The following is a 143,607-nucleotide window of genomic DNA, read 5'->3' as shown; positions in this document are numbered from 1 at the left end:
CCGGCTCCCAGACAGGAGCTGGCTCTGATCGTTCACTTCAAAGAGCCTGCTCTGAGAGCCGTTTCATTTGCGACCGACACATCACTACTGTGGCGGACTGGACTTCATTCCAGAGAGCTGCTTTAACAAACTCTGGAGCTCAAATCTGAACTGACAACGGCCAAAGGGTCAACAACAGTCTGTCGCCCAGAGAGTCACCAGACTCCCTTAACAAATGAATTAATCAATATTTACATCAAACGGAATATTGATCGTCCATTAGTCAATTTTGTTTTCATTTGAAGGCTGCTCACACGCACACATAAATACACAAATACACGTCAGGATGACACATATGTTGGACCTGATTGTTCACATTCCAGCATGGCTTGCTTTGCTGACAGCAGCGTCACATGTGGATGTAAATGTTGGCCTTCATTCACACAGAGTCTGAGTTGAGCTTTAGCAGCACAGTTTACAGGCTGCACACACTGCAGAGGACCACATTGACTCATGACATGAAATAAGGCTGCTGTTATTGACCCTCTCTGTCTGTGTAACCTCACAGTTTCCCAGAATGCTTCAGCTTTGGAGCTGTATGAGGGGGACCCATTTGTCCTGCTGCCCTGTGACTTTCCCGCTGATGAACTGTACAAGCCTTCAGTGGTGTGGAGCCGCTACGATCTCAATCCTTCAACTGTCCACCAACGTCAGCAGGAAGGTGACGAACTTAAAGACCAAAACCAGGTTTACAGCGGCCGAACATCCATGAAGACTGATGCTCTGGAAACTGGAGACCTCAGCCTCAATCTGACAAAACTTCACCACTCTGACAGCGGCTCCTACACCTGCACCGTCAGAGGGTTCAGAAGGGGGAGACAGAGAGAACGGAGATTGACGGACATACAGCTGCAGGTCAAAGGTCAGCAACTAACCCTAAAACCTACTGTAGATACAGGTCAGAGGTCAGAAGTCAGAGATCATGTTCTTTATGTTTCCAGTTTCCACAGAACGATTCCCATCCTGGGCCACAGCTCTCCTGGTTCTCCTGGTTGTTGGAATTCTTGTTTCTGGAACTCTTTTAGTATATTTTAGGCACTATTTGATGTCAGGTATGTCACTACTACTACAGTACCCATCAGGCACCTGGGCAGCATCTTTACCCTAATAGTTCCCTGACTGTTGAGGCAGACTGTTGATAGTGAGGTCTGGGATTATAAGAGAAGGATGAGACAGTGAAGTCATGTTACCATCACAGTTCCTGCTGCTGTCTGTACAGCTGATGTTGTGGTTTGTTGTCCTCTCAGTCTACCAGGTGGAGGTGGATTCAGGGGCGGAGTCTGTCCAGCTGCCCTGCAAAACCATTGTTCACCTGCCTGAAGACGCTAAAGTGGAGTGGAGGGATGGAGACAACTGGAAGGTCCATGTGTATCAAAACAGTTCTGACCAGCCTGAACAAGCGCACAGATGTTACAGAGGTCGAACAGAGATAAAGAGAAAACCGCTGAAACCTGGAGACCTCAGTCTGACCCTGAAATATCCCACAGACACAGACAGTAACACCTACACCTGCACCGTCTGCAACAGGGAGGAAGACATCCTGATGGAGAAACAAGTGGTGCTGAAAGTCAAAGGTCAGTACTGTAGATACAGGTCAGTACTGTATCTGTTCATTGATTCAGTGAAGGTTTTTAGGAGAAGTCCTGGAGTTCTGGAGGAGAAAGCTTTCACTGACCAGGAGACTGACTGCCTGGAGAAACTGTTTCAAAAGGTCAAAAAGCAGTTAGATGATGATGAATAAGTCAAGTAGTTAAATAGTTATTCCATATTTTCCCTGCTGCCTTGAATATAGATGGAGAAAGGGATGATGGGAAAAGGGCGTCTCTTTTCAAGCTGTGTTCTCTCAACAAGCTGGATGTTATTTTGGTAGCAGAGACACACAGTACTGCTGATAACCAGACTGACTGGAGGACAGAGTGGACTGCTGAAACCTTCTTCAGTCACAAACCAGTAACAGTTGTGGGGCTGGACTTGTTGTTTCCAGAAACTTTCTTCCTCAGTCTGTAGAAACTGAAGAAGTTATTAAAGGCCGTCTGTTAAAAGTGAGAGCAGTGTGTGAAGACGTAAAGATGGTGTTTATTAATATTGATGCTCCGGCTGTGGAAATGGAGAGAGTGGTGTTTCTACATGTTTTAAATGAAGTGATTGATAAATGTAATAATGAGGAATATGTATTTATGGGTGGAGGTTGTAACAGTACTGAGGACAGCAGGTCAGACAGGAACCATGCAGAGCCTCACGCTGCCTCTCACACTCGTCTGCTTCACCTCATGGAGGCTCAGGAGTTGTGTGATGTCTGGAGAGACAAAACACCTGGGGCCTCATTTATAAAACTGTGTAGGATTGATGTCAAAAGGTTGCGTACGCACGAAACACAGAAAGTGCGAATGCACAAAAATATCCTTATTTATAAAACAGTGCGCACACACGTCCTACGCCGATTTCCCTTTATAAATCACACTCCACTCTAAATGTGGCACACCTGTGTGCGGGTCATACCACACCCATATTTGCCTAAAAATATCCAGAGAAACGCCCCTAATCAATATTCATTCATGATTGAAAGCAGAGAGAAAGGCGAAGAAGCGCAGTTCCACTCAGAGCGAGCTGGAAGTTCTTGTCGGGGAGGTGGAGATGAGGCAGGCTGTATCATTAGGTGAACACAGTGTTGGGTCGGGTCACCAATGCCAAAAAGGCTCTAGAGTGGCAGCATGTGGCAGACAATGTAAATGCTGTTGCCTCAGAAGTGTGGCTGAAGTGAAAAAAAAGTGATCAGAAAGTGGAAGCAAAAAAGCGCCTGGTGTCACACAGGCAGAGCATCTGTGTGACGGGCGGGAAACGGGCCAACTGGAGCTCACTCCACTGGATGAAAAACTGGCTGGGATCATCAGGGAATCCCTCCTGAGTGACTTGGTGATGGAGGTGGAGGGGGACACCGGTGTCGGCCCAATTAATTCTCACTCGGTGCTCTTATAGCAACTTGAGTGCAGTTTGTGGTATCGATTACATTTGGGAAACCGGACATTGCTGCGAATTGCACAATTTTTATTTGCCTGTTCACCCACCGTATAAGGAAACTTTATGTACTGCTGCGACAAACCAATTATACCCCATAACACGTCTGGCCTAACACGGCTAAAGGTTGGCTGGGATATCCCTGACCTGTCAATTCCCTCTGGAATGTGCCGGTTGAAACCCGAGTGTTGTGAGCACTTGAAGCAGGACTGGTACAGCGTGGTTTCTGCGGGTGCTCCTCTCTAACGCTGGGCCCAATACCGCACATAGATCCAAGAGGACAGCTCGTGAGAATCGGAAACGGCTCGTCAGCCACTCGTCACTGTACACACCTGAACATAACTCGCTGTCTGTGGCCAGGCTTGGTTGTTTTATTGTTTTAAACATTATTTTGTTGTATTTTGTGTTTAGAAGTTGTGTTATCAGCCCTGTTGGCTTCTCTGTGTCCTTAAAACAGTGGTGGGATTTTTTGAAAAGTTCAAATTAGGCAACTCTGTCAGCAGTACACTCAGAATGTCACAAAACCTTGATAAGTTCGGTAAAAGCTCTGGAGTCTGAAGTGGAAGAATAATGAGACCTAGCTGAGACCACCAGAGACCAGAACCAGACTGAGACACTGAAGTTAAAAAGTCTCTTTTAGCTTCCTGCTGGGTGTCTCAGCTCAGGGGGTTCTGGTTCGGTCCTGCTTCCAGACTGTAGCCCAGATGGATGTTCCATCACACTTGTTCTTTGTTCTGGAGCGTAAGAATGGACAGAAGAGGTTCATTCACTCTTTAAGGTCTGACACTGGGCAGGTGCTGACTGATCACACTGCAATCCAGTGAACTGTTAAACAGTGAGCTGTTTGAATGTGAGCACAGAGATCAGAAGGCAGCGTCTCACAGCTTCTACACTGGTCTTCCAGCTGTTTGGCCTCAAAGCTTGCTTTGGTTTTATTGATAAAATTAAGGTTTAATATTGTGACATTCAGAGCATCCTGAAGATAAATGGTGGTTTGAGCTCCATTTCAGGTTCAGAGGGGAGTTAGACAAGGCTGTGCCCTCTCTGGCATGTTATAGGCAAGTTTATTTGTATAGGCAAGTTTATTTGTATAGCACAATTCAGACACAAGGCAACTCAAAGTGCTTTACAGGCACACACAAATTACATTAAAAGACAAACATTTCATTTAAAAGACATTAAAAATTGCATTATAAAAAAAAAAAAAAAAAAAAAAAAAAAAACTCAGAGTAATAATGCAGTTCAAAGACTTCAGTTAAAAGCAGTGGCAAAAAGAAATGTTTTAAGTCTTGATTTAAAAGAGGTGAGTGTTGGAGCAGACCTGCAATTTTCAGGGAGTTTGTTCCAAATATGTGGCGCATAGTAACTGAAAGCTGCTTCTCCATGTTTACTTCTGACTCTGGGGACTGAAAGCAGACCGGTACCTGACGATCTCAGAGGTCTGGATGGTTCATAACGCGGCAGCAGATCAGAAATGTATTTTGGCCCGAAACCATTCAATGCTTTATAAACCAACAACAAGACTTTGAAATCTATTCTTTGATAGACAGGAAGCCAGTGTAAAGATCTAAGAACTGGAGTGATGTGATCTACTTTTTTGGTTCTTGTTAGGACTCGAGCAGCAGCGTTCTGAATCAGCTGCAGCTGTCTGATGGAGTTTTTAGGGAGTCCTGTAAGGACACCATTACAGTAGTCGAGTCTGCTGAAGATAGATGCGTGAACAAGTTTCTCCAAATCCTGCCGAGACATAAGCCCTCTTATCCTGGATATATTCTTAAGGTGATAGTAGGCTGACTTTGTAACTGTCTTAATATGGCTGCTGAAATTCATGTCTGAGTCCACAGTCACACCAAGGTTTCTGACTTGGTCTGTAGTTTTCAACATTACAGACTGAAGCTGAGCAGAGACTTTAAGTCGTTCTTCCTTGGATCAAAAAACAATTATTTCAGTCTTATCTTTGTTTAACTGAAGAAAACTCTGACACATCCAATCATTGATTTGTTCAATGCATCTACTCAGGGTATGTATGGGATTATAGTCCCCTGGTGATATGGTTATGTAAATTTGTGTGTCATCTGCATAACTATGGTGGCAAATTTCATTGTTTTCCATTATTTGAGCTAGAGGGAGCATGTAAATGTTGAATAGTAGAGGCCCCAGAATGGAGCCCTGGGGTACTCCGCTTGTCATTTTCATCCGTTCAGATGTGTAGTCACCAATAGACACAAAGTAATCTCTCTCATTTAGATAAGATTTAAACCACTTTAGTGTTGTACCAGAGAGTCCAACCCAGTTTTCCAGTCGGTCCAGTAGTATATTATGGTCGACTGTGTCAAACGCAGCACTGAGATCCAGTAATACTAAGACTGAGATTTTTCCGCTGTCTGTGTTTGAATGAATGTCGTTGAAGACCTTAACGAGGGCCGTCTCAGTGCTGTGATGTGGTCGAAATCCTGATTGGAAAGCATCAAAACAGCCATTTATTATTAAGTAATTGTTCAGCTGTTGAAAGACAGCTTTTTCAATTATTTTACTTAAAATTGGGAGGTTTGAAATGGGCCTATAGTTATTCATTACTAATGTGTCTAGAGTTCTCTTCTTCAGGAGTGGTTTAATGACTGCTGTCTTAATGGCTTGGGGGAAGACACCTGAGAGAAGAGATGTGTTAACAATCTGTAGCAGGTCTGGAATCATGCAGTCTGAAACTTTTTTGAAGAACCCTGCTGGTAAAATATCCAGGCTGCAGGAGGAAGACTTCAAATGCTGTATAATGTCTTGAAGGTTTTTGTCATTAATTGGATCAAATTGTGTCAGGGTATTAGAGTTGGGTTTAGGTGGACAAAACGACAACACACCTCCAGTACCTGGTAGGGTGGCACTGACCGCTTGTCTAATGTTCTGAATTTTGGCAGTGAAGAATGATGCAAATTCATTACAGGCCCTGGTAGACAGATGTTCAGCTGCTACTGGCACAGGAGGGTTTGTTAACCTGTCGACAGTAGCAAACAAGGCACGAGCATTATTTTTGTTCTTGGTGATAATGTCTGAGAAGAAGGACTGCCTTGACTTTTTTAATTCTAAATTAAAAATGTAAAGTCTCTCTTTATAAATGTCAAAATGAACCTGGAGATTTGTTTTTCGCCACCTGCGCTCAGCTTTTCGACATTCCCTTTTTTCCATCTTGACAAGCGTGGCGTTTCTCCAAGGAGATTTTTTCTTACCAGAGACCACCTTCACTTTAGTGGGTGCAATGGCATTCATGACATTTGTAATTTTGGAATTGAAATGAAGTACAAGGTCATTGACAGAGAACCTAGAGAGGGGTGGTGTGGAAGAGAAAGCATCAATGAATATGTCACCAGTGTTTTCAGTGATGTATCGCTTTGAGACAACCTGAGTTTGAACATTTGTGTGCACTGATATATCACTCTCAAAGAAAACACAGTAATGGTCGGAGAGAGCGACATCAGATACCAGAACCTTAGAAATGTTCAGACCCTTTGAGATAACTAAGTCCAGGATGTGGCCCCTGTTGTGTGTGGGTTGTGTCACATGCTGAGTGAGTCCAAAGTTATCAAGGACACAGCACAGTTCTTTAGTCCATCTGTCCTCAGGCTTGTCGACATGGATGTTAAAGTCACCAACAATTAACACACAATCAAAGTCAGTGCAGATAAGAGATAGTAACTCAACAAGGTCATCAAAGAAATATGTGCAGTATTTAGGTGGCCTGTAGATGTTTAGAAATATAGCTCGAGAAGATGAGTTTACCTGAAGAGCAACATATTCAAAAGAAGTAAAACTTCCATAAAACATCTGCTTGCATTTGAGTAACTCATTAAACAAAATACTAACACCTCCTCCTTTTTTATGCATTCTAGTTTCACTTATGAAAGAGAAATTTGGAGGACTTGATTCAATGTGAACAGCTGCACTGTTATCCTGGTCTAACCAAGTTTCAGTTAAAAACATAAAAGTAAGATTGTGTTTGATGATAAAGTCGTGTATTAAAAAAGATTTTCCTGCTAGAGATCTGATGTTTAATAGAGCTACAGTTACAGTATCAAAACCAACTGTGCAGTTTTTTGCGACAGTTAGTGGCTGACGAGGAATGGGAGCTAAATTGAATGGATTGGCAGATTTAGTCCCGCATTTCCTGTTTCTCAACAAATTCACAATTTTTCTATTACCTGTAAGCACAGGAATTGAGGAGGCAGCCTGAACTCCAGGGGGCCCTGGCTTTTCTCGGGGGAAAACAGTAGCGATATCAACTTCATAGCCCGGACCCGGCACATATCAGTAAGCGTTAATTGTACTGTCAGCATGGACAGGATGTACTTCGCTGTTTTCAGACTGTAGAGGCCAAAGATTATTCAGAGGGGGCGGAGGGGCACAATGACGTTTTGGCGATGGTGGTTTCAAGCGTGGCAGATTTGGGCGGGGTGTGAGTCTGAGTCCAACATTGACCAGCTTTTTCATCTCATCCGTGAAATCGAGGAGGGGGGAAGAGGGGGAGAGGCTGAGGCTGAGGCTGGCTGGAGAGGGCGGAGAGTTGGTTGGGGTTGGTGGAGAGTGGATGTTCCCTCTTGTTGCGACTGGGGGGGACTCCTCCTTGCGGAGCGAAGATGGCAGCAAGGACTCCTCCTCCTGGCACAGCTGACTTGTCTGTTCGAAGCTTATCTCAGGCACAAGTATTTCTCCTTCCAAGGGCTGTCTTATCAGTTGTTTTAGTTTGTTTTGCCTGGTGTCCTTGAAGGGAGGAACTGGTGTGTGGTGCACAGAGTAGAATATGTTGGAGGTTAACAACCTTACTCCTGACTTGTTAAGGCAGAATCCATCTGCCTTAAAGAGGTGTCTGCGTTCCCAGAAAATGTTAAAATTGTCAATAAAGTTCACCGATTGAGCGGCACATGTAGCTTTGAGCCATCTGTTCAACATCAACAACCTGCTGAATCTCTCATCACCTCTACGGACAGTTGGTAGAGGGCCACTGACAAACACCACAGTATCGAGAGATCTGACTTTGTTCAACAGATCAGTGAAGTCTTGTTTCAATACCTCAGATTGTTGTTTCACAACATCACAGGCCCCTGTGTGTAAGATGAGAGATTTCACTGTTGGATGTTCAGCGACAATGTCCAGAATTTTTTCTGAGACGTCAGAGACCATATCGTTGGTAAAACAGAGTACTTTGGTGTTCTTCTTGCTGCAAAAGCTGTTTACCTCCTTCACAGCAACATCACCCACAATCAGTGTTTGTGGTCCAGTCATTAGCTCTTTCTGTGGTCTTTTACTTTTGAATTTGGTCTCATAACTCTCCTTGTTCATTGACGGAGAGCTTGCACGGTCTTGATAAAGTGGAGCAAATCTGTTCTCCAGTTGTATTTTTGTTATTTGCGTAGGTACGCTCTTACTTTTTGTTTTCACCATTGTCCACGGTTGTTTCCGCTTTGGTACGGGTGTTGAGGAGGCACTCTTTTCAGAGGAAAGTGCAGGCCAACCAGTTGCATCACAGATCTCAGGACGCTGGGCTCTGCCTGTTACTCGTTCTCCCAAAATTGATTTAACTTTAGGCTTTGCTCCAAGAGTATTCCAGCAGGGATGATTGTTCCTGGGCTTTTTATCCAGTCCCCTGAACTCCTGTTTTGTCGAGTCATTGTCGGGGCTAATTAGCCGTGTGTTAGCAGGCTCTTGTCTGCTGTTTTGATTCCATGGGAGAGTAGTTTCGTTCCCAGATAGTCCATTCACTTCCACATTTACTTCTATCCGGTGGATCTTGGTTTCCAGCTCAGCAATTTTCTGTAGGATGCTCTGAAGGTTCAGGTTAACAAGAGGCATTTTGGTGCTAGTTAGCTTTAGCTGCTAATAGGCTTTAGCTGCTAATAGGCTTGTGCTACCTCGAAGGCCTCGAAACTGAAAGTGCGGAGTTCGGAAGAAAAATTTTTAAAAAAGTGAAATAAGGCAGCAGCAGTCAGTTAATTGTTGTCCCAGTGGTTTGTAAATATCCAGGAGTTGCTGCCTGTAATCTTTCAGTGAAGAAAAATAATAACAGTGGAAAAAATAGCAAGCAGAAGCGAGAGCGAGAGCAAGCAGAAAAGCGTCTATACTCCTTAGCAATCGAGCTTTTGTCATAAACTTAGAGCTGACCTTCAGGGGCTGACTATTCCAGGTTGTAATGCACCTTTAAAACTGTCAGCCAATGCAGATGGCGTGGTCATCCTGGTGGACAACCAGCAGGATATTGATGTGTTGGTTAGAGATGTCATCCAGTTCGGCTCAATATCCTCAGCCAAAGTCAACTGGGACAAAAGTGAAGCTGTCAGTGTTGGTGGAGTGGAGAAGAAGCTCAGTGTGCCTGGAGGGTTGATCTGGAAGACGGAGGACTGAAATATTTAGGAGGGTTTTTAGGTGATCCCTCATTTGTTCTTAATAACTTTGAGAATGTTCTCGAAAAAGTTAAAGGTCGTCTAGCAAGGTGGAAGTGGATTAAAACAAAAATGTCATACAGAGGTCGAGTTCTCATCACCAACAATTGTCAAAGATCCAGGCTCTTCTTGTGGACTTCTGGGACAGACTGCACTGGGTGCCTTAGGGCATTTAACACACCTATAGTTCGTTTGCTCTGGTCCGAATCAGGGACCAACTTGTTACAATGTTGCATATTACCTCGAGTTTGGTTTGTGTTCACACAGCAGCATTTACAAGTGGACCAAAATGTGTGATGCACGAGGAAACTGCTCTCTAATTGGTCTAAATTTGGAAAACTAGGCAGCAATTCAGCTGAATTTAGCACCAAGCAGACAGGAAGTCAAGCACTGAAACAACAACAATATGACATCCGGTTACTTTTCAAAACAAAATACTTCGTGTTTACACCAGCGCACAAATCTCAAAAAAGAGACAAACACAAGCTCTTCTGCTGATCCTTCAGTCGGGAGCACTTCGTGTTGTTGTTTTTATGACACAGACCTATAACTGCGGACGCGAGTGATCATGTGATTATCGCGGAAACTCCTCGGCCTCGAGACGCCAGCTGTCTACTGTACTGCGCCATGTCCGACTCAAAACACAACCGGGGGTTACCGGATGGCGGATGGCAAAGCAAAACACCTGATCGGCCGTAACGCATTGGACACGTATCCAGTGGAAATTTGGGGTTAAGCGCTGATGCTTCCTGCAGTTGGGTCGGATCGAGTTGGATCACGTTCTCACCACAAACAAACTGTACCAGAGTTTGTTTGGAACCAGACCGAGACCACCTCTTCCACAAGGTCTCGGTCCGGTTGTTTTGGTCCGCACCCGAGTGCAATTGATGTGTTCACACCTTCCCAAACGAAGTGCACCAAGGGGGTAAACGCTCCAGGGTTCGATTCAACTGAACTAAATAAGGCAGGTGTGAAAACGCCCTTAGAGTGAGCTGTATCTGCTGAGGAATGAAGGAGGACAGAGCCTGATCGACCTGACAGCAGGGGGGCTACCTTCAGATTCCAGATCTTACAGAGGTTTCTATGTGGTCCTGCTGATTTAGCGTTGAGGCCACTGGCTTTCACCATTTTAAGTAAGTTTGGTTGACTTGGACTCAACAGACCTTAGTGTTAATGGATTTAAAGCAGCCGAACATAAAGGAATTACCTGTGGTTGTATTGTGGACTGTTTAAGGCATGGAGCTTACTAAAGAAGAAGAGGCTGGGACACTACAGCTCAGTGTACTGGCTGACCCAAGAACTGTTTCAGTCCAGCCCGTCAGGTGGGGTCCACTCTGCTGAGGTGGTTCTGTATGTCTAATGTGGCGACTCCGGCACATGTAGATCAGCTCGCAGGTGCAAACATGGACAATGCCGCTCCTCAATGCCGGATGCAAATAGAAAATGAATGTATAAAATATTTGTCAAAGTTTTCCAGAGTTACCAACTGAATGGTAGAAGTGACACTCCATTGAGAATGTTTATTTAAGTAAATGGTAAATGGCTTGCATTTTTATAGTGCTTTTCGAGTCTAACGACAGCTCAAAGTGCTTTACAACACATGCCACATTCACCCATTCACACACACATTCATACACTGATGACGGAGGCTGCCATGCAATGCAACTGCTCATCAGGAGCAATTTGGGGTTCAGTATCTTGCTCAAGGACACTTCGACATGCAGCTAGGTGGAGCTGCGGTTCCGATCACGAGACGACCCGCTCTGACCACTGAGCCACAGTATTGTTGAGATTCAAAATCCTCTCTCACTTTGTCTCTCTCTCTTGTTGTGATTTGTTGTCCTCTCAGTCTACCAGGTGAAGGTGGATTCAGAGGTGGAGTATGTCCAGCTGCCCTGCAAAACCACAGTTCACCTGCCTGAATATGCTAAAGTGGAGTGGAGGGACAGTTACAACAGGAAGGTCCATGTGTATCAGAACGGTTCTGACCAGTCTGAAGAACAGGACAATGGTTACAGAGGTCGAACAGTGTTGAAGAGAAACCTGCTAGCACCTGGAGACCTCAGTCTGACCCTGAAATATCCCACAGACTGGGACAGAGACATCTACACCTGCACTGTCTACAACAAGTTAGAACACATATTGCTGGAGAAACAAGTGGAGCTGAAGGTCAAAGGTCAGTACTGTAGATACAGGTCAGAGGACAGTACTGTAGATACAGGTCAGTACTATAGATACAGGTCAGAGGTCAGTACTGTAGATACAGGTCAGTACTGTAGATACAGGTCAGTACTGTAGATACAGGTCAGAGGTAAGTACTGTAGATACAGGTCAGTACTGTAGATACAGGTCAGAGGTCAGACTGACATAAATCAGCTGATTGATCCAAGAGTTGACAGTATTGATCTGAATGTAATGTTTTTATTTCATCCATAGGAAAGTTGAAGGAACGAGCTAAAAGAAATAACAAATCTTTTCATCACTTAGAACAAAGAAATGCAGCTTTAATAGTTTGTATCAGTTATTGATTGCTGATCAGTTCTCAGCTGATTCAACAAATATTCACTTCCTGTTGAAGAAGTTGATCAAAGAAAATGTTAAATTTGACATCCAGAAATGTGAAAGTGACAAAAAAATCAACAAACAGCAGCAACACTGAGATGAGACATTACTGTGAAGACCACAGGGACAAAACATCACAACACCATCAGGACTCTGATCATGTCCAACTCCTTGAAAACCTGGATTTACTTCCTGTGTTTCTGTCCCCTGTTACCTGCTGCTCTCATCTGGTTCTGTCCTTCAGCTTTCTCTACAACTTTGTAATCAGTCAATACAGTTCTTCAAAACTTCTGCTGCTATCTGTACAGCTGATGTTGTGCTTTGTTTCCTCTCAGACTGTCAGGTGGAGGTGGAGGAGGGGGTGGAGTCTGTCCAGCTACCCTTCAAAACTGCACCTGACCTGCCTGAAGATGCTAAAGTGAAGTGGAGGGACAAAGATGACATGAAGGTCCATGTGTATACGAACAAATCTGACCAGCCTGAAGAACAGCACCAGAATTACAAAGACCGAACAGAGATGAAGAAAGACCTGCTGAAGACTGGAGACCTCAGTCTGACCCTGAAATACCCCAAAGAGACAGACACAGGAAGATACTGGTGTGGAGTCATCAACAAGGACGTCCTGAGAGGGAAAACAGTAAAGCTCAAAGTCAAAGGTCAGTATGAAGATACAGAACAGAGGTCTGTGAGTCTGTCTGTGATTGGCTGCTTGTCTCTGGTTGGTTGCTTGTCTCTGGTTAGTTGTTTGTCTGTGGTTGGTGGCTTGTGTAGTGTCTGTATGTTTCTTACATATCCTGAGCTCTATGACGATAGTGGATACTGAGAAGACAGGATGGGACAGGACCAGATGCTCCCCTGTAGACAAGTGTGGGAATGCCAAAGGGCAGTGGTCCCCATGACCAGGAGCCTTTATCAGCTCTGAAGTGTGCAGCAGCTACAGCAAGAGGCTCACACCAGAGGTTCGGAGCTGACTAACATATACATTGTCAACTAAGTATAGGGAAACCATCCTGTCCACCTTAGTGACATCAGCAAGTTAAGTAACACACACAAGAGTTATTTCATAGGAAGTGTGAGGCAGACCCATCCTTCTTCTATAGAAACAGACTCTAAAAAGGCCCTGCACCCGAGAAAGGGGGGTGGCAATTGGTGGATCTCCTAACATCGAAGGCTCGTTTTTCGGATGGAGCAGAGGGCGAAGCATTTTTGGCATTGCTTTAGCCAGAGATTTGAGAACACCAGACGCGTGGCCGCACTCTGTTTGGACGCTGGCTTGAGATCTGTTTCAATAAAGATCATTCCACTCACCCTGACCTCCACAGAATTATTTTACCAACATACTACACGCAGACACATTTGATGAAGACAGCCCAGAAACTACACTTGTCTTGGTTGTTTGTCTCTGGTTGGCTGCTTGTCTCTGGTTGTCTGCTTGTCTCTGGTTGGTTGCTTGTCTCTGGTTGTTTGTCTCTGGTTGGTTGTTTGTCTCTGGTTCTTTGTCTCTGGTTGGCTGCTTGTCTCTGGTTGTTTGTCTCTGGTTGGTTGCTTGTCTCTGGTTGGCTGCTTGTCTCTGGTTGTTTGTCTCTGGTTGTTTGTCTCTGGTTGGTTGCTTGTCTCTGGTTGGCTGCTTGTCTCTGGTTGTTTGTCTTTGGTTGGCTGCCTGTCTCTGCTTGTTTGTCTCTGGTTGGCTGCTTGTCTCTGGTTGTTTGTCTCTGGTTGGTTGCTTGTCTCTGGTTGGCTGCTTGTCTCTGGTTGTTTGTCTCTGGTTGGCTGCTTGTCTCTGGTTGTTTGTCTCTGGTTGGTTGCTTGTCTGTGGTTGGCTGCTTGTCTCTGGTTGTTTGTCTCTGGTTGGCTGCTTGTCTCAGGTTTTTTGTCTCTGGTTGGCTGCCTGTCTCTGCTTGTTTGTCTCTGGTTGGCTGCTTGTCTCTGGTTGTTTGTCTCTGGTTGGTTGCTTGTCTCTGGTTGGCTGCTTGTCTCTGGTTGTTTGTCTCTGGTTGGCTGCTTGTCTCTGGTTGTTTGTCTCTGGTTGGTTGCTTGTCTCTGGTTGGCTGCTTGTCTCTGGTTGTTTGTCTCTGGTTGTTTGTCTCTGGTTGGTTGCTTGTCTCTGGTTGGCTGCTTGTCTCTGGTTGTTTGTCTTTGGTTGGCTGCCTGTCTCTGCTTGTTTGTCTCTGGTTGGCTGCTTGTCTCTGGTTGTTTGTCTCTGGTTGGTTGCTTGTCTCTGGTTGGCTGCTTGTCTCTGGTTGTTTGTCTCTGGTTGGCTGCTTGTCTCTGGTTGTTTGTCTCTGGTTGGTTGCTTGTCTGTGGTTGGCTGCTTGTCTCTGGTTGTTTGTCTCTGGTTGGCTGCTTGTCTCTGGTTGGTTGCTTGTCTCTGGTTTGCTGCTTGTCTCTGTCTAACTGTCCTGGTTGGCTGCTTGTCTCTGGTTGCTTGTCTCTGGTTGGCTGTTTGTCTCTGGTTGTTTGTCTCTGGTTGGCTGCTTGTCTCTAATTGTTTGTCTCTGGTTGGTTGCTTGTCTCTGGTTGTTTGTCTCTGGTTGGTTGCTTGTCTCTGGTTGGCTGCTTGTCTCAGGTTTTTTGTCTCTGGTTGGCTGCCTGTCTCTGCTTGTTTGTCTCTGGTTGGCTGCTTGTCTCTGGTTGTTTGTCTCTGGTTGGTTGCTTGTCTCTGGTTGGCTGCTTGTCTCTGGTTGTTTGTCTCTGGTTGGCTGCTTGTCTCTGGTTGTTTGTCTCTGGTTGGTTGCTTGTCTCTGGTTTGCTGCTTGTCTCTGTCTAACTGTCCTCTGTCTACTCTGCAGGGAGAAGTCAGATCAAAGATAAAACAGTGGACATCAGGAAAAGAAGCAGCTCCACTGATCTGACACTGATCCGACTCCTCTGATGGCTGATCAATCTGTTTGATCAATCTGTTGGTCAATCTATGATTGTTGATCTGATGTGACTTTGGATCAGAGATTAAATGGAGGTGAAGGAGCTGATGGAGGATGGAAGAAGACAGGAGGACACTTCGTCAGCTTCTTCTTCACTCTGACTCTCACACACAGTCTACACACTCACTATTGATGACAATTGATTAGTGATGTCAGAGTGATGTCAGAGTGATGTCAGAGTGATGTCACATGGTGGTTTGGACTGAAACATGTGGTTTAGATCCTTTGAACTCTGACAGTAAAGTGTAAATACAACCTCGGATGTAGAGACAGCAGGTCTCTGCAGTAACAACATGTATCATTACCTTTACAGAGTGTCTACAGATAGAAACACTCACATTTAACACTTTTAACACCTTTTAATGCCATTTTATATGGGATTTAAGACCATAGCTTTGATGGAAATACTCACCAAAAGTGAAATATATATACACATATTGCATATACTAATTATTGCTGTAACCTTTTAAAATAAAAAGATGATTTAATCGATGAATAAATGGACATTCTTTCATATTTTAAATGTTTTTTAGAGTCCAACGTCTTTAATGTGGATCTGTGTCATCTTCACTTCATCAGTGTGTTTCAGCTGCAGGACCATGTTTTCTTCACAGAAACACATGAAGAACAGATTGTAAGATATCAGATGAAGAATCCTGTCAGACAATCAGAGTTCATCACTGATGTTCTGGTAAACAACCACCAGAGGGCGACATGAGCACAGCAGGATTATTACCTCTGACAACGTTTCCACTGCTGGACCTCAGAACACTTCTGAGCTATTTGTACTTTACTGGAGGATTTCTGCAAATATGTACTTTTTACTCCACTACATTTATTGAAAACACTGTTTTAGTTACTTTACAGATTACATGCTGCCTCAGAGCTGAATCAGCACTTTTCAAATTCAGTTATTTGATGAACAATCAGATTAAAAACAACTCTTATATTCATACAAATAATCTGAAAGTGCTGAATATATTTTAGTATATTTAGCTGAGATTAGATTCTGTCTGTCTGGGTGACATTTTAACACCATGTTATAGAGAATAACACACAAAATGTCGCCCAGCAGGCTGCAGCACTTTATTAATAAAGATAATAAACCATAAAAAGAAAGAAAATAAAAGACATTTCTGATTAAACAGTCACATCTGGATCGATGTGATGATGTTAAACAGCTGATCACATGTTCCTCTTTATGATAGATTATATTTTATGATAATAACATCTTTAAACCTCCTGATAAAACACATGTGTTACAGATATGTAAACATGTGTCTCAGGTGTTAAAGGTGACACACCTGTCTTAGTAAACCAATCAATAACTAGTCTGAACTCTCTTGTTGCTAGGAGCGGCAGCCTCCCGCAGCGCGTTCTCTGATTGGCCAGCAGTACGTCACCTCGGGCCAATCAGATGCCAGTGCGTCTGCCATGAGAATCCATGATGTTCTTTTTGTTTCTTTCATCAATTTATCAATACTACGATTCATCATCAGGCTGATCAGATCACCGCGCAGGCTCACATCTACCGGGGTGGCTAAAAGAAAGCCTTGCCTCCCCAGTTGGCAGCAACGAATCCAAAGAAAAGTTATGGCCAATTTGACATCTACGAGCGCGAATCTCCAATGTCCGACTGCTGTGAATGCAGCACGAGATGACGTCAGAGCAATAGGGGTGGGCGATACTGCAAATTTTGGTATCGATCTGATACCAAGTAATTACAGGGCCAGTATTGCCGATACCAATAGTGATATCGATACTGATACTTTTCACTTGAAAATTCCTGATAATGATTATGATAACGATAAAACACAGAACAAAGATTTTAGCCAAATAAGAAAATTATATTTAACTTAATCAAATCTATAACCTATCTCCATGTAGCCTAAATAGAAATACTGATGTTCCTTCAACAGATACACAAAGGGGTTATTATATTCTGCCATATTCAAACTTCAGGTTTGAGGTAGGCTCTATATCAATATAAGTATATATTTTTTAGGTCCAGTACAGTCAACCTGAGTGATATGAGCTGAGTGAGAGAAATGAAGAGGAGCGCTGTGCTCACACAAACTCTGTGAAGAAATACGAGTGATTTGCTGAATTTATAGAAGAAAAACTACAACAAAAATATCGATCTCATCACGCTAGTATCGGTCCGATACCAATACTCACCTCTGTATCGATACTATCGATATTTGGATCAATCCGCCCACCCCTACAGAGCAAGAGACGCGTCGTTTGGAAAACTGAGTGGCGCGGAGCGAAGAGCAGGAGTCGCGAGGAAAGGAGACACGGGAGGAAAGAGGTAAAAACTGATGAACTATCTATCAAGAAATGAAATAATATCAAAGCACAGTGCTAGTATAGTTGCGATGCTGATTTAAGATGATAAAAATCAGGTTGAAGAACGTTATTTCGCTAACTATACATGTAATGTTAGCTAGGTCTGACGTCACTTCTGTGTAAATTAAGTTAACGTTAGGCTACAAAAGCTAATATTGATTCAACGTCTGTCAAGGAAAACACGGTAAAGTTACTTTGAATCTTCCAGAAATGAAGAGGAAAGGTAGCATATGAAGTGAGCAAGGTAGAAGGAGGAGATGAGGTGGAAGGAGAGAGAGAAAGGCGACCAGGGAGAGGAGGAGGAGGGAGAACACCACAGCGATGAAGATACGAGGAGGGAGAGCAACACCGAGATGAGGAGGAGAAAGAGAGAGACAAGATAACGTGCAGGGCTCAGACACTGAAAGGGAAAGCAGAGTGCTGAGCATCACCAACCATCTCTAGTCCAGCTGCTCCACATGGTGTGGACATTGTTGCTGGATAGTAAACTAACTTACATATCAATAAGAACAACACGTGACAAAAACGGACATTTTGCTAATAAAATTAAGGTGCATTTAGGAAAAAGTGCTTACATGCAAAAGGGACTTCTTCAAATAAATATACATATTCATGTTTGCTTGAATATGAATAATTGGGGAAACTTGTAAGTGAAAGTGTGATGAGATGGGGACAGAGTTTTAATATTCTGTGTACAATGTATTTTAGTTCTATTGCTCACAGGGCTGTAAACTAGCAGTTGCCACTCGCCAAATGCGACTAAAATATTTCGCTGGCGACTTAATTTTGGAGGGATACATGCCACGGGGCGGGTAAATGTTTGTCCCGATGGTCGTGCTCTTTCAATAAATTATGCATGGTATAGCAAAACATTGTAGTAGCTGTAAAGTGATGAATTATGACGGTAGCAAACGTTAGTGCTAAACCGGCTATTTGTTGTGTGTCGCACTGAAGTAGCTCCCCAGACGTCACCGCTGTAGAAAATAGTTCCCCATCAGAAGCAACGTAGCGTGTGCGTCACCGCTCTTTAAAAGTTTGGCGCAGTGACTGTGATTCGAGCGCAGCAATGACGACACCTATAACTCATGAGCTGAGGGAAGTTGTACTTAAGATGCGCATAATTTCTAAACGACTTCCTTCAATTAGGTTTCAGTATGATAATCAAGTGGCTTAATATGAGTCACGTCACAAAACGTGTAAAACCATGGGTCTATCAAATCCAGTGTAAATGTTATTATGGTACAGTCTCCACTCTCTATTACAGAGCCTGATAGTTAATTAATGAGTGTTTCTTTTGTCAAAGTGTTGCACTGTTCAAGTTTTCAATTTGCAATGTTATGAAATTTAATTAATAATATTAAAATGTATTTCTAAATAATACTTTGGCCTCTTTTCTAAGCATGTATTGTTATACAATACTGTTATCACCATGAAAAGTACTGAAACAGATGTATATGCAACAAAAAGAGGCAATTTATTATTTGGCCAGTAAAAAATTTAAATGGCCAAGTCAAAATGACTTGGCCGGTAGATTCTTTCATCTACCGGTCCCCTTGGCAGGTGAGCCAAAAAGTTAGTTTACAGCCCTGATTGCTCAGCTTAAATTCCAAAATTAAATAAATGAACCTAAAAATACTCTCGCAGGCTAAAATGTTAGTGTGAGTTAACACAGTCTGATGGTTATAACTAATCAATGATGGTTCTACATTGATTGTGTTTTTACTAGTTATATTCTATAATGAGTTGAGATGTAATGCAGTTTTAATGTTTCCTCCCCTCCATCTTCTAGACGTATCCATGTCCAGGTGTGAGGTGCCAGTGCAGCCAAAGCAAGAGAGTTTCGCTGAGTCCCTCCAGGAGCCAGGAGAATCTTCTGCAGCCACTGGTACAAATCTCACCCTGGTTGTGCTTGTAGGCATTTTTCCCTCCCGATGCTCCAAGGACTGTTTTCATCTCATTCAAGAGTTATCGTAACTGGAAAAAAGCTGAAATGAAAGACAGTGGTTTCTGTTTCTGGTCCCAGCTGTGACTTTACTGAGGTTCACCCAGTGTTAGCAGCAGGAGGACGGTCAGCTCACCTCCCAGAGCCTCCAGCTGAATCACTGGACACTGATTTAGGGACCATCATTAAATTACTGAGCACAAATATATTAATACAAAATAATTGCAGTTTTTTCGATATCTTCAATGTCATGTGGCCCACTGACTCCAAACCAGCAGTATATAAGCAGCGGTATTTAAAAATAAATTAGATTCAACAAATACGTTTCTACATTGTGCCATTTTTCGTTTCTACAAGTGTCAGTCTGTCAAAAACATTTTTCACAAATCTCACCAGTAGTCTTTATTTAAAGGGTTATATTTCAAAATGTTCTAGATTTTGTAAGTTAATGACTCAGAGCACCGCTGCTACAAATATTTATAGGGGAAAAACTGTATTATTGTTTTTTAATGTCTCTTCTTTTACATGTACAGTATACAGCCTGTATGAACCTTCTCACACAATGTTTTTGTACTTTTTCAGACTGGGGACAAAATGGACTTTTATATGACTTCTTTTCAGGTTTATGGAGATGTTCTTATGTAACATACCCTTTTGTAACTCTGTGAGCCTTTTTGTGTAATTTGTTGATGCAGCAGCTCAGATTTACATGCATGAAATGTCCCTTTCATGTCTCCTTAACTGCTGTGAATACTGTATATATTGTACTGTATTTCTTATGACTTTATCAGTAAAGACCTTACCTGTCAAACATTGTTCAAGCTACTGAGGGACAAATAGGGAGAATGTGTGTTCTGAGTAAACAATAAAAGCGATGTCCAGTACCTTGTTTGAGTGCCGTGCCCATTTATTACTACAGTGTATTTACGCTCACCTTAGTACAGCTCAGTCCATAGATCTTCATGGGTAAGTTTTTATTTGGATTGTTTCTTCTTGTACAAATGCTGTCTGCAACACTGGCACTCTGACACAGTCAAATGTGTTTGCTTCCCCTCTCACACATCTGCCACTTATCACCTGTGTCTTACCTTAATGCCTTTCCTGTGATAATGGCCCATCTACAGTAGTGTTACCATACTTCCATCTCCTATTAATTGAGATCACATTGTATGGTCACTTATTCCTAATATGTACTGTTTCACATGGAACCTCAAATACAAGACATTGATTGCATGAGATAAAGTTGTCTGTATGAGTTTGTAAATGGCAGCCCGTGTCCTTGTGTACTGTATATATACGTCAACCATATGTTGCCACCCCTCAAAAATTCCTGCCCCCCTCTCGCCACCCCATAAATATTTTTCTAGATCCGCCCCTGGATCCGGACCTGATCGATATGTTCATCCTGATATCACGAGCGTTTCGTCAGCACACGTCATCATCGGTCGGAGCAGATCAGAGTGATTAAAACAGCTGATCAGTCCGTTGAGTTAACGGCCGCTGTGATGGCGGCTTTGAAAGGCACGAGCACGCACAGAACTTCCTGTTTGAGAAAGACTTGCTTTCTACTTTACAAAATAAAAGTCTATCTACTCTCTGAGCTGAAGAATACATGATAAAAGTTGTAATAAGGGAACAAATTCACAAGTGTCACAAAATAAAGAGAAACACTAAAACATCCCTCATTAATCTGAAGTCGTTTATTTACAGGTCCAGAACTTTAATGGCGTCTGACCACAGTTAGAAACTTCAGACCAAACCTTCGATGGAAATACTCACCAAAAGTCAAATATATATACATATAATGCATAAACTAATTATTGCTGTAAGCTTTTAGAATAAAAAGACGATTTAATCAATGAATAAATGGACATTCTTTCATATTCTAACTTTGTGCTACTCTGATGGTACAAAGGTTTCTTGCTGCATAAGTCCTGTCAACAGCTCCATGTGGGTCTTTGTTCACATTTGTTTAAAATTTTATCATCTTTAATGAAAAATGTTTTATCATTTTTGACCAATAACTCAATTTTTTGCATAAAACTTCTGTCAGTAAAATGTAATGAACACAGTTCATGCAGCAAGCTTTGCTCCTGGTGTTATAATAAAGGCAGATTCAGGGTTTACTGAGGTTCTGAAGCTGTAATCCACACAAGTGGCCTCACAGAGACTCCAGCAGTGAAGAGAGGCTCCAGAGGAGGAGGATGATCCCAGAAGAGCAGCAGCCGGCTGGTCAGGAGGGACTGCAACAGCCGAGCAGCTCAGTGTATTAAAAAGGGAAACTTCAGGTCACAACTCAGGTTTTATTTGCAGCTGCTGTGAACCGGAGGAGAAGCCGGAGAGTGAGATGCTCCCAGCTAGCTTTAGTTTCTCACACATCTTCATGTACAGACATGAAGATCAAATCTGACTCATATTATGTTATATTATATTATAATGCTTTCACAGAGTTTATGAAAGAAATTGTCTTTAAACAGAGCACATCAGACCCATGTGTGTTTGTAAGATCTGGACAGGAGCTAGAAATACTAGCTGTGTATGTTGATGATCTGATTTTGATCACAGAATCAACAGAAAGCGTGGATCAGTTGAAACAACCTTTCAAGAAGCGCTACAAGATGAAGGACATGGGGAGCTGTCCTATATCCTGGGCATCTCTGTTGTCCAAGACAAAGCAAAGAACTGTGTCTTTCTTCATCAGAAGCATCACATTGAAACCATTCGTCAGAACCCCATTGCAACCCCTGCTGATGCAAATGTAAAGTTGAGAAAAGATGATGGTGTCAGTAAACCCGTGAAGCCCAAGCACTTATCAGTCCATGGTAGGTAGTTTACTGTACGCTGCAATGGCCACACGACCAGACATAGCACAAGCAGTGAGTGTTGTGTCAAAGTTCAATGCAAATCCAAATGCTGCATATCTGACGGCTGTGAAGAGAATGTTTCCATACTTGATGGGTACAGTGAACGTTGCCCTCAAGTATGAGCAGTCAGAGTCAGGAACTGTGATTGGTTTCTCAGATGCTGATTGGGCCGGAGATCAGGATGACCGTCGCTCAACAACTGGTAATATATTGTTCCTGAGTTGGTTCAGCGAGAAACAGGCAACTGTTGCACTTTCAACAGCAGAAGCTGAGTATGTCGCACTCAGCCAAGCAGCTCAAGAAGGTACCTGGCTGAAGAGATTGCTGACTGATCTTGGAATGAGTGATTCGCCTACAGTGACAATGGAGGACAATCAAGGAGACATCACAATCACAAAGAATCCTGTCAATCATTCTAAACATAAAAACAGACTAAACACATAGACATTCACTACCATTACATTGGTGAATGTGTGCAGAATGGGCAAATACGAGTGCAGTATTGTCCAACAGTTGATATGAAGGCAGATATCTTGACCAAGCCACTGACAAGACAAAAGTTTGAATACCTCAGAGGAGAGATTGGACTTTACCCTGTTTAAGTCTGCCTAATATGCTTACTGTACTGTTTACTGCTCAATGTGTTATGGAACCTGTGAGCAGGGTAAAAAGAAGTAAAGGAAAAAAATCTTGGATTTATTATGTTGACATTAGTTGTGAGGTCAAGCACTGATCTTAGTTGTGGAAATTGCCGAAGTACTTAAAATTAAGTGGGAGTGTAAAAACAGTAATTTGACAGTGTTGAGAAGGTGTTGTACTGCCACCTAGTGACTGCTTTTGAAAAGTGTTTTCTGTTCTGAATAATGACTCGTGAAATGACGACACTCACACATCTTCATGTACACAGACATGAAGATCAAATCTGATGGATCAGAGTCGCTTTTAAATTATATTGTATTTATTATATTATATTATATTATATTAGGTCATATCATACAGTATATATGGAGGACGTACATGTAGGTAGTTCCCTATAAATTAATCTAGTGGTTGAATTAGAGGTAGCTGTGCTCTTCATATCAAACACACTCATCATGTAACTTATGTAGGCTACTTCTTTGAGAAAGTCCCCAGACTCCCTTAAAAAATGTCTCAATTTAATGAGTTGTTGAGCTAAGAGACACTTTATAAACTCTGTGAAACTCTGTCTACATCACTTTCTGAACTATTCGAGCCTTCTTGTTTATTCGGCAAACGTTTCACATGAAGATATTCCTTTCTTTGTGTTAAAATAACGACATGTTTACACGTTAGAATAAAAACGAAGGAGGTTCGGTTAACGCGCCGCTGCGCGGTTTGTCCCAGTAGAGTTGCCGTAGCAAACCGTCAGAAGCTCGCGCTGCGCTGCGCCGCTCAGATCGCTTTTCTTGTGATTACTGATGATCGATTAGAGATGAGCCGTCCACGGAAGTGACGTAGTGACAGTCTGGATGAACGTGTGTGATGGACTTTGTGCTGTTTGCTCTCAGACTCATCTCCCGCCAGATACAAGTATACACACGTTAGCTTAGCATGCTAGCTGTAAACAGTGTGACTGTGTGAAAATGTCTAAAGTCCAGATTCTGAGATCGTTGGTGAAGCAGCGACTGACTGCGGCTGCTGAGGAGATATGTGCGCTGTTTGAAAGGACGATAGCAGAGTACGAGGAGGAACTGTGTCGGTCCACAGAGCAGAACCAGCGACACCGGAACCTACTGGACTCTGCTTTAACGCCTCAGCTTCGGTTACACAGAGCAGGTTCGTTCTCCTCCTTCTTCACTGTCGGCACCGACACAAATCTGCATCTTTGTTCAATAGCTTCCGGGTCATGTGACCCATTGACTCAGAACCAGAGCCGAACTGTGTCCAGATTCTGTTTGAGTGAGACACATCTCTTTGAATTGGACTTTAGTGCTTTTTCTACTTTCAGTTCGTATTCTGTTGGGAAATCAACATTTTTATCAATAGTTTATTTTAGATATAACTTCAGACATATTATTAGTTTAGATATAACTTTAGATATATGTTATTAGTTTAGATATAACTTGTTTACATGTATATTCAGTGTTTTTAGTCAGTAGCTTCCAGGTCATGTGACCCATTAACTCAAAGTCCACCCTGAAATGTCTCCCTATAGGTGAGATCAACACATCCAGGTACTTTGCACTTGTGTCACCTTCCAGTCACAAAAACAATCCTTCTGATTTGAGAAAAACAAACTGTGGTTACAACTTTACAAAGACTGTTTTTAGATTCACTTCCATTTACAGACACAATCGCTCACATGTCATTCACTCAGTGACATCATGAACTGACCTGAGGTCAGGTATTTGACCCAGACGTCACGTATTGACTGGCCGGGTCTCACCACTTTCTGCAGGACCTCCTGGTCTGAGGCGTTACAGTTCTCAGAGCAGCTGGAGCTGCAGCCAGTCGTCTATGTAGAGACGAGTGTGAGTGAGCTGCTTCCTCCTGAAGTCCACAATGATCTCTGATGTGTTGTCCACATTCAGGTCCAGATTGTTGAGGCAACACCAGTCAACCAGACGCTTCACCTGCTCTCTGTACTCCAGCTGTTCTTTGACCCTGATGAGGCCCACACTGTTGTGTGGCCCGTGTACTTTATGATGTGATTTGTACTGAACCTTGCAGAACCGTCGTGGGTCATCAGGGTGAAGAGCAGTGGGCTCAGGCTCAAATGTAGTGCTCAGGATATGGTAGCTTCAGTGGAGCAGGTGGACCAGTAAGCAAAGTGGAGCAGGTGGAGTGATGGAGGTGGCACTGAGACTATGTGGTCCTCCACCAGCTCGGGTCTAAGTTGTACAGTACGGTAGTTTTTAAGTGACAGTGGGTTTTTGGTACCGGGATGATGGTGGCTTTCTTGAAGCAGGAGGTAACGATCTTCTGGCTCAGGGAGGAGTTAAATCATCTGTGAGGACACGAGTCAGTTGGTCCGTCCGCTCTTTAAGCACATGGTCAGGTATATTGTCAGGACCTGCAGCTTTCTGTAGGTCGACTCTCCTCAGTGTCCAATGGACATCAGCTGGGTTGAGACTGAGAACCTGGTCATCCTGGTGAAGGGGGCTTTAATGGTGGGTGTTTTATTTAGTGCATCAAACTGTCCAAAGTAGTTATTGAGGTCATTTAGGAAGTCCGTGTTGCTGTCACAGTGGAGGGAGTGGGCCTGTAGTCATGTTTTTCATACCCTGCAACAATCGTCTGGTGTCCCTAGAGTCATGGAAGTGACTCTGGATCTTTGACTGTCAGCCTGCTTTGCATTCCTGATCGCTCAGTTCAGGTTGAGGTTGATTATTCAAAGCAGTCCTACAACACACTTATGCCCAGTCAGAGGAGCCCAGGTGGGGCGGCAGACTGCTTTAAAAGCCCCCTTGATGTTAGTGTACTGATGGTGTAGTGTGTAAACTCCCCGAGTCACAGAGTCCTCATGTTGGTGATAACCAGGGAGAACCTTCTTCATGTTGGCCTGGTTGAAGTCTGCAGCAACAGAGACCTCTCCAACAGGATGTGTGGACTGTAGCTCACTGATGGAGCAGTACTGAGTGTTCAAGACCTCCTCAGTGTCTTCACTGGGGAAATGTATACTGCCATGATGACATCACAGTACATTCCCTGGGTATGTAGAGAGGGTGACATATAACAGTCAGGAGAGCAGTGACTAGAGACTATTGTGGGATTTGTACCAGTAGTTATTATGTATATTCACTCCACCAGCCCGAGTTTTACCCCTGAGAGTTCAGCTCCTGACCGCCCAGAATGATGTTAGCACCTCCAGGTAAATGGTGTCCGGGACGGTTGAGTTCAGCCAAGTCTCAGTGAAAATCAGGGCTCAACAGTCTCTACTGTCCCTCCTGGAGGCTAATTTCCAGCCTCAGGTAGCATGAATTCAGACTTTTTACAAGGCGATATTATGTTGTTATTTCGGTGTCCTTTTGATTTATTGATTGCGGTCAAATCACAGAGGAATCTCTTTGTTTTGGGTCCACATCAATGTGGCAAGACAGATCTATTGTTTTTAACACATCTGTTGAGAAGCGGCCACTCAGTGGAGACAGATGGACAGATGCTATGCAGCTGAGAACTGGGCACCTGTTAGCTTCAGGTAGCACTGGAAGCTGCAGACTTTGGCTGGGTGCCACGTGTTTATGGTTATTTCTATTCATGTTGCGTCAAAATGTAGGTGCAGAAAATCATAAGCAAGAATTTTGAATCAATATTTAACCTGTGATTGTATTGTCGTTGATTTCTTTTTATTTTCAGAGACAAATGTAGAATTTTTAGAATTACATTTCCAGCACAATATTACATATATTCACACTGTTTGAATTCATAAAGATTTTTCATTTCTCATGATGTTCAGTGGAACAATGTGGGGTTACCTGTCCGCTCCAGTATTTGGCTAAATTCAAACCATATTTGAAAATTTTTCTGTCGGCCTAACATTTGTCTTTTTGTCTACTGTGTCCTGCAGATGTCCAGAGGCTGTTGTTTGGTCAGAAAAAGGTTTCCCCCAAGCAGCAGGAGTGGAGCTCCAGTCTGGACCAGCAGGAGCCCCCACACATTAAAGATGAACAGGAGGAACTGTGGACTAATCAGGAGGAAGCTGATATCACTGAGTTCACATTCACTCTTGTTCCTGTGAAGCATGAAGATGATGATGAAGTGAAACCTCAGTCCTCGCAGACTCATCAAAGACAAACTGAACAAATGGAAGCAGAATCTGACGGACAGGACTGTGGTGGACCAGAACCAGCCAGGAACTCAGTTCCAGATAGACATTTACAGTCAGGAACTGAAGACAGGACAGGAGACTTTCCTGAACCTGAAGCTGAAGACTCTTCTGAATCTGAGGCTGAAGACTCTCCTGAATCTGAGGCTGAAGACTCTCCTGAATCTCAGGCTGAAGACTCTCCTGAACCTGAAGCTGAAAACTCTCCTGAATCTCAGGCTGAAGACTCTCCTGAACCTGAAGCTGAAGACTCTCCTGAATCTCAGGCTGAAGACTCTCCTGGACTTGAGACAGAAGACTCTCCTGAACCTGAAGCTGAAGACAATTATGATGTTTGGAGTGAGACCAAAGAACCTCAGTCATTTAGTTGTTGTGAATGTGGTAAAAGATTCAACTACCAGTGCCATCTCGACAGACACAGAAGGATTCACACAGGAGAGAAACCGTTTAGTTGTCGTGAATGTTGTAAAAGATTCACCCAACAGCAAAATCTTATCAGACACACGATGATTCACACAGGAGAGAAACCATATAGCTGTCTTGAATGTGGTAAAAGATTCACTCAACAGCAAAATCTTATCAGACACACAAAGATTCACACAGGAGAGAAACCGTTCAGTTGTGGTGAATGTGGTAAAAGATTCAGCCAAAAGCAAGATCTTATCAGACACAGGAGGATTCACACAGGAGAGAAACCATATAGTTGTGGTGAATGTTGTCAAAGGTTCAACTACCCGGGTGATCTTAAGAGACACAGAAGGACTCACTCAGGAGAGAAACCATTTAGTTGTTGTGAATGTGGTAAAAGATTCAGCACACAGCCAACTCTTATCAGACACATGAGGATTCACACAGGAGAGAAACCATTTAGTTGTGGTGAATGTTGTCAAAAATTCAACTTCCAGGGCGATCTTCAGAGACACAGAAAGATTCACACGGGAGAGAAACCATTTAGTTGTGGTGAATGTGGTAAAAGATTTACCCGACAGCAAAATCTTATCTCCCACACAAAGATTCACACAGGATAGACATCATCAAAGTTGTTGTGAATGTTGTTAAAGATTCAGCTGACAGCAAAATCGTATCACACACATCAGGATTCACACAGGAGAAAAAACATTTTCTTGCTCTGAATGTGGTAAATAATTAAATAATACATTTAGACATAAGAGAAGTATAACCTGACACATGGCTGTGCACACAGGAGAGAAACTCTTCTGTTGCAGCGATTGTAAGAAAACATTCAGCCCACGTGGCACGTTAAATAAACACAAGTGTGATTGTTGTAACACGTCACAGCTTCATCATAACCAAACTTAGAGGTTCAGCTGAACAGATGGACATGGAACTGAAAGTGGGAAGTCTGAAACAAGACTCGGAAAGTATTCAACCAAACTGTGTGAGTTAAATGTTAAATGTTCTCACGGTTATTTTTTTGTTGTTTTCAGTGTTTGAGTTGTTGAGGAAACTGAATGTGTTCTATTTAAATATGTTAAATTTGTTATCTGTCTTTGTTTAATCAACAAACACTGTGATGATTCGATCCCATCCTCAGACCTCTGAACTCTTCTTCTATCCTGTCTTTCCAGCAGAGGTTTCAGGGACTCTGTGTGTCTGTTGTCAGATCAGTGAGCGTCCTATTCATAACACCAGTGTTGTGTCGACAGTTTGTCTAATAAAGAATTTACAAACAACAGAATGTCTTTCTGGTGTTTATTCAATGATTTGTTAGCAGACACAATACAGAGTGTTTTTCTGTAAGGAGAGTTTACTTGTCTGAGCTTTTGTGAAGTTTAAGGGGAATTCTGGATCTTTTTAACCTGGACCTATATTTACATGTTTGATATGCAAATGATTTATACTTCATGAATGTTTTGGATCCGTCCAGTTGATCTCCTCAGCTGGCAGCCATGACACAACTGCAACATGATCCTTATGGGCAACTCTGACCGTCAAACTTCAGTCCACTAGAAGTGTTTTTGTCTCTGACAGGCTGAGGTTGTTATTCTCAGAGTCTGACAGAAAATATTCCTACAGAGACCGATTTATTAAATAATAAGATTAGTTTTGTATCCAGAAACACAAGTCCTGTTCAAGAAGTCTGAAATCTGGTGAGAGGTCACCTTTTGATCCTCAGAATTAGTTTAATATTGAGACATGACTTTGGAAATCCTCGTGGTAAACTCAAAACTCTTCTCTCCAACTTTTGGTAACAAAACTGATCTTATTATTTAACAGAACAGTCTCTCTGTGTGGAAACCATGTCTGTAATGATGTCAGACTCTTACTGGTAGATTCCACTGAGCACATCTGCACTTCCTGAAGACGATGTTTGTGTTTAAAGAAGCTATTTGTAGTTTCAGCCACCTGCTTCCAGTCAGTTCAAACTCTTTTTTATTTATTTTATATGTTTAATTTATTTCTTTGCAGATTCTGTGTTGCAAGTTTTTAAAACCTCAGTCTGACCCTGAAAGACCCCAAAGAGAAACAGAACATTTAACATTTAGATTTAGATTTTTTATTTAGTTTTAATATTGAAATTGTATTTTTTACAAGAGAACTAAATATCACAAAGTTCACAAATATTGCTGTAAATCTGGTCAAAAGTAACATTTAAAAAAAAAATCACGTGTTTTTTAAACATGGTTTGTTGCGAAAAGTAGTTGTTTATTTTAGCATGTGCAACTTTACAACCGGTGCCCCGTAAAAATATAGCAGTAAAATTATTAATATGTTACTAAATCCTGTTGGGGTGATTTATTTTACACAACTTGAGGTCATTATTTTGGTAATTTGGAAGTAATTATAAGTTGTTGTCAACCTGTAAAATACACGACTCAACATCAGTTAGGGATATGAGTGTGTGTGTGTGTGTGTGTGTAATAACAGTCAAATAAAATGTGTGAAATTATTTTGTGGGAGCAAAAATATTCAAAATATTCAGATATGTCACAAAATAAAGAAAATAAACACTAAAACACAAATTTTCCCTCATTAATTATAGGTAGTGTATCAACAGGTCCAGAACTTTAATGGTAGGTAGGTGAGCAATTGTGATGTTTTGTATGTATAACCAGTTTGTTATGAAATGACTTCCAAATTACTACAATAATGACCTCAAAATGTATAAAAAGGAGTGTAAAGTGTTGCTGAAATTAGAAAATAGAATAAAATTGTCACTAAATAAGAGAGTTTCCACTGGACTGAGTCTGTTCATGAACAAGCTGAATGAAGCCAGAAATATCAAGAAGTCCCAGAAAAGCTTCACTTGGAGGGTCAGAAGGCTTCAGAAGGCTTTTTAAATGGAGATAAAATCCCCAATAACTAGGATCTGATGTGAACGAGTCACAAGATCTGCAAGAGATTCAGAGAACTCTTCTAGTAACTGGCAGTCAGAGGTCTGTAGATGACCACCAGGTGAAAGCCTGTTCCCTGGACGAGGACGTTACTACTTGATGAAGATGGTTTAAAACCAGAGCCTCAAATGAAAACAATGTGATGGTCGTACCTTGAGCTCCACTGAACGGCCATTCAGATCATTTAGGAACTGGAACAAGGAGCCTTTTAGTGATAGTATGTGTTGGCTGCCTGTGCAGGAGGGATGACGGGATGCAGTAGTGATTAGCTTTGGTGTTTTATTATGTCAGACTGTGTAAGGTAGGAACATATTAGTCATTTTAGTGCTTTATTACTGATATTTTGATCAACTGATATTATATTATATTTATAGGCTGTACGTGGAAATATATGCATCATTAGTTTCATGTGTACTTTTGATACTTTTGTTTGTTTCGTATCAGATTCTTCAAACTTTTAATAAAGAACTATTCATACTGGTGACTTTCACTTTTACCAGAGTAATATTTCACCTCCATATCTTTACTTTTACTCCAGTATGGCTTGTGTGTACTTTTACTAACACCGACTGTTCAGATAAAACGTGTCGACTCGTGTGTTTAATGACATAAATCTGTGTGTTCTGTTTCTGTCGTCACATTCGATGTTTCCTTCAGGTGAAGCAGAGTGAAGAGAAACAGCTGGTGTTGCTCTGTCTGCTGTTTTCCTGAACGCTTCTCTTCTCTGCAGATGATGAAGACGTTTGGTTCTTGTACAGAGAATCAGCAGGACAGAAGGTTCAGCTTCCTGTCCGTCAGTCTGAGGCTGCTTCATGCTCACACAAACTGGACCAACAGCTCTGAAAAGTATGAGGAAACTGAAGCTACTCCTCTTTCCTCAGAAGTGATCTGGGACAGTCACACACACACACGTCTGTGTGAGATATGAAAGATAATATCCACAAATGTGACAAGACATGTTGGTAACTTCTTGGAAATGTTTGTTCACATTCCAGCAGCTGCTTCACTGTGAACAGCTCAAAGTGAAAGTCGAGTTCAGTCCTGGTGTCAGTGGACGGTCAGCAGCAGCAAAGTGACGACTGGCTGTGAACTGATGTCCTCCATGTGTTTCTGAAGTGAAGCTCAGTAAAGAGGACTTTGTGCTTGTTGTAGTTGTGACAGGAAGATGAAGATGTTTGTGGTGTTTGTGATCCTCGTGCACGGTAAGATAACCTTCCTCCCTCTGATCTGATCGTCACCTCGGTCCAACGTCATGTCTTTAATGTGGATCTGTGTCATCTTCACTTCATCAGTGTGTTTCATCTGCAGGACCATGTTTTCTTCACAGAAACACATGAAGAACAGATTAAAGGCAGCAGATGTTCACTGTGTCTTTAAACCCTGATGAATGTAGAAGACTGTACAGTCACACTGTCCTCACTTCTGTTCTTCAGGATTAGATCCCTGCAGCTCGCTCACATTCTGATGGCTTCTGTTCACAAACGTAATAATGATGCTTTGCCGACAGCAGTGTCACATGTGGATGTAAATGTTGGCCTTCATTCACACAGAGTCTGAGTTGAGCTTTAGCAGCACAGTTTACAGGCTGCACACACTGCAGAGGACCACATTCACTCATGACATGAAATAAGGCTGCTGTCATTGACCCTCTTTGTCTGTGTGACCTCACAGTTTCCCAGCATGCCTCAGCTGTGGAGCTGTATGACTGGGACCCGTTTGTCCTGCTGCCTTGTGATTTTGACACTGATGACACTCTCAGTGGTGTGGAGCCGCTACGATCTCAATCCTTCAACTGTCCACCAGTGTCAGCAGGAAGGTGACGAACTTAAAGACCAAAACCAGCTTTACAGCGGCCGAACATCCATGAAGACTGACGCTTTGGAAACTGGAGACCTCAGCCTCAATCTGACAAAACTCCACCTCTCTGACAGCGGCTCCTACACCTGCACCGTCAGATGGTTCAGAGGGGGGAAACACAGAGAACTGAGAGTGACGGACGTACAGCTGCAGGTCAAAGGTCAGCAACTAACCCTAAAACCTCCTGTAGATACAGATCAGAGGTCAGAGGTCAGCAACTAACCCTAAAACCTCCTGTAGATACAGATCAGAGGTCAGAGGTCATGTTCTTTATGTTTCTGGTTCCCACAGAACGATTCCCATCCTGGGCCAAAGCTCTCCTGGTTCTCCTGGTTCTTGGACTTCTTGTTGGAGCTCTTTTAGTAAATTTTAGGCAGTATTTCATGTCAGGTATGTCACTACTACTACACTACCCATCATGCACCTGGGCAGCATCTTTACTCTAGTAGCCCCCTGACTGTTGACACAGACAGTGAGGTCTGGGATTATAAAAGAAGGAAAAGACAGTGAGGTCATGTTACCATCACAGTTCCTGCTGCTGTCTGTACAGCTAATGTTGTGGTTTGTTGTCCTCTCAGTCTACCAGGTGGAGGTGGATTCAGGGGTGAAGTCTGTCCAGCTGCCCTGCAAAACCATAGTTCACCTGCAGAAAGACGCTAAAGTTGAGTGGAGGGACGGAGACAACTGGAAGGTCCATGTGTATCAGAACGGTTCTGACCAGCCTGAAGAACAGCACAGATATTACAGAGGTCGAACAGAGATGAAGAGAAACCTGCTGGAACCTGGAGACCTCAGTCTGACCCTGAAATACCTCACAGACTATGACAGAGACACCTACACCTGCACCGCCTACAACAGGAAGGAACACATCCTGATGAAGAAACAAGTGGTGCTGAAGGTCAAAGGTCAGTTCTCTCTCTCTGTTTCTCTCTTAGTGAGTGTGGGTGTGCATTTCAGTGAGCGAGTGTGTTTCTATCTTTTGTGTGTCTGTGTGTTAGATTTATTTCTGCAGTAGTATTCTGTGCTGTAGTTTTAGTGGATCAGTATCAATCGTCCTCAGCTGGAGACGCTCACACACAGACACAGAGTCAAACTCTGTCCAACTGTTAATTGCTCTGTGGAGGATTGCAGTCCAGCAATCAGAGAAAAAGTCGGTTATGACGGTATAAAGTCCAAGTCTAGGATGAACAATGGAGTTGTTATTTTTCTGGACAGTATTGATAAAGTCAGCACGGTTGTTGAACGAGGTGTAGTGATCCAGGACACCTTTGTTCAGGTGGTACCGCTGGTTCATTCAGCCAGAAACATCATTCTGTCCAGAGTTCCTCCGTTCATTAGTAATGAAATGTTGCAGAGAGAACTGGAGAGACACGGACAGTTAATGTCTCCAGTCAAACTGATTCCTCTGGGCTGTAAACCTCCACACCTGAGACATGTTGTCTCCTTCAGAAGGCAGGTCTTCATGGTTCTGAACAACACTGAGGAGTTCAACTGGATGTTGAAGTTCACAGTGGAGGATTTTGATGATACTGTTTATGTGTCTTCTGAGAGGATGAAATGTTTTGGATGAAAGAGTCAAATAGTTACTTCTTCTTTTTCCTGCTTTGTTCACTCTGTTTTGTTTTACACCTTGTTTCTCTGCTATGGGAGACATAAGAACAGGCAGCTTGAATATAAATGGAGCAAAGGATGATGGGAAAAGGGCGTCTCTTGTCAAGCTGTGTTCTCTCAACAAGCTGGATGTTATTTTGGTACAGAGACACACAGTACTGCTGATAACCAGACTGACTGGAGGACAGAGTGGACTGCTGAAACCTTCTTCAGTCACAAACCAGTAACAGTTGTGGGGCTGGACTTGTTGTTTCCACAAACTTTCTTCCTCAGTCTGTAGAAAGTGAAGAAGTTATTAAAGGCCGTCTGTTCAAAGTGAGAGCAGTGTGTGAAGACGTAAAGATGGTGTTTATTAATATTGATGCTCCGGCTGTGGGAGTGGAGAGAGTGGTGTTTCTACATGTTTTAAATGAAGTGATTGATAAATGTAATAATGAGGAATATGTATTTATGGGTGGAGGTTGTAACAGTACTGAGGACAGCAGGTCAGACAGGAACCATGCAGAGCCTCACGCTGCCTCTCACACTCGTCTGCTTCACTTCATGGAGGCTCAGGAGTTGTGTGATGTGTGGAGAGACAAAACACCTGGACACAAAGAACAAGTGGTTCTATATTGAACCTTTAAGGGTTCTATAGCTTGGTACGTATTTGGCACCCTCAAATGGTTCTATATAACACCGCTTCAGAGGGTTCATTTAAAAGAATCCTTGGGGTTCTTTGTGGCTAGAGAAAATGGTTCAATATAGAACCTTTTAAAGTTTCAATAAATATCCCAAACCTTTTATTCCCTTACTGCTTTGGTTGGCCACATTTTTGTTAAATAATTCTACAGAATTACCATGATATGAAGTTAATTGACTACTACTACTACTATTACTACTATTACTACTAATTTAAATAAAATAACCAATAATCTTTAATATTTAAAACCTAAATAACATACAGTCAGTCCTTTTCCACTACCAACCTATTGCACATTGAAGAAAAAAGAGAAAGATGGTTTCAAATTGACTGTATTGAACATCAAAAAGTAGTTGCACCATATAAAAACAATACAAAACACAACATGAATCGTAGGTTACATTACAAGATATAAAATATTACAGTGATAAACCAGGCAAAATCACATAACAGCTGCTGAAATAGAGTCAATGAGTGCATCAATTCAGCTTTTACACAACTTTCTTGGTGAGAACTGCTCCACTTTAAACTGACACTTAAAAGCTTAAATTCCCCAAAATAAAGATTTTTACTAGAAGGAAAAATATCCAACAAAAACTGATTCTGCAAAAAAGTTGTATAATTTAATATGGGATTTTAACAAGTCTAAGTACCATGCACACAGTAATTAAAATATATTAGCAACACATGCTCCAAAATACAATTTCAATTTCAGTTAAAATAGATTAGATAGATAGATTTAAATATTAAAATATCACTGGGCAATCCTCATACATTTGGAATTACCAATAAATGTTACTGAATAATAGTGACGGGTTAAATGCAAGCAGCAAAAACAAAAGAACAGTCGGTAAGATTTTAATCTCAGCAAAGACTTTGTTGAAAACAACTATCAATTTCATCATTCACTGTGAAAGCTGATGTACATTTTGAGAAGTGGAATAGACACTCTTTTCTTACCATTTCTTAGTTTGAACAAATAATGTTCTACAAATGACAGTGGTGTTTCATCTGTTCAGCCGAGTCGCTCTCTCTCAGGTCTGTGATTCTCAGAGTGCAGTCGTTGTTACCACAGTTATACTGCACACAACTTAAATACCTCAGTTCATTTTTCAGATCCACATAATTCTCATTCTGCACTGTCCTGAACCAAAATCTATTCTCAACTCTCTTTACAGAGGATGGGTATCTGTAGCTGCAGCTAATGTCCACTGTTGATCCTTTTAAGGCACAGATCTCAGTAGAGCTGTAAGTGACTCCATTTCCATTGCTCTTGTACCAGGTACAAGTAGCTGCTGGGTTAGCATCACTGCTACAGGTCAGAGTCATTGAACTGCCCTCCACTATCTCAGCAGAAGGACTCACTGACACAGAGGGAAGCTTTGGAGCATCTGGAGGAGATATTACATTTAATTTTAAAATTGAAGATGAGTTTCAGATGAATAACAGATGAAACACAATGAGGAAACATGAGTTATAAAGTAGGTGATGCAGTTTGATTCAACCCTTTGAAACATATATTAAATATAACTACTGGCTGTGTTGGCTTTAGGGATCCACATGAGGCACATTTGAGAATAAACTAAAGCTAGTTCATCTCACTTTTGATTCAAATTAAAAACACAGAGCACACAAAGACTCAAAATGTCTCATAGTTCATCAGTGCTGAAGGAAGCAGATCTGTAGGAGCACTGCATGAAGCAGTGTCCCACTTTACATGAAAACACTGAACACCTTCAGTTAAAGTGTGGAGAGAGTCCAGGAAATACAGTTTCCAGGGGAAAAAGACAAGAAGAAAGTTTCTGTTACTTCATACTTATCATATAACGTTGCATTACACTGCACTTTGTGTATTGTGAGACTACATGAAGCTGGTAATACTTGCAGTCGTTTTTACAGCGCTGATTTAACCACTTCAACCAGTAACGGTCACTGTACCTCTCACAACACCTACGGGAGTTGCTCCTGTGCTAACAAAAGTGTCACAATAACAATGACGTTGGTGTTTCAAATGGTTAGCTCGTCACACTATAACACAAACAAACTCACAGATCGACGCAGCTCCTGTATTCTGAGAGGTTAAATTACTGTTTTGTCAGTGGAGTCTGGTGGCTAACGTTGGGTTAGCTAGGTTAGCTACCTAACAACTAACTAGGCTAACTGTTATGGTAACGTTAGTTCACAATAAGCCACGGTAACGTAACATGTAACCTTATCCGCACTTGCCACTTACCCGGTTTAAACACCATGATGAAAACAGATAGCATTTATAAACAGGTATTATGCATGTTTCTAAGTCTGTCGGACCTTTTAGTTTGTTGGAAACTGTAACGGCAGAAAACGAACGCTCAGTCTCCAGACAGCCGTTGGCATGAACGGTCCTCGCTCGTGCACATTCAGTGAAGACGGTGCTGCTGGTCACAGTCAAAAGACCGCGAGACTGTGTGATCCTCCATGAACACACCTGCCGACTGAAGAGCAGGTGGCTGCTAGATGCACCTGTATGTTTCTGTGGGCTCCGCCTCCTCCACTTTGAGATATATATACTGAATGAATGATACAGTCTCATGTCGGATTTACCGTAAATATGAAATGCCAACGAGGAGAATGTAGCTGCAGAGAATCAGCAAATGATGAAAATGATTTTGTAATTAAAAGATATGAAGTGGGCGAGTGATTAATTCAGTAGTCTATAGGCCTACACGTTTAGCATACATAACATAGTTTATATTATAGGCCTATATATATATAACACACACACAAACTCTCTCTCTCTCTCACACACACACACACACACACACTCTCTCTCTCTCACACACACATATAATATTGTTATTATATACTTTTCGATTATGGACAGAATGTGCACACAGCTGTTGAAGAGATCATAAAAAGTCCATTCTTTAGTTAAATTGTAGGGGTAAAAACATACAAAATAACACAATGAAAACACATATAGGCTGTGTATATGTAGCCTATAGGCTACTTATAGCCTATATATAGCAGTTATAGTAAATACATTGCTGTATATATTATATATATAGCATATTGTTACTTATTTGCAGGGCTTTATTATTCATTCATTTATTTATCGTCTGAAACAAGATCTCAATTATTCCATTGCCAGTCTCTTGTTTTTCATTAAGCACATAAATTTAAGCACATTTTTACAGAAATGTGATAGAACCTTTTTAGACAGACGGTTCTTTGATAGAGGATATAGAACCTTAGGATTCGATATAGAACGTTGATGAACCCTTTTTTTAAGAGTGTGTGTAACCGGGTCAACCTGTGAGATCAATGAAATATGTATATAATTACACAAAATCTGCTACTGCCTGACAAGAAAATGCCTCCAAATCCAGTGCGTGTGTGTAGCTCAGAGCTCCTCCTTTTTGATTTCTTCTTCTGTGGTCCCCACTATAAATGCTTCCTGCGCCCCCCACCTTTGCCCTTTTGTACAATTTTCCTGCGGGAGAGGTGGGTGACCTTATTTCATTCAGTTGATAATCCTGAACCATCCTAATGTTTCTCTTTGTTTATTATATGTATTTCTGGTCTCAATGTTATTGTCATGTCTGTTCCTGTCTAATAATGTATACATGTTAACAGAGTTGCATTTTAAAATAGTGGTTTTAACAGTTGAAAATCGCTAGCTTGACTCTATGACAAACCAAACTAACTTCCGGGTTTGTCGATATCTTTATCTGCATTTTATTTGTATAGGAGCTCGAGTGGACAGTACGATTTACATGGAGGTTCTGCTTGTTATCTATTTTGTCAGAATAAACGGAGATTGTCTCCAAAGAGGTCCCGGCAACAGCATCATTCAAACCAACACAACGCAGAAGCACACCGGTCACATGTGGACACACCTGAACATAACTCACTGTCTGTGGCCAGGCTGGATGGCTTTATTGTTTTAAACATCATTTTAATGTGTTTAAAAGTTTTGTTATCAGCCCTGTTGGCTTCTCTGATCACTCACTTGTGACAGCTTCTGTTTTTATAACATGTAAAACCAACAGTGCCTGTTGGCATTTTAACACGGCCTGACTAGAGGAGAAAACTGCAAAGAAACACCAAAGTATGAAATCTGAGTTTGTGTCTTTACAACAGTGGTGGGATTTTAGAAAAGTCCAAATCAGGAAACTGTCAGCAGAACACTCAGAATGTCACAAAGACCTGATAAGTTCAGTAAAAGCTCTGGAGTCTGAAGGAGGAACTCTGAGACCAGCTGAGGGGTCGAACTGGGACTGATTACCAGGGTACAGTGGTGGAGGGGCCTCGAAAGGCCTGAAATAAAAATGTTGTTTTTACTGTTAAAGCAATACATAATTGGAACTCACTTCCCACCCATATCAAAGATACACATACATACTCCACTTTTACAGCCAAGTTAAAAACATGGCTAGTCGACAGTTACACCTGCACACATTAACATATGGCTGTGAGTTATCTGCGTCATGGATGCTGCATGTCTACAGTGTGTGATGTCTGTCTGCACTCCTGAATGTGATTGTATGTGCTGATGTGTGCTTATATTTTGTGCTGTTTCTGTATGCTTTGATTATGTGTTGTCTTTGCATGATTGTACTGATGTTTCACTGTTTTCTCTTATCTTATCTTATCTTATCCTTTCTTATCTTATCTTATCTTATCATCATTATTGATTTATCTTGTATCCTAGCTATCCTAATGCTCTCTTTTTAATCAGTGTGCTGTAATATATTGTTTTTGTTTGTTTTTTTTTGTTTTTTTGTTTTGTTTTTTAGGGTGCCTATTGTCATCTGGCCGGGGACTACAGCAGGATATTAGCCATGTTGGCTAAAGCTGCCCTTTTTTACTGTTGTTGATGCAGTTAATTAATTGGGATTGTCTTCGATATAATAAACTAATAAACTAAACTAAACTAAACTAAACTTTATATTTTATTTCTAAAGCCCTATTCACATGGGACTAGTATTACCTGGGGACCTCGAGTGATTTAGAAATTATCTCATCACGTCTTTGTTTCGTGCAGTTCATTCACACAGGATAAGCGAAGTCTGTGTTTTAACTCTAATATACTGACATTATCTCCCGGATCGATCGTACCGGAGCCCTAATATAATAACTGGTGAGCCTGTTGAAACATAGAAAAATGTTCTTTACCGCATGCTGCCATGCATGTAATCCATCTAATCATCTTTTGAGATTTTTTGTTGAGCCTCCTGAATTTGCACCCAAAATACTGTCAAAACTTTCATTTATAATTCACAACACAGCCTCCATAATTCTCGACCGGGAAAAAGGCAGAAAAAGGTGGAAAACACCAAAAACCTTAAGAAATACAAAAATCGACCCCAAATCACAGAGATGCCGATTCACATAGGACTAATATCATCACATGACCTCTGTGGTTGGCAGGTAGTTTGTGGTGGAATTTTTACTTTACAAATTACGGACGTGGCAGATTCACACAGGATTAAGATCACAGACGACCTCCACAATTATTACAGATTACTGGAGGTCCCCAGGTTATACTAGTCCTGTGTGAATAGGGCTTAAGTAATTAGTGTCATAACTAACTTAAAACTGGCAGAATAAATCAGATGAGAGACTTTACTCTGTATAAATAAAGAGTGGAGGCTGTCTGATGCCCCTCTCACCCCTCACAGTACAGAATGGTTCATTCCAAACAGCTTAACAGTGGAGTGGCTGCTGCTCATCAACATGTCTTTACCCAAGAAAATAAAACCAGGGAGCCTTAAAGGAAAGGAAAAGGCAGAAAGGAAAGAAAGCAAGGAGAGGAAGACAACTCCTCACACATTTCTTTGTAAAGAAAGGTGAGCACAGTTCACAGCTAACACAGTTTAAGAACAGTTAAAGCTGATAATAATGTCAGCAGCTGTAAAGATTGAAGGCAGTCAGACAGCATGAATCTAGTTTCTCAGTTTGAGCAGCAGCAGGTTCCTCATCCTCATCTCATCCTCATTAAGTGCTGACTCAAAGTTATTATTACAAGTCATCATTTCACATTCAGGTGAAAACAGTTCAAATGTGGAGCGATATTTAGCTCCTTTCCCTGTAAGACAGCAGGACACGTTTGGTATCAGAGGATTCATTTCAGTTTGAAGATTTCTATGATGCTTATGGCTTAAAATCATCTTAAAAACTGTTAATGTAATGTTAATGCCAGATGATCCTCCATCATTTTCAGAGGGTTAAAAGAAAGCCAAGAACTGAGGTGGAGAATAATTCCAACTTTAAGATCCTGGTGATCAATGAGGCAGAGTTTAATTAAAATAAACATGTTGTTCTGTTAAATGATGTTAGAAAACAGACCTACCATGAGACTGCAGTTTAATTTCTGGACTATTCAAACAAGACAAGTTCATTTAAAGATATCATGTTACCTTGTTTGTTTCACTGTGTTACTATTACTGCTGCATTCTAGTCGCATTTAATTCTTCTCTTTATAAAAATAATATTTAGTCTAACAGATACTGAGAAGCTGTCAGTGTTGGTGGAGTGGAGAAGAAGCTCAGTGTGTCTGGAGGGTTGATCTGGAAGACGGGGCCTGAAATACTGAGGAGTGTTTTTAGGTGATCCTTCATTTGTTCTTCATAACTGGGAGAATGTTAAAGGTCGTCTAGCGAGGTGGAAGTGGATTAAAACAAAAATGTCCTACAGAGGTCGAGTGCTCGTCACCAACAATTTAGTATGGTCCACTTTATGACATCACCTGTCATGTGTTGTGTTTGTCTCTGTCATTAACTCTGATGTGAGTCCTGTCTGTCCATGTTGTCTCATCCTGAGACTGTTTCTCATTGTTTCATGGAGTGTTGTCCACTGCTGCCTCTGTTTGTGATGTTGGAACATGTTTTCAGACTATTTGAGGAGTTTGTTTGAAGCAGAAGTTCATTCTGGGCTACAGGTCCTCTCAGAGAAATAAAGACAAATGGCAGCTTCTTAATTTCATTGTGTGGAGGACAAAGATGTTGGTGTATCTGAGCAGAAGAAACAGAACAGAGACAGCTGTGGATGATGATGCTGTTTTACTGTTTGTAAAAATGTTGAAAGCTTGTTTAAAACTAGATTTTAATGATTACAGAATGATGAAAGATGTGTAAAGTGTTCCAGTGTGTGGTGTTATAAACATGTGTTCTGTTGTGTTGTTGATGACCAGCTGTTCTTTGGACGTGACTGACATGATTTAGATTCTGTGAATCTTCATTTATTGACCGTGTTGTTTTTTGATTGACTGACATCAATCAGCTGATTGATTTCCAATCAGAGCTGACAGTATTGATCTGAATGTGATGTTTTTATTTGATCCAGAAGAAAGTTGATGGAACGAGCTGAAAGAAACAACAAATCTTTTCATCACTGAGAACAAAAAAATGCAGCTTTAATAGTTTGTATCAGTTATTGATTGATGATCAGTTCTCAGCTGATTCAACAAACCTTCACTTCCTGTTGAAGAAGTTGATGAAAGAAAATGTTAAATTTGATGTCCAGAAATGTGAAAGTGACAAAGAGAAGCAACAAACAGCAGTTGAACACTGAGATGAGACATTACTGTGAAGACCACAGGGACAAAACATCACAACACCATCAGGACTCTGATCATGTCCAACACCTTGAAAACCTGGTTTTACTTCCTGTGTTTCTGTCCCCTGTTACCTGCTGCTCTCATCTGGTTCTGTCCTTCAGCTTTCTCTACTACTTTGTAATCAGTCAATAAAGTTATTCAAAACTGCTGCTGCTGTCTGTACAGCTGATGTTGTGCTTTGTTTCCTCTCAGACTGTCAGGTGGAGGTGGAGGAGGGGGAGGAGTCTGTCCAGCTGCCCTTCAGAACTACACCTGACCTGCCTGAGGACGCTACAGTGAGGTGGGTCTATGACCCTTTAAGGACAGAGAGGACAGTCCACCTGTATGAGAACAGATCTGACCAGCCTGAGAAACAGGACCAGGATTACAAAGACCGAACAGAGATGAAGAAAGACCTGCTGAAGACTGGAGACCTCAGTCTGACCCTGAAACACCCCAAAGAGACAGACACAGGAATATACAGGTGTAGAGTCTACAACAAGGACGTGTGGAGAGGGAAAACAGTGAAGCTGAAAGTCAAAGGTCAGTATGAAGATACAGAACAGAGGTCTGTGTGTCTGTCTCTGATTGGCTGCTTGTCTCTGGTTGGCTGCTTGTCTCTGGTTGGCTGCTTGTCTCTGATTGGCTGCTTGTCTCTGGTTGGCTGATTGTCTCTGGTTGGCTGTTTGTCTCTGGTTGGCTGCTCGTCTCTGGTTGGCTGCTCGTGTCTGATTGGCTGCTTGTCTCTGGTTGGCTGCTCGTCTCTGGTTGGCTGCTCGTGTCTGATTGGCTGATCGTCTCTGGTTGGCTGCTCATCTCTGATTGGCTGCTCGTCTCTGATTGGCTGTTTGTCTCTGATTGGCTGCTTGTCTCTGATTGGTTGCTTGTCTCTGGTAGGCTGCTGGTCTCTGGTTGGTTGCTTGTTTCTGGTTGGCTGCTTGTCTCTGATTGGCTGCTTGTCTCTGATTGGCTGATTGTCTCTGGTTGGCTGCTTGTCTCTGGTTGGCTGCTTGTGTCTGATTGGCTGCTTGTCTCTGGTTGGCTGCTTGTCTCTGGTTGGCTGCTCGTGTCTGATTGGCTGATCGTCTCTGGTTGGCTGCTCGTCTCTGATTGGCTGATTGTCTCTGGTTGGTTGCTTGTCTCTGATTGGCTGCTTGTCTCTGATTGGCTGCTTTCTCTGATTGGTTGCTTGTCTCTGGTTGGCTGCTCGTCTCTGGTTGGTTGCTCGTCTCTGGTTGGCTGCTTGTCTCTGATTGGCTGCTTGTCTTTGATTGGCTGATTGTCTCTGGTTGGCTGCTTGTCTCTGGTTGGTTGCTTGTCTCTGGTTGGCTGCTTGTCTCTGGTTGGCCGCTTGTCTCTGGTTGGTTGCTTGTCTCTGGTTGGCTGCTCGTCTCTGATTGGCTGCTCGTCTCTGGTTGGCTGCTCGTCTCTGGTTGGCTGCTCGTCTCTGGTTGGCCGCTCGTCTCTGGTTGGTTGCTTGTCTCTGATTGGCTGCTTGTCTCTGGTTGGCTGCTTGTCTCTGGTTGGCCGCTTGTTTCTGGTTGGCTGCTTGTCTCTGGTTGGCTGCTTGTCTCTGGTTGGCTGTTTGTCTCTGGTTGGCTGCTTGTCTCTGGTTGGCCGCTTGTTTCTGGTTGGCTGCTAGTCTCTGGTTGACTGCTTGTCTCTGGTTGGTTGCTTGTCTCTGATTGGCTGCTTGTCTCTGATTGGCTGCTTGTCTCTGTCTAACTGTCCTCTGTCTCCTCTACAGGGAACATCAGGAACAGAAGCAGCTCCACTGATCCGATTCCTCTGATGGCTAATCAATCTGTTTGATCAGTCTGTTGGTCAATCTTTGATTATTGATCTGATGTGACTTTGGATCAGAGACTAAATGGAGGTGAAGGAGCTGATGGAGGACGGATGAAGACACAAGGACGCTTCGTCAGCTTCTTCTTCACTCTGACTCTCACACACAGTCTACACACTCACTATTGATGACTATTCATCAGTGATGAGGAGGGATGCCGTCCCCCTTGTTAGCAAAATTATCAAAAAGCATCCCCCTTGTTAACCTGATATCAGTCTCCATCCACTAGTAGCAGATAGTGTGTTACAAATCAGAAGCGGCCGCGATCAGCTCCGATGCACAGTTAAGTCAAGCCAGGCACGGATGCTTTGCGAGCCGGCTGCCTGGTTTATTTTTGACGGAAGCTGCAACAAGCTGCACAGAGCAGATCGTGCCAACTGGAAGACATAGGAAAGGCATAGAGCATCCGGTCAATTTTCAAAATAAAACACCATGTGTAGACTCCCAATTGTATAAAAACGAAATAATGACCAGATCAATAAATGTTTGCTATCAATGTTCTAAAACTAAACTGTCACTTTTTGTTTGCATTTTAAGTGTGTCTGTTCAGAACTTGGTGGCTTGTGTTATGTTGCCAATAGTCATTTTTGTGCTGGTTTGTAGTTTAACCATTAGTGAGGTAGCTGTGACATTTCCTGACACCAGCTATTTTATCCCAATTGAAAAGCACCCTGTTGGACAAACTATGTCATTACGTCAGTTTTTAATTACCCCAAGCATGTTTTTCTGCTTTATACTTTTAAAATATAAGGTTGTAAATCCTTATAAATCAGCTGAAATAAACTCAAGTCTAACGCATACAATTTAAGGGTGTATTTACTCATTACTTTAATACAGTTATAAAAAGACAGTTGTAGTAGGGAGAGAAGGAAGATAACAGGATAAAATGGAATTGTAGAATTAGAAATGAAATGTTATGGATAAGGCGTCCTGCAATGTCCATTGGGAGGTGTACATAGGTGTGTCGGGGCAGGGTGGTGCTCCCATTGGGCCATTCCCCTTGTTAAAAATTAACAAATCACCTACTGGGTAAACCTATTGTTTTAAATGGCCAAACAACCACCAAAAGCGTTATGACGCTGAGATGAAAGCAGGTTAAAAACGGTAAAAGTCCGGCGGGAAGGATCGGAGCCTCCCACTCAGCTCCACCGCTCCTCAGCTATGCTGCCATGGCCGGGCTCGGCTGCGCACTGACCGGCCGGGAGTCACTCCGTGAGTCGGTATCTGACTCACGAACACTGCTATATGAACAACAGCGATTAATTAACGTATTGTAGAGTTATGATTAGCTGTGCTTTATGTGACTTTCACCCAGCTGGAAGAAAAAATGAAAGATGAAATGAGATGGCTGGTCCCCTGTGGCAGTGTCCCTTCTGCCTTCTGTTACTTTATAGGCTACTCAAAGAGAAATGTATAGGCCAAGCAAATTAAAGGGGGTATCTATAATATCCAAAGATTTTGCATAAATAGAGAATTGTCTAAAATACCACAGTTCTGTGGTGTTGGCATGTCAAATCTGATCACTGCAGGCATCAGAGAGAGAGAGAGAGAGAGAGAGAGAGAATGTTTCTATATGTGCCTCCCTACTTTAAGCAAAGTCCTCCCATGTAAAAACAAATGTCCGAGTGAGATCATTTTGATTCAAGAACTCTTCTCATTAGTTTAAATTCACAAAGATCAGATGATAATGTTGATACCTGACACCAGCAGGGCTCTGTAAATCCCATAAAAGTCTTCAACAGCGCAGCTCCATGCGTGGTTGAGTTCTTATACACATTTTTTCCGTAAGAGGTGAGAAAGAAAATTAATCTCAGTTCTGAGTGAGAAATTGTGCTTCTGCATGTGTCCTGTTCGTGTTTTACAAATACAATTGTTAAAGCTGCTCCGTTTTTGGAACTAATTATAATATATCATAGAGATGTTCACAAGTCTTTTTTTGCAAGTCCAAGTCAAGTCTGAAGTCTTTGGTCACGAGTCCAAGTCAAGTCTCAAGCCTCTAAAAAATGAAAATCTTATGTCTCTTCTGGTTGTCATGACCCTTCTGTCATCTGTTGCTATCCGGTCTACTAAGAATACTGCACAGCTATATCTAAGAAATATAGATATACACCCTTGGATGGCCCTGGCTGTGTATCTGCACAACTGGTTTTGTTAAGAAAGAGTCAAGGCTGCTCTGTCCCTCTGCTAACATTGTTATGTGTACTAAAACACTTTAGGAACCACATGTTCTGAGAGAAGAACTGGATCTAAACGAATGATGCAGGCTATATATCAATCTTTTATTTCTGATTATGCTGTTTAAGCTTCCATTTCATATAAGATTATTACAGATTTAAAAGAGTATGTTATGTATGATTTTAACTGATGTGAATAAAGAAATGAAATGAAATGAAATGATATTATAGAGAGGGTTGCTAAAAAGGTCCTGCGATGAACTGGCGACTCATCCAGGGTGAACCCTGGCCTACGCCCATAGAGTGAAACTGGATTTGGCCCCAGTGAGCCCCGCAACCCCTTAGGGGGGAAAAGCGGCAACATCCCGCGACCCTCACGGATAAGCGGAAAAGATAACGGAACGGAACGGAACGGGTTGCTAAAAAGAGACATAGACTAACTCAGATTAACAGGAAAATATTGCTATTTCCTCAGGCCATTAGACTCCTGAACCAGAGCTCAACTTGACCGATCCCTACCAGGACTCAATCTGACACACACACATACACATGGCCTTGCACATATTTCTTTTTTACATATTAGTTTGATTTTATTTAATTACATTATTTACATCATATTAGTTTGATTTTATTCATATTCATCTTATTTATTCTATTTATAACGCCAATTCAGGAGTAACCAGAAGACATTTCACTGCCTGTTACTCTGTGACTTGTGACAAATAAAGTAATCTTTTAATCTTGTAAATCTAACATTATTAGTCTTGCAATAATAACTAATCATCCAATCTCAGTTATAGATAGATAGACAGATAGATAGATAGATAGATAGATAGATAGATAGATAGATAGATAGATAGATAGATAGATAGATAACTTTATTTATCCCCGAGGGGAAATTAGGTCATCGTAGCAGCGGTATAATACAATCAGAAATACAAAAAAACAATAAGAGTACAATACCGCTGTTTAAAACACTACATACAAATACAATATACAATATACATAAGATGCTTAGCAGTTCCAGATAAATATTAAATCATATTAGATATTAAATACTGAGCAAAATGGAACCAAGTGGATTTGAAGGTGTAAGATAAAGAGAGAAAGGTGCATTTTTAATTACAGTGGTAAGATTTAAATAATAAGTCACTTAAATTATGTGTGTGTATTGCCTGAGCGTTGCTGTGAAGCATTGTAGAGTCTTATGGCATCAGGTAGGAATGATTTCCTGTGCCGTTCTTTAAGGCAGCGAGGTTGAATGAGTCTGCTGCTGAAGCTGCTATTCAGCTTGTCCAGGGTTTCGTGGAGGGGATGAGAGACATTGTCCATGATCACCAGCAGTTTTGCCAGCATCCTTTGCTCCACCACCTCCTCCAGGGTGACAAGCTTAGAGTCAACAACAGACCCTGCCTTTTTTATGAGTTTGTTTGGTCTGTTTGCGTCTTTTGCTTTGATGCCCGCACCCCAGGACACCACAGCGAAGAAAATGGTGCTCGCGACAACAGACTGATAAAACATCTGGAGCATCTGGTTGCAGACATTAAAGGACCTGAGCCTCCTCAGGAAGTAAAGCCGGCTCAGGCCCTTCTTGTAGACTGCCTCCGTGTTTGCGGTCCACTCCAGTTTATCGTCCAGCACCACACCCAGGTATTTGTAAGAGTCCACAATGTTGATATCTGTCCCACCAATGCAGACTGGAGAGGGCGGGGGCTTGTTCCTCCTGAAGTCCACCACCATCTCTTTCGTCTTAGCCACGTTCAGCTGCAGGTGGTTCTCCTCACACCATTTGACAAAATTGCAGACCAGGTCCCTGTACTCATCCTCCCTCCCATCCTCTACACGCCCCACAATGGTTGTGTCATCAGAGAATTTCTGCAGATGACACGACTCAGTGCGGTACTTAAAATCTGCAGTGTAGGTGGTAAAGAGGGAGGGCAACAGCACAATTCCCTGGGGGGCGCCGATGTTGCTGATCAGATGGTCAGACACACAGTTCTGTAATCTCACATACTGTGGCCTGCCCATCAGATAGTCATCGACCCATGTGACAAGAGGAGAATCTACCTGCATGTTCTCCAGTTTGGCCTTCAGCAGCTTGGGCTGGATGGAGTTAAAGGCGCTGGAGAAGTCGAAGAACATGACGCAGACAGCGAAGTTGGGTCTATCCAGGGAGGAGTAGGCTTCCTGCAGCAGGTAAATGAGTGCGTCATCAACAGCAACATGGGGCTGATATCCAAATTGTAGGGGGTCCTGTGATGGGCACACTAGGGGTCTGAGGTGTGCAAGAACCAGCCTCTCCAAGATGGATGGAGATGGATGGAGCGACATCTGCTGGACACAAAATTAACACCATTCAGATACTGGTTAATCATACAAGTGGCTGGTACTGTTTGCTGCACTCACCAGCCAAAATAACTATGGTAATCTATTGAGTGGCTGGTAAAATTTCAACATTGTTGTTAGACAAAAAAGTTAAAAGTTAGCATTTTGCAACTGTATTGTTTAATTACACTGGGTCTCTAATGACACATTCCTCTATCCTCTCACTCAAACGCAGTGTCATGGTAACCTGGTAAACCTGTAACATTAATGTTATGTGTTTAACTATTAACCTGTAACCGGCCTGTAAGCCGACAGTATAACTATGTATTTTTCTACGGTTAACGTTAGCCAATAGATGGTGGCAGCGGAACATAGATGATTAATGTTACCCGGCCTTTTTTTTTTTTCATCTCATGTCAATGCAACTTAATGCACACAAGTGCGGTGAGTGCAAAATTCATTCATCTATTCAAATATTCAGTTACAAAGCTTGTAGCAAGCGTTACATAGCTGATGCTGAGCTAGCCGTCCATATGCGCTAATGTGACTGACCTATCCGGGAGTTTTCGCTGAGTTTTCAGGTGCCTGATAATATCTGATGTGGTGGATCCAGCATCCTTGATTTGGGTACTGCAGACTTTGCAGTCAACGCTCTTTTTGTTGGTGCTGTCCTGTTTGAAGTTTTTATAACCAGCAGCAGCTGCAGGTGTGCCGCCGGTCGCCATAGTCGTCATCCAAGGTATTACTGCGTGAAGCGCGAGGTGCGCACCGGATGCGTAATATGGTTACCATGGTCACCATGAAAAAAAAGGAAGGAATCACATTAAGCTTGTCGTACGGTTCAGAGTTTTCTCAATATTAATACGCCTAAAAAAGAAAACATAATGATTGTTCACGAGTCCCAAAACACGAGTCCAAGTCAAGTCTTGAAGTCTCTGTGTGTGTGACTTAAGTGTGACTCGAGTCCAAGTCGCAGACTCGAATCCCCATCTCTGATACATACACAAGAAGTCTCTTTATTTCTAAAGTTACTTAAGTTTGCTATACCATATTTTACAAATGCTAGCCTTATTGTTTTACCACATGTGATTCTTGAAGGGGTGTGTATGAGAAGCAGAATGATTTTGTCCCCCTGCTGATTTTGTGATTTAGAAAAAAATGTTTCTGCTCTGAAATGTTATTAACAGTTGCTCCCTCCAGGTGGGAGGAGAGTTCCTACCTCAAGTGGAGGAGTTTAAGTATCTTGGGGTCTTGTTCACGAGTGAGGGAAGGATGGAGCGTGAGATTGAAAGGCGCATCAGTGCAGCGGCCGCAGTAATGCGGTCATTGTATCGGTCTGTCGTGGTGAAGAGAGAGCTGAGTTGAAAGGCGAAGCTCTCGATTTACAAGTCAATCTATGTTCTGACCCTCACCTATGGCCATGAACTTTGGGTCATGACCGAAAGAATAAGATCAAGCGGCCGAAATGAGTTTCCTCCGCAGGGTGGCAGGGCGCTCCCTTAGAGATAGGGTGAGGAGCTCTGTCACCCGGGAGGAGCTCGGAGTAGAGCCGCTGCTCCTCCACATCGAGAGGAGCCAGCTGAGGTGGCTCGGGCATCTGTTTCGGATGCCTTCGGGACGCCTCCCTCGGGAGGTGTTCCTAGTATGTCCCGCCGGGAGGAGACCCCGAGGAAGACCCAGGACACGCTGGTGTGACTATGTCACTCAGCTGGCCTGGGAATGCCTTGGGATCCTTCCGGAAGAGCTGGAGGCAGTATCCGGGGAGAGGGAAGTCTGGGTGTCCCTGCTCAGGCAGCTGCCCCCGCGACCCGGCCCCGGATAAGCGGACGAAAATGGATGGATGGATGTTATTAACAGTATTAACTGTTTGTAGCAGTAACAGTAGAATGTTTTTTGCAGTGGCCCTGCAATTGATCGCTTTGCCGTGCATGTCCATGTATGTGCGTGTGACATGTTCAGTAGCAGTGCGCACTGGAAAATAATGCTCCCCTGAAAGCCACTGTGTAATTCGAACCCTGTGACCAAAAATATTTAAGACCCATCGAATCTCAGCGTCAGACACTGTAAGACTTCTGAAGGAGCCGTTGCCCCCCTGCTTTAACCTCACATATAACTGTTACCTTTCTGTTCAAAGCATCTTAAACCTAAACCTAAGCTCTGTTTAATCATCATATTTTTCTATAAACTGTGACTTTTCTCTGTAGTTCTTTTTCAGACTCACCCAGAACGCCCTGGTGTGCAGAGCGCTGACCTTTCAGCTGAAATAGATCACTCTGTTATTCTCTATTGTTCTATTTTATACATTATTCAACAACACAAAAGACTTCTGTGGACTTATGTTATTTCTTGACTTCTCTACAAGGAGACTCACACACCTTCATGTACATGAAGATCAAATCTGACAATGGATTGGAGTCACTTTTATATTATATTATATTATATTATACTATATTATATTATATTGTATTGTATTATACTGTATATATGGAGGTTGAAATGCTTGAATTAGAGGTAGCTGTGCTCTTCATATCAAACACACTCATTAAGTAACTTATGTAGGTTACTTCTTGGTGAAAGTCCCCAGACTCCCTTAGAAAATGTCTCAATTTAGTGAGTTGTTGAGTTAAGAGACACTTTATAAACTCTGTGAAACTCTGTCTACATCACCTTCTGAACTATTCGAGCCTTCTTGTTCATTCGGCAAATGTTTTACATGAAGATATTCCTTTCTTTGTGTTAAAATAACGCGTAATTTAATAATTTACACGTTAGAATAAAAACAAAGGAGGTTCGGTTAACGTGCAGCTGCGAGGTTTGTCCCAGTGGAATTGCCGTAGCAAACCGTCAGAGGACCGGAAGCGACGCCACACTGGAGCTCTGCAGCCGTACTCTCCTGGACTCTCGTGGACTCTCCTGCCGCTCAGATCGCTTTTCTTCTGATTATTGATGCTCGATTAGAGATGAGCCGTCCACTGTAGTGACGTAGTGACAGTCTGGATGAACGTGTGTGATGGACTTTGTGCTGTTTGCTCTCAGACTCATCTCCCACCAGATACAAGTATACTCACGTTAGCTTAGCATGCTAGCTGTAAACAGTGTGACTGTGTGAAAATGTCTAAAGTCCAGATTCTGAGATCGTTGGTGAAGCAGCGACTGACTGCGGCTGCTGAGGAGATATGTGCGCTGTTTGAAAGGACGATAGCAGAGTACGAGGAGGAACTGTGTCGGTCCACAGAGCAGAACCAGCGACACCGGAACCTACTGGACTCTGCTTTAACGCCTCAGCTTCGGTTACACAGAGCAGGTTCGTTCTCCTCCTTCTTCACTGTCGGCACCGACACAGATCTGCATCTTTGTTCAAAAGCTTCCGGGTCATGTGACCCATTTAGCCGAACTACGTCCACATTCTGGTTGAGTGAGACACATCTCTTTGTATTGGACTTTAGCGCTTTTTCTACTTTCAGTTAAAATCTGTTGGGAAATCAGCATTTTTATCAATAGATTAGATTAGATATAACTTGTATATGTGACGGGTTGTGTCTGAGGTGGTTCTGTGTTGGTTCTGTGGTGGATGTGTCCTCTTTGTGTCTGGGGTCCAGGAAGGACAGCACGGCCACACAGGACTTGCCCTCAGTCTGGTTCCTTTTTAATGTAACAAAGCCGGTACAAAGGTTCTCTTTACTGGTCCAAACATCAGCGACACATAGTCGTTATCCACAGTGTGATGCAACTGCAATCATTCAGATCTCCAGCTCGGGAGTATTTTCCTTTAGCTTTCAGAAAAGACTAAAATAAAATACATTTCAATATTATTATTTTAGTCTTTTTCTATATTCTTCAGTAAAACACAAACATGTGATCATATAGTGGTAATATTATGTATGACTGTGTCATCTGATTCTCACTGTATGAGCACCTAAACAACGAGAGCTGTTCTCTTTAGCATTTACAATAAAGATCCCAAAACATTGTCAATAAACATTTTGTCCAAAGACAATGAGGAAGAAAACACACATTTGACATGACGTCTGGAAAGAGCCCTTTGGCCTCCAGACCTAAATGATGATTCCTGTCTGTCTCCGGCACCCTGCAGATACACATTTGCGTAACACCAGTTGGTCTCAGGACGTCTGGACCTTGATCAGTATGTTAAATGTGCCCCCACACCTTCCCCCCACCCTGCTGTTCACACTCTCCAAAGAGAAGATGCCCTCCCTTTGTCTTTTGTTTACCTTTTGTTTGAACCTGCCCCTCCTTGTTCTTTGTTCTTATTGTATAAAATGTGACTGTTTCAATTGCTCTGGGTCCACTCAGCGGCTCAGATTAGCTCTGTGCCTGTCAGTCCACCACTTTACCGGTATTCTTTGAATAAAACACATCACTGCAGCAAACTGCTCAACAGGACTCAAATTATTTCTTCAACAGTGGCAAGACAGATCTATTGTTTTTAACACACCTGTTAAAAAGCGGCCACTCAGTGGAGACAGATGGACAGATTTTACACAGCTGAGAACTGTTCACCTGTTAGCTTCAGGTAGCGCTGGAAGTTGCAGACTCTGGCTGGGTGCCACGCGTTCACCACGGTTCTATTCACGTTGTGCGAGTAGACACGATTAAGAGTTAACAACCCTGCGATCACAGAAGTGCGTGTATTGCAGCGCAAATATTTGTGTTTTGTCTGAATGCAGCATAAAATCTTTATTGTGAGTGGAAGAAATCTTAAATTGGAGGTTATCAAGGAGCATATAGCATCAAAATGTAGGTGCAGAGAGACATATGTATGAATTCTGAATCAAAATTTTTCTTGTGATTGTATTGTTCTTGATTGATGATTTCCAACACAATACTACACTTTCACACAGTTTGAATTCATCAAGATTTGGCATTTCTAATGATGTTCAGTAGAACAATGTGGGGTTACCTGTCTGCTCCAGTATTTGGCTAAATATCAACCTGATTTGAACTTTTTTCTGTCAGCCTAACATTTGTCTTTTTGTCTCCTGTGTCCTGCAGATGTCCAGCACCTGTTGTTTGGTCAGAAAAAGGTTTCTCTCGTGCAGCAGGAGTGGAGCTCCAGTCTGGACCAGCAGGATCCAGAGCCCCCACACATTAAAGATGAACAGGAGGAACTGTGGACTAATCAGGAGGAAGCTGATATCACTGAGTTCACATTCACTCTTGTTCCTGTGAAGCATGAAGATGATGATGAAGAGAAACCTCAGTCCTCGCAGCTTCATCAAAGACAAACTGAACAGATGGAAATAGAAGCTGACCGACAGGGCTGTAGTGGACCAGAACCAGCCAGGAACTCAGTTCCAGATAGACATTTACAATCAGAGACTGAAGACAGGACAGGAGACTCTCCTGAACCTGAGGCTGAAGACTCTCCTGAACCTGAGGCTAAAGACTCTCCCAAACCTGAGACAGAAGACTCTCCTGGACCTGAGGCTGAAGACTCTCCTGGACCTGAGGCTGAAGACTCTCCTGGACCTGAGACTGAAGACTCTCCTGAAACTGAGACTGAAGACTCTCCTGAACCTCGGGCTGAAGTAAATGATGATGTTTGGAGTGAGACCAAAGAAGCTCAGTCAAGTTTAAACTCTCAGAAAAACATTGAAGTCCCTGTAAGTGGTGTAGGATGTGGTACTTCCTCTGACTGTGGTGAAAGATCTAGCAAAAACTCTAAACTGGGGAGTTTTAAGAGGATTAAGACAGGAGAGAAACCATTTAGTTGTTTTGAATGTGGTAAAAGATTCAACCACAAGCAAAATCTTATCACACACACAAAGATTCACACAGGAGAGAAACCATTCAGTTGTGATGAATGTGGTAAAAGATTCATCTGTAAGCGAGATCTTATCACACACACAAAGATTCACACAGGAGAGAAACCGTTCAGTTGCGGTGAATGTGGTAAAAGATTCAGCATCAAGCAAAATCTTATTAAACATACAAAGATTCACACAGGAGAGAAACCGTTCAGTTGTGGTGAATGTGGTAAAAGATTCATCCGAAAGCAAGATCTTATCAGACACACATTGATTCACACAGGGGAGAAACCGTTCAGTTGTGGTGAATGTGGTAAAAGATTCATTCGTAAGCAACAACTTATCACACACACAAAGATTCACACAGGAGAGAAACTGTTCAGTTGTGGTGAATGTGGTAAAAAATTCAGCCAACAGCAACATCTTATCACACACACAAAGAGTCACACAGGAGAGAAACCATTCACTCGTGGTGAATGTGGCAAAAGATTCATTCGAAAGCAGCATCTTACCAGACACACAAAGATTCACACGGTAGAGAAACCGTTCAGTTGTGGTGAATGTGGTAAAAGATTCATCTGTGCGGAACATCTCATCACACACACAAAGGTTCACACAGGAGAGAAACCGTTCAGTTGTGGTGAATGTGGTAAAAGATTCATCTTTAAGCAACATCTTACCAGACACACAAAGATTCACACAGGAGAGAAACCATTCAGTTGTGTTGAATGTGGTAAAAGATTCAGGGAACAGCAACATCTTATCACACACACGAAGATTCACACAGGAGAGAAACCGTTCAGTTGTGGTGAATGTGGTAAAAGATTCAGCAGACAGCAACATCTTATCACCCACACAAAGGTTCACACAGGAGAGAAACCGTTTAGTTGTGGTGAATGTGGTAAAACATTCAGCCAACAGCAAAATCTTATCAGACACACAAAGATTCACACAGGAGAGAAACCGTTCAGTTGCGATGAATGTGGTAAAAGATTCAACCGAAAGCAACATCTTATCACACACACAAAGATTCACACAGGAGAGAAACCGTTCAGTTGCGATGAATGTGATTCCTCCAACAGCAACATGTTATCGCACGCATCAGGATCCACACAGGATAAAAAAACATGTCTTTGGTCCGAATGTGGTAAATGATTTAATAATTAATTAAGACATAAGTATTGGGCCTCATGCCACATGGCTCAACCAAAGGAGAAGTCCTGTATGCGAAATCAAAATCCTATCTACTCGGGCCTTACCAACCTGAGGAATTTAAGAACAAAGGAACTGAGCCAACGCCCAAAAGGTCTGAAAACCTGTCAATCAAGGTTTGACCCGCCCCCTAGACTTTCACACATTCCCTATTGTTACTTTCGTTTTTTGTTAGAATATTCTCTATTATCATCTTTGATCCATAGAGGAACGCTGTACAACCTAGTCGTTCCTCACAAACTGCAGAAGGAAGAAATTATCTTCAGGAGGACGCGGAACAACCGAGGTCCGGTCCTTCCATCTGATTGGTCCCACTGTGTGATCGCAGCCGGCTTTCATCAGCTGTTAGTACTTGCTTGTGTAGTTATGCCGCCGTGTGTGATCACAGTATGTCATATGTCATGTCCGCTGGTTGAGGGAAAGACGACCGTTGTGTACCACATAGTTGTTGTGTTTTTCTCTGTTGTCTGCAAAACGCTCGCTTAGCTTCTTTCTTACTTACAACACACTGACACACACACTTACATACACATCCGTGTGTTGATGAGAGAGATCAGAGATGAGTGCAGGGTAACCATGCTGAGATATAGAGAGTGAGCAGGTGTATAAATACTGGTTGGACTTCATTTTAATATAGGAGATCTTAGAGATCTCGGAATTTGCGTTCTCGTGTGACTTCGCCAAGTAATGTTCGGCGTTTCAAGTAGTCTCTCCAACGAGATTTCCAAAGTCAGTTAATTTTGTAGTCTGGCGAACGTGACTTCTCAAGCCACGTTCGGTAGATTTTACAAGGGACTTTCTGCCCCCAACACACACACACACACACTCATATCTCCATTTATATGTTGGTTTTGGCTTTGCTCATGTTCTTGTGGTGCTAGTTGCAGAGAACAACTGTTGTTTGTTAAAGTAGGTGATTTGTGTTTCGGAGAAAACTTAATAAACACTGTTGATGATAACTGAGCAGCATCTGTGATTATTTTGCACATTCCCATATTATAATAACAGCTGGTTGAGATGGTCAGTCCTCTGATTTACACCTTCCACCTCATTTAATTATTGATATTTTCATAATTTTAACAATTCTTTATTAACTCCAGGCTTTGAGACTAGAAGCACATCATTTGATTATTGATCCCTGACTTCAGGGTGGTGCCCCTTGTTCATTAATGGATCACAGTAACCCACATTTCATTAATTAACAATACAAATTTAATTGATAATAGGTAATCAATTAATATCCAAATTGATTCCCAGCATAATAGAAGTAGCTCAACTGAACCACAGACACTTCTCAATGCTCGTGTTCATGTGTAGAGACCCTGGTGATACTGCGAGCATAGTTTCATGTTGTGTCGAGACTTCTTACTGTTTTAAAAATAGAGATTTTGATGCTATCGTAAAAGTTCCCATAGCACTCCCATTGAAAATGACTTTTAGCAGAAAACGAAGTTACGGTAAATCTTAAAAGTGCCTCTTCGTTTTTTAATTTTTCTTTTACACAAAGGTTTGACTCCTATACATTCACAAAAAAAGCGAAGGTTGCATTCTGGCGAGAGTTTCACTTTAATCACTGATGTTCTGGTAAACAACCACCAGAGGGCGACATGAGCACAGCAGGATTATTACCTCTGATAACGTTTCCACTTCTGAACCTCAGCACACTTCTGAGGTATTTGTACTTTACTTCTGCAAATATGTACTTTTTACTCTACAACAACAACAATTATTAAAAGTATTGTTTTAGTTACTTTACAGATTACATTCTATGTCAGAGCTGAATCAGCACTTTTTGAAATTCATTTATTTGATGAACAATCTGATTAAAAACATCCATCATATTCATACAAATAATCTGAAAGTGCTGAATATACTTTAGTATATTTACTTGAGACTTGAGGGTCACGCTTCACTTTAGGTCTGTAAATGTAGGAGGTGTTAGTGACACAGCAATGTTTTTGCTGTTTCTCTCAGTTTTACCCCAGTTATCTCAAAATGTATTAAAAGACGAATTAATAAAGAAATTCTCATGATGAACTCCAACTGGATCCTGATAAACTTCTGATGTTCAGTGAATTAATATAAAATTAATATAAAATATTGTCTCCTTGTCTCATTAGCAGAATATCATGACTACATCATGTTGGGTGATTTCTTTCAGACATCTTGAGCTCATTATTTTGGTAATTTGGAAGTACTTTCAAAGACGCTGCATGCTGAGACATTTCCTCACTGACAGAGGAGATTAACATTAGATTATTGTGATTTACACATTCAGAGGATGATTTAGTGAGAGAGTGAGAAGGAAGGTGAAAGTCTCAGTGTTATAAATTCAGCTATCAGTCTGGTTTTTTTGCACTACGTCCCTGACTGACCACATTAACAACCACCAGAGGGCGACATGAGCACAGCAGGATTATTACCTCTGACAACGTTTTCACTGCTGGACCTCAGAACACTTCTGAGCTATTTGTACTTGAGTATTTCCATTTCTGCAAATATGTAAGTTTTACTTCACACATTTATTGAAAACATCATTTTAGTTACTAGATACTTTACAGATTACATGCTGCCCCAGAGCATTCATTTATTTGATCCACAATCAGATTAAAAACAACTAATTTAAAGGCCAGTTACGTCACAACGCTGCATGAAGACTGTCCCAATTGAAATGCTCCCCACAAATGCTGCCTCCTTTTCCCTCTTCCTGAGGATGCACCGCCACGATCCTTCACGGCTAGGAATTGCCCAAGATTCTTTGCGCGCCCGAAGAAATAAAAAAATAAAAAAATAATGGCAACCTGAAGTGGCGCAGATCTCACATTTAAATATAAGTTTTGCATCTATACTCGGTTTTTACTCATTTGAACATCCAACGCCACATGTGTTAAACTGTAAGGGACATTAAAACCTCAAAATGTCAGTTAAAATACGTTAATAATCAACTTGATGTCTTTAGAAGTAAAGCCTGAAAAGCCTTTCCTTTCAAACGTTACATGTTCAGAGGTTGACTTACAACTTATATCTTATTGTGACTGTGGAGATGTTAGAGACTCGTTTTACTTCATGTACATAAATGGACCAAGATGAACAGATTCAGATCAGGCTGCTTTATTTCAGACTGTAAAGCTTTAAGTCTAGTTAAACATTTGAATAAAGAGCTCAGTTTATGATTATCTATATTTTCTTGCTGTATTAGAACTCTTTTGTCTGTTGACAGTAAAACAACACACAAAACATCTTTTACATTTCATTGTGTTTTAGGGAGCAAACAGAGAGCTTGTTCATGTGATGTTGTGTTGACCTTTTCTCTTGCTTCTGTCTGTGTTAAGAACAGTTCTGGAAACAACGGGCCTGCAGGGGAAGGTCGAGCCCAGCAGGCCAGAAACAAGTGGGACCATTTAAAGAACAAGTACAAAGTAGCTGCAGGTTGGAAGGTTAATAAATACTTTGCTGACATGATTGATTTCCACTGCCTCAGGATTGCAGATATCCAGGGACAGCAGAGGGTCAGCGGGAGGCCCAGCGCTGCTACTGGACCTGGTTTGTCCTCATGGATGAGGTGTTAGGACAGAGGCCTTCCACTGCCCCCCCTGTCCTAACTGCCTCCATCCCTGAGGAGACACCAGGGCCAAGTGACCAGGAGGAGGAGGATGAAGACGATGAGGAGGAGGAGAGGCAGCTAGGGCAGAGGAGGAGGAGGAGGACATGAGGCTGCAGAGAGGATGGAGAGGCTCTTCTCTGCTCCAGAGGACGATTCTTACATTATATCTGTTGTTATTTACTTTATTTATGAGTTATTTTTAAATTATTTCTTCATAATTGTTTATTTTATGTAATTCATGAAATAAAATATTGTTCTATTGTTACACCTTGTCTATTCCATTCAATATGTCGTCTCTGGGCTGTCTTCATCAAAGGTGTCGGTGTGTAGTATGTTGATAAAAGAATACTGCAGAGGCTGGGTGGAATAATAGAGCAATCTTTATTGAAACAGATCTCAATGCCTGCATCTGAACAGAGCACGGCCGCACGTCTGGTGTTCTCAAATCTATGGCAAAGTAATGCCAAAGTCTTTGCCCTCTGTTCTATCAGAAATCCTATTGCCTTCGATCTTAGGAATTCTACCAAATACCACCCTGACTTCTCTGGTGTGTGGGGCCTTTTTAGAGTCTATTGTCCATACCCGCCTACTTCTCCTAATTGGTCACTTTGGTGGATTATAGGTTCATCTATCCAATGGGAGAAAAGGAGGATGGGTCTACCTCACATCTCCTATGAAATAACTCTTGTGTGTGTTACTTAACTTTGCTGATGTCAGCTAAAGTAGACATAGTATAGTGAACCTCTGGTGTTGGTCCCTTCCTGTAGCTTATCTCTGATGCCCACCTCAGAGCTGATCAGGGCTCCTGGCCCTTTCGTATTCCCACACTTGTCTACAGGGGAGCATCTGGTCCTGTCCCATCCTGTCTTCTCACTATTCACTATTGTCTTAGAGCGCAGGATGTGTAGGAAACACACAGACACTACAAGTATTTACAGCTTAAGTACAATTTATAACAGCAAACAGCATCAAGTGCTACTTTTCAGGGACAACAAGGGATGAAATGTTTTCTTTTATTATTAAGCTTTTAACATTTACAACTATTTACAAAATTACAGCATAAATAACTATTTACAGATTATTATTCATTATTAAAAAAACAATTATTATCAAAACAATATTAAAAGGGTTACAGATGGTGTACAGTAATAGGCTGAGCAGGAGTCCCTGCAGTGCTGCTGGGCTGGATGGTGTCAGTGGGACATCATCTGGGTCGGTACTCAGGGTGTTTGGGGGTCCAGTCTCCTCTGTCCACCACATCCTCCGTCATCTGGGTCTGCAGTTGTGACTCGATCGATGGCTGCCAGGTCATTAAGAATGTTTTAAGAAAGAGGCAAGAATTAAAATTTCATAATATTAATAATAATTATCATTATCATTATTATTATTATCATAAATCATCATCACAAAACTATCTACCAACTATCTATCTAACACTTTAAATAGGAATAATGCCTTTAAAATTAAAATAAAACCACATGTGGCGATCAGCAGTTTACATGTCAGCTTTAACGTTCAATAACAGGTTTACCTCTCCACGGTCCTCTCAGCCAGAGATAAACCAGAGCCGCTTCTCCTCTTCCTCCACAAGCAGGAGGATTAAAAAGGAAATCAGGAAATCCCAGAAGCTCGAACAGATCTGACAGTCAAACTTTACTCTTCTTGTCACGTTCGACGACCTGGGCTGCAGAAATAGTGACGTATAGGTAGGGGCGGGAATATCTGGTCACTCTGGGAGTCTGAGAAATTGTCTGGGTTAGGATTGTTTTCATGTGAGTATGAATCTAAAAGCTGTGAGTGCAAAGTCTTGTGATACGACTCAAATTTCTACGACTACGAAGTTTTCACTGTGAACACGAAATTCAGTTTGTGGGTACGATTAGAAAAGTGTTGAAATGATGTCACGTATGTCACAGGCAAGTCACAGGGGAAAATAATCGAACCCCGATTACTCCAAACATTGCACTGTACCTGTCCTCTGTGGGGGGGGCGGGGTCTGTACCTGTCCTCTGTGAGGGGGGGCGGGGTCTGTACCTGTCCTCTGTGAGGGAGGCGGGTCGAGAGGCGAGCTGCCTGAATCTGACCGGACCCCGAGACCCCAAGACCGAGAGAGATTAATGATACTGTAGCGGAATCACAAGGTCCAAAAGACTGAAACCATCCGGCGCCCAGTGTAGGAAAAGAAGGAAAGAAGAGGACGAAAACGTGAAGAAGATGAAGATGTGATGAAGTGAATGAAATTAATAGTTTAATGATCGTTGTTGGAGCAGAGTGTCAGCTTGCTAGCTTACTTCGGACGATAGCAGCATTGTTTAATAATCAATTAATAGCTTAGTCGACGTGTGTTAATGTTTCTCCACCTTTAATTCATCAGGGACATTTGGAAAGTTAACGTTAGACCTGTTCAGGTGTTATTTTACAGGTGTCTTTACTGCTTGTATGTCAGTTAGGCTAAATGCTATTAGTTTTCCATCCCCTTTGTAAGTAACAGGGTCGTTGTAAGCCTTTGGTTTATTGTGTCACAGTTTATGTTTGTTAAAGTCACACCTTAGCTTTCCCACATCATTCATAGGCGAAATATCTATATATATATATATATATATATATATATATATATATATATATACATATATATATAAATGACACAGCATCAGGTGCTCCTTTCCTCTACCTCAGCACAGCAGAGTGACACAGCATCAGGTGCTCCTGTCCTCTACCTCAGCACAGCAGACTGACACAGCATCAGGTGCTCCTGTCCTCTACCTCAGCACAGCAGAGTGACACAGCATCAGGTGCTCCTGTCCTCTACCTCAGCACAGCAGAGTGACACAGCATCAGGTGCTCCTGTCCTCTACCTCAGCACAGCAGAGAGACACAGCATCAGGTGCTCCTGTCCTCTACCTCAGCACAGCAGAGAGACACATTATCAGGTGCTGCTGTCCTCTACCTCAGCACAGCAGAGTGACACAGCATCAGATGCTCCTGTCCTCTACCTCAGCACAGCAGAGTGACACAGCATCAGGTGCTCCTGTCCTCTACCTCAGCACAGCAGAGAGACACAGCATCAGGTGCTCCTGTCCTCTACCTCAGCACAGCAGAGTGACACAGCATCAGGTGCTCCTGTCCTCTACCTCAGCACAGCAGACTGACACAGCATCAGGTGCTCCTGTCCTCTACCTCAGCACAGCAGAGAGACACAGCATCAGGTGCTCCTGTCCTCTACCTCAGCACAGCATCAGGTGCTCCTGTCCTCTACCTCAGCACAGCAGAGAGACACAGCATCAGGTGCTCCTGTCCTCTACCTCAGCACAGCAGAGTGACACAGCATCAGGTGCTCCTGTCCTCTACCTCAGCACAGCAGAGTGACACAGCATCAGGTGCTCCTGTCCTCTACCTCAGCACAGCAGACTGACACAGCATCAGGTGCTCCTTTCCTCTACCTCAGCACAGCAGAGTGACACAGCTTTAGGTGCTCCTGTCCTCTACCTCAGCACAGCAGAGTGACACAGCATCAGGTGCTCCTGTCCTCTACCTCAGCACAGCAGAGTGACACAGCATCAGGTGCTCTTGTCCCTCTACCTCAGCACAGCAGAGAGACACAGCATCAGGACTAAAGGCACCAACAGACCTCCTGACTGGACATCTCTTCTAACTGACACAGTGAGATGAGAGCTAGTTCGTAGAAGACCAGTTCAAATAAAAAGCAGTTACACATTTCCCAAAAAAAGATGGGAGAGTGTCAACATGACTTTTGTAACAGAGTCTTAGTCAATGCTGAAAAAATCAAAAGAAGCTGGCTGATGTACTCAAACAGAAATGACAGCTTGCACTGCTTCTGCTGCTAAATGTTTCTCCAGAAGAATACAGACTTAATAAGGAAGGACTAAAGGACTGGAACAATGCAAGCCACTTGCTGAAGGTTCATGAGGACAGCCGGGAGCACAATACCCACATGACAACATGGAAGGAGTTGGAGGTCGTTTTGCAAAGCGGCTGACAATAGATAAGTGAGAGACGGCACTCTGAGGCTGAGAGATAATGTTTGCACAATGCCTTATTTATATTGTATTTATCACTTGTTTCTTTCTTCAGTTTTTATTTGGTGAGATATTTTGACTTAAAAGAAATAAAATCTTGAATACATACACGCAGTTTTCTGTGTGAGTGCATGAACACTGATTGTGAAATTGACTGCGATGCAAGAGGGCACCAGCTAAGATCTTATAGGGCACCAAATTACTCAGGGCCGGCACTGCATCCACAACAGACACATCAACAACAAAAACAACAGACACATCGACAACAGACTCATCAACAACAAAAACAACAGACACATCGACTCCATGATGTGAATAGCTATTGTTCTGGTTTGGTGGATGTTTTCTTGCTTTCTTTGTCTTTCTCTTTAAATCATTTCAAACTGGCTCTGCAGTCATTCACAAAAAGACTCTTTTGTCCAAAGTGACTTACAGTAATTCATACATACACTGATGGTGCCGACCTGCACATCAGGAGCAGTTTGGGGTTCATTATTTTGTCCAAGGGCACTTCGACATGCAGACCAGGGGAATTGAACCAACAACCTTCTGATGAACCACAGCAGTCAGTGAGTTGTTTGAGTTGAATAAAGGTAATAATATTTGAACTGCCCCACTTTGTACTTTTATCTAAGTTCAGTTTTATTAGTTTTAGTTGTACTTGAAAAAGTTTAGAACCTTTACGTCAGTGAAACATCTGTTGGTGGCTGAACCTGAACTCAGCATTTCTCTAACAGGGCTGATATCTGGGAAACCACGTGACCACGTGCTGAAGTAAAAACTGAGACAAGCAGGATGCTGATAACAGAAAAGAGACTTAACCTGCAGCAGAGAGACGTGCAGCAGAGAGACCTGCAGAGAGCCCAGCAGAGAGACCAGCAGAGAGACCTGCAGAGAGACCAGCAGAGAGACCTGCAGAGAGACCAGCAGAGAGACCTGCAGCAGAGAGACCTGCAGAGAGACCAGCAGAGAGACCTGCAGAGAGACCAGCAGAGAGACCTGCAGCAGAGAGACCTGCAGAGAGACCAGCAGAGAGACCTGCAGCAGAGAGACCTGCAGAGAGACCAGCAGAGAGACCTGCAGAGAGACCAGCAGAGAGACCTGCAGCAGAGAGACCTGCAGAGAGACCAGCAGAGAGACCTGCAGAGAGACCAGCAGAGAGACCTGCAGCAGAGAGACCTGCAGAGAGACCAGCAGAGAGACCTGCAGTAGAGAGACCAGCAGCAGAGAGACGTGCAGCAGAGACACCTGCAGCAGAGAGACTGGCAGCAGAGAGACCTGCAGCAGAGAGACCTGCAGCAGAGAGACGTGCAGCAGAGAGACCTGCAGAGAGACCAGCAGCAGAGAGACCTGCAGTAGAGAGACCAGCAGCAGAGAGACGTGCAGCAGAGAGACCTGCAGCAGAGAGACTGGCAGCAGAGAGACCTGCAGCAGAGAGACCTGCAGCAGAGAGACCAGCAGAGAGACCTGCAGCAGAGAGACCTGCAGAGAGACCAGCAGAGAGACCAGCAGAGAGACCTGCAGTAGAGAGACCAGCAGCAGAGAGACGTGCAGCAGAGAGACCAGCAGAGAGACCTGCAGCAGAGAGACTGGCAGCAGAGAGACCTGCAGCAGAGAGACCAGCAGAGAGACCAGCAGAGAGACCTGCAGCAGAGAGACCAGCAGAGAAACCAGCTCCTCCTCAGTCATGTTCAGGTTCAGATCTGCTCCACTGACGCTCCTCCTCACCTGTTCATGGATCATCGCTGTTAGTGGAGGTAAGAGCAGGGCTTGCACTCGCGGGTGTGTGTGTGTGTGTGTGTGAGACAGAGAGAGAGAGAGAGAGAGAGAGAGAGAGCATACGTATTCTTCACATATGACATCTAAAGTTCCAGTTGTTTACATCCTTGTGTGTTGACGTCAAGATCTGAAGCTGGTTTATGATTTGTGTCAGTTGAAGGACCGTTAGCTAGAAATGTGACACACCTCCGATAAGGGAGAGTGGGGTAATTTGTGCCAAGGGGCAAGTAGTGCCACCCCTGTTATCTGGAAAACCATAGAAGAAGTTGGTCATGTGACCACATATTTTCACTCATCCTGCTTCAGAGATAAGCACATTTAAGTTGAAAATTTGTTTTCAATTTTTTGCCCTCCAAAGTAGAATTTCTATGATCAAGGTTTTTTGATTGCTGTGTTTGAACAATTATAGACAAAATTGAAAACAGTTCACACATGTTTTAGTGCTTTAGTAAGCTACACCATGAGTCTATACAGTTAACATGATGCTAGCTCAAAACAGCTTGGGGATGCATTTTTTTCAAAATGGTGGGCTTGGGGTGATTTGTGCCAAAGGGCAAAAAACTTATGATTAATTACTATAAATTACTTAATTGTATTTTATTGTTATTGTACATTGTATCCTTACATTTGATCACTAAAACTATGTGACATTCTTAATTTTGGACCAAAATCCATCATGCCATGCAAATACAAATGGAAGACAGACAGGGTTTCAACTCCTCTTGAAGTGATGGAAAGAGCAGTGAAAGAGGTGCAACAGGGGAAGACTTAACATCAGGTTGAAAAGGAGATGAAGATCTGCAGGATGACCATAAAAAGATATATGAATAAAAAAAAAAATAGGAGAAGTAACAAAGCCAGGCTATGAAAGAACAGCAGTCACCAAACAAGTCTTCAATGAGAACATGGAGAAAGAGCTAGCTGACCATATTAAGACACTAGCAGCAATGTTTCATGGCATAAGTGTCATGAAATGCTGTGAACTGGCTTTTGAGTTCGGATTGGGGTTAGGGTAGGCTGGATCTGTGAAGAGTAAGAGTCAGTTAGGTGTTCATGTGACGGTATAGGCCTTGTTATAGAAAAGTGGCCTTTGATGTTGTTAAAACTTTAAATAAACATAAAAGAGTAATTTTGTATTAAATTTGTCTTGCTTTTATATAGCATTATCGTTTGTGAGATTAAAATGATCTGTTTTACTTCAGTTATCAATGGCACAATTTACCCCAGTGTATTCTCTCTAATAGCACAACTTACCTCGCACCGGGGGAGAGTTGTGCCACAAAACCACTTTTTTTTCTAAAGTTATATTTCTCAAACAGTTTATTTAAGATCCAAAGTGATTTTTCCCAGGGATGCACAACATCCTAAACTATATGTACATGTTTTAGTTGGAGGCATTACTGTTATCCCCTTGCTTTAAAGGCACTTTAAGTAAACATTGGCACAAATTACCCCACTCTCCCCGACCAGGGCGGTTCGTCTAACGTGCAGTGAGCAGCTGTCCTACTGGTGCTGGGGAGAGGTGAGGGAGGGGAACCAGAACCAGAACCAGAATCAGAAATGCCTTTTATTAGTTCTGCAATGAGTGAAATGTGTGCGACACAGCAGCCAAAGCACAGTTCAATATAACAATAGACAATAATTATAGTAAAAAATAAACCATACAATAAAAAGGTAAGAAGAAGAACCAGAGCAGGAATAGAGATAGAATCTTATAAACATAATGTGTGCAAATACAAACAGTGTGGCAGTGTGTTGTTATTAATGGATAATAAATACAAGTATGAAATCTGCCCAGCTGGTGCAAACTAATAGTGCACAACTAATACAATCAGTATTTTCAGTCATAATAATATTGGCAACATGACATCATTGACTTGACATGTAAATGAGCAATACACAAACTGGATGAGATGAATGCAGACAAATTTAAGGCGGCCGGTTCGGGTCAGCACCGGGGACGATCCTCTGAGATGAGATCAGCCCAGAGACGGCTGCTACTGACCCGGTTACTGTGGACGACTGTCCGCTCTGGACCTGGAATATACCTGGATACACAAAAGTATAAAGTCATATTATCATTATTCTGCAGAAAACGTTCTGGTCATTATTCAACACCAGCGCTCAGAAACAACTTGACTGCAGCGTGGATGAACTCGACCACGAGGCTGTAATTCTAGTTAATAACCATTATTTTAATTGAGATTAAAGAGAAGTGAAGCATGTCAGGAAGTTAATGCAAATAAGATGGACAATAGAACTATTTCTTTGATTCATGGAGTAAATGAGTTTATGTTCAGAAAGTCTGATTCAACCTTTTAAAACATGAAACTGACAAATTAATGCTATTTCACTGAAATAATTAAAGAAAATAAAAGTTTTTACAGTTCAGATCACTGAAAGATACTTTTTTACTGATTTCCTCTGTTGGAGGAATGTTTTTGTTAGTGACAAAATTACATTCTTAAAAAAAAAAAAATTATATATATAATTTCACGAACAAGTCAAACAAAGGAACAGACGTACACAATCAGAACCCCTCACCAACCCCACCCTCAGCCCTGGTAAGGTAAAAAATGAAATACATAAATAAACAATTGCATGTGTTCACCTTTGGTGCTGTATGAGGTCCCAAATAATCATAAAATGATAGAAGTTTAGTAGACAAGATAGTACAGGGGAGCAGGTTACATACTGATGTACTAGTTAAACTGATGTAATGATGGTAGTAAGGCCAAGAAAGAGCCCCTTATCTGTTCTTACTTCTCTGGGTTCCTCCTCACACTGAATAGGATTTTTTCAGGTGTGCTGTAGGATGTTTATTCATTTAACCATTGTCTCTGCGATGGTGGAAACTTTTATTTCCATCTCTGCAAAATACACTTTTTACCAGCTGTGCCCACAAGTAATATGAAATATTTTTAGTAAAGCTTGCATCTAGCGTTTGTATATCTCCCAGAATCCATATCCTCGGGTTGGGGGGAATCTTGACATCTGTAGTTTTTGAAGCTATATTAATGATGCATTTCCAATAGTTTTCCAAGCTAGGACATTTCCAGAGCAGATGAAGCAAGTCCCCCTCACAGGTTCTACATCTCTGACAATTTTGAGAGGAGCTGTGGTGTATTTTGTGTAGTCTATATAGAGTATAATATGTTCTATTAGATATATTAAACTGTATTTGTCTGTGTTTTGTTGAGATTATTACCGATTGAGAGATTTCAAGGATATTACACCAGTCATTGTTGTCATATCTTATGTTAACATCTGATTCCCATTTCTACTTTGTATTATTCTTATATATTGTAAGGTTATTATTTAAAATAAAATAAATAGCAGATATCAACCCCTTACTAGTGTTAAACATTATATGTTTTTCAAACGGGGATTCCGGGGGGATATGAGGAAAGTCTGAACAGTTATTGCGGATCCAGTGTCTAATTTGAAAATATTTAAATAAATTATATTTGCGGAGTTTAAATTTCTCTGTCAGTTGTTGAAAGTTTAAAAATGTACCTTGGATATATAGATCTTCAACAGGCGTTTAATTCCTTCCTCACAAAAATCTTGCTGTACACATTACATGCTGTGTTGGAGCTGAATCAGCACTTTTTAAAGTTCATTTATTTGATCAACAATCTGATTAAAAACAACTCTTATATTCATACAAATAATCTGAAAACTGCTGACTATGCTTTAGGATATTTACTTGAGACTTGAGGGTCACGCTTCACTTCAGGTCTGTAAATGTAGGAGGTGTTAGTCAGTGGGTTTACATGACACTCAAGAAACCGAATTACTGTGTTAGTCCGACTATGATTGGGTTTTTAAGATTCATGTATACACCTTAGTCTAACTAAAATCAGACCGGATTGGATTTCTCATAGTCGGATTAAAACACCTAGATTATTTGATTGATTGTTGCATTACTCCTTCATGTATACGTTTCATCAGATTGGATTTGGATTTTACGTTCTGCGCAGGCCCAAGATTTTTTTCCCGGGGCCGTGAGCCGGAAGTAGAAGGACAGCGGAGGCATCTTTCCTCCGAAATCACCGAAAGCAAGAGCGCCATTGTGCATCTAGTTTGTGTAATTATCATGTACACCATATACGAAATGTACAAAGATGTAGCTTCGTCTCACTCTTCGTACACCATCTTTCTCGAATGTGGAGGCAGAGTTTGTCATTTCTCTCAGTTTTACCCCAGTTATCTCAAAATGTATTCAAACATGACTTAATAAAGATATTCTCATGATGAACTCCAACTGGATCCTGATGAACTTCTTGATGTTCAGTGAAGTAAAATATATTGACTCGTTGTCTCATTACATCCCTCATGTCAAACCTTCTCATACACCTTTCGATTCTGCTGTAGCTCATGGACACGTCTCTCTAATAGAGACACCTGAGACAACTGCAGGACAGTCAACGCAGCCATCATAACACTTGTTTATCGAGGCTGTGTTACTGTGGTGAAAGGCAAAACCTGAGCTAATCGACAGAATACAGTATAGTTCAGTCCTGCTGTCAGTGGACGGTCAGGAGGAGCAAAGTGACGACTGGCTGTGAACTGATGTCCTCCATGTGTTTCTGAAGTTAAGCTCAGTAAAGAGGACTTTGTGCTTGTTGTAGTTGTGACAGGAAGATGAAGATGTTTGTGGTGTTTGTGATCCTCGTGCACAGTAAGATAACCTTCCTCCCTCTGATCTGATCGTCACCTCGGTCCAACGTCATGTCTTTAATGTGGATCTGTGTCATCTTCACTTCATCAGTGTGTTTCAGCTGCAGGACCATGTTTTCTTCACAGAAACACATGAAGAACAGATTAAAGGCAGCAGATGTTCACTGTGTCTTTAAACCCTGATGAATGTAGAAGACTGTACAGTCACACTGTCCTCACTTCTGTTCTTCAGGATTAGATCCCTGCAGCTCGCTCACATTCTGATGGCTTCTGTTCACAAACGTAATAATGATGCTTTGCTGACAGCAGCGTCACATGTGGATGTAAATGTTGGCCTTCATTCACACAGAGTCTGAGTTGAGCTTTAGCAGCACAGTTTACAGGCTGCACACACTGCAGAAGACCACATTCACTCATGACATGAAATAAGGGTGCTGTCATTGACCCTCTCTGTCTGTGTGACCTCACAGTTTCCCAGCATGCCTCAGCTGTGGAGCTGTATGAGGGGGACCCGTTTATCCTGCTGCCCTGTGACTTTCCTGCTGATGAACTGAACCAGACCTCAGTGGTGTGGAGCCGCTATGATCTCAATCCTTCAACCGTCCACCAGCGTCAGCAGGAAGGTGATGAACTTAAAGACCAACATCATCTTTACAGCGGCAGAACATCCATGAAGACTGATGCTCTGGAAACTGGAGACCTCAGCCTCAATCTGACAAAACTCCACCTCTCTGACAGCGGCTCCTACACCTGCACCATCAGATGGTTCAGAAGAGGGTTAAATAAAGAAAGGAGAGTGACGGACATACAGCTGCAGGTCAAAGGTCAGCAACTAACCCTAAAACCTCCTGTAGATACAGATCAGAGGTCAGAGGTCATGTTCTTTATGTTTCTGGTTCCCACAGAACGATTCCCATCCTGGGCCAAAGCTCTCCTGGTTCTCCTGGTTCTCCTGGCTGTTGGACTTCTTGTTTCTGGAGCTCTTTATCTACATTTTAGGCCATATTTCATGTCAGGTATGTCACTACTACTACACTACCCATCATGCACCTGGGCAGCATCTTTACTCTGGTAGCTCCCTGACTGTTGAGACAGACTGTAAACAGTGAGGTCTGGGATTATAAGAGAAGGATGAGACAGTGAGGTCTGGGATTATAAGAGAAGGATTATAGCTGCTGCCCAGCGATGGGTCGGGTCCGGGCTATTTTTTGGCAAATTTAGGCAATTCTGAGCAACAAACAAGATGATAAGACAAGACAGTTGACAACAGTGTTCATTTTGGACCACTTGAGGACCTTAACTCACAACTTCTGGAACCAAATACTGTCATTTTTCACTCTGAGCTAATTGGCAAGTGGCAACACAACAGTGGCTTCACAAACGGAGTAAGCATTCACTGTTGTGCAGGCAGATTTAAAACCACTGTAAAAAATTCAGTTATCAAGACAAAAATCTGAAAATACACATATTGCAGCATGAAGATGTATATATTGTGTGTATGTATATTCCATAAGTGAATAACTGATGTTTAAACATGCTGCTTGCATTGACTGCAATTATTCACATGAGAGCACAATTCAAAATGTTCTCAAAAATTCAGTTTTTTGGGTAAATTCTGATATTTGTCAAACATCATCTACCATGACTCTAAAAAATGTAAAATTTTTTCATGAACATTGAAGATTTATTCATCAATTGCAGGTATATGTTTACAGTAGTGTTCACAGTCAAACATTTTCATACACTGTAGGCAAAAATTGTAGGAGGAGTTTTAATAGGTTTAAATGTACAAAAGTTTCTTTTGTATTGGGGCTACAGTTTGATGAAAGTGTGAAGTTCAAGCGGGTTGATTTGTTATGAATTTTCAATGTTTTGAACTGAAGATGCTTGCTATAGCGCCACCATCAGGACTATTGCTTTACAGTTGAGGTAATCTGGCATGAGACTGGACCTTTATGCAAAATGTGGTTAGCTTTCACCCATGGTCCGGTCCAAGCTATTTGTTTATATTTAATTTAGAGGCTTGCTGCAATGCCACCCTCAGAACAATTGTCTTGTGTTTCATGTTGAGGACATCTGACATCTGTCATCATCATCCTTACTGGGTCTTGAACCCATCACCCCTGACACCAAGAACCAGCTCCTAACTCACTGAGCTAATAAGCTGGAAGTGAGGCCTCCTGTGTAGTTTCATATGTCGACTCAGGGAGTCACTGTCCAGGCAGCTGTTGTCAAGGCAGATTTCAAAAATGGTCAAAATGTCAGAAATTCTGTTACCTGAACAAAAGTCTGATAATACATAAATTGCATCTTGACAGCATGGAAATGTTGGTGATTTGTTTTTAACTCTAAGTGTTTTGCTTCAAAGGGGAAAATCTGATGTTTAAAAATGCCACTCTTACATTGACTCCAGTTGTTCCCATGGGAGCAGAATTCAAAATGTTCTCAAAAATTCAGTTTTTGAGATAAAATTCTGATATTTACCAAACTTCATCAATCATGACTCAAAATATTCTCAATTCTTTTCAGGAAGATTGAAAATGTATTTAGCAAGAATTTGATAGTATATGTTTACAGTACTGTTTACAGTCAAACATTTTGATGCACTGCAGGCTTAATTTTTGATAAATCAAAAATCTGAGAAAAAAGTTTTGTGCAGGACGGTCTGAAGTTGCTCTCTAGCAAGTTTGGTGCCAATTGAGCAAAAATTGTGGGAGAAGTTTTATAAGTTTTACAGGTTTTGAAAAAAACTGAGTTATGGACTTCATAATTTGTAATGAGTTTAAGTGGACTAAAGTTTCAGCAGTATTTGGGCTACAGTTTGGCGAGACTTTCAAAACTGTAGCATGTACTGTTGATTTTGTAGGTATTTTTAAATTTTTGTACCCCCCCAAGTGGAATATTGACATGTCCTTGGAATTAAGTAAATCTGCCATGGGGCTCGACATTTCTGTCTGTCCTAAAGTTTGGTGAGTTTTCGCCCATGGGATGATGGTATGACTTTCTCAGAAGAAAGAAAGAAAGAAGAAGAAGAAGAAGAAGAAGAAGAAGAAGAAGAAGAAGAAGGAGGAGGAAAGAAAGAAAGAAAGAAAGAAAGAATTCCTAGGAATACAATAGTGTCCTGGCAGCTTAGCTGCCTGGACCCTAATGAGACAGTGAGGTCCTGTTACCATTACAGTTCCTGCTGCTGTCTGTACAGCTGATGTTGTGGTTTGTTGTCCTCTCAGTCTACCAGGTGGAGGTGGATTAAAGGGCGGAGTCTGTCCAGCTGCCCTGCAAAACCATAGTTTGCCAGCCTAAAACTGGTAAAGTGGAGTGGAGGGACAGAGGTGACAGGAAGGTCCATGTGTATCAGAAAGGTTCTGACCAGCCTGAAGAACAGGACAGATATTACAGAGGTCGAACAGAGATGAAGAGAAACCTGCTGGAACCTGGAGACCTCAGTCTGACCCTGAAATACCTCACAGGCACAGACAGTAACACCTACACCTGCACCGTCTACAACAGGGAGGGAAGCAACCTGATGGAGAAACAAGTGGTGCTGAAGGTCAAAGGTCAGTACTTTCTCTCTCTCTCTCTCTCTCTCTCTGTTTCTCTTTTAGTGAGTGTGAGTGTGCATTTCAGCGAGCGAGTGTGTTTCTATCTTTTGTGTGTCTGTGTGTTAGATTTATTTCTGCAGTAGTATTCTGTGCTGTAGTTTTAGTGGATCAGTATCAATCGTCCTCAGCTGGAGACGCTCACACACAGACACAGAGTCAAACTCTGTCCGACTGTTAATTGCTCTGTGGAGGATTGCAGTCCAGCAATCAGAGAAAAAGTCAGTTATGACGGTATAAATTCCAAATCTAGGATGAATAATGGAGTTGTTATTTTTCTGGACAGTATTGATAAAGTCAGCACGGTTGTTGAACGAGTTGTAGTGATCCAGGACACCTTTGTTCAGGTGGTACCGCTGGTTCATCCAGCCAGAAACATCATTCTGTCCAGAGTTCCTCCGTTCATTAGTAATGAAATGTTGCAGAGAGAACTGGAGAGACACAGACAGTTAATGTCTCCAGTCAAACTGATTCCTCTGGGCTGTAAACCTCAGCACCTGAGACATGTTGTCTCTTTCAGAAGTCAGGTCTTCATGGTTCTGAAGAACAACACTGAGGAGGTCAACTTGATGTTGAAGTTCACAGTGGAGGATTTTGATTATACTGTTTATGCTTCTTCTGAGAGGATGAAATGTTTTGGATGAATGAGTCAAATAGTTACTTCTTCTTTTTCCTGCTTTGTTCACTCTTTTTTGTTTTACACCTTGTTTCTTTGCTATGGGAGACATAAGAACAGGCAGCTAGAATCTAAATGGAGCAAGGGCTGATGGGAAAAGGGCGTCTCTTTTCAAGCTGTGTTCTCTCAACAAGCTGGATGTTATTTTGGTACAGAGACACACAGTACTGCTGATAACCAGACTGACTGGAGGACAGAGTGGACTGCTGAAACCTTCTTCAGTCACAAACCAGTAACAGTTGTGGGGCTGGACTTGTTGTTTCCACAAACTTTCTATCTCAGTCTGTAGAAAGTGAAGAAGTTATTAAAGGCCGTCTGTTAAAAGTGAGAGCAGTGTGTGAAGACGTAAAGATGGTGTTTATTAATATTGATGCTCCGGCTGTGGGAGTGGAGAGAGTGGTGTTTCTACATGTTTTAAATGAAGTGATTGATAAATGTAATAATGAGGAATATGTATTTATGGGTGGAGGTTGTACCAGTACTGAGGACAGCAGGTGGAACCATGCAGAGCCTCATGCTGCCTCTCACACTCGTCTGCTTCACCTCATGGAGGCTCAGGAGTTGTGTGATGTGTGGAGAGACAAAACACCTGGACACACCTGAAAATAACTCACTGTCTGTGGCCAGGCTGGATCGCTTTATTGTTTTAAACATCATTTTAATGTGTTTAAAAGTTGTGTTATCAGCCCTGTTGGCTTCTTTGATCACTCACTTGTGACAGCTTCTGGTTTTATAACATGTAAAACCAACAGTGCCTGTTGGCATTTTAACACGGCCTAAGTGGAGGATAAGAACTGCAAAGAAACACCAAAGTATGAACTCTGAGTTTGTGTCTTTACAACAGTGGTGGGGATTTAGAGAATTCCAAATCAGGAAACTCTGTCAGCAGAACACTCAGAATGTCACAAAGACCTGATAAGTTCAGTAAAAGCTCTGGGGTCTGAAGTGAAGGAACTCTGAGAACCAGCTGAGGCCACCAGAGACCAGAACCAGACTGGGACACTGAAGTTAAAAAGTCTCTTTTAGCTTCCTGCTGGGTGTCTCAGTTCAGGGGGTTCTGGTTCAGTCCAGCTTCCAGACTGTAGCCCAGATGGATGTTCCATCACACTTGGTCTTTGGGCTGGAGCGTAAGAATGGACAGAAGAGGTTCATTCACAGTTTAAGGTCTGACACTGGGCAGCTGCTGACTGATCACACTGCAATCCACAAACATGCTGTCAACTTTTCCAGAGAGCTGTTTAAATGTGAGCACAGAGAGCAGCAGGCAGCGTCTCTCAGCTTCTACACTGGTCTTCCTCAGGCTGAGCAGCAGAGTCATGTAGAGCTGGAAGCAGCTCTCTCCTCTGATGAGCTCTATGCTGCTCTGCAGAGCATCAGAGTGGGAAAGCTCCAGGAATAGACGTCTACCTGTTGACTGTTAAAGTTTGTTGGTCACAAAGTGAAGCTGTCAGTGTTGGTGGAGTGGAGAAGAAGCTCAGTGTGTCTGGAGGGTTGATCCGGAAGACGGGGGCTGAATACTGAGGAGTGTTTTTAGGTGATCCTTCATTTGTTCTTTATAACTGGGAGGATATTAAAGGTCGTCTAGCAAGGTGGAAGTGGATTAAAACAAAAATGTCCTACAGAGGTCGAGTTCTCATCACCAACAATTTAGTATCGTCCACTTTATGACATCACCTGTCATGTGTTGTGTTTGTCTCTGTCATTAACTCTGATGTGAGTCCTGTCTGTCCATTTTGTCCTCATCCTGAGAGTGTTTCTCATTGTTTCATGGAGTGTTGTCGACTGCTGCCTCTGTTTGTGATGTTTGAACATGTTTTCAGACTATTTGGGGAGTTTTTTCATTCTGGGCCTTCCCCCATCGAGTAAACTGGATTTGGCCCCAGAAAGACCCTCAACCCCTTAGGGGTGGAAAAAGCGGCAACACCTCCACGACCCTCACGTATAAGCGGAAAAGAAAACGGAATGGAACGGAACGGATGTTCATTCTGGGCTACATGTCCTCTCAGAGAAATAAAGACAAATGGCAGCTTCTTAATTTCATTATGTGGAGGACAAAGATGGCCGTTTATCTGAGCAGAAGAAACAGAACTGAGACAGCTGTGGATGATGATGCTGTTTTCATGTTTGTAAAAATGTTGAAAGGCCGCTTAATGATAGATTTTAGTTATTACAGAATGATGAAAGATATGTAAAGTTTTCCAGTGTGTGGTGTTATAAACATGCGTTCTGTTGTGTTGTTGATGACGAGCTGTTCTTTGGATGTGACTGACATGATTTAGATTCTGTGAATCTTCATTTATTAACCGTGTTGTTTTTAGATTGTGGTTTTTATAATTTATTCATAATATCTTGAATTTTTTATAAAGTACTGTTGAAATCTCTCTCTCTCTGTTGTTGTGGTTTGTAGTTCCAATCTACCAGGTGGAGGTGGATTCAGGGGTGGAGTCTGTCCAGCTGACCTGCAAAACCACAGTTAAACTGCCTGAAAATGCTAAAGTGGAGTGGAGGGACAGAGACAACAGGAAGGTCCATGTGTATCAGAATGGTTCTGACCAGCCTGAAGAACAGCACAGATATTACGGAGGTCGAACAGAGATGAAGAGAATCCTGCTGAAAACTGGAGACCTCAGTCTGACCCTGAAATACCTCACAGACTGGGACAGTAAGACCTACACCTGCACTGTCTACAACAAGGAGAAACACATCCTGATGAAGAAACAAGTGGAGCTGGAGGTCAAAGGTCAGTGCTGTAGATACAGGTCAGTACTGTAGATACAGGTCAGAGGTCAGTAGATACAGGTCAGTACTCTAAATACAGGTCGGAGGTCAGACAGACATCCATCAGCTGATTGATTTCCAATCAGAGTTGACAGGATTGATCTGAACGTGATGTTTTTATTTGACCCAGAAGAAAGTTGAAGGAACTAGCTGAAAGAAACAACAAATGTTTTCATCACTGAGAACAAAGAAATGCAGCTTTAATAGTTTGTATCAGTTATTGATTGATGATCAGTTCTCAGCTGATTCAACAAATCTTCACTTCCTGTTGAAGAAGTTGATCAAAGAAAATGTTAAATTTGACGTCCAGAAATGTGAAAGTGACAAAGAGAAGCAACAAACAGCAGTTCAACACTGAGATGAGACATTACTGTGAAGACCACAGGGACAAAACATCACAACACCATCAGGACTCTGATCATGTCCAACACCTTGAAAACCTGGTTTTACTTCCTGTGTTTCTGTCCCCTGTTACCTGCTGCTCTCATCTGGTTCTGTCCTTCAGCTTTCTCTACTACTTTGTAATCAGTCAATAAAGTTATTCAAAACTGCTGCTGCTGTCTGAACAGCTGATGTTGTGCTTTGTTTCCTCTCAGACTGTCAGGTGGAGGTGGAGGAGGGGGAGGAGTCTGTCCAGCTGCCCTTCAGAACTACACCTGACCTGCCGGAGGACGCTAAGGTGGAGTGGGACTGCTCAAACAGGACAGTCCACCTGTATGAGAACAGATCTGACCAGCCTGAGAAACAGCACCAGGATTACAAAGACCGAACAGAGATGAAGAAAGACCTGCTGGAGACTGGAGACCTCAGTCTGACCCTGAATTACCCCAAAGAGACAGACACGGGAAGATACAGACGTAGAGTCTACAACGAGGAAGGAGGCATGAGAGAGAAAAGAGTTACGCTCAAAGTCAAAGGTTGGTATGAAGATACAGAACAGAGGTCTGTGTGTCTGTCTCTGATTGGCTGCTTGTTTCTGGTTGGCTGCTTGTCTCCAAAGGCTACTTGTCTCTGGTTGGTTGCTTGTCTCTGGTTGGCTGCTTGTCTCTGGTTGGTTGCTTGTCTCTGGTTGGCTGCTTGTCTCTGGTTGGTTGCTTGTCTCTGAAGGCTGCTTGTCTCTGGTTGGTTGCTTGTCTCTGGTTGGCTACTTGTCTCTGAAGGCTGCCTGTCTCTGGTTGGTTGCTTGTCTCTGGTTGGCTGATTGTGTCTGGTTGGTCGCTTGTATCTGGTTGGTCGCTTGTCTCTGGTTGGTTGCTTGTCTCTGGTTGGCTGCTTGTCTCTGGTTGGCTGCTTGTCTCTGAAGGCTGCTTGTCTCTGGTTGGTTGCTTATCTCTGGTTGGCTGCTTGTCTCTGGTTGGCTGCTTGTCTCTGGTTGGCGCTTGTCTCTGATTGGCTGCTTGTCTCTGGTTGGCTGCTTGTCTCTGGTTGGCTGCTTGTCTCTGGTAGGCTGCTTGTCTCTGGTTGGCTGCTTTTGTCTGGTTGGCTGCTTGTCTCTGGTTGGTTGCTTGTCTCTGGTTGGCTGCTTGACTGTGGTTGGCTGCTTGTCTATGGTTCGCTGCTTGTCTCTGGTTAGCTGCGTGTCTCTGTCTAACTGTCCTCTGTCTCCTCTGCAGGGAACATCAGGAACAGAAGCAGCTCCACTGATCCGACTCCTCTGATGGCTGATCAGTATGTTTGATCGGTCTGTTGGTCTGTCTTTGATGATTGATCTGATGTGACTTTGTGACTGTGACTAAATGGAGGTGAAGGAGCTGATGGACAATGGATGAAGACTGGAGGACGCTTCGTCAGGCTCTCACACAGTCTACACACTCACTATTGATGACTATTGATTAGTGATGTCAGAGTGATGTCACATGGTGGTTTGGACTGAAACATGTGGTTTAGATCCTTTGAACTCTGACAGTAAAGTGTAAATACAACCTCAGATGTAGAGACAGCAGGTCTCTGCAGTAACAACATGTATCATTACCTTTACAGAGTTTCTACAGATAGAAACAGTCACATTTTGTCATGACTGTAGATTCTTGTTCGTTATGTTCTTGTGTCTGGTTTTGTCTTGTGGTTTCTTGTATTTGTTTTCCATGTCCTTGTATCTTGTCTTGTGTCTCTTGTTTTTCCATGCCCTCATGTGGCCTTTAAGTTCTCCTGTGTTTTTTCCTATGTTCCGTCTGGCTCCCTCTGTCTATTGCTTTGTTCCCTTCATGTTCTCATGTGCTCCTCCCCTTCGTTACCTCACCTTTTGGTCCACCTCACCTGTTCCCCGTCTTGTCATCAGTGTCTGTGTATTTAGTCTCTGTGTTCCCTTCACTCCTTGTCTGGTCATTGTTCTTGTCAGCCTCTGTCTCGTCCATGCTCTCGTCCATGCTCCCGTCCATGTGCCTGCTCCTGTCTGTTCCTTGTTCCCCCACGTCTTCCCTTTAACCCCCCGCCTGACACATTTAACACTTTTAATACCTTTTAATGCCACTTTATATGGAATTTAAGACCAAACCTTTGATGGAAATACACACCAAAAGTGAAATATAAACATGTATTGCATATACTAATTATTGCTGTAAGCTTTTAAAATAAAAAGATTATTTAATCAATTAATTAATGGACATTCTTTCATATTTTAAATGTTTTTTAGAGTCCAACGTCTTTAATGTGGATCTGTGTCATCTTCACTTCATCAGTGTGTTTCAGCTGCAGGACCATGTTTTCTTCACAGAAACACATGAAGAACAGATTATAAGATATCAGATGAAGATTCCTGTCAGACAATCAGAGTTCATCACTGATGTTCTGGTAAACAACCACCATGTCCGCCCAGCAGGCTGCAGCACTTTATTAATACAGATAATGAACCATAAAAAGAAAGAAAAGAAAAGACATATCTGATTAAACAGTCACATCTGGATCGATGTGATGATGTTAAACAGCTGATCACATGTTCCTCTTTATGATAGATTATATTTTATAATATCTTTAAACCTCCTGATGAAACACATCTGTAACAGATATATAAACATGTGTCTCAGGTGTTAAAGGTGACACGCCTGTCTTAGTAAATCAATCAATAACAAGTCTGAACTCTCTTGTTGCTAGGAGCGGCAGCCTCCCGCAGCGCGCTCTCTGATTGGCCCGCAGTCCGTCACCTCGGGCCAATCAGACGCCAGTGCGTCCACCATGAGAATCCATGATGTTCTTTTTGTTTCTTTCATCAAATTATCAATACAACGATTCATCATCAGGCTGATCAGAGTGGCATCTAAAAGAAAGCCTTGCCTCCCCAGTTGGTAGCAACGAATCCAAAGAAAAGTTATGGCCAATTTGACATCTACGAGCGCGAATCTCCAATCTCCGACTGCCGTGAATGTAGCACGAGATGACGTCAGAGCAAGAGACGCTTCGTTTGGAAAACTGAGTGGCGCGAAGCGAAGAGCAGGAGTCGCGAGGAAAGGAGACACGGGAGGAAAGAGGTAAAAACTGATGAACTATCTATCAAGAAATGAAATAATATCAAAGCACAGTGCTAGTATAGCTGCGATGCTGATTTAAGATGATAAAAATCAGGTTGAAGAACGTTATTTCGCTAACTATACATGTAATGTTAGCTAGGTCTGACGTCACTTCTGTGTAAAGTAAGTTAACGTTAGGCTACAAAAGCTAATATTGATTCAACGTCTGTCAAGGAAAACACGGTAAAGTTACTTTGAATCTGACAGAAATGAAGAGGAAAGGTAGCATATGAAGTGAGCAAGGTAGAAGGAGGAGATGAGGTGGAAGGAGAGAGAGAAAGGCGACCAGGGAGAGGAGAAGGAGGAGGGAGAACACCACAGCGATGAAGATACGAGGAGGGAGAGCAACACCGAGATGAGGAGGAGAAAGAGAGAGACAAGATAACGTGCAGGGCTCAGACACTGAAAGGGAAAGCAGAGTGCTGAGCATCACCAACCATCTCTAGTCCAGCTGCTCCACATGGTGTGGACATTGTTGCTGTGTAGTAAACTAAGTTACATATCAATAAGAACAACACATGACAAAAACGGACATTTTGCTCATAAAATTAAGGTGCATTTAGGAAAAAGTGCTCAAATGCAAAAGGGACTTCTTCAAATAAATATACATATTCATGTTTGCTTGAATATGAATAATTGTGGAAACTTGTAAGTGAAAGTGTGATGAGATGGGGACAGAGTTTTAATATTCTGTGTACAATGTATTTTAGTTCTATTGCTCAGCTTAAATTCCCAAATTAAATAAATGAACCTAAAAATACTCTCCCAGGCTAAAATGTTAGTGTGTGTTAACACAGTCTGATGGTTATAACTAATCAATGATGGTTCTACATTGATTGTGTTTTTACTAGTTATATTCTATAATGAGTTGAGATGTAATGCAGTTTTAATGTTTCCTCCCCTCCATCTTCTAGACGTAACCATGTCCAGGTGTGAGGTGCCAGTGCAGCCAAAGCAAGAGAGTTTCCCTGAGTCCCTCCAGGAGCCAGGAGAATCTTCAGCCACTGGTACAAATCTCACCTGGTTAGAAGACTCGCAATCCAAACATGCAGCGCACTGTTCTGCTTGTAGGCATTTTTCCCTCCCGATGCTCCAAGGACTGTTTTCATCTCATTCAAGGGTTATCGTAACTGGAAAAAAGCTGAAATGAAAGACAGTGGTTTCTGTTTCTGGTCCCAGCTGTGACTTTACTGAGATTCACCCAGTGTTAGCAGCAGGAGGACGGTCAGCTCACCTCCCAGAGCCTCCAGCTGAATCACTGGACACTGATTTAGGGACCGTCATTAAATTACTGAGCAGAAATATATTAATACAAAATAATTGTAGTTTTTTTTCGGTATCTTCCATGTCATGTGGCCCACTGACTCCAAACCAGCAGTTTATAAGCAGCGGTATTTAAAAATGAATTAGATTCAACAAATACGTTTTTGCATTGTGCCATTTTTTTGTAAGTTAATGACTCAGAGCACCGCTGCTACAAATATTTATAGGGGAAAAACTGTGTTATAGTTTTTTAATGTCTCTTCTTTTACATGTACAGTATACAGCCTGTATGAACCTACTCACGCAATGTTTTTGTACTTTTTCAGACTGGGGGCAAAATGGACTTTTATATGACTTCTTTTCAGGTTTATGGAGATGTTCTTATGTAACATACCCTTTTGTAACTCTGTGAGCCTTTTTGTGTAATTTGTTGATACAGCAGCTCAGATTTTCATGCATGAAATGTCCCTTTCATGTCCCCTTAACTGCTGTGAATACTGTATATATTCTACTGTATTTCTCATGACTTTATCAGTAAAGACCTTACCTGTCAGAAAGTGTTCAAGCTACTGAGGGACAAATAGGGAGAATGTGTGTTCTGAGTAAACAATAAAAGCGATGTCCAGTACCTTGTTTGAGTGCCGTGCCCATTTATTACTACAGTGTATTTACGCTCACCTTAGTACAGCTCAGTCCATAGATCTTCATGGGTAAGTTTTTATTTGGATTGTTTCTTCTTGTACAAATGCTGTCTGCAACACTGGCACTCTGACACAGTCAAATCTGTTTGCTTCCCCTCTCACACATCTGCCACTTATCACCTGTGTCTTACCTTAATGCCTTTCCTGTGATAATGGCCCATCTACAGTAGTGTTACCATACTTCCATCTCCTATTAATTGAGATCACATTGTATGGTCACTTATTCCTAATATGTACTGTTTCACATGAAGCCTCAAATACAAGACATTGATTGCATGAGATAAAGTTGTCTGTATGAGTTTGTAAATGGCAGCCCGTGTCCTTGTGTACTGTGATTAAATTCAGTATATATACGTCAACCATATGTTGCCACCCCTCAAAAATTCCTGCCCCCCCTCTCGCCACCCCATAAATATGTTTCTAGATCCGCCCCTGGATCCGGACCTGATGGATATGTTCATCCTGATATCACGAGCGTTTCGTCAGCACACGTCATCATCGGTCGGAGCAGATCAGAGTGATTAAAACAGCTGATCAGTCTGTCGAGTTAACGGCCTCTGTGATGGCGGCTTTGAAAGGCACGAGCACGCACGGAACTTCCTGTTTGAGAAAGACTTGCTTTCTACTTTACAAAATAAAAGTCTATCTACTCTCTGAGCTGAAGAATACATGATAAAAGTTGTAATAAGGGAACAAATTCACAAATGTCACAAAATAAAGAGAAACACTAAAACATCCCTCATTAATCTGAAGTGGTTTATTTACAGGTCCAGAACTTTAATGGCGTCTGACCACAGTTAGAAACTTCAGACCAAACCTTCGATGGAAATACTCACCAAAAGTCAAATATATATACATATAATGCATAAACTAATTATTGATGTAAGCTTTTAGAATAAAAAGATGATTTAATCAATGAATAAATGGACATTCTTTCATATTCTAACTTTGTGGTACTCTGATGGTACAAAGGTTTCTTGCTGCATAAGTCCTGTCAACAGCTCCATGTGGGTCTTTGTTCACATTTGTTTTATATTTTATCATCTTTAATGAAAAATGTTTAATCATTTTTGACCAATAACTCAATATTTTGCTTAAAACTTCTGTCAGTAAAATGGAATGAACCCAGTTCATGCAGCAAGCTTTGCTCCTGGTGTTATAATAAAGGCAGATTCAGGGTTTACTGAGGTTCTGAAGCTGTAATCTACACAAGTGGCCTCACAGAGACTCCAGCAGTGAAGAGAGGCTCCAGAGGAGGAGGATGATCCCAGAAGAGCAGCAGCCGGCTGGTCAGGAGGGACTGCAACAGCCCAGCAGCTCAGTGTATTAAAAAGGGAAACTTCAGGTCACAACTCAGGTTTTATTTGCAGCTGCTGTGAACCGGAGGAGAAGCCGGAGAGTTAGATGCTCCCAGCTAGCTTTAGTTTCTCACACACCTTCATGTACAGACATGAAGATCAAATCTGACTTTATTATATTATATTATATTATATTATATTATATGATATTATATTATATCATACAGTATATATGGAACACGTACAGGTAGATAGTTCCCTATAAATTAATCTAGTGGTTGAATTTGAGGTAGCTGTGCTCTTCATATCAAACACACTCATTAAGTAACTTATGTAGGCTACTTCTTGGAGAAAGTCCCCAGACTCCCTTAAAAAATATCTCAATTTAGTGAGTTGTTGAACTAAGAGACACTTTATAAACTATGTGAAACTCTGTCTACATCACTTTCTGAACTATTCGAGCCTTCTTGTTCATTCGGTAAACGTTTTACATGAAGACATTCCTTTCTTTGTGTTAAAATAACGACATGTTTACACGTTAGAATGAAAACAAAGGAGGTTCGGTTAACGTGCAGCTGCGAGGTTTGTCCCAGTGGAGTTGCCATAGTAACCCGTCAGAGGCTCGCGCTGCACTTTAACGAGCGTTAACGAATAAAAACAAAGTTTGTTGTTATTGTAAGTGCGCCGCTCAGATCGCTTTTCTTGTGATTATTGATGAGAGATTAGAGATGAGCCGTCCACGGTAGTGACGTAGTGACAGTCTGGATGAACGTGTGTGATGGACTTTGTGCTGTTTGCTCTCAGACTCATCTCCCGCCAGATACAAGTATACACACGTTAGCTTAGCATGCTAGCTGTAAACAGTGTGACTGTGTGAAAATGTCTAAAGTCCAGATTCTGAGATCGTTGGTGAAGCAGCGACTGACTGCGGCTGCTGAGGAGATATGTGCGCTGTTTGAAAGGACGATAGCAGAGTACGAGGAGGAACTGTGTCGGTCCACAGAGCAGAACCAGCGACACCGGAACCTACTGGACTCTGCTTTAACGCCTCAGCTTCGGTTACACAGAGCAGGTTCGTTCTCCTCCTTCTTCACTGTCGGCACCGACACAAATCTGCATCTTTGTTCAATAGCTTCCGGGTCATGTGACCCATTGACTCAGAACCAGAGCCGAACTGTGTCCAGATTCTGGTTGAGTGAGACACATCTCTTTGTATTGGACTTTAGTGCTTTTTCTACTTTCAATTACTATTTAACTGGGAAATCAGCATTTTTATCAATAGATTAGATCAGTTTAGATGAAACTTGTTCACATGTATATTCACTGTTTTTAGTCAGTAGCTTCCAGGTCATGTGACCCATTGACTCAGAACCAGAGCCGAACTGTTAATATTCTGTTGGGAAATCAGCATTTTTATCAATAGATTAGATTAGATATAACTTTAGATATTATTAGTTTAGATATAACTTTAGATATTATTAGTTTAGATATAACTTGTTTACATGTATATTCAGTGTTTTTAGTCAGTAGCTTCCAGGTCATGTGACCCATTAACTCAAAGTCCACCCTGAAATGTCTCCCTATAGGTGAGATCAACACATCCAGGTACTTTGCACTTGTGTCACCTTCCAGTCACAAAAACAATCCTTCTGATTTGTAAAAAAACAAACAAACTGTGGTCACAACTTTACAAAGACTGTCAGATTCACTTCCGTCTACAGACACAATCGCTCACTTGTCATTCACTCAGTGACATCATGAACTGACCTGTGGTCAGGTGTTTGACCCAGACGTCACGTATTGACTGGCCGGGTCGGATGTGAGTTCTACAGGACGGTAGTTTTTAAGTGACAGAGGGTTTTTTGGTACCGGGATGATGGTGGCTTCTTGTAGCAGGAGGTAACGATCTTCTGGCTCAGGGAGGAGTTAAATCATCTGTGAGGACACGAGTCAGTTGGTCCGTCCGCTCTTTAAGCACATGGTCAGGTATATTGTCAGGACCTGCAGCTTTCTGTAGGTCGACTCTCCTCAGTGTCCAATGGACATCAGCTGGGTTGAGACTGAGATCCTGGTCGTCCTGGTGAAGGGGGCTTTAATGGTGGGTGTTTTATTTAGTGCATCAAACTGTCCAAAACCTGCTTTGCATTCCTGATCGCTCAGTTCAGGTTGGTAGGGGTGGTTAATCGGCCCAATTTCCCGATTCGATTCGATTGCGATTATTGAAGTCTCGATTCGATTACAAATCGATTTTCGATTATTAACGATTATTGATTAGATTTTCAATTATTAACGATTATTGATCTTCCATTTAACATCAGTCAGCTGCTGAATTAATTTACTTATCTTTTGAGTAACAGCTCACAGCACCTTTAATATTGTATAGTGTAATGTAATATCAAAATTATGATTTTTAACTTTGCTTTTAATGTAGTGTTTCACTGTTAAAAGAAAGCTGCCAAGCTCAGCAGCCGGACTCATGTTAGAAGCATTGTTGGTGACGAGAACCAGGGCGTGTTTCTCTGTTCCCCACTCGTCTGCCATTGCTTTGAGAAACTCACACATATTTGCGCTTGTGTGGTTATCATCCATAGCTTTCGTCTGAAGTACGTAGGACATTAGCTTCCATTAACTGCTGACATAATGAGCTGTAACAGTCACGTATGAGACTGTAGCTCTGGATGTCCAGGCATCGCAGGTTATTGCTACCCTGTGAGCAGAGTTGAGGGACTCTTGCACAGAAAGCTTTGTCTCCTTGTAAAGATTTGGAATCGATTTAAGTGTGAAAAAGCTCCGGGATGGAATAACATATCTTGGCTCCAGACTGTGGACCATGTAGTGGAAGCCAGTTAGAGGAGTACTTCAGTTTGTATTACTATTTCAAAAAAAAATATATATATATATTATTTTTTTTTTTTTTTTAAATCGATTTTTGGAAATGTAATAATCGAATCATAATCGTCAATATTATAATTGTGATTAATCAATAATCGATTTTTTTCACCACCCCTACAGGTTGGGTCCAGCTGACCTCAGGGCTGCCATGTCATCAGATTTGAAAGCTGTATTCTGAGCATTGCTCGCTCCTCATTGGTCAGCCAGGGTTTCTGGTTTTATGACACAGACATTCTCTTTGCATTTGTGTTTGTATCCAGTTACAGCTTCTGCATTCTGCTCCACATTGACCGTTTGCTGGCCAGTGGCTGCAACTTTAAACATAAAGCAGACAGAACATTCAAAGCAGTCCTACAACACACTTATGCCCAGTCAGAGGAGCCCAGGTGGGGCGGCGGACTGCTTTAAAAGCCCCCTTGATGTTAGTGTACTGATGGTGTAGTGTGTAAACTCCCCGAGTCACAGAGTCCTCATGTTGGTGATAACCAGGGAGAACCTTCTTCATGTTGGCCTGGTTGAAGTCTGCAGCAACAGAGACCTCTCCAACAGGATGTGTGGACTGTAGCTCACTGATGGAGCAGTACTGAGTGTTCAAGACCTCCTCAGTGTCTTCACTGGGGAAATGTATACTGCCATGATGACATCACAGTACGTTCCCTGGGTATGTAGAGAGGGCGACATATAACAGTCAGGGATTTAATGTAGGAGAGCAGTGACTAGAGACTATTGTGGGATTTGTACCAGTAGTTATTTATGTATATTCACTCCAGCAGCCTGAGTTTTATCCCTGAGAGTTCAGCTCCTGACCGCCCAGAATGATGTTAGCCCCTCCATGTAAATGGTGTCTGGGACGGTTGAGTTCAACCAAGTCTCAGTGAAAATCAGGGCTCAACAGTCTCTTCTGTCCCTCCTGGAGGCTAATTTCCAGCCTCAGGTAGCATGAATTCAGACTTTTTACAATGCGGCATTATGATGTTGTTATTTCGGTGTCCTTTTGATTTATTGATTGTGGTCAAATCACAGAGGAATCTTTTTGTTTTGGGTTTACATTAATGTGGCAAGACAGATCTATTGTTTTTAACACACCTGTTAAGAAGCTGCCACTCAGTGGAGACAGATGGACTGATGCTGATGTGACAGGTCGTCTCCCTCCCTGCCACTATATGGCACTGTGCCAACTGACTGGGCATCCTAAATGAGGGGCGGCACAATGCACCCTTACATATAGAGGTGCAGACACACCTGTCTCTTCCTCTTTCCTCCGGTGGCTGCTGCCTGTCCATTGCGGTGGTTCAGCGTGGCTGCTGCAGGTGTACAATCCTCCTCATTCAGGTAATGCTCTCTGCCAGTCCTCCGTTGTGCGTCTGTGCGTAAATGGGCATTTTGGTGATTTGATCTGCGCTCTTTGCAGCGCAAGCGGCTGCGGAGACTGTGGGAGACGAAGCGCTCTGCCAGAAGCCCTCCCTGGATGCGCTCCCTGTTCCTTTCAGTAAGTCCACAATTGTCTGCTGTCCGGCGGCTCCGTCGCCCAGTTCCAAGCTTAATATTACTTTCCTGTTCTGGTAGCTGAGTGATTGACCTGCGGCACAAGCCATCATTCCGCCGTAGCTCTGGGGCGTCACTGTAGCTTCACGGAGTGGTATGTATGAGTTTATTTTGCTAGAAATGTTGTTTTTTTATTACGTATACATGTGCGCTAAATTATAGTTATGTGCCTTTCTTGTAGAGGCCGTGGTGAATGGTTGACCTGTGTTCAGCCATCTTTCCCAGGATCTACGCTGCTGTTTTGGCTCTATTAAATTATTGGACGTCCTGGCTCTTACTGATGACTTTCAGTTTGCTAATCAGCCGTGTGGCTACCCTATGAATGTGTTTTGTCTTGGGCTTGTCAATTGAGCTACTGTTGGCGTGGGCCCGGCTCCTCAGCACATGACCATTCTATTAATAAGGCTGCCCACTTCTGAGCCATTTAAAGGGCATTTCACTGTTTTCATTCATTTGTGCTTTAATAATTAGTTTCTATTTTCGTTATTTAGTGTTCTTTGTATTCTGTATTTTGTTTTTATTGTTTTGGTCACACCAGCTCTGTGTAGCACCCGGTTGCATGTTTTAACTTGTTTTTGTGTGCTTTGGTTAGGTGCTGTGGTCCAAGGCGGCAGTTCAGTTCCTGGTGGTGGTCCCCCTTCACGAGTGTCCAGTGTGTGTGTGAGTGCGGTTTCACAGGTGTTTTAATTTATAGACCTCCCTACTTTGGTTTGGCTCTGCCGCCGTAAACTACAGCCCTGCCTTTTAATCTGTTATTGCAGGGTGCTAATTTTTAGGTGTCATTAACTGGTGTGTGTGTGTGTGTGTGTGTGTGTGCGTGTGTGAGCTTTTGATTATTTTCTTTGTTGATTTACTTATGTTAAATAAAGTGTGCTCTTTAAGTGGAAAACTGTCTCTTGCCCCCGTGGTATATCGAACCTGTGTGACCTCATTCATCAAAAGGTATCTTAGAATTTCCTGGGGGTGAAATTACCCCAGGTGGCGTTGTTGCAACTATAACTCCTTCACCACCACGCCACACTACACAGCTGAGAACTGTTCACCTGTTAGCTTCAGGTAGCGCTGGAAGCTCCAGACTCTGGCTGGGTGCCACATGTTCACGGTTCTATTTACGTTGTGCGAGTAGACACGATTAAGAGTTAACAGCCCTGCGATCAAACAAGTGTGAGTAATGCAGCGTGAATATTTACTTTGTGATGTGATATGGAATTAGACCATATCGCATACATCGATATAGTTCAAATTTGCGCTGTGATCCTTGCTCCGGGCGAGCCGCTGACCCGGAGCTCTCTGCACTGCTCCCCCCGCCCCTCCTCCTTCATGCACAGAGAGGGGAGGGGCTGGAACAGACACTCCGGTACTCTTCAACACTTTGGTGGCCGCCGTTGCCCCACACTTTGGCCTTGATACCCCATGAAAAAATATCATCGCACGGCCACCGGACAGCGTAGCGAGCTTGCCTTTAATTACAGCCACCTGAGTGCACAGTAGTCACTCACAGTAACTTCAGTGAGTCCGCGGTTCGCGCAGGTGAAGTCTCATCATCACGATGATCTCACGTGAAAGCCTCTCACACAGCAGCAGCGTCTCAAAACAGAAGAACGAAACTTACAGCACAGAGAGCGAGTTCAGCCGGTTTTGACATGATACGTAACTGACGTATGTGGGGCGATTTAGTCCGGTAAAGTTGGAAATATATTCACAGATTCGAACTTCCCGGATCAATAACTCATAAGTGAAACCTTGTTAAAACACAGACGACGGCTCTTTCCTACCGTAGTGAGGAAGACAACGAGCTACAACCGTATGTTCATCAAAACGAGCGTCTGGACATTAACTCTGGTCTGTATGGTCAGCCGGCTGTGAGACGAGGGCGCAGGGACCGTCTACAAAGTGCAACACTGAAAAGAGAAACTACAAAAAATATTCAATAACTTCACTATTATTCAGAGTGTAGTGTCACCAAAATCACTCCACACATCAGTGGTCTCCTGCTGGTTATTCTACAATTTTTTTGTTTGGAAAAAATGTGCTTTGCCATAATTTTGGGGAATTTCTATTTGGGAGAAATATTCAATAACACTAATATTCAGTAAGGTGTCACAAAACTCACCTCACTCTAACCCTACTTAAAAAAACTGTTTTGTAATGTAACATTAACTTGATATTGGTATTTAAAAAATGTTTTAATACATAATCCATGTCTTATTATAAATTAGGATGTTATGGTATCAGTCTGAAAGGTAAATCAACACATTTTACTCAGCGGCCTTTGTGCCCCTGACAAAAAAAAAAGTGAAGGCCAAATGGACTTGCCCCTAAAATGACGAAATTCCCACCCACATGTCATATTTGGCTTTGATTTTGACTGAACATTTGCTCTCACTTTGCATAAAAATATCGGGATATATATCGTATATTGATATTCAGCCTAAATATATCGGGATATGACTATTAGTCCATATCGCCCAGCCCTAATCTGAATGCAGCATAAAATCTTTATTGTGGGTGCAAGAAATTTGAAATTGGAGGTTATCAAGGTGCATGAAGCGTCAAAATGTAGGTGCAGAAAACCATAAGTAAAAATTATAAATCAACATTGAACATGTGATTGTATCGTTGTTGATTTTTTACCAAGACAAATGTAGAATTTTTAGAATTGAAAATTTGGCAAAATATCAACCTGATTTGAACTTTTTTCTGTCGGCCTAACATTTGTCTTTTTGTCTCCTGTGTCCTGCAGATGTCCAGCAGCTGTTGTTTGGTCAGAAGAAGGTTTCTCCAGAGCAGCAGGAGTGGGGCTCCAGTCTGGACCAGCAGGACCCAGAGCCCCCACACATTAAAGATGAACAGGAGGAACTGTGGACTAATCAGGAGGAAGCTGATATCACTGAGTTCACATTCACTCTTGTTCCTGTGAAGCATGAAGTTGATGATGAAGAGAAACCTCAGTCCTCGCAGCTTCATCAAAGACAAACTGAAGAGATGGAAACAGAAGCTGGCGGACAGAACTGTGGTGGACCAGAACCAGCCAGGAACTCCGTTCCAGATAGACATTTACAATCAGGGACCAAAGACAGGACAGGAGACTCTCCTGAACCTGCGGCTGAAGACTCTCCTGAACCTGAGGCTGAAGACTCTCCTGAACCTGAGACTGAAGACTCTCCTGAACCTGAGGCTGAAGACTTTCCAGAACCTGAGACAAAAGACTCTCCTGGACCTGAGGCTGAAGACTCTCCTGAACCTCAGGCTGAAGTTAATGATGATGTTTGGAGTGAGACCAAAGAACCTCAGTCAAGTTTAAACTCTCAGAAAAACATTGAAGTCCCTGTAAGTGGTGTAGGATGTGGCACTGACAAGGAACAGTTTACTTCCTCTGACTGTGGTGAAAGATCTAGCAAAAACTCAAAACTGAGGATTTGTAAGAGGATTCAGACAGGAGAGAAACCATTTAGTTGTAAAGAATGTGGTAAAAGATTCAACTACCAGCACGTTCTTACCGAACACACAAAGATTCACACTGGAGAGAAACCATTTAGTTGCGGTGAATGTGGTAAAAGATTCAGCCAACAGCAAGATCTCATCAGTCACACAAGGATTCACACTGGAGAGAAACCGTATTGCTGTGGTGAATGTGGTCAAAGATTCAACTTCCGGCGCTCCCTTAACAGACACACAAAGATTCACACAGGAGAAAAACCGTATAGTTGTTGTGAATGTGGTAAAAGATTTACCCGACAGCAAACTCTTATCACACACACAAGGATTCACACAGGAGAGAAACCGTATAGTTGTGGTGAATGTGGTAAAAGATTCAGCACACAGCAACGTGTTATCTCACACATCAGGACTCACACAGGATAGACATCACAAAGTTGTCGTGAATGTGGTTAAAGATTCAGCTGACAGCAAAATCTTATCACACACATCAGGATTCACACAGGAGAAAAAGCATTTCTTTGCTGTGAATGTGGTAAATAATTAAATAATAGATTTAGACATTAGAGAAGTATGACCCAACACATGGTCTTGCACACAGGAGAGAAATTCTTCTGTTGCAGTGGTTGTGAGAAAACATTCACTCGGCGTGGCACGTTAAATAAACACAAGTGTGATCATTGTAACACGTCACAGCTTCATAATAACCAAACTTAGAGGTTCAGCTGAACAGATGGAAACAGAAGCTGGTGGAGGCCTGAGGAGAACCAGAACCAGCCAGAATCTCAGATCCAGATAGACATTTACCAGAGTCTGAAGACAGGACTGAAGACTCCAGAGACTCAGACTGAAGACTGTGATGAGACCAGTGAAAACAACACAGTTCAGCACTTTCCTTCAAGATAATTACAAATCTGTCTGTAGAGTTGAACATGTTGTCTGAATACTGACACAGTAGGAAGTTGGATCTTGTTGTTCCACGAGAAGCAAACATGTTTCCAGTTACTGCGTATTGAAAAAGTATTTTTAGATCCAAACTGAAAGCGGGAAGTCTGAAACAAGACTCCAAAAGTGTTCAACCAAAACTGTGTGAGTCAAATGTTAAATGTTCTCATGGTTATTTTTGTGTTTTGTTCAGTGTTTGTGTTGTTGAAGAAACTGAATGTGTTCAATTTAAACATGCTGAAATTGTGTTTGGCTGTAAATCAGAGTTCCTGTTGTGGAGACAGTTCATCCCATATTAAATTCACAAACAAGCAAATGACTTTCCTATGTTCAAGCATTTGTAATTCTGAAGATTCCTCTGAGCTGAAAGACACCTGTGAATGAAGTTTATGTGTCTTTGTTTAATCAACAAACACTGTGATGATTGGATCCCGTCCTCAGACCTCTGAACTCTTCTTCTATCCTGTCTTTACAGCAGAGGTTTCAGGGACTCTGTGTGTCTGTTGTCAGATCAGTTGAGCGTCCTATTCGTGACACCAGTGTTGTGTCGACAGTTTGTCTAATAAAGAATTCACAAACAACAGAATGTCTTTCTGGTGTTTATTCAATGATTTGTTAGCGGACACAGTACAGAGTGTTTTTCTGTAAGGAGCGCTTACTTGTCTGAGCTTTTGTGAATTTTAAGGGGAATTCTGGATCTTTTTAACCTGGAACTATATTTACATGTTTGATATGCAAATGATTTATACTTCATGAATGTTTTGGATCCGTCCAGTTGATCTCCTCAGCTGGCAGCCATGACACAACTGCAACGTGATCCTTATGGGCAACTCCGACCGTCAAACTTCAGTCCACTACAAGTGTTTTTGTCTCTGACAGGCTGAGGTTGTTATTCTCAGAGTCTGACAGAAAATATTCCTACAGAGACCGTTTTGTTAAATAATAAGAATAGTTTTGTAAGCAGAAATACAAGTCCTGTTCAAGATGTCTCTCTCTGAAATCTGGTGAGAGGTCACCTTTTGATCCTCAGAACCAGTTAAATATTGAGACATGACTTGGAAATCCTCGTGGTAAACTCCAAACTCTTCTCTCCAACTTTTGGTAACAAAACAGATCTTATTATTTAACAGAACGGTCTCTCTGTGTGGGAACCATGTCTGTAATGATGTCAGACTCTTACTGGTAGATTCCACTGAGCACATCTGCACTTCCTGAAGACGATGTTTGTGTTTAAAGCAGCTATTTGTAATTTCAGCCACCTGCTTCCAGTCAGTTCAAACTCTTTAATTATTTTATGTATTATTTATTTATTTATTATATATTTATTTCTTTGCAGATTCTGTTACTAGTTGTTAAAACCTCAGTCTGACCCTCAGTCTGACCCCAAAGAGACAGAGATTTAGATTTAGATTTTTTATTTAGTTTTAACATTGAAATTATATTTTTACAAGAGAATTAAATATCACAAAGTTCACAAATATTGCTGTAAATCTGGTCAAAAGCAATATTAAACATTCACTTCTGTTTTTTAAACATGATTTGCTGCTAAATGTGCCGAAAAAGTTGCTGTTTATTTTAGCATGCACAAGTTTACAACCGATGCCCCGTAGAAATGTAGCACTAAAATGACTAATATGTTACTAAATCCTGTTGGGGTGATTTCTTTTAGACATCTTGAGGTCATTATTTTGGTAATTTGGAAGTAATTTCAGAGACATTTAATAAATACATGACTTCATAATTACTCCCCTGCTTACCATGACAGTTCTCGACCTGCAAAATACACAAACCCCTCCGGCCCAGCAGCTGGCAGTATGGTAGTTGTATCGCCCCAACTACGCATGAAGATTCGTGATATTCGGGATTCCAGTGGGATTCGAGTTAATTCCTTAAGTTTCGTTTCATTAAAACCTAAAGCAAACACGGTTGCGACGTGACTGGAGGTCTATTTTTAGAATGGCAAGTGAATGAATCGGAGCTATGTTATCAATTAGTTTTTGAGTTTAGTCAACACGTGAGAACTCGTCTGACATGGAGAGTCTCCTGTTGTGTGCTACATGTGTGAAATAACAACTAGAGTCTGGACTTCGTCAAAACCTCCTCTAAAATGTATACTCAAAATGAAAAATACACAGGGCTGTGGGCCTCCCAGCGAAGTGACATGCTGAAAGCGGGGAAGGGGTCCAATGAGACACACCAAACATGAAAACCCACACCATCGGATCACACCACGCTGCACGCCACCGAAAAAGGAAGTGAAGGGGACCGCCACCAAAGAAATCAGTGCCACTCGCTCGGGCCCAACAGCTCCTGTTTGATAAAAGAAAGAAGACAAACGCTAATAAAATCAAGTCATGAAAGGGGGGGGGCATGGCGCAAACCGACACACTGGCTTTAAAGAGCACCAACCCACTCAACAGGGCCAAGATGTCAGAACTGGGTTAACTGGCACATCACAAAGACACCCCGACCAATAGGCTAAATGAATTAAAAAAAATAGGAAAATATAAATGAACTATCACTGAGAGTTACAACAAAAAGAATGAAAAATAAATGAAATTATGTTATACAAACAACCCAACGCTCATGATCTATGTAATAAAAATACTAAATGCTCCTTTAATTATGCTCAGAGTAGAGCAGCGTGGACAGACAATGCAGGCAGAACAGCGCAGACAGAACAGCGGAGATCCCTGGCGAGCAGACGGCTTAGGGTTGGAGATAAATCACCTGCCGAGGTGTACAGCTTGGCCTACAAGTGCACAAACACAACTGAATTATAACAAAAATTGCACTTGAAGCCCTAGGAGGAAAGTAAATTTGAGTACATACTGGAAGGTTTCCCATGCAGCAGCCCCGTCACGGGAGTGAGAGACACAGAGGATGAAGCGCAGCAGCTATCGCTGCAATCAGAGCCACCACGTTATTTCATTTGTGGATAACAGACAGCATAACTACGGCAGACAGACAATGAGCAGGCCTACCTCAGCAAAGCAACACCGAGCGCACACGGGTCGTTACGCACAGGCCGTTACGCACGCAATCGAGGTGATTGAGTTCATGCCTACAGCCCGATGGCACGTAACTCAGAAAGAAGAGAGGAGATTTATTCTGCAACACCAGTGACCTTATAAGAGGGCATATAGGAAGGGAGGAAATGACCATTTTGCCACAGATAGATAAGTAATAATGTGACTAAACATGGCAATAACATATTAGGTCATGACTCAGTAGACTCAGTTTCATTTTAAAAATTCAACAGAGGATGAGACAGGAGAGAGAGATGAAGATGTTAAAGGGACAGAGACAGGAGGAGAGGAGAGAGAGAGCAGGAGAAGGAACCAGTGAGATGCATGTGGAGTCAGGTCCATTATCCAGCTACATACAAAGGCCAGGGTCACTGCTCTGATGAAGAAAAAGGTAATACTTGTTCTAAGCTATGGTATTACTGTACTTACTGTTACCTATCTCTGTCTTTCTCACAATCAATCACCATAGCCTTTACCAAACACTTAATGTATACAGTTACAGATCATCTTAGCTGTTTTGTGTTTCATATCCCAAATCTGTGTGGTCTGTTTCTGTCGTCACATTCAAATGTTTCCTTCAGATGAAGCTGAGTGAAGAGAAACAGCTGGTGTTGTTCTGTCAGCTGTTTTCCTGAATGCTTCTCTTCTCTGCAGATTGATGAAGATGTTTGGTTCTTGTACAGAGAATCAGCAGGACTGAAGATTCAGCTTCCTGTCCGTCAGTCTGAGGCTGCTTCATGCTCACACAAACTGGACCAACAGCTCTGAAAAGTATGAGGAAACTGAAGCTCCTCCTCTTTCGTCAGAAGTGATCTGTGGCGGTCACACACACACACACACACACACGTCTGAACACAGACATGTGAGCAGCAAATGGAAGCTTTGAGATATATAAGATAAGATCCAGAAATGTTTCAAGACGAGTGTGTTGGTGACTTGTTGGACCTGTTTGTTCACATTCCAGCAGCTGCTTCACTGGAAACAGCTCAAAGTGAAAGTTGAGTTCAGTCCTGGTGTCAGTGGACGGTCAGCAGCAGCAAAGTGACGACTGGCTGTGAACTGATGTCCTCCATGTGTTTCTGAAGTGAAGCTCAGTAAAGAGGAATTTGTGCTTGTTGTAGTTGTGACAGGAAGATGAAGATGTTTGTGGTGTTTGTGATCCTCGTGCACGGTAAGATAACCTTCCTCCCTCTGATCTGATCGTCACCTCGGTCCAACGTCATGTCTTTAATGTGGATCTGTGTCATCTTCACTTCATCAGTGTGTTTCAGCTGCAGGACCATGTTTTCTTCCCAGAAACACATGAAGAACAGATTAAAGGCAGCAGATGTTCACTGTGTCTTTAAACCCTGATGAATGTAGAAGACTGTACAGTCACACTGTCCTCACTTCTGTTCTTCAGGATTAGATCCCTGCAGCTCGCTCACATTCTGATGGCTTCTGTTCACAAACGTAATAATGATGCTTTGCTGACAGCAGCGTCACATGTGGATGTAAATGTTGGCCTTCATTCACACAGAGTCTGAGTTGAGCTTTAGCAGCACAGTTTACAGGCTGCACACACTGCAGAGAACCACATTCACTCATGACATGAAATAAGGCTGCTGTCACTGACCCTCTCTGTCTGTGTGACCTCACAGTTTCCCAGCATGCCTCAGCTGTGGAGCTGTATGAGGGGGACCCGTTTGTCCTGCTGCCCTGTGAGTCTCAGACTTTTGAACTGGACGAGCCCTCAGTGGTGTGGAGCCGCTACGATCTCAATCCTTCAACCGTCCACCAGCGTCAACAGGAAGGAGACGATCTTAAAGACCAAAACCAGCTTTACAGCGGCCGAACATCCATGAAGACTGACGCTCTGGAAACTGGAGACCTCAGCCTCAATCTGACAAAACTCCACCTCTCTGACAGCGGCAACTACACCTGCACCATCAGAGGGTTCAGAAGGGGGAGACAGAGAGAACTGAGAGTGACGGACGTACAGCTGCAGGTCAAAGGTCAGCAACTAACCCTAAAACCTCCTGTAGATACAGATCAGAGGTCAGAGGTCAGAGGTCATGTTCCTTATGTTTCTGGTTCCTACAGAACGATTCCCATCCTGGGCCACAGCTCTACTGGTTCTCCTGGTTGTTGGACTTCTTGTTTCTGGAGCTTTTTTAATACATTTTAGGCACTATTTGATGTCAGGTATGTCACTATTACTTCACTACCCATAAGGCACCTGGGCAGCATCTGGTCTGGGATTATAAGAGAAGGATGAGACAGTGAGATCATGTTACTATCACAGTTCCTGCTGCTGTCTGTTCAGCTGATGTTGTGGTTCGTTGTCCTCTCAGTCTACCAGGTGGAGGTGGATTCAGGGGCGGAGTCTGTCCAGCTGCCCTGCAAAACCACAGTTTGCCTGCCGAAAGACGCTAAAGTTGAGTGGAGGGACGAAGGTAACAGGAAGTTCCATGTGTATCAGAACGGTTCTGACCAGCCTGAAGAACAGCACAGATATTACAGAGGTCGAACAGAAATGAAGAAAGACCTGCTGAAAACTGGAGACCTCAGTCTGACCGTGAAATACCCCAGAGATGACAACAGACACACCTACACCTGCACCGTCTACAACAGGGAGGGAGACATCCTGATGAAGAAACAAGTGAAGCTGCAGTTCAAAGGTCAGTACTGTAGATACATATCAGGGGTCAGTGCTGCTAACTGCTAGGTGGCTCCATTAGCCGTGCATTGTGCAGGCTGACAACAGTGTCCTATTAGTGGAAACTCATGAGAAGGAGAGAAGGATGAGACATTGAGGTCCTGTTACCATCACAGTTCCTGCTGTTGTCTGTACAGTGTCACGAGTGTCACAGCGAGTAGGCTACAGGATGGGAGGAAAAAAAAAACTGAAAAAAAAAAAATCACGAAAATTCCCCCCATGTTGAAATGCAAGTGGTTGGACTATTATAACACACAAACAAATCATCCTTCTGGCGAATTTTTCTGTCAAAAGCGACTAGCGACAAATCTAGCGACTTTTACTGGTGTTATTGGAGACTTCTGTGGTGTTTGGAGACTCTGACTTGAAAGCACGTATCACTCTGCAGTTAATGTGCTCAACGAGCAGCCGGTGCTGCTGTGAGTCCCTCCCCCGTCCTAAAGCACTGAAAGGTGGTGAGTCTCTCAGTAGCCTCGCGCAGCAGTCCAGCCTGCAGTCAGAGCAGAGAGGAGATGCACACCACTCCGCGTCCAGGCTGAATGAATCTGGCTTACAGAGTGGGGTGGAAATGTACCGTATATTACCAAATGATAGCCGGGTTTCATTTAACTGCAGGGTCCCTGTTAAACGCTGGGTGCAGGTTTATATTTTCATAAATAACCGCCGGTTCCAAATAACTGCTGAGTGTAATTTATTTATTTATTTTTTAAATCAAGGAAGAAGACGTGACCACTGACACCGCACGTTTTCCTTCTTCGCCTTGTTCACGTATTGTGCTTTCTGTCAGTCAATATCACATTGATGATCACCATGGCTCCGGTGCAGCAAAAAAATAAAAAGTACGACTTGAAATTCAAACTTTCTGTTGTGAGATATGCAGAGGAAATTGCAATGAACCAGCCATGATCTACATGGTGTCAGAAGTGAATAAGAGGAGCAAGAGAGGCCATGGCAAAGTTTAATCCCCCGACAGATTTCTCGTTTGACAAGCCCAGCGAATGGCCAGATTAGAAGCAGCGTTTAAAAAAATTCAGGACTGCACTCAAACTCGACAAAGAAGATGGCGCTGTGAAGGTGAGCAGCCAGATAGACAGAGAACGTACAGGTCGTTCCTTTTTTTTACTGAAGATGCCCACTATGATGCCTTCGACACAGTGGTCGGAAAGTTTGATGAGTATTTTGTACCAAGGAGGAATGTGACACACGAACAAGCGGGTTTCCATCAGTGTTCGCAGAGACCAGGAGAGAAAGCAGAGACTTTTATCAGGGCTCTGTATGAACTTTCTGAAAATTGTGACTTTGGCGCGAACAGAGAGGAAAATATCCAAGACCGGATTGATTTGTTGGAATATTGGACATGATGTGACGCAAGCTGCAGCTGATGAAGGGCCCGACGCTAGCGCTGACCATAGAGACGGTCAGGCAGTCTGAAGAGGTGGCTTCACATGTTAGCATGCAAGGAGAGGCAGCCAGCCTTCATTGTCCATGAAGTCACACACAAGCACAGGCAATTTCAATACACCAAGCTCCATGGTAAGCAGAAAGGGGGAAATAATGAGCAATGTGGAAAGTGTGGGAAAATGGCGCACAGTAAAGATTAAAGCTGCCCTGCTAAAAACCCCACATGAAATACTGCAACAAAGTTCGACATTGGAGTAGAGTATGCAGGAACAGAAGAGTTGTTAGTGAGGTGACTGAACAGCAGCCATATTCCTGGGGGCAGTGAGAAAAGAAAAATTCAAAATCGACTCAGGGGCTGATGTGACCATCATCCGGGAGGAGGCCTACCACTCACTCATCCCCAAAAGTCCACTGAAGCCTGCAGATATTCCCTAGACAGCCCAGGTGGAGAGCTGCAGTGCATAGGACAGATTGAGAGCACTGTGACATATAAAGGAAAGACTCACCCACTCAAAGCATATGTCATCAATGGACACACTGTAAGTAACTTATTCAGCAGGTTGCTATCTGTTAAAATGAACCTGGTGAAGAGAGTGGATGAGACTGTGAGTAACAGAGGACATTCACTGGCATATGGTGAGCATGGGACATTAAAGACTGATCCTGTAAGAATACATCTGAAAGACGATGCTCAGCCATATGCTGTGCACACAGCACGAAGTGTACCCCTCCCCATGCTGCAAAAGGTAAAGGAGGAGCTGCAGAGGATGGAGCGCATGGCATCATCGAGAGAGTGACACAGCTGACTGACTGGTGTGCACCCATGGTGCCAGTTTTGAAGCAGTGTACAGGCAAAGCCTGCATATGTTTTGATCTTAAGAGACTGAATGAGGCCATTAAAAGAGAGGAGTATATCCTGCCTACTACTGAGGAAATTACAGCAAAGCTTTGTGGGGCAACCGTGTTCTCCTCACTCGATGCTCCTTGCGGTTTCTTCCAGATACCGCTACATCCTGATAGCTGTAAGCTCACTGCCTTCATAACACCATTTGGCCGTTTCAACTTCAAACGGTTACCGTTTGGAATCATCAGTGCACCAGAGATCTTTCAGGGGAAGATGATGAAGACTCTGCAGGGTCTGGAAGGCGTCGAGGTCTTCATGGACGATATTCTAGTATGTGGGGTCACAGAGGAGGAGCACGACACCCACCTGGATAAAGAGAAGCAGCCGGCCTGAGGCTCAACAGAGAGAAGTGCTCCACCAAACAGGGTGAGCTGCGTTTCTTTGGGCACCTCTTCGATCAGCCTGGGATCCGAACAAGGCATGTACAGGAGTTGAAGATGATTCTGGGAATGATTTATTCCAAGCCTATCAACAGTGGGACAACCGCTGTATGAGCTCCTGAAAAATAAGACTGTATAGACCTGGAGACATGCACAACAAAACGCCTTTGAGCATGTTAAAGAACTATTTACTGCACCAGTACTTGCCTATTACAAGGTGAGCAAACCTACTGCATTGTTGGCTGATGCTAGCAGTTATGGACTGGGGGGTGTGCTACTTCAACTCCATGGTGAGCAGTGGAAACCTGTAGCATGTTGCTGCAGACGCCTTACTGAAGCTGAAACACATTACTCCCAGATTGAAAAAGAAGCTCTGGCGGGCATGTGAGAAGTTTTATAGATACCTATGTGGACTGGAACAGTTCAAGTTAGTAACTGACCACAAGACACTCGTGCCCCTCCTTTACAGCCGCAGCCTGGACAATGTACCCCTGTGATGTCAGCAGCTTCTCAAGAGGCTCATGAGATTCAACCCAGTTGCAGAGTATGCTCCAGGAAGAACCCTGATCGTCGCAGACACACTGTCATGCAGTCCGCTGACCAGCACATGTACTGAGACTGACACACTCAGTGAGGTGACATGCTATGTAGCTAGTGTGGTGGAAGCGATCCCTGCATCCAAAAGCAAGATGGATGAAATCAAGATGGCGACAGGAGCTGACATAGAACTACTATCAGTCATGAAGCTTGTAAAGAGAGGATGGCCTGAACATGGCAGTAAAGGTCCCATGGGTGCAAGAGCATATGTTCAAGTGAAATCAGAGCTGTCAGAACATGATGGCCTGATTTTAAGAGGAAACAGGATTGTCATGCCAAGGTCAATGAGAGGTGAGACCCTTCAGAAAATACATGACGGACACCAGGGCCTGAGCAAATGCAGAGAGAAAGCATGTTCATCAATGTGGTGGCCTGGACTGTCTGCTGAGATAAACAGACTTGTGACCTCATGCCAGGTGTGCCGCAAACTGAAAAGAACATAACAAAAGGAACCTCTCATCTCCACACCACTTCCTGAGAGACCCTGGAAGAGAATTGCAATGGACCTGTGTGAGCATGAATGCCAAAACTATATGGTAATCTCAGACTATAACTCCAGATTCATTGTAATACCGCACCTACCCTCAATGACAAGTAGACAGGTAATCCAAAAGCTAAAAGCAGTATTTGCCAGATTCGGTATCCCTGATGAGGTGGTGAGTAACAATGGGCCTCAGTTTTCAAGTGCAGATTTCATGTTTGCTAAGGAGCACAACTTCCAACACTGCACATCCAGCCCTCATCGCCCTCAAGGCAACGGGCATGCTAAGAGAGCTGTACAGATGACAAAGATAATCCTCAAGCAAAAAGATCCTGTGATGTCTTTAATGGCTTATAGGTCCACCCCCTGCTCAACCACAGGCTTCAGCCCAGCTGAACTGCATATAGGGAGGACTCCCGACTTCCCGACTTTGGAAAAAAGGCAGGGAAAACAAGGAAAAATTGTATTGTCACTGAGGTTGATAATGTTGTTTTGTGCACAATGGTAATTATATGCATACATATGTTCATGATAATAAGTGCAGCTAAGAAAAGTCTTCTCTATAATGGTGTTTGTTCTACACTGTGGGAAACAACAAAAGAAAAGGGGAAGATATGGCAGTATAATTTAGTAAAAAAAAATGTGCTTGCGCATATACTAGGGTGCCCACCAGGAGGGCAGTTCTGTTTATACCTATGTGTTGACTGGTGTTCAATAAAGCTTCAGCTAAACTAGAGAGGCCTCTATCACAATTATTTGCATGCAGCTGATGTTGTGGTTTGTTGTCCTCTCAGTCTACCAGGTGGAGGTGGATTCAGAGGCGGAGTCTGTCCAACTGCCCTGCAAAACCACAGTTCACCTGCCTGAAGACGCTAAAGTGGAGTGGAGGGACGGAGGTGACAGGAAGGTCCATGTGTATCAGAACGGTTCTGACCAGCATGCAGAACAGGACAAATATTACAGAGGTCGAACAGAGATGAAAAGAAACCTGCTGGAACCTGGAGACCTCAGTCTGACCCTGAAATACCTCACAGACAGAGACAGAGACACCTACACCTGCACTGTCTACAACAGTGAGAAAGAGATCCTGCTGAAGAAACAAGTGGAGCTGTGGGTCAGAGGTCAGTACTGTGGATACAGGTGAGTACTGTAGAAACAGGTCAGTACTGTAGATACAGGTCAGTTCTGTAGATACAGGTCAGAGACCAGACTTACATCAATCAGCTGATTGATTTCCAATCAGAGTTGACAGTATTGATCTGAATGTGATGTTTTTATTTGATCCAGAAGAAAGTTGAAGGAACGAGCTGAAAGAAACAACAAATCTTTTCATCACTGAGAACAAAGAAATGCAGCTTTAATAGTTTGTATCAGTTATTGATTGATGATCAGTTCTCAGCTGATTCAACAAATCTTCACTTCCTGTTGAAGAGGTTGATCAAAGAAAATGTTAAATTTGACATCCAGAAATGTGAAAGTGACAAAGAGAAGCAACAAACAGCAGTTGAACACTGAGATGAGACATTACTGTGAAGACCACAGGGACAAAACATCACAACACCATCAGGACTCTGATCATGTCCAACACCTGGAAAACCTGGTTTTACTTCCTGTGTTTCTGTCCCCTGTTACCTGCTGCTCTCATCTGGTTCTGTCCTTCAGCTTTCTCTACTACTTTGTAATCAGTCAATAAAGTTATTCAAAACTGCTGCTGCTGTCTGTACAGCTGATGTTGTGCTTTGTTTCCTCTCAGACTGTCAGGTGGAGGTGGAGGAGGGGGAGGAGTCTGTCCAGCTGCCCTTCAGAACTACACCTGACCTGCCTGAGGATGCTAAAGTGAAATGGGTCTGCTTAAACAGGACAGTCCACCTGTATGAGAACGGATCTTACCAGCCTGAAGAACAGGAGTGGGTTTACAAAGACCGAACAGAGATGAAGAAAGATCTGCTGAAGACTGGAGACCTCAGTCTGACCCTGAAATACCCCAAAGAGACAGACACAGGAACATACTGGTGTGGAGTCATCGACAAGGACGGAGACATGCTGAAAAAGAAAACAGTGAAGCTCAAAGTCAAAGGTCAGTATGAAGATACAGAACAGAGGTCTGTGTGTCTGTCTGTGGTTGATTGCTTGTCTCTGGTTGGCTGCTTGTCTCTGGTTGGCTGCTTGTCTCTGGTTGGTTGCTTGTCTCTGGTTTGTTGCTAGTCTCTGGTTGGATGCTTGTCTCTGGTTGGTTGCTTGTCTCTGGTTGGTTGCTAGTCTCTGGTTGGATGCTTGTCTCTGAAGGCTGCTTGTCTCTGGTTGGTTGCTTGTCTCTGGTTGGCTGCCTGTCTCTGGTTAGCTGCTTGTCTCTGGTTGGCTGCTTGTCTCTGGTTGGTTGCTTGTCTCTGGCTGCTTGTCTCTGGTTGGTTGCTTGTCTCTGGTTGGTTGCTAGTCTCTGGTTGGATGCTTGTCTCTGAAGGCTGCTTGTCTCTGATTGGCTGCTTGTCTCTGGTTGGTTGCTAGTCTCTGGTTGGCTGCTTGTCTCTGGTTGGCTGCTTGTCTCTGGTTGATTGCTTGTCTCTGGTTGGCTGCTTGTCTCTGGTTGGCTGCTTGTCTCTGGTTGGTTGCTTGTCTCTGGTTGGCTGCTTGTCTCTGGTTGGTTGCTTGTCTCTGGTTGGTTGCTTGTCTCTGGTTGGCTGCTTGTCTCTGGTTGGTTGCTTGTCTCTGGTTGGCTGCTTGTCTCTGGTTGGCTGCTTGTCTCTGGTTGGCTGCTTGTCTCTGTCTAACTGTCCTCTGTCTCCTCTGCAGTGAGAATTCAGATCAAAGATGAAACAGAGGACATCAGGAACAGAAGCAGCTCCACTGATCCGACTCCTCTGATGGCTGATCAATCTGTTTGATCGGTCTGTTGGTCAATCTTTGATTATTGATCTGATGTGACTTTGGATCAGAGACTAAATGGAGCTGAAGGAGCTGATGGAGGACGGATGAAGACAGGACGACGCTTCGTCAGCTTCTTCTTCACTATGACTCTCACACACAGTCTACACACTCACTATTGATGACTATTGATCAGTGATGTCAGAGTGATGTCAGAGTGATGTCACATGGTGGTTTGGACTGAAACATGTGGCTTCGATCCTTTGAACTCTGACAGTAAAGTGTAAATACAACCTCAGATGTAGAGACAGCAGGTCTCTGCAGTAACAACAAGTATCATTACCTTTACAGAGTGTCTACAGATAGAAACACTCACATTTAACACTTTTTAACACCTTTTAATGCCACTTTATATGAAATTTAAGACCAAACCTTCAATGAAAATACTCACCAAAGGTTAAATATATATACACATATTGCATATGATAATTATTGCTGTAAGCTTTTAAAATAAAAGATGATTAAATGAATTAATAAATGGACATTCTGTCATACTTTCAGTGTTTTGTTTTTGTTTTGTACTTTTTACTCCACTACATTTATTGAAAACTCTGTTTTAGTTACTTTACAGATTACATGCTGCCTCAGAGCTGAATCAGCACTTTTAAATTTTAAATTCATTCATTTGGTGAACAATCAGATTAAAAACAACTCTTATATTCATACAAATAATCTGAAAGAGCTGAATATACTTTAGTATATTCAGCGCCCTCTGATTGGCCCGCAGTCCATCACCTCGGGCCAATCAGACGCCAGTGCGTCCGCCATGAGAATCCACGATGTTCTTTTTGTTTCTTTCATCAATTTATCAATACTACGATTCATCATCAGGCTGATCAGATCACCGCGCGGGCTCACATCTACCGGGGTGGCATCTAAAAGAAAGCTTGCCTCCCCAGTTGGCAGCAACGAATCCAAAGAAAAGTTATGGCCAATTTGACATCTACGAGCGCAAATCTCCAATGTCCGACTGCTGTGAATACAGCACGAGATGACGTCAGAGCAAGAGACGCTTCGTTTGGAAAACTGAGTGGCGCGGAAGGTCGACTCAAGATGGCGGCCAATGTGGTTGGGTAGTAAGGAGCTCCGATACTATAAGTTGTACCACGACAAAAAAGACACTTAAACCGAGGATTATTACCGCTGACCCATTGTAAAGAAAAAGAGGGTCATTGTGAGTAAAAAAAAAGAAGAAAAGAGAAGAAAAATCAACAAAAACGACTGCTAGCCTCTAACGTTAGCTTAATTGGTTTACCGTTAGCTTCACGTTAAATCAGCATGAAGAAAAGAGGAGCTAGAAACAAGGACGGGACGTCTTTAGTTGAACAAGATATTCAGAACTTCGACGGTTTGTTCACACCATTACCGGTAACACCAACAAACAGCCCGGACCTGAAAAGGCATCGACCAAAAGATGAACTTGGAGGCACTTCAAATGAAGAAATCCTAAAAGCAGTGGTGGAGTTAACTAACCGCTTCATCACACTTGAGCAAAAGCTGTCCGGAAACACCGACGCTATTACAGCTTTGTGTAACCAGCTGAAAGGGGTCAAAATCCAAGTTCAAAAGAACGAGAAGCAAGTGAGAACCAAAGTAAAAGGTGTACCAAATGGACCTAACTACTAAAATGGTAAACGGTTTAAAATCCGTAAATAATGGAAATGGTACTTATAGTTGAGGTTCGAGGTTTGTAAGTATCTATTTCATTGTTTGTTCTCTGATAGTGTAGAGTTTATTTGTTTTTCAGACATCAGATAAAGTGTTAGATATGGAATGTTTTAGTTTAAAGGCACTGAATTTATGTTCTATTAATGTAAGGGGTTTACGTAATAACACAAAAAGGAAGGCAGTATTTTTATTTAGCAGAAGTTGCAATAGTGATATTGTTTTTTTTACAAGAAACTCATTCAGATATTGATGATGAAAAATTCTGGAAATCACAATGGGGCAATGCAATGTATTTTTCTCATGGCTCAAATTATTCAGCTGGAGTTGCAATACTACTAAACAGATTTAATGGTGATATTCTGGAGTCGACAGTTTCAAATGAAGGCCGGTGGATTATTTTAGTTTTGAAAGTAGACAATCTCCTGTTTATTATTTGCAATGTTTATGGACCTAACAGAGCTGCTCAAGCAAAGGACATGTTTTCTGAACTTTCTTTAACACTGGATACCTTAAAGGAAAAATATAAGGATTCTACTATTATCATTGGAGGTGATTTCAATGATGCTCCAGACGATTGCATGGATCGACATCCTCCGAAATCTGCATCGCTATCGAACTTTAAACCTACCTCATTTAAAGTGATCATTTTTTACTCACAGATGTGTGGAAATTTATGAACCCCAGTGTCACAGACTACACATGGTCTAACTCCAGCAGGAGTTTAAGGTCAAGAATTGACTTTTGGTTAATGTCTTCACAGAGTTTACAGTTTGTTTCTGATGTCTCTCATTCTCATGCACCTTTGTCTGATCATAAATTGATAAGTCTAACATTGAGAGGATCTAAAGAAGAATCAAACATTAGAGGTTATTGGAAATTAAACAATAACATATTAGATGATGAAACATTTAAGGAAGGTGTAAAATTACTTGCTAAAGATATATTTTATAGAAAAGAAATGAATTCAGTTCAAAAATGGGAATTCTTTAAATTTAAAATCAGAGACATTGCAATTATACGCAGCAAAGAATTAAAAAAACAGAAAACTGAAAAAATGAATGCCCTTATAAATCAGCTGCAGCTGCTAAGTTCCAAACACCACTTATCTGAGGATGAATCAGAAACACTAAAAAGTCTCAGTGAAGAGCTTGATAGAATGTATGTGAATTTAGCTAAAGGTGCTTTCATCAGATCTCGAGCCAAATGGTTAGAAAAAGGAGAGAAAAACTCCAGTTACTTTTTTGCACTGGAGAAAAGAAACAGAAAGAGAAATAACATTACATCTCTTAATATAAATGGTGTCATATGTTCTGATCCTAATAACATCTCTAATCACATCACCTCTTTTTACAACAAACTATACACATCTGAATTCAGTCAACCAAAGTGTGACACATTTATGAAACACATACGAAACTTTACACCTTTGATTTCAGAAAATTTTAAAGAAGAATGTGAAGCTAAGCTTTTGTGTTCAGAAATTACTAATGCTATGCACTCAATGAGATTGAGGAAATCACCTGGAAGTGATGATTTCACAGTAGAATCCTATCTTTGCTTTTGGGATTTAATCAAAGATCATCTCTTATTGATGTATAATGAATGCATAGACAGACAGGAAATGACAACAACCATGAAACAAGGACTGATAACCTTGATTCCTAAGCCAGGAAAAGATCCTTTAATAATAGAAAACTGGAGACCTGTTTCACTCTTAAATATAGACTATAAAATCTTAGCACAAGTTTATGCTGAACGACTAAAAAAGAACTTAGAAGAGATAATTAGTGAAAACCAAAATGGCTTTATGGCAAATCGTCATATTAGCTCCAATGTCAGATTAGTATTGGATCTAATCGATTATTCAGATTATATAAACTCCAAAGCATTAATGGTCTTTCTTGACTTCTACAAGGCATTTGATTCAATTGAACATTCCTTCATTGTACAAACCCTGCAAATTCTTGGTTTTGGAGATAAATTTATTAATAACAGTGCCATGTTTTATAAAGACATAAATAGTTCGGTTATTCTATATCCCAAAATGTCTCAAAGATTTCTTGTTTCAAGAGGTGTACGCCAAGGTTGCCCTATTTCATGTTTTTTATTTTTGGTTGTTGCTGAACTTCTATTTTTAAATATTTCGTGCAACCCAAATATTCAAGGCTTAACAATCTTTAATCGAGTGGTTAAGATTTCACAACTGGCCGATGACACAGTTTTATTCCTTAAGGATAAATCACAGATACAGACTGCATTACAAGTAACTGGTGAATTTTCAGAAGCCTCAGGTCTTAAACTTAATATCAATAAGAGTGAAATTTTGTGTTTATATGATACTGATGAAAAGCTTATGTTTAATATCCCTGTTAAACAAACTGTTAAATATCTGGGAATTCAAATTACAAAAGATATGGAGCTTAGACAGCAACTTAACTTCCTTCCAAAAGTTACAAAAACTAAATCAGTTCTTAATATGTGGCTGCAGAGAGACCTGTCCATTTTTGGAAGAGTGTTATTATCTAAAGCTGAAGGTGTATCAAGGTTCGTTTATCCTGCTCTGTCACTTTTTCTTAATGATGCACTTTGTAAAGAAATCAATAGTTTATTTGTTAATTTTGTTTGGAAAAATAGACACCATCATCTCAAGAAAGAAATTCTTATTTTAGAGAGAGCAGAAGGAGGTTTGGAAACTCTGAATTTCTTTCACTTAAATCCTACCTTTAAAGTTAAATGGCTTAAGAAATGTTTGGAACTACCACAGTCCCTATGGAATTTTATTCCACACAATATATTCCAAAAAGTAGGAGGCTTAAGGTTTTTAATGGGCTGCAACTTCACAGTTTCTAAATTACCTCTGAAACTCTCAAAGTTTCATCAACAGGCTTTACGCTCTTGGAAATTGTGTTATGTTCACAACTTTTCTCCACACAAAGTATTGCTTTGTAACAATGGTCATATAACCATTACCAACAAAAGTATATATAAAGGGAGCTGGATTGAGAGGGACATAATATTTGTAACGGCCTTGTTTGACGATAATGGAAATCTTTACAGCTATGATGAATTCCTGAAAGCTAAATCCTTTCCAGTGAAATATAGAGAATCTGTTTCTGTTGTAAAGGCTGTTCCTGCTGGTATGATTGAGTTAATAAAATGTCACTTAAATTACCAAAAAGTTAATGTTCAGACACCTTCTCTAAAAGTTGATGGGGTTGACATAATGGATAGAAAATGTACAAACGAACATCTAAGTATTTCAGAGACAAAATAAGTTTTCCCCCAGAGGAAAGTTTTTTTGGGATTCGCAGTTGGTTGATATAAACTGGCGTAAAGCATGGTTGTGTCCCTCTCAATTCTGCATTTCTAATAAGATTAGAGAAGTTCATTTTAATATTTTACATAATATTTACCCTTGTAACAGATCAATTTCTAGGTTTGCGAAAGCAGATGAAATGTACACTTTTTGTGGAGATGAGCCAGAGACAATTTTGCATTTGTTTTGTATTTGCCCATTGTCATCTATATTTTGGAGGGACATGGAAAAGTTTATCTACAATAAAACTAAACAGAACGTAACAATTAGACCCAAAGATATTATTTCAAAATTTGAATATGATGACAAATCAATTTGCTTCACAGTAAACCTCATGATTTAAATTCCACATTCACAAGAGTAAATTTTCCAAGTCCCTCCCAAACTTTAATGTCTTCACAAATGAGTTTATTTTTTATATCGATAACTTGAAACTGTTGCCAAATAAGAAAAGTGAACGCACACTATTATACCTAAAGTCATTTTCACTTACCCCCAAATAACAAATGCCTTATATACATTTATCAGTGTCTGTTCTGTCTGAATGTCTGTACTTTTTGCAAATGTTAAATAAAGATTTTCATTGAAAAAAAAAAAAAAAAAAAAAAAGAAAAAAACTGAGTGGCGCGAAGCGAAGAGCAGGAGTCGTGAGGAAAGGAGACACGGGAGGAAAGAGGTAAAAACTGATGAACTATCTATCAAGAAATGACATAATATCAAAGCACAGTGCTAGTATAGCTGCGATGCTGATTTAAGATGATAAAAATCAGGTTGAAGAACGTTATTTCGCTAACTGTACATGTAATGTTAGCTAGGTCTGACGTCACTTCTGTGTAAAGTAAGCTAACGTTAGGCTACAAAAGCTAATATTGATTCAACGTCTGTCAAGGAAAACACGGTAAAGTTACTTTGAATCTGACAGAAATGAAGAGGAAAGGTAGCATATGAAGTGAGCAAGGTAGAAGGAGGAGATGAGGTGGAAGGAGAGAGAGAAAGGCGACCAGGGAGAGGAGGAGGAGGAGGGAGAACACCACAGCGATGAAGATACGAGGAGGGAGAGCAACACCGAGATGAGGAGGAGAAAGAGAGAGACAAGATAACGTGCAGGGCTCAGACACTGAAAGGGAAAGCAGAGTGCTGAGCATCACCAACCATCTCTAGTCCAGCTGCTCCACATGGTGTGGACATTGTTGCTGTGTAGTAAACTAAGTTACTTATCAATAAGAACAACACATGACAAAAACGGACATTTTGCTGATAAAATTAAGGTGCATTTAGGAAAAAGTGCTTAAATGCAAAAGGAACTTCTTCAAATAAATATACATATTCATGTTTGCTTGAATATGAATAATTGTGGAAACTTGTAAGTGAAAGTGTGATGAGATGGGGACAGAGTTTTAATATTCTGTGTACAATGTATTTTAGTTCTATTGCTCAGCTTAAATTCCCAAATTAAATAAATGAACCTAAAAATACTCTCCCAGGCTAAAATGTTAGTGTGTGTTAACACAGTCTGATGGTTATAACTAATCAATGATGGTTCTACATTGATTGTGTTTTTACTAGTTATATTCTATAATGAGTTGAGATGTAATGCAGTTTTAATGTTTCCTCCCCTCCATCTTCTAGACGTATCCATGTCCAGGTGTGAGGTGCCAGTGCAGCCAAAGCAAGAGAGTTTCCCTGAGTCCCTCCAGGAGCAGGAGAATCTTCTGCAGCCACTGGTACAAATCTCACCTGGTTAGAAGACTCGCAGTCCAAACATGCAGCGCACTGTTTTGCTTGTAGGCATTTTTCCCTCCCGATGCTCCAAGGACTGTTTTCATCTCATTCAAGGGTTATCGTAACTGGAAAAAAGCTGAAATGAAAGACAGTGGTTTCTGTTTCTGGTCCCAGCTGTGACTTTACTGAGGTTCACCCAGTGTTAGCAGCAGGAGGACGGTCAGCTCACCTCCCAGAGCCTCCAGCTGAATCACTGGACACTGATTTAGGGACCGTCATTAAATTACTGAGCACAAATATATTCATACAAAATAATTGCAGTTTTTTCGATATCTTCCATGTCATGTGACCCACTGACTCCAAACCAGCAGTATATAAGCAGCGGTATTTAAAAATAAATTAGATTCAACAAATACGTTTCTGCATTGTGACATTTTTTGTAAGTCTCAATCTGTCAATTTTTTTTTTCACAAATCTCACCAGTAGTCTTTATTTAAAGGGTTATATTTCAAAATGTTCTAGATTTTGTAAGTTAATGACTCAGAGCACCGCTGCTACAAATATTTATAGGGGAAAAACTGTGTTATAGTTTTTTAATGTCTCTTCTTTTACATGTACAGTATACAGCCTGTATGAACCTACTCACACAATGTTTCTGTACTTTTTCAGACTGGGGGCAAAATGTACTTTTATATGACTTCTTTTCAGGTTTATGGAGATGTTCTTATGTAACATACCCTTTTGTAACTCTGTGAGCCTTTTTGTGTAATTTGTTGATACAGCAGCTCAGATTTACATGCATGAAATGTCCCTTTCATGTCTCCTTAACTGCTGTGAATACTGTATATATTGTACTGTATTTCTCATGACTTTATCAGTAAAGACCTGACCTGTCAAACAGTGTTCAAGCTACTGAGGGACAAATAGGGAGAATGTGTGTTCTGAGTAAACAATAAAAGCGATGTCCAGCACCTTGTTTGAGTGCCGTGCCCATTTATTACTACAGTGTATTTACGCTCACCTTAGTACAGCTCAGTCCATAGATCTTCATGGGTAAGTTTTTATTTGGATTGTTTCTTCTTGTACAAATGCTGTCTGCAACACTGGCACTCTGACACAGTCAAATCTGTTTGCTTCCCCTCTCACACATCTGCCACTTATCACCTGTGTCTTACCTTAATGCCTTTCCTGTGATAATGGCCCATCTACAGTAGTGTTACCATACTTCCATCTCCTATTAATTGAGATCACATTGTATGGTCACTTATTCCTAATATGTACTGTTTCACATGAAACCTCAAATACAAGACATTGATTGCATGAGATAAAGTTGTCTGTATGAGTTTGTAAATGGCAGCCCGTGTCCTTGTGTACTGTGATTAAATTCAGTATATATACGTCAACCATATGTTGCCACCCCTCAAAAATTCCTGCCCCCCTCTCGCCACCCCATAAATATGTTTCTAGATCCGCCCCTGGATCCGGACCTGATGGATATGTTCATCCTGATATCACGAGCGTTTCGTCAGCACACGTCATCATCGGTCGGAGCAGATCAGAGAGATTAAAACAGCTGATCAGTCTGTTGAGTTAACGGCCGCTGTGATGGCGGCTTTGAAAGGCACGAGCACGCACGGAACTTCCTGTTTGAGAAAGGCTCGCTTTCTACTTTACAAAATAAAAGTCTATCTACTCTCTGAGCTGAAGAATACAAGATAAAAGTTGTAATAAGGGAACAAATTCACAAAAGTCACAAAATAAAGAGAAACACTAAAACATCCCTCATTAATCTGAAGTGGTTTATTTACAGGTCCAGAACTTTAATGGCGTCTGACCACAGTTAGAAACTTCAGACCAAACCTTCGATGGAAATACTCACCAAAAGTCAAATATATATATACATATAATGCATAAACTAATTATTGCTGTAAGCTTTTAGAATAAAAAGATGATTTAATCAATGAATAAATGGACATTCTTTCATATTTTAACTTTGTGGTACTCTGATGGTACAAAGGTTTCTTGCTGCATAAGTCCTGTCAGCAGCTCCATGTGGGTCTTTGTTCACATTTGTGTCATATTTTATCATCTTTAATGAAAAATGTTTTATTATTTTTGACCAATAACTACATGTTTTGCTTAAAACTTCTGTCAGTAAAATGTAGTGAACCCAGTTCATGCAGCAAGCTTTGCTCCTGGTGTTATAATAAAGGCAGATTCAGGGTTTACTGAGGTTCTGAAGCTGTAATCTACACAAGTGGCCTCACAGAGACTCCAGCAGTGAAGAGAGGCTCCAGAGGAGGAGGATGATCCCAGAAGAGCAGCAGCCGGCTGGTCAGGAGGGACTGCAACAGCCCAGCAGCTCAGTGTATTAAAAAGGGAAACTTCAGGTCACAACTCAGGTTTTATTTGCAGCTGCTGTGAACCGGAGGAGAAGCCGGAGAGTGAGATGCTCCCAGCTAGCTTTAGTTTCTCACACACCTTCATGTACAGACATGAAGATCAAGTCTGACTTTATTATATTATATTAAATTATATTATAATGCTTTCACAGAGTTTATGAAAGAAATTGGCTTTAAACAGAGCACATCAGACCCATGTGTGTTTGTAAGATCTGGACAGGAGCTAGAAATACTAGCTGTGTATGTTGATGATCTGATGTTGATCACAGAATCAACAGAAAGCGTGGATGAGTTGAAACAACCTTTCAAGAAGCGCTACAAGATGAAGGACATGGGGAGCTGTCCTATATCCTGGCATCTCTGTTGTCCAAGACAAAGCAAAGAACTGTGTCTTTCTTCATCAGAAGCATCACATTGAAACCATTCGTCAGAACCCCATTGCAACCCCTGCTGATGCAAATGTAAAGTTGAGAAAAGATGATGGTGTCAGTAAACCCGTGAAGCCCAAGCACTTATCAGTCCATGGTAGGTAGTTTACTGTACGCTGCAATGGCCACACGACCAGACATAGCACAAGCAGTGAGTGTTGTGTCAAAGTTCAATGCAAATCCAAATGCTGCATATCTGACGGCTGTGAAGAGAATGTTTCCATACTTGATGGGTACAGTGAACGTTGCCCTCAAGTATGAGCAGTCAGAGTCAGGAACTGTGATTGGTTTCTCAGATGCTGATTGGGCCGGAGATCAGGATGACCGTCGCTCAACAACTGGTAATATATTGTTCCTGAGTTGGTTCAGCAAGAAACAGGCAACTGTTGCACTTTCAACAGCAGAAGCTGAGTATGTCGCACTCAGCCAAGCAGCTCAAGAAGGTACCTGGCTGAAGAGATGCTGACTGATCTTGGAATGAGTGATTCGCCTACAGTGACCATGGAGGACAATCAAGGAGACATCGCAATCGCAAAGAATCCTGTCAATCATTCTAAACATGAAAACAGACTAAACACATAGACATTCACTACCATTACATTGGTGAATGTGTGCAGAATGGGCAAATACGAGTGCAGTATTGTCCAACAGTTGATATGAAGGCAGATATCTTGACCAAGCCACTGACAAGACAAAAGTTTGAGTACCTCAGAGGAGAGATTGGACTTTACCCTGTTTAAGTCTGCCTAATATGCTTACTGTACTGTTTACTGCTCAATATGTTATGGAACCTGTAAGCAAGGTAAAAAGAAGTAAGGAAAACAAATCTTGCAAGTTTGAAAGTATTTATTATTTTGACATTATTTGTGAGGTCGAGCACTGATCTTAGTTGTGAAAATTGCTTAAGTGCTTAAATGCTGTAAAATTAAGTGGGAGTGTTGTAAAAACAGTAATTTGACAGTGTTGAGAAGGCGTTGTACCGCCACCTAGTGACTGCTTTTGAAAAGTGTTTTCTGTTCTGAGCAAAGACACGTGAAATAACGACACTCACACATCTTCATGTACACAGACATGAAGATCAAATCTGATGAGTCCCTTTTAAATTATATTATATTATATTATATTATATTATATATTTATTACATAGTATATATGGAACACGTACTTAGATAGTTCCCTATAAATTAATCTAGTGGTTGAATTAGAGGTAGCTGTGCTCTTCATATCAAACACACTCATCATGTAACTTATGTAGGCTACTTCTTGGAGAAAGTCCCCAGACTCCCTAAAAAAATGTCTCAATTTAGTGAGTTGTTGAGTTAAGAGACACTTTATAAACTCCGTGAAACTCTGTCTACATCACTTTCTGAACTATTCGAGCCTCCTTGTTCATTCGGTAACCGTTTTACATGAAGATATTCCTTTCTTTGTGTTAAAATAACGACATGTTTACACGTTAGAATGAAAACAAAGGAGGTTCGGTTAAAGTGCAGCTGCGAGGTTTGTCCCAGTGGAGTTGCCGTAGCAAACCGTCAGAGGCTCGCGCTGCACGTTATCGAGCGTTAACGAATAAAAACAAAGTTTGTTTTTATTCTAACTGCGCCGCTCAGATCGCTTTTCTTCTGATTATTGATGATCGATTAGAGATGCCCCGTCCACGGTAGTGACGTAGTGACAGTCTGGATGAACGTGTGTGATGGACTTTGTGCTGTTTGCTCTCAGACTCATCTCCCGCCAGATACAAGTATACACACGTTAGCTTAGCATGCTAGCTGTAAACAGCGTGACTGTGTGAAAATGTCTAAAGTCCAGATTCTGAGATCGTTGGTGAAGCAGCGACTGACTGCGGCTGCTGAGGAGATATGTGCGCTGTTTGAAAGGACGATAGCAGAGTACGAGGAGGAACTGTGTCGGTCCACAGAGCAGAACCAGCGACACCGGAACCTACTGGACTCTGCTTTAACGCCTCAGCTTCGGTTACACAGAGCAGGTTCGTTCTCCTCCTTCTTCACTGTCGGCACCGACACAAATCTGATAGTTGGTGTTTTTTGAAGTGGGGTCATATAAAGAACATATCTATAGTGGATCTGTTTCCTGCCGTAATCACTGATCAGCGCAGCCTCAGTTTGGAGCAGCAGAGAGCCGCTCCAGCTAGACGCTCAGCTTTGAACAGGTCCAGAGAAAAAAAAAAGAGAAATTAACCACCTAAAACAAGGCTCACGTAAATCTTAAAATTCAAACCGCTTTACATCGCCGTCAGACTGCGCTTTCTTTTGGCACTACATTTTCTCAACCGCAGAACCTCCGTATCCCTACGTACTAGCGTAACTGGGCAACAGCTGATCTGCGAGCGGCGAAATATGGCGCGAGGCCCAGCTGCTGGACGAGAGGTTTATTTTAGATAAAAACGAAACTTAACTCTCCGTATCCTTCCGCATTAGCGCTCATGTAGGGCCCTATGATTTCCGCGATCACGGAATCGCAGAATTGGCCGATTAAAACGGAATCTACTTTTTAACGCGGAATTAACATAATTTCACTGAAATGTTGTTCTCGTGTGGAAGAGGAATGTTTGTCTGCGGAAAACTGCACGGGGGGAACCAAAACATTGCAAGCATGGTGATGTGGCTGCTCACAGCTCCGTCTTCGTCGGCGAAAAAGCTGAGAAACTTGACATAAATGTGTCAGGTGAACTGTTGTTTTGCAAAGAAGCAGAACTGAGAATCATAATTAAAGGTGTAATGCCGCTGCGTGACAGTTAACCACCTGTCCGATTCATGTTATCGGCATATAATACCAGAGTGACTGCTAACTGCTGCTAACAGTAGCTGCTGTTAGCTAGCTAGCCCCATTAGCCACAGCCCTCTTAGCTGACTCTGCCTGGGCTGGGAGGCTTTTCTGGATCTGCCTGAGAGTTGACCATGTTTTTATTCAATGAAACCCATAAAAACACAAAATGTACTATTGTATGAAGTAGGGCTGGGCGATATCTCGATATTTTAATATATATCGATATATTTCTAAATGAGATATAACATGGGACTATATCGCTTGTATCGATACAGTTAATTTTGTGTTGAAATGACAATACGTGGGCCGCAAGCTCGCACCTACTTCTCCTCTCCCTGTGTGTCCCTGTGTCTCTACACACACACAACGTTTCTGCTCCGCCCCCTCACTCTGTGACTTCAAGCCCCTCCCCCTCCTCTCTCACCTGCACTCAGCGACAAGATGGAGACAGAGAGCACCGCACAAGAGGAGTTGGTCAGCAAGCGAAAACACAATGGCTCGATAATTTGGAGATGGTTTGGTTTTAAAGTGTCAGATGACAAGCAGCAAAATGTTTTCTGTAAAGAATGTCGAAAACCGGTTGCAACCAAACGTTCAAGCACGACGAATCTCTTCCACCATTTGCAACAGCGCCATAAAGTCCAGTACGAGGAGTGTGTGAAAATACGTGCTGCGACTCAGGCCACAAAGCCGCCCCAGCCTTCTGCCCCGAAACAAACTCAGCTGCAGGCTTCTTCCGCCCTCCTTATGGAAGAACAAGTGACCAGTGGCGTGATATTACCAAAGCTGTGGCCATCTCGCTAAAGACATGGCCCCCATATCAACAGTGGAGCAGACCGGCTTTGTACAGCTGCTAAAAACACTGAATCCGAGATACCAATTGCCCAGTCGCAATTACTTCACAAGAGAGGCACTACCCAAGATGTACACAGATGTCAGAGCCAGTCTTTCTGCCCGGCTTGCAAAAGTGTCGTACTAGGCGCTGACCGCCGACATGTGGTCCAGCAGGACCTGCGAACCTTACATGAGTGTTACGGTGCACTTCATGGAGGACTGGGAGTTAAAAAGTGCTTGTCTTCAGACCAGCTACTTTCCACAAGATCATACAGGGGAGCATATTGCTGAAGCCCTACAGGAGGCCATAAAAAGCTGGAATCTCAGCCCAACGGGACTAGTTGCTGTGACGACGGACAACGGGAGTAATGTTGTCAAAGCGCTGCAACTGACAAAGTGGCCAAGGATGCAGTGTTTTGGTCACAGACTTCATCTGGCCATTGGTGAGTGCAATATTGAATTAATTGATTGAAATAAGACAAGAAATGACAGGCAGAATGCTCAGTAAAACACTGTGTGTGTGTGTGTGTGTGTGTGTGTGTGTGTGTCAGTTATAGTCATGGTAACAGTGTTGTTTATGTATTCTGTATGTCACTTTGGATAAAAGTATCTAATACATTCCAAAACTGTTCCATACAATTAATAGCTGTACAGCACTTTGGTTAGTTTGGTTGACTGTTTTTAAGATCTGATTTTAATCTTAACTATGATCAGACTTATAAATAAATAATTAGTGATTTTAAAAAGGTGTTTTTCCAATTGTGTGTGTTATATAGGACACAGTATGGATGATGCCCGCATCACACGAGCCATTTCTCTCTGTAAGAGAGTTGTGAGCAGCTTCTCTTACAGCTGGAAGAAGAGAAGAGAACTGGGTGAAGTGCAAATACAGTTGGGTCTACCAGGTCACCAGCTAACCACTGAGTCAGCCACACGCTGGGGATCAAGACTACAGATGATTGAGAGGGTCCTGGAGCAGGAAAGGGCACTTTCTAAAGTCTTGTCTTCTGACAAGAAAACCAGACCACTTGTCCCCACCTGGCAGGACATAGAGGTCCTGGAGGCAATCAAGAAAGCTCTGAAACCCCTTCAAGATTTCACAGACGCTCTCTCAGGAGAGGAGTATGTCACTCTGTCATACATCAGACCTGTGCTCCACCTGTTCAACAACAGTCTCCTGGCACCTGAAGCAGGAGATACTGAGCTGTACAACTCCATCAAGTCCTGCATTGTGGATTACCTCAACACCAAATATGCTGACCCATCCACTAGTGACTTATTGGACATCGCCTCCTTATTGGATCCTCGCTTCAAGGCCAGGTACTTCTCAGGTGAAAAACTTGATGCACTGAAGCATAAAGTCATCACAGAGGCGGAGTCTTTGCCCAGTGACCAGGCCAGGTGTTTGTCTGAGCTGCCTGACCCACCTGTGACTGAGCCTGCAGACCGAGGGGAGGCAGAAGTGGCAGTGCCACCCACAGCTAAAAAGAAGAAATCTCTGGCGAGCTTCTTTGAGCACAGCACACCTACAACAAGCACTACACGCACACAGAAGGACGCAGTAGAAACTGAGCTTTTGAGCTACTTGTTGTCAGTTTGTGTAGAGAGTGATGCTGACCCTCTGAAATGGTGGAGGAATCATGAAGCTAACTTTCCAGCATTGAGTTGCCTGGCAAAGAAGTACCTTTGTGTGCCAGCCACCAGCTTCCCTCTGTAAGGGTGTTCAGTTGCAGTGGGAACATTGTAACTTGCCACAGGGCATCCCTAAAACCTGACAGTGTTGACAGGTTCGTTTTCCTGGCACAAAATCTGTAAATTTTACAGAAGTTGATTTGTTATTTTTTATTTTTTCTCTTTTGTTATTTGAGATGTGCACAGAGATACTTTGTCTATTCAAGTGTTTGAAATTTGCACAAAGAAGTAATGCCTCGTGTACATGTTTGTTGAAATTTGCACAAAGAGATGCACTTAAGGTTCTGTTGACATGTTGTATTATTTACAGAACTGTCAACCTCAGTGGAAAAGTGTAAAACTGTATATTTCTGTCATGCAGAAAAGGGATGTTTTATTTTTATTCAAGGAGCATTTTAGTTTCATATATGAGGTAGTTTCTTATTTGTTTTATAAATTTTGATATTGTGCAGTGTGACATCTGCTAATAAAGTTGCCTGTGTGACATTTGGCATGTGGCTTAAACTTATAACTGACTGTTTGTTTGTAATTTAAAGGGTTTAAAAAAAAAAATCTAATATGCTATAATACTTTGGGGGAAACTCCAATTACTTCACAGAAAAAATATCGATATATATAGAGTATCGCCATTCAGCTAAAAAATATCGAGATATGACTTTTAGTCCATATCGTCCAGCTCTAGCATGAAGACATGACAGAGCTGCCAAGTGTCACGCTTTGAGTGTGACAGTCACGCAATTTGACCCATTCTCACACCACACGCAGGGCTGTAAACTAGCAGTCGCCACTCGCTAAATGCGACTAAAATATTCCCCTGGCGACTTAATTTTGGAGGGATACATGCCATGGGGCGGGTAAATGTTTGTCCTGATGGTCGTGCTCTTGCAATAAATTATGCATGATATAGCAAAACATTGTTGTAGCTGTAAAGTGATAAATTATGACGGTAGCGAAGTTAGTCCTAAACTGGCTATTTGTTTTGTGTCGCACTGAAGTAGCTCCCCCGACGTCACCGCTGTAGAAAATAGTTCCCCTCAGAAGCAACGTAGCGTGCGTGTCACCGCTCTTTAAAAGTTTGGCGCAGTCAGGGGCGTCGCTAACGTGGGGGATGTGTGTGTTTTAACACCTGCGCTTTTTCTCCAGTTTTGCACAAACGCCTTACTGTAAGTCTGCGCTCGCTGCAGATGCCTCCTCTCCTCCTCCCTCTCCTGTTGCTGCTCCAAACATGACACCGGCTTTGGGACTGACCGGCTGATGATTGGCTGTTCTGCCTTAAGTCCCGCCTCTCTTGCTGTGTTAGATTTATTGTTCAGCTTGTGCTGATGATGCGGGATCTATCGTAAAATACCAAATAATAGCCGGGCGTGTATTTGTCTCAACCATTTAACAGACCAGGCGTTTATTTGGGACAGGCGTTTAATTCCCCCCTCACAAAAATCCGGGATGAAAATGTCACAAACTTCTCCAGCTTCTCTGTGAATTCTCTGGAAACAGAAAACAACCAAAAACAATGTCTGTAACGTTCTCTGATGATTATAAACGTTGATTACTCCTGATACGTTCAGTATACAGGTCGACACCAAACCACATGATGTGTTTTATAATGTTTTTCTGTGTTTACAGCTGCTAATGTATGTAACGCTGTTACTGTGATGACATATGACAGTTAAATATTTAATCTGTCTATAATAACCACATCCTGACATGTAACTGAGATTTTTGATAATCTAAGTAGTAATAATAACAATCATGACAAAAAATTAACAGACTGCAGATCAAGATAAGAAGCTGCAACTGGCAGTGAGCTGCTCTCTTTCTGTTAGCAGTGAAGTGATGTACTCCATGACAGAACATTATAAAATATGATAATGTATAAATTAACATTTAATGGTAAAAAAAAAAAGAAAAAAGTACAGTTGCAGTAGCCTTCTATTATGAATATTATATTATAATTAAACGAATCAAGACAGATGTCACATTTACATGTCAGGGTATAGACACAGATTCAATATTTAAGTGTCATTCATCATTGGTATATAATACTGTTATCTCCATGAAAAGTACTGAAACAGGTGTATATGCAACAAAAAGAAAAGAAAATTTATTATTTGGCCGGTAAAAAATTTACTTGGCCGGTAGATTCTTTCATCTACCGGTCCCCTTGGCAGGTGAGCCAAAAAGTTAGTTTACAGCCCTGACCACACGCCACACTTGACATTTCTCACGCTTATATTTCCCCATTCAATACTCTATATTTATTTTTTTCATGATAATAAACTTTGGTCCTCGCGCATTGCCGTAGTTCGAGTAACTCTGATTGACTGACAGAGATAACCAATCCCAGACCAATCCATCAGTCCTTTGTGCCTAAATCTAACCAACCACGGAAGGCACCACGCAATATAAACCAATCAGAAGCAACGTAAGGTGGGTCTTGGCGTCTTTAACTATCTTTTACTCACAACAGCGCCGACATTTAAAACCCACTCGACATTCTCCTGTGTGTGAGAGTGAGAGAGTGTGACTGTGTGCTTCTTTTTCTTGCATTTGTAAGTTGCAGTGCGCTTTTTAATTAATATGAAATTAAATATAGTTCATTTGAAGGCAATTTTGTTTTTTGCCTGCTTATGTTACTAAACTCATTGTAATAAAATGAGTCTTTCAGAATTTATTTGATTTGAAATTTTTTTGGTAATGCGTCGTGAAGGTCTTAAATTTTTTTTTTATGGTCTTAAAATGTCTTAAAAAGGTCTTAAATTTGACTTACTGAAAACTGCTAGAACCCTGATAAATGTATTTTGTCAAAATTCTTGTTACAATTTTCATTTCTAATTTCTGGTTAATTAAGACTAGCATTAGGAGGCCACAGTGCAGGGAGAGCTGCTGGCATGAAGGTGAGGACATCAGTCTTAAGGAATAAATCGACGTTAAAACAGGCCAAATCGATGTTAAAAAAGGCCAAAAAATTTCGCCTAACACATCGCATGGCTAAAGTCTCACTCTTGTCATTTTCTGAAACTTGGCACCCCTGACATGATGAAGTCAAAATATTGTTGATGCACTTTACTGTACTGTACGGTACAGTATTTAGGAAATATGTTTGTCCCCTCAATTAATTTAAGGTTACTTCTATTTAATTTGTGTACACTTTAGTCATTTACATTAAACACACTGTTTTTTGTAGTATAATAAGAGTAAATCAAGATTCACAAAAATTACAACGGAAAAAACGGAATTCCCAAAAATTAAAATGGGAAAAACGGAATTTGGGAAAAAATAAAACGGATTTTACTCATGCATAGGGATACAGGGGTTCTGTGGTGTTGAGGAAATGTAGTGCCAAAAGAAAGCGCGGCCTGACGCCGATGTAAAGCAGTGTGAATTTTACGCGCACTTGAACTGATGTGAAAAATTTTAGGTGAGCCTTGTTTTAGGTGGTTAATTTCGTTTTTTTGCTGGACCCCGTTCACTGCAGTACAAAACTGAGCGCCTGCGCTGGAGCGCTCTCTACTTCTCCAAACTGAAGCTGGGCTGATCGGTGATTACGGTAGGAAACAGATCGACTATAGATATGTACTTTATATGACCCCACTTAAAAAAAACCGAACTATCCCTTTAATATTCTGTTTGGAAATCAGCATTTTTATCAATAGATTAGATATAACTTTAGATATATTATTAGTTTAGATATAACTTTAGATATATTATTAGTTTAGATATAACTTTAGATATATTATTAGTTTAGATGTAACTTGTTTACATGTATATTCAGTGTTTTTAGTCAGTAGCTTCCAGGTCATGTGACCCATTAACTCAAAGTCCACCCTGAAATATCTCCCTATAGGTGAGATCAACACATCCAGGTACTTTGCACTTGTGTCACCTTTCAGTCTCAAAAACAATCCTTCTGATTTGAATAAAACAAACTGTGGTTACGACTTTACAAAGACTGTTTTTAGATTCACTTCTGTCTACAGACACAATCGCTCACACGTCATTGACTCAGTGACATCATGAACTGACCTGAGGTCAGGTGTTTTACCCGGACATCATGTGTTGTCCACATTCAGGTCCAGATTGTTGAGGTGACACCAGTCAACCAGACGCTTCACCTGCTGTCTGTACTCCAGCTGTTCTTTGACCCAGATGAGGCCCAACACGGTTGTGTGGCCCGAGTACTTTATGATGTGATTTGTACTGAACCTTGCAGAATCGTCGTGGGTCATCGAGGTGAAGAGCAGTGGACTCAAGCTCAGATGTAGTGCGCAGGGTATGGTAGCTTCAGTGGAGCAGGTGGAGTGATGGAGGCGGCACTGAGACTATGTGGTCTTTCACCAGCTCGGGTTCTACAGGACGGTAGTTTTTAAGTGACAGAGGGTTTGTTGGTAACGGGATGATGGTGGCTTCTTGTAGCAGGAGGTAACGATCTTCTGGTTCAGGGAGGAGTTAAATCATCTGTGAGGACACGAGTCAGTTGGTCCGTCCGCTCTTTAAGCACATGGTCAGGTATATTGTCAGGACCTGCAGCTTTCTGTAGGTCGACTCTCCTCAGTGTCCAATGGACATCAGCTGGGTTGAGACTGAGATCCTGGTCGTCCTGGTGAAGGGGGCTTTAATGGTGGGTGTTTTATTTAGTGCATCAAACTGTCCAAAGTAGTTCTTGAGGTCATTTCAGTGCTTTCCACAAGCGCCGGCTGCCGGCCATATAGCCGACTACACAGTTAACTCCAGCCGGCTACTTTAATGACTATTATTTTTCGATTTTAATAAAGTTAAATGTTTTTCTAACAGACTGACAATAATGTCAAACTGAACCGCACTCATTAAAATTGTGATTCGCTGTGCTTGTACTGATAATAATCACAAATTACTCCGATCATCGCCGACTTCATTGATCACAAGGGAGAGAAACTCATCCGCGGCCCCGACACGCGGTGTGTGTGCGCGCGCACTCAGCGGAGTCAGTGTGTCGGCCGTCGGAGGCGAGAAGCAGGGCTCACCATAATACGCTTATTTTGTCACTGGTAATCCACTCTTCTCTTCCAGCGTCCATTTAGCAATACCTGCGACACGTGCTGGCATCAAAAAACACTGTCGGTTGTACAAATGAAACCATACGGACTCTAAGAGTGTATTTTCATTAGTTGCTAAGGGAGAAACGTTCACTGAGTGTTTAATTGTGTAGCCACCACTGCAGACTGTGAAGGTGTCATGCACCGACAATAAGATATTTACAAGCCCAGAACGCCTCATGATGTAATATTATGTGAGCTTGTATAGCCTATTATTTATTATTTTCAGTGCGCAAATCAGTTTTTATTGGTGCATTAGCGTCTGGCATACTTAGTTACACTAATGAATAAAAGAAGATGCGATATTTTGTAATAATAATAATATAATATATAGAGTAGATATTGATGCTGATAATAATGATAATAATATTAATAATAATAATAGAGCAAATGTCTGAGAAATTAATATAGGCTGCCTGTTCTGCAGGCGCACTGCTAATAATAATAATAATAATAATAATAATAATGTAACATTATTATTATTACATTTAAGACCAGTGTATAAGATCGTACCCCCCCCCCCGGCTGGCTACTTATGTATTATGGCTGGCTAGTCTGTGTCTTAGTGGAAAGCCCTGTCATTTAGGAAGTCCATGTTGCTGTCACAGTGGGGGGAGTGGGCCTGTAGTCATGTGTTTTATACCCTGCAGCAATCGTCTGATGTCCTTGGAGTCATGGAAGTGACTCTGGATCTTTGACTGTCGGCCCGCTTTGCATTCCTGATTGCTCAGTTCAGGTAGAGGTTGATTATTCAAAGCAGTCCTACAACACACTTATGCCCAGTCAGAGGAGCCCAGGTGGGGCGGCGGACTGCTTTAAAAGCCCCCTTGATGTTAGTGTACTGATGGTGTAGTGTGTAAACTCCCCGAGTCACAGAATCTCATGTTGGTGATAACCAGGGAGAACCTTCTTCATGTTGGCCTGGTTGAAGTCTGCAGCAACAGAGACCTCTCCAACAGGATGTGTGGACTGTAGCTCACTGATGGAGCAGTACTGAGTGTTCAAGACCTCCTCAGTGTCTTCACTGGGGAAATGTATACTGCCATGATGACATCACAGTACATTCCCTGGGTATGTAGAGAGGGCGACATATAACAGTCAGGGATTTAATGTAGGAGAGCAGTGACTAGAGACTATTGTGGGATTTGTACCAGTAGTTATTTATGTATATTCACTCCACCAGCCCAAGTTTTACCCCTGAGAGTTCAGCTCCTGACCGCCCAGAATGATGTTAGCCCCTCCATGTAAATGGTGTCCGGGACGATTGAGTTCAGCCAAGTCTCAGTGAAAATCAGGGCTCAACAGTCTCTACTGTCCCTCCTGGAGGCTAATTTCCAGGCTCAGGTAGCATGAATTCAGACTTTTTATAAGGTGATATATATTATGATGTTGTTATTTCAGTGTCCTTTTGATTTATTCATTGCTGTCAAATCACAGAGGAATCTTTTTGTTTTGGGTTCACACTGATTTGGCCAGACAGATCTATTGTTTTTAACCTGTTAAGAAGCTGCCACTCAGTGGAGACAAATGGACAGATGCTACACAGCTGAGAACTGTTCACCTGTTAGCTTCAGGTAGCACTGGAAGCTGCAGACTCTGGCTGGGTGCCACGTGTTCACAGTTCTAGTCACGTTGTGCGAGTAGACACGATTAAGATTTAACAACCCTGCGATCAAAGAAGTGTGAGTAATCCAGACCAAATATTTACTTCGTGTTTTGTCTGAATGCAGCATAAAAGCTTCATTGTGGGCGCAAGAAATTTTACAATGGAGGTTATCAAGGAGCATGAAGCATCAAATTGTCGGTGCAGAAAACCAAAAGTAAGAACTTTAAATCAACAATAAACTTGTGATTGTATTGTTGTTGATTTCTTTTTATTTACAGAGTAAGTAAATTTCCAACACAATATTACTCTTACACACTGTTTAAATTCATCAAGATTTCTCATTTCTCATGATGTCCAGTGGAACAAAGTGGGGTTACCTGTCCACTCCAGTGTTTAGCTAAATATCAACCTGATTTGAACTTTTTTCTGTCGGCCTAACATTTGTCTTTTTGTCTCCTGTGTCCTGCAGATGTCCAGCAGCTGTTGTTTGGTCAGAAAAAGGTTTATCCCAAGCAGCAGGAGTGGAGCTCCAGTCTGGACCAGCAGGACCCAGAGCCCCCACACATTAAAGATGAACAGGAGGAACTGTGGACTAATCAGGAGGAAGCTGATATCACTGAGTTCACATTCACTCTTGTCCCTGTGAAGCATGAAGATGATGATGAAGAGAAACTTCAGTCCTCGCAGCTTCATCAAAGACAAACTGAACAGATGGAAATAGAAGCTGATGGACAGGACTGTGGTGGACCAGAACCAGCCAGGAGCTCAGTTCCAGATAGACATTTACAATCAGAGACTGAAGACAGGACAGGAGACTCTCTTGAACCTGAGACAGAAGACTCTCCTGAGCCTGAGGCTGAAGACTCTCCTGAACCTGAGACAGAAGACTCTCTTGAACCTGAGGCTGAAGACTCTACTGAACCTGAGGCTGAAGACTCTACTGAACCTGAAGCAGAGGACTCTCCTGAACCTGAAGCAGAGGACTCTCCTGAACCTCAGGGTAAAGACAATGATGATGTTTGGAGTGAGACCAAAGAACCTCAGTCAAGTTCAAATGCTCAGAAAAACATTGAAGTCCCTGTAAGTGGTGTAGGATGTGGTTCTGGCGAGGAACAGTTTACTTCCTCTGACTGTGGTGAAAGATCTAGCAAAAACTCAAAACTGAGGAGTTTTAAGAGGATTAAGACTGGAGAGAAACCATTTAGTTGTCGTGAATGTGGTGAAAGATTTAGCCAGCAGCAAAATCTTATCAGACACGCAAAGATGCACATGGGAGAGAAACCATTTAGTTGTCCTGAATGTGGTAAAAGATTTGTCCGAAAGCAACATCTTATCACACACACAAAGATTCACACAGGAGAGAAACCGTTCAGTTGTCTTGAATGTGGTAAAAGATTCAGCCAACAGCAAAATCTTTTCACACACACAAAGATTCATACAGGAGAGAAACCGTTCAGTTGTCATGAATGTGGTAAAAGTTTTGTCCGAAAGCCAGATCTTATCAGACACACAAAGATTCACACAGGAGAGAAACCGTTTAATTGTCGTGAATGCAGTAAAAGTTTCAGCCAACAGCATAATCTTATCACACACACGAAGATTCATACAGGAGAGAAACCGTTCAGTTGTCGTGAATGTGGTAAAAGATTCAGCCGACAGGAAAGTCTTATCAGACACACAAAGATTCACACAGGAGAGAAACCATTTAGTTGTGGTGAATGTGGTAAAAGATTCAACCAACAGCAAAATCTTATCAGACACACGAAGATTCATACAGGAGAGAAACCGTTCAGTTGTCGTGAATGTGGTAAAAGATTCAACCAACAGCAAAATCTTATCACACACACGAAGATTCATACAGGAGAGAAACCGTTCAGTTGTCGTGAATGTGGTAAAAGTTTTGTCCGAAAGCAAAATCTTATCACACACACAAAGATTCACACAGGAGAGAAACCGTTTAGTTGTGGTGAATGTTGTAAAAGATTTACCCGACAGCAACATGTTATCACACACATCAGGACTCACAAAGGATAGACATCACAAAGTTGTTGTGAATGTGGTGAAAGATTCAGCTGACAGCATAATCTTATTGCACACATCAGGATTCACACAAGAGAAAAAGCATTTCTTTGCTCTGAATTTTGTAAATAATTAAATAATAAATGTAGACATAAGAGAAGTATGACCCGACACGTGGCCGTGAACACAGGAGAGAAATACTTCTGTTGTGGCGGTTGTTACAAAACAATCACCCAGCGAGGCACATTAGATAAACACAAGTGTGATCATTGTAACACGTCACAGCTTCATAATAACCAAACTTAGAGGTTCAGCTGAGACCGAAGACTGTGATGAGACCAGTGACAACAACACAGTTCAGCACTTTCCGACAAGATAATTACAAACGTGTCTGTTGAACATGTTGTCTAAATACTGATACAGTAGGGAGTTGGATATTGTTGTTTGACGAGAAATAAACATGTTTTGAGTTACTGCGTATTGAAAAAGTATTTTTAGATCCGAACTGAAAGTGGGAAGTCTGAAACAAGATTCAGAATGTGTTCAACCGAAACGGTGTGGGTTAAATGTTCTTATGGTTATTCTCATGTTTTGTTCAGTGTTTGAGTTGTTGAGGAAACTGAATGTGTTCTATTTAAATATGTCGAAGTTGTGTTTAGATGTAAATCAGAGGTCCTGTTGTGGAGACAGTTCATCCCATATTAAATTCACAAACAAGCAAATGACTTCTTGTGTTCAAGCATTTGTAATTCTGAAGATTCCTCTGAGCTGAAAGACACCTGTGAAAGAAGTTTATCTGTCTTTGTTTAATCAACAAACACTGTGATGATTCGATCCCGTCCTCAGACCTCTGAACTCTTCTTCTATCCTGTCTTTCCAGCAGAGGTTTCAGGGACTCTGTGTGTCTGTTGTCAGATCAGTTGAGCGTCCTATTTGTGACACCTGTGTTGTGTCGACAGTTTGTCTAATAAAGAATTCACAAACAACAGAATGTCTTTCTGGTGTTTATTCAATGATTTGTTAGTGGACACAGTACAGAGTGTTTTTCTGTAAGGAGCGTTTACTTGTCTGAGCTTTTGTGAATTTTAAGGGGAATTCTGGATCTTTTTAACCTGGAACTATATTTACATGTTTGATATGCAAATGATTTATACTTCATGAATGTTTTGGATCCATCCAGTGTATCTCCTCAGCTGGCAGCCATGACACAACTGCAACGTGATCCTTATGGGCAACTCCGACCATCAAACTTCAGTCCACTAGAAGTGTTTTTTGTCTCTGACAGGCTGAGGTTGTTATTCTCAGAGTCTGACAGAAAATATTCCTACAGAGACCGTTTTGTTAAATAATAAGATAAGTTTTGTATCCAGAAACACAAGAAATCTGGTGAGAGGTCACCTTTTGATCCTCAGAATCAGTTAAATATTGAGACATGACTTTGGAAACCCTTGTGGTAAACTCCAAACTCTTCTCTCCTACTTCTGTTAACAAAACAGATCTTATCATGTAACAGAACGGACTCTCTGTGTGGGAACCATGTCTGTAATGAGGTCAGACTCTTACTGGTAGATTCTACTGAGCACATCTGCACTTCCTTAAGACGATGTTTAAGGTGAGTTATTTGTAATTTCAGCCACCTGCTTCCAGCCAGTTCAAACTCTTTTTTATTTATTTTATTTGTTTAATTTATTTCTTTGGAAATTCTGTGTTGCAAGTTTTTAAAAACTCAGTCTGACCCTGAAAGACCCCAAAGAGACAGAGAATATTTAACAAGTCACGTGTTTTTTAAAAATGGTTTGCTGCTAAATGTGGCAAAAAGTAGTTGTTTATTTTAGCATGTGCAACTTTACAACCGGTGCTCCGTAGTAATATAGCACTAAAATTATTAATATGTTACTAAATCCTGTTGGGGTGATTTCTTTTAGACATCTTGAGGTCATTATTTTGGTAATTTGGAAATAATTACAAGTTGTTGTCAACCTGTAAAATACATGACTCAACATCAGTTAGGGATATGAGAGAGAGAGAGAGAGAGAGAGAGAGTGTGTGTGTGTGTGTGTGTGGAAATGTAATAACAGTCAAATGAAATGTGTCAAATTATTTTGGGGGAGCAAAAATATTCAAAATATTCAGATATTTCACAAAATAAAGAAAATAAACACTAAAATATCCCTCATTAAATATAAGAAGGGTATCAACAGGTCATGAACTTTAATGGTATTTGAGAGGGATCAGTGGACTCAAATGCACAACTCGACACAGGCAGCAAACACTAAACTGGAACTAAGAGCTGCTGACTTGACTATAGAACTTAAGGAAAAAGGCTGGGACACACGATGTGACAACAGGACAAGCTGGCAAGGACACTAGGCACAGGACTTAAATACACAAGGGGAGAGGGCGACACAGACACAGGTGAGAACAATCAGGGCGGGGCTGCTGCAAATCAGCACATAGGAGAACATGAGGGCAGGAAGTCAAGACACCTGAAATGAGAGGAAAGGGTAAGGATTACAAATTAAAACAGGAAGACCAAAAACAAAAACACATGACCTTAACCAGACTGAGTCTCAACAGTAAGTCGGTGAGTAATTATGATGTTTTGTATGTATTTATCAAGTTTGTTATGAAATTACTTCCAAATTACCACAATGATGGCCTCAACATGTAAGAAAAGGAGTTTAAAGTGCTGCTGAAATTATAAAATAGAAAGAAATTGTCACCAAACAAGAGAGTTTCCACTGGACTGAGTCTGTTCATGAACAAGCTGAATGAAGCCAGAAATATCAAGAAGTCCCAGAAAAGCTTCACTTAGAGGGTCAGAAGGCTTCAGAAGGCTTTTTAAATGGATATAAAATCCCCAATAATTAGGATCTGATCTGAACGAGTCATAAGATCTGCAAGAGATTCAGAGAACTCTTCTAGTAACTGGGAGTCAGAGGTCTGTAGATGACCACCAGGTGAAAGCCTGTTCCCTGGACGAGGACGTTACTACTTGATGAAGATGGTTTAAAACCAGAGCCTCAAATGAAAACAATGTGATGGTCGTACCTTGAGCTCCACTGAACGGCCATTCAGATCATTTAGGAACTGGAACAAGGAGCCTTTTAGTGATAGTATGTGTTGGCTGCCTGTGCAGGAGGGATGATGGGATGCAGTAGTGATTAGCTTTGGTGTTTTATTATGTAAGACTGTGTAATGTAGGAACATATTAGTCATTTTAGTGCTTTATTACTGATATTTTGATCAACTGATATTATATTATATTTATAGGCTGTACGTGGAAATATATGCATCATTAGTTTCATGTGTACTTTTGATACTTTTGTTTGTTTCGTATCAGATTCTTCAAACTTTTAATAAAGAACTATTCATAATGGTGACTTTCACTTTTACCAGAGTAATATTTCACCTCCATATCTTTACTTTTACTCCAGTATGGCTTGTGTGTACTTTTACTAACACCGACTGTTCAGATAAAACGTGTCGACTCGTGTGTTTAATGAAATAAATCTGTGTGTTCTGTTTCTGTCGTCACATTCGATGTTTCCTTCAGGTGAAGCAGAGTGAAGAGAAACAGCTGGTGTTGCTCTGTCTGCTGTTTTCCTGAACGCTTCTCTTCTCTGCAGATTGATGAAGACGTTTGGTTCTTGTACAGAGAATGAGCAGGACAGAAGGTTCAGCTTCCTGTCCGTCAGTCTGAGGCTGCTTCATGCTCACACAAACTGGACCAACAGCTCTGAAAAGAATGAGGAAACTGAAGCTCCTCCTCTTTCCTCAGAAGTGATCTGTGGTGGTCTGGACTTCATTCCAGAGAGCTGCTTTAACAAACTCTGGAACTCAACTCTGAACTGACAACGGCCGAAGGGCCAACAACAGTCTGTCACCCAGAGAGTCACCAGACTCCCTTAACAAATGAATGAATCAGTATTTACATCAAAGGGAATATTAGTCAATTTTATTTTCATCTGAAGGCTGCTTACACACACACACAGGTCTGTGTGAGATATAAAAGATAGTATCCACAAACGTATCGAAACAAGACTTGTTGGACCTGTCTGTTCACATTCCAGCAGCTGCTTCACAGGAAACAGCTCAAAGTGAAAGTCCAGTCCAGTCCTGGTGTCAGTGGACGGTCAGCAGCAGCAAAGTGACGACTGGCTGTGAACTGATGTCCTCCATGTTTTTCTGAATTGAAGCTCAGTAAAGAAGACTTTGTGCTTGTTGTAGTTGTGACAGGAAGATGAAGATGTTTGTGGTGTTTGTGATCCTCGTACACGGTAAGATAACCTTCTTCCCTCTGATCTGATCGTCACCTCGGTTCAACGTCATGTCTTTAATGTGGATCTGTGTCATCTTCACTTCATCAGTGTGTTTCAGCTGCAGGACCATGTTTTCTTCACTGAAACACATGAAGAACAGATTAAAGGCAGCAGATGTTCACTGTGTCTTTAAACCCTGATGAATGTAGAAGACTGTACAGTCACACTGTCCTCACTTCTGTTCTTCAGGATTAGATCCCTGCAGCTCGCTCACATTCTGATGGCTTCTGTTCACAAACGTAATAATGATGCTTTGCTGACAGCAGCGTCACATGTGGATGTAAATGTTGGCCTTCATTCACACAGAGTCTGAGTTGAGCTTTAGCAGCACAGTTTACAGGCTGCACACACTGCAGAGGACCACATTCACTCATGACATGAAATAAGGCTGCTGTCATTGACCCTCTCTGTCTGTGTGACCTCACAGTTTCCCAGGATGCCTCAGCTGTGGAGGTGTATGAGGGGGACCCGTTTGTCCTGCTTCCCTGTGATTTTCCCACTGATGAACTGGACGATCCCTCAGTGGTGTGGAGCCGCTATGATCTCAATCCATCAACCGTCCACCAGCGTCAGCAGGAAGGTGACGAACTTAAAGACCAAAACCAGCTTTACAGCGGCCGAACATCCATGAAGACTGACGCTCTGGAAACTGGAGACCTCAGCCTCCATCTGACAAGACTCCACCTCTCTGACAGCGGCTCCTACACCTGCACCGTCAGAGGGTTCAGAACGGGGAGACAGAAAGAACTGAGAGTGACGGACATACAGCTGCAGGTCAAAGGTCAGAAACTAACCCTAAAACCTCCTGTAGATACAGATCAGAGGTCAGAGGTCATGTTCTTTATGTTTCTGGTTCCCACAGAACGATTCCCATCCTGGGCCAAAGCTCTCCTGGTTCTCCTGGTTCTTGGACTTCTTGTTGGAGCTCTTTTAGTACATTTTCGACAGTATTTCATGTCAGGTATGTCACCACAACTACACTACCCATCATGCACCTGGGCAGCATTTTTAGTCTGGTAGCTCCCTGACTGTTAAGACAGACTGTCAACACTGAGGTCTGGGATTATAAGAGAAGGATGAGACAGTGAGGTCATGTTACCATCACAGTTCCTGCTGCTGTCTGTACAGCTGATGTTGTGGTTTGTTGTCCTCTCAGTCAACCAGGTGGAGGTGGATTCAGGGGCGGAGTCTGTCCAGCTGCCCTGCAAAACCACAGTTCACCTGCCTAAAGACGCTAAAGTGGAGTTGAGGGACGGAGACGACAGGAAGGTCCATGTGTATCAGAACGGTTCTGACCATCCTGAAGAACAGCACAGTGAATACAGAGGTCGAACAGAGATGAAGAGAAACCTGCTGGAACCTGGAGACCTCAGTCTGACCCTTAAATACCCCACAGACACAGACAGTAACACCTACACCTGCACCGTCTACAACAGGGAGGGACGAATCCTGATGAAGAAAGAAGTGGAGCTGAAGGTCAGAGGTCAGTTCTCTCTCTCTCTCTCTTAGTGAGTGTGGATGCGCATTTCAGCAAGCAAGTCTGTTTCTATCTTTTGTTTGTTTGTGTGTTAGGTTTATTACTGCAGTAGTATTTTGTGCTGTAGTTTTAGCGGATCAGTATCTCCCGGCCTCGGCTGGAGACGCTCACACACAGACACGGTGTCAAACTTTATTCGACTGTTAATTACAGGTCAGTACTGTATCTGTTCATTGATTCACGAAGGCTTTTAGAAAAAGTCCTGGAGTTCTGGAGGAGAAAGCTTTCACTGACCAGGAGTATGACCGCCTGAACAAACTGCTTTAAAAGGTCAAACAGCAGTTAGATGATGATGAATGAGTCAAATAGTTATTCCTTCTCTTGCCTGCTTTGTTCACTCTTTTTTGTTTTACACCTTGTTTCTCTGCTATGGGAGACATAAGAACAGGCAGCTTGAATATAAATGGAGCAAGGGCGGATGGGAAAAGGGCGTCTCTTTTCAAGCTGTGTTCTCTCAACAAGCTGGATGTTATTTTGGTACAGAGACACACAGTACTGCTGATAACCAGACTGACTGGAGGACAGAGTGGACTAAAGTCACCTACTTAAGTCACAAAACCAGAAACAGTTGTGAAGTTGGACTTATTTCTACCAGAAACTTTCTTCCTCAGTCTGTAGAAAGTGAAGAAGTTATTAAAGGCCGTCTGTTAAAAGTGAGAGCAGTGTGTGAAGACGTAAAGATGGTGTTTATTAATATTGATGCTCCGGCTGTGGGAGTGGAGAGAGTGGTGTTTCTACATGTTTTAAATGAAGTGATTGATAAATGTAATAATGAGGAATATGTATTTATGGGTGGAGGTTGTAACAGTACTGAGGACAGCAGGTCAGACAGGAACCATGCAGAGCCTCACGCTGCCTCTCACACTCGTCTGCTTCACCTCATGGAGGCTCAGGAGTTGTGTGATGTGTGGAGAGACAAAACACCTGGACAAACCTGAACATAACTCACTGTCTGTGGCCAGGCTGGAGAACATTTCTGCTGCACGCAGACTGTGTGACTCAATACAATCAGAGAAATGTTTATATTTTCTGGAAATCAGAAGATTAAATCACAACAACCATACAGCCTCATATCTGTATTTATTCAGCCCAAATCCAAAGCCAGCAGCTGTGAGTCTGCAGCTGTGGAGATAAATCAGAGCTGCAGGACAACAAGGAGACAGTGAGCAGTAACCAAGTAACTGTCATGTTGTTCTTTTCACTAATATGGGAATGACAGTCAAATATAGCATTAAAATGCAGTTTTATATAAAACAGCATCACATGTTTTCTCCGGCCTGAACAAGGGCCCAATTAGATTTCTTTTCATGGGGCCCTAAATCCCTGGCAGCACCCTGCCTAGCTGAGACCACCAGAGTCCAGAACCAGACTGAGACACTGAAGTTAAAAAGTCCCTTTTAGCTTCCTGCTGGGTGTCTCAGCTCAGGGGGTTCTGGTCCGGTCCAGCTTCCAGACTGTAGCCCAGATGGATGTTCCATCACACTTGTTCTTTGGTCTGGAGCGTAAGAATGGACAGAAAAGGTTCATTCACAGTTTAAGGTCTGACACTGGGCAGCTGCTGACTGATCACACTGCAATCCACAAACATGCTGTCAGCTTTTCCAGTGAGCTGTTTGAATGTGAGCACAGAGAGCAGCAGGCAGCGTCTCTCAGCTTCTACACTGGTCTTCCTCAGGCTGAGCAGCAGAGTCATGTAGAGCTGGAAGCAGCTCTCTCCTCTGATGAGCTCTATGCTGCTCTGCAGAGCATCAGAGTGGGAAAGCTCCAGGAATAGACGTCTACCTGTTGACTGTTAAAGTTTGTTGGTCACAAAAGTGAAGCTCTCAGTGTTGGTGGAGTGGAGAAGAAGCTCAGTGTGTCTGGAGGGTTGATGTTGATGTGATGTTTCTATTTGATCCAGAAGAAAGCTGAAGGAACGAGCTGAAAGAAACAGCAAATCTTTTTCATCACTGAGAACAAAGAAATGCAGCTTTAATAGTTTGTATCAGTTATTGATTGATGATCAGTTCTCAGCTGATTCAACAAATCTTTACTTCTTGTTGAAGAAGTTGATCAAAGAAAATGTTAAATTTGACGTCCAGAAATGTGAAAGTGACAAAGAGAAGCAACAAACAGCAGTTGAACACTGAGATGAGACATTACTGTGAAGACCACAGGGACAAAACATCACAACACTATCAGGACTCTGATCATGTCCAACACCTTGAAAACCTGGTTTTACTTCCTGTGTTTCTGTCCCCTGTTACCTGCTGCTCTCATCTGGTTTTGTCCTTCAGGTTTCTCTACTACTTTGTAATGAGTCAATAAAGTTTTTCAAAACTGCTGCTTCTGTCTGTACAGCTGATGTTGTGCTTTGTTTCCTCTCAGTCTGTCAGGTGGAGGTGGAGGAGGGGGAGGAGTCTGTCCAGCTGCCCTTCAGAACTACATCTGACCTGCCCAAGGACGCTAAAGTGAGGTGGTACTGCTATGAACCCTCATACAGGACAGTCCACCTGTATGAGAACAGATCTGACCAGCCTGAGAAACAGGACCAGGTTTACAAAGAGCGAACAGAGATGAAGAAAGACCTGCTGAAGACTGGAGACCTCAGTTTGACCCTGAAATACCCCAAAGAGACAGATACAGGAAGATACTGGTGTGTAGTCATCGACAAGGACGTGTGGAGAGAGAAAACAATGAAGCTCAAAGTCAAAGGTCAGTATGAAGATACAGAACAGAGGTCTGTGTGTCTGTCTGTGATTGCCTGCTTGTCTCTAATTGTCCTCTGTCTCCTCTGCAGGGAGAATTCAGATCAAAGATCAAACTAATCCGACACTGAGCCGGCTCCTGATGGCTGATCAATCTGTTTGATCAGTCTGTTGGTCAATCTTTGATTATTGATCTGATGTGACTTTGGATCAGAGACTAAATGGAGGTGAAGGAGCTGATGGAGGACGGATGAAGAGAGGAGGACACTTCGTCAGCTTCTTCTTTACTCTGACTCTCACACACAGTCTACACACTCACTATTGATCAGTATCAATCACTATAGTTGCAATAGTTGCTGGGTGAGTTGTCCGCTGTGATATTGGCTTTTTGAATACTGTATGGACTTTTTTGGCTTGCAATCTTGGATTCTGGACTTTGGCTAACTTTGGTAAAACCCGCGACTTGAAACATCTGGCATTTGGAAACGGACAAATGAGAAAGGACAGGAGGAGAAGCAGGTCGCGTACTGCCGAGTTGGCTAGCTGCCTGCTAACAGCTGATCTGCCGGTGAACAGCTGATCAAGCCGTCAGCTGGCACCGATCAAACAGAGCACAATGGGACCGAAAAAAATCCTGACCCTGACCACGGAGGAAGTCGATGACATAAAAAAATCACTCGACTTCCTATCGGAGGAAGTTTCTGCTGTGAGGACGCAGCAGAAAATCATCTTGAAGCTGGTTGAAGAGGTGAATATGCTCCATTTGTAAAATGCTGAGAAGGACAAGCGGCTTGCCAACCTGGGAAATTGGGTAGGGGACCTCAAACAGTACACCAGGATGAATGATATTGTCATTACTGCAAGCAGCGATGGGGAACCCGGATGTGAGCTGGATGCAAGCTCAACTGAGCAACAGGTGGCTACATTTCTGCAGTCAAAAGGGATTGCTCTGGACTTCAACCAGGTTGAAGCTTGCCATCTGCTACCAAGAAGAAACAATGACAAACCAGTTGTCATACTGAGATTCATTAACAGGAAGCACAAAGTTGCACTCCTGAAAAAGAGCAAGATGCTCAAAGGCACAGATGTGTACATCAATGAACATCTGACGAAGACCAACGCTGACATCGCTAATAAAGCACGTTATCTGAGAAGAATGAAAAAAATCCAGAGCACATGGATGAGAAACTGCAAAATATTCATCAAGCTTAACGGATCACCAGAAGAGGCCAAGGTACTGATGGTGAGGAACATAGAGGAACTGGAAAAACTGGAATGAGTATCCCCATTGTGAAAATAGACTGGAGTGGTCTTGAGACCGAATGGAGGTAACAGCACAAACACAAACATAATGCTCAGTGACAGAGCTCAACCTACATTAAGTGACAATTGACACGTAATGCAGTGGATACAGGAACACGAACAACTGGAACTAACAACATTTGAATACAATGAAAGCAGTACATTGGACAACGAACAGGATATCGATCTAACTTCTTCTCTAAATAAACAACACATGCTATTACTACAATAATGATCAGTATAATGATAATATTATGGCAAAGGATAAACTATCTATAATTCACTTCAATAGCCGAAGTTCATCTACAAACTTTAACAGCATCAGGGATTATCTGCACACATTCCAACAGCCATTTAACATAATCGCTATTTCTGAAACCTGGATTACCACTGAAAAGGGAATTAATTTTGAGATGGAGGGCTATGAATTTATATATAAAAAACAGACAGAGCAAAGGGGGTGGTGGTGTTGCAATATATGTTGATCTGAACTTGACTTTCAAGATTGTAGAGGCTATGACACAGGTGATTTACAGCCTTCTTGAATGTCTCACAATACAGATTTGTATTGAAAAGAAAAAAGATATCATTATCAGTTGTGTATATAGAGCTCCGGGTTCTAGTATTGATCATTTCAAGGAATGGATAGAAAGCATAGTAATAAAAATGGGTAACAAAAATATCTTCATTTGTGGGGATTATAATATTGATATACTAAACCCCAACAATCAGAAAAGTATTGAAGATTTCTTAAACTCAGTGCATAGTTTGAGTCTCTTTCCTACTATCACTAGACCCAGTAGAATAACGTCTCATAGTGCAACTCTGATAGATAACATATTTACCAATGTAATAGAAAACAAGACAATAAGTGGGTTATTGATATCACTGACCACCTTCCAGTATTCACAGTATATGACAAGAATTATAGAATTGAAATAGAGGAACATAAACAATACAGACGAATTAGAACAGAGGAGACAATAGCTACTCTAAAACATGATTTAATGGCACATGCGATGTATTGCGATGCAATATATAATGAAACAGATGTCAATAATGCATACAATAAATTATTGACTACATTCACTTCATTATATGATAAGCACTGTCCCATTAAGAGATATAATAAAAAACTAGCACATAAGAACCATCCATGGTTAACTAAAGGTTTAAGAAATGCATGTAAAAAGAAAAATGTACTGTACAGGAACTTCATAACACAGAGAACAGAAGAAGCAGAAGATAAATATAAAAGATATAAGAATAAGTTAACTAATATTATAAGATTAAGCAAAAAAGAATACTATAAAAACAAATTAGAAGATAACAGAAACAATATGAAAGGGATATGGAACATTCTAAACAATATTATTAGAGATGGTGCTAAACAAAACAATTTACCTAAATATTTTGTTATAAATAATAACTAAAATTATAATATGGGTGAGTTGGCAAATAGTTTTAATCAGTTCTTTGTAGATGTTGGTCCTGAGCTAGCAAAAAACATCCCAAATCCAGGGCTGGATGGAGACTACATGGATAAACTAATAATAAGGAATCCCCACTCAATGTTCCTGAAAGCAATAGAGGAAAATGAAATTATCAACATAGTAAAAAAGTGTAAAAATAAAACATCTACAGATTACAATGGCATTGATATGTCATTATTAAACAGGTCATCGAAGGGGTATCAAAGCCATTAGCAGACATCTGCAATTTGTCTTTTCAAACTGGTACATTTCCAAACCAGATGAAAATTGCTTAGGTCATTCCGCTATATAAAACTAGGAGCAAACACAACTTTACAAACTGTAGACCTGTCTCAATACTGCCACAACTCTCAAAAATATTGGAAAAGCTTTTTGACAATAGAATGGATGCATTTTTGGAAAAACACAAATTATTTTCAGAGAGTCAGTATGGGTTTAGGGTTAACAGATCAACATCACAGGCAATAATGGAATCAATAGAGGAAATCACAGATGCAATAGACAACAAAAAACATGCAATAGGAGTATTCATCGATCTTAAAAAAGCGTTTGATACAATTAATCATAACATACTATTCAACAAACTGGAAAAATATGGGATAAGGGGACTGGTATTAGACTGGATAAAGAGTTATTTGAAAGGACGGCAACAGTTTGTAAAGTTGGGTAATCACTGCTCGAGATATTTGGACATTGCCCAGGGGTCAGTATTTGGTCCCAAATTGTTTATCCTGTATATCAATGATATGTGTAAAGTATCTAGGTGGTTGGTCAGTTTCGCGGATGACACAAATATTTTTGGTTCAGGAGAAAACATTAAACAAGTGGAAACAGTTATAAACGAGGAAATGAAAAAGCTAAAGACATGGTTTGACTGAAATAAATTATCATTAAAAGTAAGTAAGACTAAGTTCATGTTGTTTGGCAAATGCACATGGAACACAAAGGTGTGAATAGAATTAGATGGGGTTGAAATTGAAAGGGTGCATGAAAACAGATTTCTTGGGGTTATAGTAGATGACAGACTGAGTTTGAAACCACACATCAAACATGTTCAGTCCAAAGTTCCAAGAAGCATTGCAGTCATACACAAAGCAAAACAATTACTGGATCATAATTCTCTTCCCAGTCTGTACTGTTCACTGCCCTTGCCATATCAACATTACTGCACTGAGATTTGGGGAAACACTTACAAAACTTCATTACGGTCACTTACTATCCTGCAGAAAAGAGCAATAAGGACAATTCACAAGGTCAACTACTTGGAACATACAAATCCACTTTTTACAAAATCAAAACTACTGAAATTCACTGACATTGTATCTTACAAACAGCAATTATCATGTACAAGGCAAAAAACAGACAATTACCAGAAAATATACAAAATGTATTTAGAAATCGGGAGGGAGGTTATCAATTAAGAGGGGAACATAACTTCAAAAGATTAAACAGACGAACAACCTTGAAAAGTTTCTGTATATCTATTTCTGGTGTCAAGCTATGGAACAACCTAAGTGAGGAACTCAAGCAAAGTCGAAATATCAACCAGTTCAAGAAAATGTACAAACACATGTTATTTAGCGGGTACAATGGATAATGGTATTAATGATTATTGGTGATTATCACTTATTAATTGATGTGGCATGGTGATGAGAGGCAGAGAATGTGAATGTGTGTGTGGGTGTGTGTATGTGTATATATATCTATATATATATATATATTTATATATATATATATATATATATATATATATATATATATATATATATATATATTTATATATATATATATATATATATATATATATATATATATAAATATATATATATATAAGCATGTATATGCGTGTGTGTATATGTGTATGTAGATAAATATATTAATTTCATTTAGACAAAGGGGTGAGAGCTAACAAGCTATGCTTCTTCTCACTTCTTTTCAAATATGTCATTTATTTTACTTTTTATCTTATTATTATTTTGCTTCCTCAAAATCTTCATTTCCATATTATGTTGTGTAAATAATTTCTTAAATAGCAATCAGGAAGCCGTGTTCTATTTGGCATATTCAGAATAAAATAATAACAAAAACCCCCAAAACAATAAGATATAAAATACAAGTCAACCTCTGAATGTCTTACGTTTGAAAGTGAAGCTTTTAAGGCTTTACTTCCAAAGGGATCAAGCTGAGCATTACCAACATATTTTAACTGAAATGTGGAGGTTTTAATGTCCCTTAAAGTTTAACATATCTGGCGTTGGATGTTCAAAGGAGTAAAAGAGAAAAGAGAGTATAAACCCAATACTTACATTTAAATACGAGTTCTGCGCCACTTGAGGTCGCCATTATTTATTTATTTATTTCTTCTTTTCGGGCCCACGATGAATCTTGGGATATGTGAGACCACGAAGTGTAGTAGCGGTGAACACTCGAAAAAGAGGTAAAAGGAGTGCGCATTTGTGGGGTGCATTATGAGAACACTTTGAATTGGGACACCCTTCGCCGCGCACTCGAAGTGTACAGACCCTGAATTGAGACACCGCTATTTTCTCTTCCTGCTTGACATGTTTCTTCCAAATTCGTCCCGCCTGCAACACAGGTCGAAAACAAGTTCCTGCTAACTCTAATAATCCAATAATCCATGAAATAAACAGTACAAAAATAAAACGTGCAACAAACCATCAAACAATTGACACGAATCTAGTATACGGGAGACCAGGGATGGTTGTAACACTTTTTGCCTCAGCTCCTATAACTTGCAGAATGTTTGCGGTACGGCGCTCAAATTTTGACACAAAGTACTCTTCTTTGTCTACTACAGATAGCTGTTGTTCGACTACATCACATAATTCGTTATTTGATGTCAAATGCAAGGAGTGCCATTGGTCTACCAGGGTCTGTTGTAACACAACCTGGGGTCAATTGTAACAGTAAGATTGAATAACTAAAAACTGAGACCACACCAAAAAATATGCATCTATAAAGGTTTACTGTGCATGTGCCAACACTCAAGCTTCTTACTGTACTTCACGAGGAAAATAAATAACTCCTCAACGATGGCTAAATAAAGAATCATGTCAGTGGTGTGTAACCTAACATTAGAAGAGCTTTCCTAAAGAACATTTTGTGATAATACCGACGAATGTTATACACATAAAAATGGAAACCTTCAGCAGGAGGTCGGAAGTAGCTCATAATCCACGTAAAGTCACAGGAAGATGTTTGACAATTAGTAAAACCACAAACATGCACACTGTGTCTGTCTTAAATGATCAAACATGAACCTGAGTGTGTATCTGTGTGTGTAATCCATCTAATCAGAGGGATCAGAGTCACAGTGGTGACAGATGTACGCAGGTTTTCCAGGGGTGCAGTTTTTCATGGGCCTAGAACTTACACTTAGCAATTTACACTTTTCTTTGGGTCTGTAATTTGCTGTGCATCAAAGACTTTTTGGCTGCTGTGACGATGTACCCACACTGGGCAGCTTTCTTGAACCTTGTTCTCTGAGGTTTTGGTTTGGAGTCTTTGGTGACTGACCTCACAGTTTTACCCTGCCTCACTTCATCTGATGCAACTTTAAGTACATGTGTAGACACCCCTATTTGTTTTCCTTACTCACTGTCTTGGTATACTGAAATAAAAAGGAGTAGGATGAGAAAATATGTGAATTGTGATTCAGGGATGGTTGTAACATTTTCTTAAAAGGTGTTAAATTAATCTAGTTGTTGAATTAGAGGTAGCTGTGCTCTTCATATCAAACTCACTCACTATGTAACTTATGTAGGCTCCTTCTTGGAGAAAGTCCCCAGACTCCCTTAAAAATGTCTCAATTTAGAGAATGTTGAGTTAAGAGACACTTTATAAACTCTGTGAAACTCTGTCTACATCACTTTCTGAACTATTCGAACCTTCTTGTTCATTCGGCAAACGTTTTACATGAAGATATTCCTTTCTTTGTGTTAAAATAACGACATGTTTACACGTTAGAATAAAAACAAAGGAGGTTCGGTTAACGTGCAGCTGCGAGGTTTGTCCCAGTGGAGTTGCCGTAGTAAACCGTTTGAGGCTCGCGCTGCGCTGTGCCGCTTTTCTTGTGATTATTGATGATCGATTAGAGACGAGCCGTCCACGGTAGTGACGTAGTGACAGTCTGGATGAACGTGTGTGATGGACTTTGTGCTGTTTGCTCTCAGACTCATCTCCCGCCAGATACAAGTATACACACGTTAGCTTAGCATGCTAGCTGTAAACAGTGTG

At 41.9% G+C, this 143,607-nt stretch overlaps 8 protein-coding genes and 1 long non-coding RNA gene across 10 annotated transcripts; all 9 read left to right on the top strand.

Moving 5' to 3' along the window:
• Positions 1-1,498: 1,498 nt before the first annotated feature.
• Positions 1,499-14,945, top strand: LOC115590380 (uncharacterized). The gene is made up of 4 exons (XM_030431736.1): positions 1,499-1,613; positions 11,329-11,648; positions 12,400-12,697; positions 14,831-14,945. Exons 1-4 carry the CDS (start codon positions 1,583-1,585, stop codon positions 14,911-14,913), a joined length of 732 nt encoding a protein of 243 aa, XP_030287596.1. The 5' UTR covers positions 1,499-1,582; the 3' UTR covers positions 14,914-14,945.
• A 10,077-nt stretch (positions 14,946-25,022) lies between these two features.
• LOC115590379 (gastrula zinc finger protein XlCGF8.2DB-like) lies at positions 25,023-29,380 on the top strand. Its single transcript, XM_030431735.1, has 4 exons — positions 25,023-25,049; positions 25,168-25,248; positions 25,389-25,515; positions 27,099-29,380. Exons 1-4 carry the CDS (start codon positions 25,023-25,025, stop codon positions 27,929-27,931), a joined length of 1,068 nt encoding a protein of 355 aa, XP_030287595.1. The 3' UTR covers positions 27,932-29,380.
• A 2,583-nt stretch (positions 29,381-31,963) lies between these two features.
• LOC115590011 (uncharacterized) lies at positions 31,964-44,338 on the top strand. The gene is made up of 5 exons (XM_030431249.1): positions 31,964-32,276; positions 32,408-32,506; positions 32,695-33,021; positions 42,199-42,528; positions 43,733-44,338. Exons 1-5 carry the CDS (start codon positions 32,006-32,008, stop codon positions 43,795-43,797), a joined length of 1,092 nt encoding a protein of 363 aa, XP_030287109.1. The 5' UTR covers positions 31,964-32,005; the 3' UTR covers positions 43,798-44,338.
• Positions 44,339-51,182: 6,844 nt separating this feature from the next.
• On the top strand, positions 51,183-58,948 carry LOC115589965 (zinc finger protein 260-like). Of its 2 annotated transcripts, XM_030431167.1 has the most exons (3): positions 51,183-51,634; positions 58,643-58,739; positions 58,792-58,948. In XM_030431167.1, exons 1-3 carry the CDS (start codon positions 51,442-51,444, stop codon positions 58,877-58,879), a joined length of 378 nt encoding a protein of 125 aa, XP_030287027.1. In that variant the 5' UTR covers positions 51,183-51,441; the 3' UTR covers positions 58,880-58,948. The 2 variants fall into 2 exon arrangements, with proteins under 2 accessions (XP_030287027.1, XP_030287026.1); XM_030431166.1 differs by lacking the exons at positions 58,643-58,739; positions 58,792-58,948 and adding an exon at positions 53,344-56,269.
• Positions 58,949-64,527: 5,579 nt separating this feature from the next.
• Positions 64,528-79,050, top strand: LOC115590037 (uncharacterized). The gene is made up of 7 exons (XM_030431286.1): positions 64,528-64,708; positions 69,884-70,237; positions 70,319-70,429; positions 72,641-72,967; positions 76,093-76,425; positions 77,060-77,380; positions 78,077-79,050. Exons 4-7 carry the CDS (start codon positions 72,823-72,825, stop codon positions 78,139-78,141), a joined length of 864 nt encoding a protein of 287 aa, XP_030287146.1. The 5' UTR covers positions 64,528-64,708; positions 69,884-70,237; positions 70,319-70,429; positions 72,641-72,822; the 3' UTR covers positions 78,142-79,050.
• A 17,160-nt stretch (positions 79,051-96,210) lies between these two features.
• On the top strand, positions 96,211-100,413 carry LOC115590377 (uncharacterized). Its single transcript, XM_030431733.1, has 6 exons — positions 96,211-96,248; positions 96,718-97,071; positions 97,160-97,261; positions 97,411-97,542; positions 99,923-100,002; positions 100,177-100,413. Exons 1-6 carry the CDS (start codon positions 96,212-96,214, stop codon positions 100,411-100,413), a joined length of 942 nt encoding a protein of 313 aa, XP_030287593.1. The 5' UTR covers position 96,211.
• Positions 100,414-110,067: 9,654 nt separating this feature from the next.
• On the top strand, positions 110,068-111,329 carry LOC115590112 (uncharacterized). The gene is made up of 2 exons (XR_003985677.1): positions 110,068-110,120; positions 111,074-111,329. It is a non-coding gene; the product is annotated as an uncharacterized LOC115590112 (long non-coding RNA).
• A 4,200-nt stretch (positions 111,330-115,529) lies between these two features.
• LOC115589974 (gastrula zinc finger protein XlCGF57.1-like) lies at positions 115,530-128,997 on the top strand. Its single transcript, XM_030431188.1, has 2 exons — positions 115,530-115,986; positions 126,460-128,997. The coding sequence occupies exons 1-2, from the start codon at positions 115,794-115,796 to the stop codon at positions 128,022-128,024; spliced, it is 1,758 nt and encodes a 585-aa protein (XP_030287048.1). The 5' UTR covers positions 115,530-115,793; the 3' UTR covers positions 128,025-128,997.
• Positions 116,980-119,822, top strand: LOC115590001 (zinc finger BED domain-containing protein 1-like). Its single transcript, XM_030431229.1, has 2 exons — positions 116,980-118,063; positions 118,397-119,822. The coding sequence occupies exons 1-2, from the start codon at positions 117,781-117,783 to the stop codon at positions 119,335-119,337; spliced, it is 1,224 nt and encodes a 407-aa protein (XP_030287089.1). The 5' UTR covers positions 116,980-117,780; the 3' UTR covers positions 119,338-119,822.
• Positions 128,998-143,607: the final 14,610 nt, after the last annotated feature.

This window comes from Sparus aurata, chromosome 10 (genome assembly GCF_900880675.1).
Source record: "Sparus aurata chromosome 10, fSpaAur1.1, whole genome shotgun sequence".
Classification (NCBI taxonomy): domain Eukaryota; kingdom Metazoa; phylum Chordata; class Actinopteri; order Spariformes; family Sparidae; genus Sparus; species Sparus aurata.
Note: the sequence above shows the minus strand (reverse complement) of the source record. Positions and strands in the feature narration are given on the sequence as shown.

Bases quoted from the DNA above. Each gene is read 5' to 3' on its own strand.
- LOC115590380 (XM_030431736.1), top strand. From the start codon at position 1,583: ATGGAGAAACAAGTGGTGCTGAAAGTCAAAG. The intron at 1,614-11,328 runs GTCAGTACTGTA...TTGTCCTCTCAG, and splicing joins AGTGGTGCTGAAAGTCAAAG to TCTACCAGGTGAAGGTGGAT. The intron at 11,649-12,399 runs GTCAAAGGTCAG...GAGGTGGAGGAG, and splicing joins AGAAACAAGTGGAGCTGAAG to GGGGTGGAGTCTGTCCAGCT.
- LOC115590379 (XM_030431735.1), top strand. From the start codon at position 25,023: ATGATGGTGGCTTTCTTGAAGCAGGAG. The intron at 25,050-25,167 runs GTAACGATCTTC...AGCTTTCTGTAG, and splicing joins TGGCTTTCTTGAAGCAGGAG to GTCGACTCTCCTCAGTGTCC. The intron at 25,249-25,388 runs GTGGGTGTTTTA...TGGTGTCCCTAG, and splicing joins TGGTGAAGGGGGCTTTAATG to AGTCATGGAAGTGACTCTGG.
- LOC115590011 (XM_030431249.1), top strand. From the start codon at position 32,006: ATGACACTCTCAGTGGTGTGGAGCCGCTACGATCTCAATCCTTCAACT. The intron at 32,507-32,694 runs GTATGTCACTAC...TTGTCCTCTCAG, and splicing joins TAGGCAGTATTTCATGTCAG to TCTACCAGGTGGAGGTGGAT. The intron at 42,529-43,732 runs GTCAGTATGAAG...TCTCCTCTACAG, and splicing joins AGTGAAGCTGAAAGTCAAAG to GGAACATCAGGAACAGAAGC.
- LOC115589965 (XM_030431166.1), top strand. From the start codon at position 51,442: ATGTCTAAAGTCCAGATTCTGAGATCGTTGGTGAAGCAGCGACTGACT. The intron at 51,635-53,343 runs GTTCGTTCTCCT...TGTGTCCTGCAG, and splicing joins GCTTCGGTTACACAGAGCAG to ATGTCCAGCACCTGTTGTTT.
- LOC115590037 (XM_030431286.1), top strand. From the start codon at position 72,823: ATGAAGAGAAACCTGCTGGAACCTGGAGACCTCAGTCTGACCCTGAAA. The intron at 72,968-76,092 runs GTCAGTACTTTC...TGTGGTTTGTAG, and splicing joins AGTGGTGCTGAAGGTCAAAG to TTCCAATCTACCAGGTGGAG. The intron at 77,381-78,076 runs GTTGGTATGAAG...TCTCCTCTGCAG, and splicing joins AGTTACGCTCAAAGTCAAAG to GGAACATCAGGAACAGAAGC.
- LOC115590377 (XM_030431733.1), top strand. From the start codon at position 96,212: ATGAAGATGTTTGTGGTGTTTGTGATCCTCGTGCACG. The intron at 97,072-97,159 runs GTCAGCAACTAA...TGGTTCCTACAG, and splicing joins CGTACAGCTGCAGGTCAAAG to AACGATTCCCATCCTGGGCC. The intron at 97,543-99,922 runs GTTCTGACCAGC...ATGCTGCAAAAG, and splicing joins GTTCCATGTGTATCAGAACG to GTAAAGGAGGAGCTGCAGAG.
- LOC115589974 (XM_030431188.1), top strand. From the start codon at position 115,794: ATGTCTAAAGTCCAGATTCTGAGATCGTTGGTGAAGCAGCGACTGACT. The intron at 115,987-126,459 runs GTTCGTTCTCCT...TGTGTCCTGCAG, and splicing joins GCTTCGGTTACACAGAGCAG to ATGTCCAGCAGCTGTTGTTT.
- LOC115590001 (XM_030431229.1), top strand. From the start codon at position 117,781: ATGTGGTCCAGCAGGACCTGCGAACCTTACATGAGTGTTACGGTGCAC. The intron at 118,064-118,396 runs GTGAGTGCAATA...TGTGTTATATAG, and splicing joins CAGACTTCATCTGGCCATTG to GACACAGTATGGATGATGCC.